The 144,179-nt window shown below is 40.4% G+C and overlaps 2 protein-coding genes across 5 annotated transcripts; one reads left to right on the top strand and one right to left on the bottom strand.

The window, feature by feature from the left end:
- The first annotated feature begins 37,455 nt into the window (after window positions 1-37,455).
- Window positions 37,456-109,401, top strand: ZDHHC17 (zinc finger DHHC-type palmitoyltransferase 17). Of its 3 annotated transcripts, XR_008822052.1 has the most exons (18): window positions 37,456-37,588; window positions 56,382-56,485; window positions 65,405-65,527; window positions 71,590-71,667; window positions 73,060-73,204; window positions 76,994-77,058; window positions 78,393-78,555; window positions 83,110-83,235; window positions 84,498-84,640; window positions 87,017-87,119; window positions 94,752-94,874; window positions 96,289-96,351; window positions 97,626-97,719; window positions 101,540-101,623; window positions 102,016-102,173; window positions 104,244-104,338; window positions 106,262-107,630; window positions 109,138-109,401. XR_008822052.1 is itself a non-coding variant. In XM_056340070.1 (17 exons), the coding sequence occupies exons 1-17, from the start codon at window positions 37,526-37,528 to the stop codon at window positions 109,187-109,189; spliced, it is 1,782 nt and encodes a 593-aa protein (XP_056196045.1). In that variant the 5' UTR covers window positions 37,456-37,525; the 3' UTR covers window positions 109,190-109,401. The 3 variants fall into 3 exon arrangements, 2 of the variants coding, with proteins under 2 accessions (XP_056196045.1, XP_056196044.1); XM_056340070.1 differs by lacking the exon at window positions 106,262-107,630; XM_056340069.1 differs by having other exon boundaries at window positions 106,262-109,401.
- A 4,510-nt stretch (window positions 109,402-113,911) lies between these two features.
- Window positions 113,912-122,507, bottom strand: CSRP2 (cysteine and glycine rich protein 2). Of its 2 annotated transcripts, none has more exons than XM_056341386.1 (6): window positions 122,392-122,507; window positions 118,317-118,435; window positions 116,215-116,383; window positions 115,637-115,769; window positions 114,865-114,958; window positions 113,912-114,243 (listed from the first exon to the last, which is right to left on the bottom strand). In XM_056341386.1, exons 2-6 carry the CDS (start codon window positions 118,426-118,428, stop codon window positions 114,167-114,169), a joined length of 585 nt encoding a protein of 194 aa, XP_056197361.1. In that variant the 5' UTR covers window positions 118,429-118,435; window positions 122,392-122,507; the 3' UTR covers window positions 113,912-114,166. The 2 variants fall into 2 exon arrangements, with proteins under 2 accessions (XP_056197361.1, XP_056197362.1); XM_056341387.1 differs by having other exon boundaries at window positions 118,317-118,440; window positions 122,394-122,412.
- Window positions 122,508-144,179: the final 21,672 nt, after the last annotated feature.

Below are 144,179 nucleotides of genomic sequence, written 5' to 3'. Positions count from 1 at the left end.
CACCATGTGCTAGGGATGACAAGTATGCTGGCCTTCTGTTTTCTTTAATAAAGGCGTGGAATTTAATGCATTAACAAAGACAGGGGAGTAACCATAATGTGATTTTTCTTCAGATAACCTGAACTCTGTTGAAACAGATACCAGGCTGGCAGGACAGACGGAGAAGCTTGTTACCATGCTTTAAATATGTAATGGGCACATGCTCTGTACCGAGTTGGGGTCTTGAAGAAAGCTGACTGTAAAAAGGGCCCCAAAGAGCTGGATTCTGGGTGAGATATCTTGTTTCCTAAAAGCAGTCAGACCACGTTAGTCTTCCACAGTATCCCTTTCACTGCAAGGGAAAGTAGTGCATGGGGTAGCGCTGTGTTTGCTGTGTGCTTGAAGAAGAAATGGTGGGCAAACCTTGAAGCAGGGGCATCCCTTTGTTTTCATGCTTAGATGGCCTCAAAGTGTGAAAAAGTATCTACTGTGACGAGTGCTTTGTGCAAGCAGCTTAGTCCACCCGCAATACTGACCAGGACTTGAAGAGCTGACGCAAGCTGTTTCTGTTCCCAGACAAAGGCACAGGTAGGATTGTCGGTCTTGCTTCCTGGGAGTAACCTACTGGGAAATTGCAAAGTAATAAGGAAAGAGCTGGACTGGACTGGAGTGCTACCATTAGAATAATTTGTTTATATTTTGGTCTCATCAGCGAGAAAAGCCTGCTTTTCAGAAACATACTAGATCAAGTCACCTCATACCTCAAGAAGTAATAAAAATATGCTGAAGTAAGCTTTTTTCCTTCCACGTGAAGCTTCTAATTGCCATGAATGAAGTAAAAGGCTGTGTTTGCCTCACTGCAAGACAGCAGTGGGAGTTAAAGGATAGAGTGAACGTCCGAGCTATCAGCATGTGTACACACACAAAATGACTTACTCATATAATTGTGCACACATTAAATCAGCTTCAATTTAAAACAAAACAAAACAAAAGTACTGAAATAAAAATGAGATAAGAGCACAGGAGGTGCAGGAAGATGGATAATTACAGCTGCAGGAACCAGAGCAGATCTTCTTCTCTCCAGCAGATGGTAGGATTTTCTCAGCTACAAACAGGCAACAGCAAGAAGAATCACTGGAAACCTAGTCTCTAAGGCAGCCTCCAGCCTTTTTTGACTTGCAGATTCCTAAAAAATTTGGTGGACTTAAAGAGTTCAGTAGACAGCCAAAGCTGCTGGAAGAGATTTGGAAGTTACCTGGCAGAACTGCTAGCAGCAGTCCATGTAGCTTGGGTTTAAACTACAGGTGAATTATCATAGCTTGTCCATAATATTTATGTTATATACATAATATATTATGTATATTACCACAGGGTGTTTTTCCATATAGCTGTGACATACAGTTTAGGGAGATCAGATAAGAAAATGTGCCAAGTAGAAGGATATTTCAGCTTTTGAGTATGAACTTTTCCAATGATCTGAGCCCTTCTGGGTGACTTCCCAATGTCTGTTTTCAGCCACTGTTGGAGGTAGGATACTGGGCTGGATAGACCTTTGATCTGACCCCATATGGCTACTCTTATGATACTTTGCTATGTTACTTACTCTAGTAAATTATTTAAACAATGTGAAGAAATAAAATTTTGTTATAGGTCTTATTTAAGTCCTTATTTACCACTATGTTGTGAAGGAGCTTGTAGGTAAGGCAGCAACATTTAAACTCCAGGCAGCAATACGGATATTCCCTGTAAATATTTTGACAAGTCACTCATCAGCCAGTTTTTCAGCTTTCTACCTGCAAATTGGGTACAATGCCCTCAAGAGATAAGGATATATTCTTTGGAGAACTTTGTCTTTGTTAGGTGCTCAGGTACAATACAGAAGAGTTAGAATGATTGCTAGGAAGATGGACTGTAAGCATGACCTCTTTATCTAAATATACCCTTTTAGCTAAACTTTGAAATAACTCCTGAGATCTCATCTTCTACCAAATGCTGCATTTCAGGTTTGCTAAGAATAAACATTCATTCTTGTTAAAATGGTAGATTAGGTAGGCTTGATTTTTTTTCATTTTTCTTTATTCATTTTAATGTGTTCAACCACTATAACTGTACTGGTACAAATCTAAAGCTGCAAAATAGATGTAGGCCTACTACCTTCCTCGTAAACAACTATGTGCAGGAGTAATCTGTAGAAGTAGGATAGATATTTTTTTTCTAACATATGCTAACTATATTAAGTGGATTTCCATGTTACTTTATTCTGATTTAACTAGTAAAACCACTGCACTCATTTTCTCAGTGGAGTTCTTTCACCTCTGCTCACAAAAGCAGAGTGATAGGATCACAGAACACATCTGGATTTGGAGAAGTGAACCTTTGCAAAGCAAGAACAGCTTTCCTTTGTGATACAAGACTTTTGTCTGTAATTTCCATTTTGTTGTTGAAATTTTTGTTTGAGAGTTTAGAAACTTAGAATATAGAATCATAGAATGGCCCAGGTTAGAAGGGTTTCCTGAGCCACTGGGAAGCAACTAGTTATCAGGTACTCATTAACTTCTGCCGAAGTTGTCTTTTTTTGTGTTGCTTGATTTGTATGATAAATAAAGGAAATGTTTTTCAACTACAGAAATATGTGGTCAAATACCTTTTTTTCAGGGTCCAGTTCTTGCACCTTTCTTGTATAGTGTTCTGTTCTGCAAGACAAGACAGCCTGCTGGAGCTGATGAGATAACTCAGCAAGCAGAGTGCTGTCCCCTGCTCTCTTACCAGCTTCTGTGCCTTCCTCAAATTGTGGCCCAGCTGTGAAACCCTGCAACAAAAGGTAATGCTTCTGTCTCTGTTCTCTTAATAGAACCACAGTTTGAAATAGGGTGATGACTGGAGAACTTTCCCCCCTCTCTTCATGAAGGTAGTAGGAGAGGACTGAATCCAGTGTGGTTCTGCATGGATTCATGCATTCATTTAAAAATCAAGGACGGTGGAAAAGAGAAAGTAACTTAAAAGATCAGCTGTCATTTTTTTATTGTTCTTCTAATAAGCCAGATTAGATAAGGGTAAGGCAGTACTAATTTGTCTCTACAGATGTGTAGGTTTTATTTATGCTTTTTGGTTTCTGAGGGAACCTTACTGTGTATCTTTTGTGCAGGTTTAGAATTTGTGGATTAGCAGAATTCAGTTTGCCATAATATTTCCCTGTAATAGCAACTTCAACTTCAGAACAGATAGATAGATATTCAACCATCTGTCATGGGCACTGTTTACAAGGCGGCCAAGTTGCTCCTTTGGCTCTAGTAAGGTAAGAGGCCCTGAATGATGTTACTGCTGCTTTTACTGTGATCATTCCCAGCCATCTGCAGTCCCTGGAGCATCATGGATGTCCCCAGAGCTTCTAAGCCTATTTTCCATCTGTTGCCTTCTCACCTACAGCAGCACTAATATGCCCCAGAAGATTTTGCTGCTTTCACTGACAGCAAGAGCAACATTTGGAGCCTTCTGCTGTGTGCTGGTGCTGCTGGGAGCTGGCAGGCAGGCACCAGGAATTAACGGTTTCAGAGCCCTGCAGATTAGGGTTAGACTCAGAGTTAGACCGTGGCTGGAGCCATATGCCATACTTAACCTGGGAAATGGGAAGCTCACGTACAGCCTGAAAAGTGCCACTGGGACCTGACACCTGGGTGTCCACAGCTGTTAATATGATTCCCCTCACCATTTGTAGCTGGCAGAGGGCAGAGCCTTGGATTCCACTTCGATCTGCTTGCTGGTCAGAGCAGCTGACCCTGCCAATAAAAAGCAATTTACTGCTGTGCAACGTAGGAATAAGGAGAAGGAGGAAGGGCGAAAGTGAGTTTGCCACGTCCTCTGGGCATAACTATCTGCAAGATGTCTGGCTATCCTCTCTGTTGCTCAGGACTGAAGCTGTGAGCACAGTCGACCTCTCTGCAAGATGCAGGGGAAATGGAGAATCGAGGGGGGGATGTTTCTTGTGCTGGGGATGATGTAATAAGTTTGGAGACAGGAAGAAGCTTTCAGAGCTAGCAGAGGGAGTGACTTGGGAATAATACCCAAAAAAAGAAATAGTTTCTATTGATTTAGTGATCTTTCCTCAGGGCTGGGACACAGTCTTAGAATTTATTAATCTTTCAGCCATGGATGCACTTTGGTAGTTTATGGTTTCCATACAGGCACTCTTTTCCTCAGTGCTTCACCTTAGTTCTATACCAGCCATATGGTGGGACACTGGAGGATGTTGCCATACTTCCTTTTCACATCTGCTTCTCTGTCACAACTAGAGTCACATATCCAGGTTTCATAGAGAAATTGTTGATGACACACAGAAAGCAGCATTGGAGTGCTTATTTTCCCCCAAGTACTAAGTTGCATCAATGAACAGCCAAGCAGTTATTTCCTAATGTTACTTTTCTCTGTAAATGACTGCAGGAGTTAGGATATTGTGTGATTGTGTTGAAGTGATGGGATGGCATCGGGAACCGTATCTCTGTGAAGGAGAGAGCTGCTTTATGAGCGAGTCTGAGAGGCTGGTATAGTCTAATGATAGGAAGGACAGAGGGATAAAGGGAGAGGGAGACACCCATCCCCACTTGCAGAAGCCAAAAAGGTGAAAAAGCAAGAGCAGAGGAGAGCAAAACTCTTAAGAGAGCAGAGCTGAAAGTGGTGTGGTAGGGTTGTATTATGAATCTTGTGCTGCATTGACACAGCACTGAATGTTGCAGTGAATTTGAGTCAGTATCTCTCTGGGTAATAATCTGGCCCTTCACAGTGATCTCAAGTCTCCTTCGGCTGATGCAAACATCCAGGTGAGCATGTCCTTCACTGAAAGGACCCTTCCATCCAGCTGGACTTAGGAAGGATGGCTACCAGTGCTAGGAGGGCATGGAGACTATTTTGCTGCCACCTTGCTGGTCACGCAGGAATTCCCCATCCTGACAGCCTTACTTGACTCCATGGCAAAAAAGATTGTTCCCTCTGTCTGCATGACAGCTGGAGAGAGTATAGAGTTGCCGTATATACCAGCTTGCATTAGGTAGGCTGGCACCAGCCTTGAGAAACTAGTGTACGCCAGCCAGGGACCAGCAATGCAGGCAGAGCATTTGATGTGACCAGCTTGGGGCACAGGAACCAGTTTGATGCTGCCTGGAGAAGCACTCTATTCCTTTGTGGTCAAAGCACTAAAATTTAAACAATTTCAACAGTACTTCAAAACTCAGCAGGATAAATTTCTGACAAGAGTAATGGGAAATATGGGTTTGGTCCATATTAAAAAAAGTTCTCTACTGCCTTCCTGCTTTAGAGGTGGAAGCTGATATTTATCAAGGGAATGCCCTCATGTCAGAAATTTGCTATTTCCTTGTCTCCTGACAATAGAACATTTTTGAAAATGCTGTAGTAGCTCAGTTAATGTGCACTCCCTAAAGGCTTATCAGAGTTTGGTACCCATTTTCCCAGGAAATCTGATCCGCAGTAAGCGCATATGTTGCCCAAGCTGAGATGCAGAGACTAAAAGCCCGGCATCAGCTGCTTCTGGCTGATGCAGACTTTGTGGTACTTGACAATACAGCTGACAGCAATAAGCCTGTCTCTCAGGGATTTTCAGTGCTCATTCTGGCAGCAATGGGACAAGACCTGGAGTACAGCACAGAGTGATGGGAAGGTGATAGAGAGTGGTGAAAAGGCACCTAGAAATAAGATTGGAGCAGGGAGTTGTTGGAATAGTGCAAACAAAATACTGGGACCTGTATAATGCTGGATAAGGGTAAGGGATTTAACTGTTTCAGGTACTTTGAAAAAAAGAGTCTGGAATGCAAGAAAAAGGAAGTTCTCCTAAGGAAAAGAAACCACATTGTGACACTGAAAGGCCAACAATTGCTTTCCAAATAGAATGGAAGCAAAACTCACAATAATTAGCTAGTAATGGAAATTAGAAAGTAGGGGAGACAAGAAACAGAAGATAGAGTAGCAAGAAACTAGACCTGCAAAAACATTGCTTGAAACATCTGGATATTGAGGGAGCAGAAGGAAGAGAACAGCAAAGTAACTTAAAATATGAGACTGACAGTGGATAAACAAAATGAACGTGAAGACAGACAAGAGCTGTCATGAAGTTCTACAGGCCAGCTTTAAAACCAGAAACAGCAACTTCCTACATGCCTACAAGACTGTACCACATACGTATCTTCTCCTTCTACAAGAATTTGTCCTCCAGCTTCCTACACTAATTGTTGCTGTAGGACAGTTATACCTATGATTTCTTGCATGGTATTGGCAATGCAGAGGAAGTGGTAATGTTCAGCCATTAATAAAATAATCAAAATTCTCCCTTCACTTCAGAGTACTCCAGGCGCAACAAATAAAGGAAGGGAGTTCAATTAACAGGATACAGGTAGCTTCGTTACTCTTCTTCTGTAGAGCTCTTGCAGAAAGACTGAAAAAAATTAACTGCAGAAATGGAAGAGAAGAATGAAAAGGAAAGAACAAAGAAGTGAAAATGGACTCTTTAGCAAATAACTATCTGATTAGGCACTCTCCTGTACTGTGAGTTAGACCAAAAGAAAATTTATCCTTGCTGCCCATCCGTTGACTACTCTGGAGACAGAGCTGTACTGCATAAAGCCTTGGCATTCTCAAATATGTTTTCCTCAGTGACCATCTCAGTTAATTGTGCCAGTGTGGAAGAAAAGTGGAAGAGAAATGAGATTGTTTCTGGTTTCACCACCGACTTGCCAAAACGATACAGTTTATGCTGCCTAGAAGCTGGCACAGACTTTGTTCCTTGTGCCAGGTCCAACTCTTTGGCCAGAGATGTGTGCTTCAGGATGTGAGGAGCACAGCATTGCCTGGCACTGAGGAGAACAGAGACAGACAGAGCTCTCCATACAGCCCAAGGTCAAAAATGAGGTTTCAAAAGTAGTCGTGTTCCTGTTGTGAAAAGATACAGGAGCACAGCACCTTTTTCTGCAGCCACTGTGTTTTGTTTGCTGCTAATAAAAGGCCTCTGTGAGAAACCACAAATGGACACACAGCTCCACCACACCTTTCAACACAAGCAGAAACTCGGAGGAGGCTTTTTGCTGCTGCTTCTGTGCTTCATCTTTACAAAGCTTCTTTCAGAGGAATACCGAATGGTCTCATTTATTAATGACTTTGAAGCTCTTTTCTCTTTGGAGGAAAGGCTTTACAATAACAACTATAATGCTGCAATCCTATATTAATCTCTGGATGTCCAGTACAGATGGGGCTAGAATTTGCGTGCGTTATCCACTTTAATAAAGAGCAACGTAGCTCTCAGCAGATCCCTGAATGACCTTTCTAGGCTTTAACAAATGATATATCCAGGTTTGTTATGCTTAAGCAGCAGCATCTTCTACTAATATTTTCTCCTTGACTGAAAACTGAAGACCAAGTTACTCGAGCAGCAGAAGTTGTATCTATTTAATATTCCTAGTCTTGCTCTGTCTAGCCCCACACCCTGTAATCAAAATCTCATTTCAGACTGTAGAACTATATGAAAATGTTTTCCTTTCTTTGGTGGTTTGTTTGTGTTTGTTGTTTTTTTTTAAAAAAAGAAAACTACTTATTTGTTTGGGCTTTATTATGACTGTGTATTTTCACTGGGCACTGAATGTTTTGCATAGATTATAGCATCTACGGTGGACCTAACACCACTGAAACTGGTTTAAATCACCAGAATCTACTGGATGCTGTTATATCATTCTGTAAATAGAGAGGGAGCAATGTGTGTGTCTCAGTAACTTTTAACTCTTTCTGAATTTTTGGTATTTCCATAGACAGACCAAGTATTTAAAGATGGAAAGTGAAATTAGAAGACACTTCAAATCGTAGGCTGACAAAAGGACCTGTGCTTTTCATTCTTTTCATTGCCTTACATTTGTGATTCTTATTGGGGGGTAGGTTTATCAACTCCCATTCTCTCACTGTGGTGCAGTTAATTTTTTGAGCCCTGCAAAACGCACGTCTGAACTGTGTAGGAACCTGCACTTCCCTAAAGCAAAGCAAGAGAAGCAAGTCCTTCGGCTCTCATTCTCTCTCTGTGTGACGGGGAAAGAGACCTCCTATGTCACACTGAAGGAAGCCAGAGAATGATCAGGGTGATTTAATGAAGATGTTTGAATACTCCTAAAGAGGAGGGCACATTTGGGTCAGAACCACTGGAAAGGGAAATATTCATGGAAACTGTAAGAAACCCTCAGGCAGTGGGACACTGACTCTGGCAAGGAAAGCAAATTAAAAGAATGTCTGTAATTGGCACCAGTAAAGCAGTGCTTGAAAGTACGGATAGCCAGACCACCTACTGAAGCAAGTTCATACTAATAATTTGATCCTTTCAGCTCATTAAGAAGCAAAACACAAAGCAGAGAACAGCCCAAATGTTGAATAAGACTGTTCGTTACTCCAGTCAGTTAAAGTGGGGTAAGGAGCTGGAATGTATTCCAGAAGAGTGTCAAAGAAAAAGGAATGAGCTTGTGAGCAGATGTGCTAGGCTCTTGCCTCCCTTATAAGTGCAATATATATGTGTATACACACAAAGCAAAAGAAATGTGGGAAATAGAACAGACTGGGATGGTCTGAGATGATCCTTTGTTCTCAGGTGGGTGAGCACTGCTGTCAGTAATTGCTAAATGTTAAGAGGGTCTTGATGCAGTGTTACATATGGCAGGTGGCCAAAGGGCATGCAAATTGCTCCTGACACCCCAGTAACTAATCAGTATGTCATCTTTGATGTAATTCTTCTTACTGATTTGGATCCACAAAACTTTATTGCTGGAGGCAGATCCTCGAATCCATACCCAGAAGTTAGGAACCTCTTCTCTCTGTGTGGTGAATCAGAAATGGAATGAAAGCAAGCTTGTGTGCTGGTAAGATGGGCTGAGGGAAACATAACCACAAAGAAAGCATACTGCCGGGGGTGTCCCTGAATCCCAGCTCTCTCCTAATGCTGAGGTGGACTCCCTTTTCTCTCAGGCACCTAACCCGACTTTTTGGGTACCCTCCTTCCCTATTCCAACTTCTAGAGGGGCACAGCAAAGAAGGAAATCCAACATTTTGGGGACAAGGAAGAGCTTGCACATAGCCTAGTGAGGAGAGAAAGGCAAGGTGGATTTCCCACCCTTTCCTATCCTTGTTCCCAATCAAGTCAAGTCTTCTTTTCACTGGGCTGCAGGTTCATGTTGCCTCTTGTTCCCTGGTTTCCCTGCCCTGGAAGCCCTCATCTTTGCTGCATGCTGGTCCAGCTTTAACAGGCAGACTGAAGTATCCAGTTCTTTTCTTATCTTTTTTTTTCTGTCGGTGTCCTGGTAGACAAGTATGTGAACACTGCTAGAAGAAGGGCTATTTACTCTGGTCAACTTGTCCAAAATGGTCTTAAGTCAAGTTGCTTACATTCTGCTTTGCTACCCCAGCAGCTGAATTGCAGAAACCACTTCTCTAGAAATGTCCTAAACATTTGAAAAGCTGACCTCACTCTAGCAAAAATTCTGCTGACATTAGTGCAGCACCTTGGACAAAGACACAACTCATATTTAAATCCATGTTCTTTGAAGAGTACATCTTTGGAATTCTAATACAAAAGATTATTTTAATTTTTGTTTTTAACTTGGTAGCTAGGACAGTTGAAATACCACTACAAAATAATAAAAATACCAACAATAATAAGTAAGTTTTACTAAAATCATTGAAATGCCACCATCATTAAAATGTCACCTAATGGGTGAATCTGCCTGTATTAATGCACATCGTTGTTTTAATAACTAGCTCACGACAAATGCCCCACTCTCTGCTTAGAAGGAAACACTCCTTTTCTGAACAATTTTTTTTTTCTTTTGCAGGAGCCTTATTAATAAAATCATCTGGGCAATGTGTCATGAAGAACTAACTGCTTCTATAATCAGAGTTCCTGTCCTGGTTGTAGAAAGTGAATCTGTGAAATAATGGCTTAGAAAAGTGACAGGGGAAAAATGAAAGGCACCCAGTATGCAGAGAGGACAAAAAGAAGGGGTTAATATATTTTTTACTTTGAGTCAAGTCTGTCAAGTTATAAGGTTTCCATTACCAAATTTTCCTTTGTCCTGACTGCCCATGATATTTCTCAGCATGGCAAACGGCGGCAGACTTGGGCTTCTAATAACATGCACATTAAACCACAAGAGACCTTGGGAAAACTTTCTGAAATCCCAGCCACCCTGGGCTAGAGCAGCAGAAGCTTTTGTTAGAATTACACAACCCTTTGGGACATGTAAGAATAGCATCATTATGTGTAAAGAATAACCACTGTATTTATCATGGATGGTAAATGAATCCCTTTCCCACAGTTGCCATTTATAATAATGTCACTTTAGAAGGATTACATTAGGTTCCAGTCACTTTTAACCAGCATCGTTTATGTTCGTTAGCTGCAGAGGCTGTATGATATGCACGGGCATGCAGAGCCTAAAGAAAAGGAGTTCTTGAAGGTCCTTGGGTTTCATCTCTTTCAGATTCCCTCGGTAGGCCTGACTGATAGTTTTCTTTCAATTTCTCTGTGCAAGAAAGTGCAGGGGCTTGGCTTTGTAATCCGCAGTTCACACACAAGCAGTGCCCTGCTAATGTGCTGGGACGCCATCATCCAGTGAGGAAGGCGTTTCTCTGTGCCTTGTCTGGGCGTGCCTTGGAGGCCTCTGGACCAAAAGACCAGAACAGCAAGGTGTAAGTAGCAGAGGAACTTCAGAGCAATTCAGAGAGCTCAGCCTTGCACACAAAAGAGTGAAGTTAACTCGCTGCTGAGAAAAATCTGCCTGTTCTGTGCGTGGCAGCCACTTCTTGCAAGCAGGTACACTTCTGGGTTCTTCTGCTACTCCTGCCTGATAGGAACATCCTGCCACGTCAGGGTGTTCATTAATATCATATCAGTTAGTAATAAATAATCAGTTAACAAAACTGATTATCAGCATCGCTTCTTGCAGAGCAAGGATATTCTTGATGTCATCAAAGTGGAAAGGTTTGTTTTCTGCGACAGTAGCGTAGTCTGTCTGTTACACACTACACTACGGGCTGTTCTCTGTTACATCTGTACCAGCGCTGCTTTTCTGCATCCCTTTCTGCCACCTGAAGGCATAAAATACCAATGGAAGGTTATACCAAGATTTCACAATATTGCAGGCCATTGTGCTTAATTATGTGTGATTTAAAAACATTGGCCAATCATCCAGACTATTTTGAATGGAAAGTAGTCCTTCCTTACTGATCAAAGAAATAACCAGTTTAGTTTTGGTTTTCCTCTATAGTTTCCTGCTTTCCTAGTAGATGAAAAGCAACTCTGTTCCTGCAGAAGTAGTTTATTAGCATTCATATGTCCAGAAATACCTGGTGAAAGCAACACATGGGAGAGAGATTTTCAGGAAGACTCTGTTTAACTCAGAAAAAAAACAGAAGAGAGATTATTCTATGTGACTGGCAGGCAAAGTTTTGCATCACCAAGCCACCACCATAACATAAATGAATTGACAGCTTTTCTACACAGGGGTGGTAAAATTGATGCAATAATACCTAGTAACATTAATTCAAAATAAACTGTTTAAAAAAAAAAAAAACATTCAAAAAATGAAGGACAAAACTTTGAGGGTGGCTTTACTGTTGCTCTTTCTTTTATACATATCTATAATGGCAAATTGCCATAAAAGATTTCTAGTGGAAGCTGTATTTATTCTTTTTTAGGCCAGTCATTAAGCATCTGCTGCCCTAATTGCACTAAGGTATAATTCCCCATCATAAAATGAGACTTTTCCCGTGCACAGCTTGTATTTTTTACTGCCTTTTATAACTCCAGCACTTACTGCATGTTTATCTTTTTGATAATTCTAATCAGAAATTAACAAACTCATAGTTAATAAATAAATGCACTTTTTTTTTTTTTTTTTTGAAATAGAACCCTTTCTAGACACTTTGGTCTATTAGACCGTTTACATGAGATTTGTTTCACTGGGTGTCTGTTGCTAAAAGAAGAGACAGCCTTGAAATGACAGGTAAAGACACACAAATGAAACCAACATGCAGAATATTCAGGAATATCTAGACATGTTTGACACTGGCAGCCAATAATGAGACTGTCAAGTGCCTGTCAAATTTCAGATGTTTTTGTTGTGAGGTTTGGTAATACCTATGAGCACTGCCAACAGATTGTTAAAAATAACCCCAGGAATGCACCCTTTCTAGGTCAAAACTAACTGTGAAGCCAAGTGCACTGTAATTATAGTGCACTAAATGAGTTACAGCTTGAGCTAATCACACCCCACTGAACTAAAAAGCTGTAATTACACAGGGAGATAATGTGAGCTTGGCAGGATCTCCTATGGCAGTCTATGGCTTGGAGGAAAGCTTCAAGTCCAGTTTGCTGGTCACTGCAAGCTGGGGTAGAGCTGGGCCAATTTACCGTTCAACAGGTAAAATCAAGCCTGTGCTCAATAAGGAGCAAAACTTAACGGTATTTACTTAGCAAAGATGATAGAAAGAACAGTTCAATTGCAGATTTACTCAAAATGAATGTTTGCTGGAAAGGATATTTATCAAACTAACCAACATGAAACTGGTTTTATGACAGCATGATGCTGCTGTTTGAAGGGAGCAGGCATAATCTGTTGATGTAACTGTGCAAAGAACTGGGGCCTCTATTTGTCTAGTGTTCCATAAGTTCCTCTTACGCTGAAGCAGGAGTCTGGATGAGTTATCAGATTTAGGACTTTACATTTAATTCTTGTTTTCCCAATTTTCTGAGTCTGAGTTTTGCTTTATCTTTCTGGAAGGGTACAAAATACTACTTAGGCAACTTTAGCTTTGTGCTGTCAAATATTTCATTATTGATTAATTCTCAATAAATGGATGATTTTGGCTTATCTGTGATGCATCTTGGCCTGTGCTACAGTGTTTGGCAGACAGGACGTCCTTAGCACCATAGAAATCCTGTGGAGAGCAGTTCACAGAAGTAATTTATTAATCTTAACAAATACAATGCTCTGGCATTTTGTTTAAGAACTCATGGTGAACCCTTCTTCCTAAAGGAGCAAAAGTGTGATGAAGGTAAGTAAGAGTGGATAAATTGAATTAATATTAAACAAATGAAGCAAAGACAAAAAGGCTGGAGAAGGAAAAGTTATTAATTAAATACTGGGTAGCTAATCTGGCAGAGAAGTCACACTGCATGAGGTGATGCCGGAGCCATTCATCTGGAATATTTCAAAAGACAGCCTGGGAGACAGCAGTCTTGCAGTGATGGCTTTTAGTCTTGATCATCTCTCTTAACTGGTGGAGAACTGAACTTATACTTTGTACTCATTCACACAGTGTCATATGCAACTTGTTTTACTACAGCAGTATCTGCTCAAAACCCTCCCTTCTCCCACAACTATCACTGTTGCGGTTCAACACAATCTGATAACTCAGTCAATTAAAACACAGCTTTAAATGTAGTGCCTGTAGGGACTTCTTTTTCACCAGGGGATGTTTCCGTCTCATGCTGTAGGAACTGCAGGGCAGGTGGGATGAACTGTCAAGCTTAGTTTTGCCAATAACCGGCAGAATGTTATTGCTCCTTCCAGAGTTGATAAAATATCAACGGGAGAACTTTCTTGGGTGGGTAAAAGCCAAGAAATGCTCCCTGTGGCTGAGAATGTCAGCAAGCTGGGAGAGACCTCTCCAGCTAGCTGCTGAGCTCCGTGTACGACCACAGGTAAGATAATAAAGGAAGGAAAGATACGGCTGATGGAGAATTAGGAAAGAGATGCTCAAGAGACTGATGCCAGCAGGAGTTTGACAGTGCTGTACGCGTCAGGAGAGCTGTTCTGCAAGGCCAGTCCAGCTGCTTGGAACAGACGTGCCAGCAAAAGTATCTCTGCAAGTGAAATAGGTGGGAAAGCTGGGAGAAGTAAAATAGCCCTCTCCAATTCACAAACACTGTTTTCCTTTCTTAAAATATTAATTGGATATTTTTTAAGCCACTGGGTATTTTGTCCTCCCTCTGTTCCCCAGCCTCATTAGCTTCTTTGCTGTGTTCCTTCCTGCCATCTGTCCTGACTCAGCAGGCGAGGAAGCAGTTCTTGTGCAGTGACTGGCATGAGGCTGTTAGCGGTGCCCGCAGCAGAGAAGCAGCCCTTTGGAAAAGTCTAGTGAGGCAGTGGATGCAATAATAAAACAGTGCAGGGTAGCAGAGGGAAGGAAAGAATCAAAGCTACTAGGCTTTTGGCTAGATTGGTTGTGATACCCACACCAGCGAGCTAGCCCTCATTCCTGAGCCAGGTGGTGTGGACTGGCTTGGGCCCATGCACTGCGGAGCTGGGGTTTGTGATCCAGATGAGACAGGCTGCTCATTCCTGCTAAGCGCAGTTTCCCACAGCTACCATCGTGCAATAGTTTGCCGTAGCCCTTTGCTCTTTCTTGCCCTTGGCCTCTTCAGCAGAAGCTGCACTCATGTCTTCCCTGACCCGTGTGCATCATGCGATCAGACCAGCACATGCTGCATAGGGAAGAAGCTGAATGCCCAGGTCAGTGACTGCTCAGCTGCCACTACAGTTCCCGCTGTTGCTCAGTACTGGTGATACCGAGGCCTGCCACAGCCCATTTTCATCCCCTGAGGTGGAGCCAGATAGATCTGTGCTGATACAAACCGTGCTGAGCACTGGATGGAGCTGCTTAATATACAGAGAAAGCATGAGAAGTTGGCACCACTCCTCCAGATTTAAGCTGTTACCCAGGCTCACTTCTTAAGAGGACAGTTTGGGACTGGGAGGCTAGTATCAGCCAGTGAGACCAGATCATTCAGCCACATGGGATAACCAGTAGAGAGAACCATGTTCAATTCCTTGTGCCAGGAGCTGAGTTAATCTCCAGAATTAGCGACTTTTCTTGTCAGCACCCAGGCGCAAGAGGAAAAGCGCTGGTGTGTGAAGCCATGCAAAGATCAAGTCTTATCAGCTGTTGGAAAGCAGTTTGGGAGTCAGCAGGTTTGCTGTAGGCACAGAGAAGTGAAGTCCCTGGAAGCCCTTCTACAGGTCCTCTGCCCCTGCATGATCAGTGTCCACCGTGTTCCTGGGGAAATGTATACCAGAACAGAAAGCATTCTTCAGCTGTAAAGGGCCACTATAACTGTTGAGATTTTTGTGATGCTACATGGAAATGAGCGCCCATGAACTCACATCCTCAGCAGAAATGATCAGTTAGGAGTTTGGATCATTTTATTAAGGTTTTCCTTGTCTATATGTACTAAGGCAAAAGAGCCAAAGTCTTGAGAATGAAAAGCAGGATATAAATATTGGACACTGTACTTATATATTTATATTTTGTACATTGTATTTGTATATTTGTATTTATGTATTTATAAACCCCGTGTTTGTATTTTAATATTAAGGCACTGGATAAATGTAATTATTAAGCTACTTCCAAAGCTTATACAAATACTTCTTTGTGCTACAAAGAAGGTTGCAAAGTCATGTGTTTCTTAAAGCTTTCTTTTTTCAAAATCTCCATTAACAATATCTGGCTTCGTTTTTCTACCTTAATTTTGTTAGCAAAAATGTCAGCGTGAGAACAATGGTGGTTCTGCCTTGTATGCACCTGCCTTCCTCAGGAGCAGTCCCTGCCACTACCCTGAAGTACAGCAGCTACCTAGAGTCTCAAAGTGCTGCATCAGCAGCTGGTGCACTGCTGAGACAGGTGATACAGGACCAAGCCAGCTCCACTCACTGCGTCACAGGGGATTTCTCTGGTTTTGTAGAGACTGCTGGGTGTAAGATGACATTCACAGTTCTTCACACTAGCACAGTAACACAGAAAGGCTACAGTCACCCAGAGGCTTTGAAAATCTTGACTCTGAGGCTGCGGGTGAGGGCAGCCGGGCATGGGGAAAGGTTATGGACTCTCCATCCTTGGAGGTGTTCAAAACCTGATGGGACTCTGAACAATCTGCTCTAGCCATACCTTCTTTGAACAGGCAACTGGACTAGGTGACCTCCAGAGGTCCCTTCTAGCTTGACTTAGTCTATGATTTTATAATCTTGGCAGAAAATCCCTCTCTACTGGGTCATATATAGAAACCGAGCTTATTTGTAGATAGCTAATAAAAGATGCTTTTATTGCCACATTTGTTAGAAATACAGTCGGTTTCTTCTAACTGTAACTGTCAACAACCTGCGTACTTGTCTGGCCCCACTGAGGAGTTTTTAGAGGTGTCTGAGAAACATCATCTATATATTTTTTAATTTAAACCCTGTGTTGCAGATCCTCTGCAGGATGGTGCTAGCTTTTCCAATTTTCTCCTTTACCAGGGCATGCAAATGTTTATGCCCTAGTCTATCTAATACAACAAGCAAAATAGCAAATGAGTTTCTGAAGAAATCCTTGGCATTTTAACAACAGTATTCAGACTGGAAATGCTTTAGAGCGTACAGCGAAAATTATTTGGAGTCCAAGACCATTACAAGAATCAATGACACAGCTTTGAAAGCACATCAGTTTTTTTGGACTTGCATATTCTTTAGATCAGTTTCAGTAAACTGTTTCCAATTCCCTTAATACATGAAAGAGTGCGATTATCTGTGGTACATTACTTCAGTGGGGTTACATCTAGGATAACGTCCATTTTTCACTGTCAGCTGGGGAATATCTCAAACCAAGACCCCAGGTAAGTATACAGTATTCATGAGCTACGTCTGTGTTGTTTACAGGATTGCACTTCATTAATAAATACAATTCCATATGGCATAGTTAATGACTATCAACACAATTACCATAACCTGGGTAGACAATTGCTTTTGAACTATAATGAAATGGTCTACACAAAAAATAATAATAATAAAAAAAAAATTACTCTAAGACTTGAGATAATAGCTTTAATGGAACATTACTACCACACCATACACCACTGCTTCCCCCCGCCCCCCCCCCCCCCCCAAGTACTTTTAAGGCAATTCACCTCAAATGTGCAATTTAAAAGATCATAATTAGCAAAGTGGAGGACTGGAAGGCTAGATTTGATTCAGATGTTACCTTTAATGCACTTGGGTATCTCTGGCTCATCCTCACTATGGTAGCCAAAGCATTTATCAAAATACAGAGGAGCCTGTGTGTGTGTCTCTGTGTGTGTCTGTGTATGCCAACATACATGTGTGTATGTATGTACACAATCACACCAGGCTTATGCGTGCAACAGCATGACCAAGTCCCTGTGTTCTATCTCCTTTAAAAAAGAAAAAAGTAAATTATTTGGTAAAATTATTACTAAAGGTCCTTCGGTATCAGCCTAAGGGACATCTGATAGCAGCAACCTGGTTTTTGACAGCAAAAATAAAGGGAAGTCACTCATTATTGCATGCAGATACATGGTCATGCTAAGATTTAGGTAGCATAAGATGGTGTAACTCATCAATACAAGGGTGCTTCCTTTCCTTGATCATGTTTTTTCACTGCCAAAGGCAGGCAGCAGCAATATAATCTCCACACCGAGCAGCCCCCCGTGTATGGGGACCTCACCACCAGGCAGCTTGACCCTGTGTTCACACAGGTTCTCTCTCTGCTTCTGTGTCTCACAGATCCATCTCAACCAGTTTTGCCAGAACTGTTAGTAGTGGGATTTAACTTCAATGGCGAGGTTATTTCCCAAACTGCATGCTGACAGACACATTTAATTTAAATACTGAGATCCAAAGTTTGCTCAATCTTTTCATTGCTTGTTTCACTTTACAAAACAAATAATCTTTCCTGAAACCCATTTCCCTTTCTTTCCCCCAAAAATTAATCTTCATGCTCCCCTAATAATTCCTTGTTGCAAGGAAGCAAACTTTAATCTCTGAGACCCGTAGAACTAGTATTAAGCACTAAACCAGCGCCAAAGATAAAAGTTCTAGGCACTTTTTAAATTATTATTTTAAGGAAATAGAGGCTAGATTTCCCTTTTTGCTTTAGTTAGCAGAGGGCTTACTTGAGAATGATTCACTGTGTGTTTTCAGACTATATCATGAATGACAAACTAAAATCTTTCGTCTCTCATTTGTTCACAGTTAGTGCAGCTTGTCAATAAGCAATTTGGATTTTGCCCAATTCTTGCAATGAAATGCTGAAACTTCTTGTTTAAGTGAAAAATATTTACCCTGTATGAATAATGATATATTAATTACATATGGATTCTGAGCATTTGCATTTTCATTACATTCATTTTCTTCCACAGTTTAAGGATTTTTTTTCTTATCTAGATATCACGTATCAATTATAATTTCTTTTTTATTGAGTCACCACTGAACAAAAATATTTTTTGAGTTTATTGTTCAGTAATACTTTGTAAGCATTTCCATTTCCTCTTTGCTTGAACATAAGCAGTAGAAAAGCATTAATGATCTGTCTTCATTTTCTTGTCAGATAACTCAGGATGTTCATCATGAGGACATGCAAAAGAAGAAAAGTGTATTTTACTTTGAGTAAGTTTGTACTGTGGACAATCCATGAAGAGATATGGAGAAAAAAATCACAACCCGAAACCAGAGAAAAGCAGGATTTCATTTTGGAGAAAGAGATGTCCAGTGTAGAGGGACAGGTTTGGGAATAATTAGTATAGTGGCAATACTCAAAACATGTTCTCATACACAATTGCTCAAACTGGGTGTGTGAGCAGAAAAAGGGTAGGAGCCTAGGGAATAAAAATGCACAATGCACAATTTAGGTGTTGGAAACAAGGTAGCGGCATCACTGTGCCATTTTCCTGGCATTTAATGTCTCTGGTTTCTCAGCAGAGCTAATTAGCTGAGCGAGTACATCAGGAAGGGATCCGTGCTCCCTTCAGCTGACTCCAAGCCAGTACCGGTACGTCACGCTCCATGGTGCTTTATAGACACAAGGGAGACGTCTGAAGAAATGTCTGAGGGATTCCCTAGGGATTTTCTGACTGAAAGCAAATGATAAAAAAGATGATGCTTTACCAAAGGAGAAAATGAAGGAACAATCTGGAAGGCAGGCACAGCACCTACATGGGGCAAAATCATTGAATCCTTCCACAGGATAAAAACAAGGTTATGTTTAGCAACTCTGATGGGTGGTATGTGTTAATTAGTGCCAGATACAAATAGCTAACATCTGTGTATTCCAGTTCAGTGGAGAACAGGAAAAGAAACAGGCCAAAAAGTGTTCACTCTGAGGGTAAAACATGGAGCTGCCTCATTTGCTTAGCAGCTAGCCCATGCTCAAGAAGCATTTGAGTGGCCAAGATGAACATCCATGGAGAAGCGATGGTCTGTCAGACAAGCACTGCTAGGCTGGGTGGCCAGGAGGTCGGTGACATGGAGGTTTGTGACCTGAAAATTCTTTGTTAGAATCAAATGACACTAAACCTTAAGGGGGGGTGGGGGGTAAGAGAGAGAGAGAGAGATTGATAGAGTCATATTGGAAGTCTCAACCACCTGTATTGGAAGGAACAAGGCAAAAGCCACCAAAATCAGGAGTATGGGAGTCAAACCGGACGGTTCTCCCAGTTGATGAGGAAGAAGTATTTCAACCAAGAGATAGTTTTTCCAGTCTGATTAAGCTCCCTTTGAGGGGAAAACTAAAGGAACAATGACACCAGTCCTGCACATAAAGAAGAGTTAAAGACTTGGATCCTGCCTTCCTAACTGCTGCTTTGCACCAGGAGGTACTGGTTTGTTACAATCCCAGTAAGAAAGGCATTTAGACTCTGACAAGTTACTGTTTAAAATGTTTATTATCATCAACATTATATAAAGAGGGTAGTATAGATAATCTCATCCTTTCAGATGCTGGTGATGCTGAATTTTCATCTTCAGACAGGCGTCCAGATCCCATCCATGGAGGAGTTACACAACTTTTTTTTCTTTTTCTTTTTCTTTTTTTTTTTTGTAATTTGAGCTTTTTCAGGATTTTCTTAAAAGAAAACAACTCTATTCATCATTTCTACTGCCAGATAGAAAGATAGAAAGGATGTTCACAGAAGAACTTGTTGCTGCAGTTTCTGATTAAGGTGAGGACATGCAGGTGGTGTGATTGTGGGTGCCGAGCTGGAGCTGCCTGCAGGCTCCTCCAGTACAATCAACCACTAAGTTTACCCTGCAGCCAAATCTGTGCAGCACAGCTTGGGTCAGACGACCAGAGCGTAGTGCCGCACGCCTCGCCGAGTTAACTGGGGGATGTACAGTGGGCTTCTGGTCATGAACATGGCGTCTGCTTGCCGCATCCGGTTGCTGTAACTCAATGGCTAGGTTTCGCATTTCTGTTACCATGTCTTTATATAATTAGGCAACTTTTATGAGCAAATCAGATAAAAGGTAGCCACAAATAAAAAGTAACGCAATTGCATGTTTAATAGAGCAAGTATTTACCTAAGTCAAGGTTACAGTTCACTCGGCAAAATGATGTATGTGGCATGTGTGGAGGAAGAACTTTAACTGAACCGTAAAGGTTAGAGAGGTTAAACCTCTGAAACATGGTTGCTGGCAGGTTTGGATGTTTCTCTCTGGAGACCCTTTAATAAAAAGCCTCCTATTTTGGTCTGCTCGTGCAGCGACAGCCATAAATATGCCAAGTGAAATGAAACCTAATTAGAAAGCACTTATTCTAGTCCTCCAGAGTGTATTAAGACAGAGAGTTTCACTTTCAGGCTACAACTTACTCCTTTCACATTCAGCCCCATTCTTTGCCTGTTAAAACCTTGCTTAGATTTTCTTCTTCATTCAGTGACAAGGCAGTACATCTAGCAGGCTTTTCAATGCACATTTCTTTCTGTGGTCCTTCTGGGGGGAAATCATTGTCTGGGGGGAGCAAGTCACAAAAGTCCTTGAGGAAGTATGGCATCACCTTCTTTGTCCATGCCATCAATTTTCCCTTGCTCTCTTTCCCCTAAGCAAACATACATGTCTCTTTAAAACGCAGCACTGGTGGAACTGGGCTACCTCCAACTGGGGCTGTGGGATTTACTAGATTCACAACTGGTGTTAAATACGTGCTGGTGCTATATACTGTTCCCCAGTGGGATAACGCGGTACTGACTGCCCTGTGGCTATGTTAAGACAACTCAGTAAATTTACGTGGTGAATTTGATGAAGCAAACAGTCTAAAGAGGCCACGTACATTTATTTGATGACAAGCAAGTTACTTGGAGATAGGATGGTGAAACAGTTCAAAACTGAACAGAGGAAGTTAAATGAAATTATAGCTTTATATTCTTTGACATTTTTGAGATAAAAAGATGAACTTTTCAAGTCTTTATAATAAAACCAGCCTCTCCTACAGCATTGTCCTTGCCTGTGGTTCAGTTACTGGGGGGATACTTCACCTTGAGTAGTGACTGCAACTTAGGTCTAAGATAGACTTACTTGAGCTGTTCCTTACAAGTGAAAAAACTAGCTCCATTAAAAAGGGCTAGCATTTTACTGCACGTGCAGTTGGAAAAATGGATTTTTTATGGACTGATCCTACTTCTCTTTATCTGTAATTATGACCAATGACCTTCTCTTTCTTGGCCTTTTTGGAACACCAACAGTTAGGGAAGCAGAAAGCAGCCTAGAATCAGGCTGGACTGTTTGAGTCTCAAGTTTCATATTTTCAAATTTAGGGAACTGGAAAGGCAGTCTGGCCTTTTTAGCTACTGTCAAAGGTTATCTGGCTAGAATTTAGCTGCAGTTGGAGCTAGAGCTGTTGGAGAAGGGCTGTTGCCAGTTAGAGAGGAGACTAGCTTTTGAGCTGCATGGTCTTTGGACTGGGTTCTGGGTGAACACCAGGATCAGCTACTTGGAGAGATTTGAGTTCCAGACTGGCAGGGTGTGATGGCCTAAGGTGAAGACAGAGTTTAAGTTTATGATTTCAGTTTTACACATTGAATCCCAAAGACTGTGGCTGTTCATAGAAGGAGAGGGTAAATTAGGTCTAGGCTTGCTTTATTTCACTGGTTTTATGTATAGCCCTGCCTCGGTTGACCAGGGTTCATATGCAAGGTAGGTTTTGATACCCAGCATTAGGAAACTCCTAGGTAGGGTTGGCGTGCTTTACTGTTAAAATATAGGTTGCAGAGGGCTCTAGTAGGAAGTTCCTCTGCCCCAGAATGGTCACTTAGGTGATGGGGGAAGGGATACAGGCCCTGGGTCGGGCGCAGGGACGGTACGGTAGTCACTGCATCGGTCATGTGACAAGGCCAGGATTTTGGGACTGATGCACAAATCTCCCACTCTCTTGCCAGGCTTCTGGGAGTGCTGCAGCTTTTGGGTCTGGCCTTGAGCAGAAAAGCAGGGCACAAATGAGGGAAAGCAATATCTTGTATACAACACAACAATTGAGCTCCTTATTCCTGATATCCTCTATTCTAGGGGACATTTGGCAATTGCAGTGCCAGGGATGGGCAGAGAGAGAGGCCTGTGGATCCACTTTCTCTGACGTGTGATAGATTGGCCACAATCAGAGACAGGTCAGGATCACTATCTGACAAGCTTCTCAGGTTGCTGGCTGCCATATCTTGCTCACATTTCCAGGGCAAAACTAATTGCCAGATTTGGGGTTTATTTGAGGATTAAGTTTTTCCTTTATGTCAGATTGGCAGAAGCTGAGCTGCTTTTGCTTTCCTGCGGGGCACAGTGCAGGGTCCATCTGCTAGAAATTCTTCAGGGATGTTTCAGCTAATGGCAGTGCTGTGCATCTCTTCTGTTCTCTCTAAAGTGATGCCATGGTGTAATTTTTGAGGCTTTTTGCTTTTTGTGCTAATGGTTTTGGAATTGTTACATGTTCTCAGAGACTGCTTTATGATATGAGATTTAGGTGGGGGAGCAGATACTCCGAGGATCCATCTGAGCCTAATGTCGATGCTGTCAGAGTGTGATTGCAGGGAGTTGGATTCAATGACCCAGAGGCTCCTTCCCAGACCCACCTTCTGCCTTACCCCCTGCAAGCTCAGAGAGATCATGTATCCCCCTTTCTGCCTCATTTTCCTGTTTGTCTGCTGCTCTTCAGTCTTCTCTTCTTTAGATATATGCTTCTCTATCTGCTTATGAGACTACTTAACAGCCTAAACAGAATATTTCCAAAATAATTGAATATGGTTAACGATACAATCCTTTGAAACTTTACTGTTCTGATAGTTCTCACCCATATCTTTCAACTCCACAATATTTCCACAAGGTGCTAGAGTTGGAGATGAGTGCTTCAAATAGCTTGGAAGCTGTGTTTATGTGTTTTTAGATGAAACATGGCATTGTGTCAAACATAAATTGCTTGAAGGCAGCAGTCATTTAAAATGGGTCAGAACCAGTGAAGCCATGCAAGCAGAGAGGATGTTAGTGAAAGTAATGTGATTTTTACCTTCAAAATCTCATGAACCACTGAGCCTAGAAAACAAACTGCTGTACATCTTTGCAAGGTGGGACATGATGATTAGCCTTCTAGTGGCATGCAGCATTGATTTCTGTTCCTGGTGACCCTGAGTCATCAATAATCAATGGCTTTTCAAATCAGGCAAGCGCACAGGCCTTTTTCTGGATGGGACAGGATGTTTTCTGCATCTCAAGTGTCTTAAACCACTTACCGGGTATCATCCAGCACTGGTGAAATAAGGACTAGCCAGCAGGAGTAAACAGTACTTTAAATAAATAGGTTTTGCTCTCCTAGTGTGGGAGAGTAAGAAATGCAGACATAGATACATAAGAGGAATTGTCTTGCATGAGGCTTTATTTTCAAAGGCTTACATGGGGAGGTAAGGCTGCTCTTAAACATGCACTTCTCAGGTAATGGCAGTAATGGCACACTGTGCACAGTCTTCAGTTCTAACAGTAGCTGCTTGGGTAAAAAGGAGGTTCTGTTGTCTGATCTTCTAATTCTGTATGCATTGTTTTTGGAAATATCCTTTCTGTGCAAAGCCCTGGGGAAGAAAATAAATTCTTTTCCATTTCTGAGTGCCTGGAATTTGTGAACACTAGAAACAAGCCAAAGCCTTGATGCTATTCTTGACATTTCAAAGTCAGCTAAGCTAAAAGTCATATACTGCTTAATCATGGAGAAAGAAAAGATTATGGTTAGTATTCCACTCCAGATGCATGAGAACTCATGGCTTCCTTGTTCCCTTACCCCAGCATACAGGCTGTGTACATTCCATGGGAGAGGATTTAGTACAGCTCAAAAATTAAAGAGCAGTGCCTTTAGACTAACCAACACTTGATGAAAAAGAAAAAATTGTTTCAAGAGATCACGAGTAAGAAATGCCCTATTCTTTCCCCAGCCACCCTTCTTTTGCTTCTTTAACACCTTTCTTTCTCTGTCTTTTACTGCCTGTTTTAATGGTGTCTTTGTCTGTCATTTTCTTTCTTTTCTCCAAAGTTTTACTGACTCACATTCTTTTCTTTCCACTTAAGGGTCTTTTTCTGCTTTCTCACGTGCCCCCCCCAACCCCCTATAGTCCACCCTTTAATTTTGCACCTTGTCTTAGTCTGTTCCTCATTTTATTCCTCAACATATGTGTTGAGACTGCTGGCAACTTAAGACAAGGCTACTGGCACAGGGCAGCTCCTGGCTTTGCTCCATAGATGAGCTCTTCAAGGAAGGAACAATTTCGAAAGACATTAGGTTTCAGTAATCTGCACCATGCCCTTGGAGACAGTGTTGAGGTTCATTAGTGTCTAACGCAATAAGCACAAACATAGAGTTATAATGTGTCACTGGAGCAAATGGGAAGAGCAGACTCTGATCTCAGAGCATTGACTGATGGAAGTCTTAAGTAAATCCATTGATATTCATGGAATCATGCTGTCTACGTCAGTGCTTGCACAGATACCCACTGCCCCTTTCTTTTAAGAGATGACCCTTCCAAATACTGGACTTGATTCACAGCTATTTTTGCTGAAGTTTTGCACCAGCAGAACTTCACTGATCTCAGTGGAGATAGGCCAAGTTTAGGGATATAAATGAGACCAGGAGTAGTGAACCTAGCCCATATATTTTCGCTGAGTGCTTTCCAAAGCCTTCAGTTGTATTTTGAGAGTCTGCATTTCCGTTCAAATTCAATTATTCATGTTTGACAGAACCTGCTCTGGCACTACTGTACTTTAAAAACTGGAAACTCCTCCAAGGTATAGTACAGAAAAAATAAAACCCACTATTGTCCTTGAAGGGAACACTGCAAGGCTGCTGGTTCTGTTTTTTCAAGCAGACTGATATTTTTTTTGTCCTATTGTGTCAGTTCATGGCTGCTGAATGTATTCTAAAACATCTCCATTACTTTCCATCTTACAGGCATTTTTATTAGATCTATAATCTCATGCCTCATATCCTCGGAGTGTCCTCAATGCTCTGCCATTGCTAAACAATTATCAGGAGGATGTATTTTCTCCCTGATGGATTCTAAGCTTTTCTTCCACAGGCTAGATTTTATTGCAGATTTTATGTCAGGATGGCAGAGGCTCATTGTTTCTTCTTAATTGTTCCCACTAGAAGTCAAAAACATAAATACAGAAAGAAGAGCTGAAGTGATAATCTAGGCAAGTGAGAGAGCAGTTTTTGATGTCCAACATTCTCATAAAAATTCACTTCATGTTCCTGCTGACCTCCTTCTTCTTGATTCGTGGCAGATAAACAGAACACCTATCTCTTTTTCCTCTGTTAAGAGGCATCAGAGTGTCCAGGCTCATCTCTTACACACCCTCTTTACTGCAGAATAACAAGCTACTGGATGGCAGATAGTTTTGCAAACTTTCATATTTTGGCTGTTCTTTCTGCCCATGCCTATTAACTCGTCCTCTTCATATACTGAAAAATTTCACCCACCATAGGTGGCCTTAACCCCCCCGCCACCCCTGGAAGATCACAAATGAAGAAGCATGTTAATGCTGCCCCCAGAATATGATACTGCAGATCTGTCCATTGTGCACCACATTTTCCAAAGCAAAGCAACACAGGAACATATTCCTAGCTTTCATACACAGATGTCAAATTCATTAATTAGCTATCTAATTAATATGAAGTCTAACTTTCCATTCCAGCCTTCACTTTCCATTCTTCTTAAGATTGTATTTGAAAATGGGAATCCTGAAAATATAGCAGGAAAAAATTGTCTTTCCTCCAGTCATTGCAGTAGCAGTGTCATAGACATATGAGACTTCTTAGAAGCATTGCACATCATAGATTTCATTCATATAGTGAGCATTTTCAAACTATTTTAAGGAATACATGTATTCATGAAATAAATGGACAGCATGTGAAGGTATCAGGCTAGACTTCTCAGTTTCAGTATTTGGGAGATGTCCTACCAGCTGGCTGTTATGAAGTAGCCAACTTGCCAAGGCTACAGACTGCTGACATACTGTGGGATCAAAGGAGAAGACAGAGAACCTGGAAGACATCAACAGTTTGAGAAATTAAATGGTAAGACTATCACGATAGACTTTCTTAACATAGCTCTGTCTGTTGGGTCCTTACTCAAGCATGTAAGACAGCAGCATTAGGATTTTCACTAAAAGGCTAATCCCTACAGTGATTTTTCTGATTTTGGTAAAAAAGTGTTGTATTTATATTTGCAAAAGTCCCATAGTTTGAGGCTATTGCTACCAAGTTTATTTCATTTATTGATTCTGTAATTCTCAACACCTTCTTCCCCATGCCTTTGACAAGCACTTGAAATACCGCTACAGAACAAATGCACACGAATTCAAGCCAACATCCTTTTGCACAAATGTATTATCTTCAGAAGCACCTACATTATTTCGGAGCCAAGGCCATTTTTAAAAATGGCACTCAGCGGAGTGAGAGGGTGGAGTGATATCCCTCCCCAGGGGAGCCACAGGCAGTAGTCTCCATTGGGGTCACTCACGTACTCCCCCATCCTAACGCAGTGCCCGTTGAGCTGATGTCTGCATAGTGCTATACCTTTCACAGGCAGTAGGTAGGGTCTTTCCCACCAGCCAGAGAAACTGGCTTTTATCTATTTAACGTGCGTGGCAGAAGTTGGGCCAGCACCTCCACTAACCCCCTCTCTCCCCAGAAAACACCGAGAAGCTTCATTCTTGCCAGGTAACGAATTTGAGAAGGAGAAAAATATTCATGGTCAATAGTAAAATATTTAATTTTTCAAATTCACTGGTTTCCCTCTCCCCTCCACCACCACCTCACCACCCCCAGTTTCTTGCAAGGGTTGGTAACTGTCTACTTTCCAATTCTGGCAACTACCTGTGTGTAGGAAAACCCATGTCTTGGTAAGAAAGATGCTCACAGGTATAGGTTTGAAGTGCTCAAGTCTGATGAGAACTAGCCTTCAGTGTTAGATGACTATAGGTATGTTGTGGGCCTTCCTGTATTGCTGCTTTTTTTTTTTTTTTTTTTTTTTTTTTTTTTTTTTTAAGAATAACACAGTTGCAGTCAGTTCCATTCACTGCATTTTCAATTTCTGCGCTGCCTTCTGTCTGGATCTACACAGGTTTTAGGATAGGAAATGAACATTTGCAAAGGGCAAACTGAGCACTAGTGCAGTTTCCAACCAAACAGCACAATGCTTATACAACGTAGCCTGCTGGGAGTTGTGCACCTGTGTGGTGCCTCTGCATGTGTCTGAAGTCTCTTCATATTCTCCTTTATATTGAAGATCTGTTTTGATTTGCTGTCTCTCTTGTAAAAGCAATGTTGTAAAAATCCTTGGAGCTTGCTTCTGACGTGCACCTCTGACGATGTGCACAGCTGGCTCTGCATGGTCCTAACCCTGAGCTGGGTTCACATGAGCCAGCTCTGCTAATCCCAGAGCTGGGAGCCTTAGGGTATTATCCAGCTTGCATCTGCAGAAGTGCTGCTCAGTTACTTCTGCCACGCAATCAACACAGCAGCTCTGTGCTGCACCAGAGGGATGCTCCGGCTCAGGTCAGCCTGTGCTGGGGCTCTCTGTGCTCTGCTCCATCCCACAGAACACCGCCTGTGTCTTCTCACCACAGTAATGGATGGAGAGGCTTTTAGGAGTTTTGTTAGGTTCATTTCTCTCTCTTTTTTTTTCCTTTTTTTCTTTTAATATTGTGTGAGAGGCAGAACCAACGCTGTGATGGCTGATAATTGCCTGCACGTGCGGGTTATAATTTAGGATTGCGTATATCTATTTTTCAGCCTGCTTCAGTAGACTACCTTGGGCAGGAACGGTAGGACAATATTCAACACACAGTTGTGAGGGAAAAGGAAACATGAAGTGAGAAGAGAGGATTTAATAGATCTATTCAATAAATAGTCCCCAGGGTGGTGCCTGATGCCAGGACTAGGGTGCCCTGGTACCCCTTGGATGCCCCCCTCCACTGGCCCACTGGGTGCCCAGGCAGCAGCAGCTCCGCTCCTTTGCCTGGAGCTGTGGAAGCCCTGGGGCATGGTGCTAGGAAGAGTTACGGGGTTAAGAACTGAGAACACCAGACACGGGCAGTCAGGAAAAATGAAGACTGTCATAAGAAACTAAGCATATGGCTACTAGGTCTATATTAAGTTTCATTTTACGTGCATGGAATTACCCCTTCTCCCTCTGAGACTGGCAGGGACTGGGTCACTGTTACACAGGGGAGCTCACATCGACGCAATAGCCAGAATATTCTCCGTCGCAATATGCTGACCTGCAACTTCGCAGATGAAATTGATTATTTTTGCTGTCAGCCTCCTCCTGCTCTATTAAAATTCAATTTTATGGTGCAACTTTCCCTATGGATATGTTTTGTCATTTGTTTCCAAGACAGGCTGGAAGCATGTATGTGCTTCTAGCAAATGCTGATACCTCGTAAGTTAGCAGCAGCAGGCTGTGATATAATAAACTGCTTACTTTTTTGTTATCATATAATATGTGACCATTTGTAACAGTCTTAAATCCAAGCTATACACCCATCTATTAAATACCACTCTGTGTGCCAAACCTTTTAGTTCCACTGTATTAAAGTGCGAGTGAGCCTTTTTTCTTTTTTTTAGGACCACTGAAAGTGTCGGCAGTAAATGAAGCCCAAGGTGACCAAGATCCTGCAGGTTCCCAGGTCTTGCCACTTCCTATTACCACCAAGATGTGCAGTTAGAATGCTGTTAAATCTCTCAAGTGGTGGCACTTTTGAGAATAGGGACTGAGAGTCTTAAACTTCGCAGCAATTCAAGGGATGTCTGTCTCATCAAGCTGTAGGAATCATCTATGCTATTTTGACTGAAGGGAGATAACACAGTCATTGCCTTGAAAATGTCTTAGCATCTAGAGCCCTTTTTTTTTTTTTTTTTTTTTTGAGAAAGGAATCGTGAAAGAGGTTAGAATCATCCACCTATTTCTGGAATTATCTACATTGCCCACGTTTTGCGATGTTTCTGATCAGGAATGGTTTTTGATTTTCATCTGCAAGCTCAGAAAGGCAGACTTGGAATAGTGCCTCTGTAGATTTCCATCCTCTCCTAACCCAGATCTTTGCACAGCAGATTAGAGCTGCACAACAGGGCCATCAGCTTTAAAGTGACAGCTCAGCTGTCCTGCATTTATTGTAGAAACGATGCCATTGGTTCATTTCTTACAGCTCCTAGAATTGATTATACTGCCTATACACCTCCTGTACACTTCACTGTCTTTAGTGATTTCCAAGCACACCACCTAAACATGCAACTTTCTGAAGCTCAGTTTTCTTTTTTAAAATAATTAAAATTTCATCATGCAGCGTAATGTTTAACATCGTCTACTGAATATTAGTAATACACGTTTGAGTTTGCAGTCCAGATTGGCCATTTTCATCCAAGTCCCCTGAATGTTTGCTATATTTTACTTAATTGTTTTAAAGCCTAATTGTGGGGACTATTTTTTCATTTAGTAGCCTCAATATTCTGGCAGTCATTATATGAATCTAATGAAGAAAAAAAAAAAAGTAAAACCATATCCATTTTTTTCCCAAACTGTATCAATGAGTCAGTAAAAGAGATTGATGCTTCCTATGTACCCTTCCTTAGTCAAGGGCAGATGTCTTTTGGAGCTACCACTCTTTCCTGTTGAAGCACAGCCTAGTTAATGTCAGCTCCTATGCACAGAGTACTTGCCTGTGTGCAATGGTTATTAATTCATCAGAAATTCAGCAAAAACCTGAATAAGATGGTAATTCATGCAACATTACCAGTCACAATTTTAAAAGCTTGTCATGAGTGCTGTTGGCTTATTTTGTCTGTCCTTAATTCCAATAATATAATAAATCTAAAATACCTACATAACATGCTTTAAGTACTTCAAACAGCCAATTAATTGTCTTCTACAAAAAAAAACCCACCATAAAGAAATAAAACATCTCCCATGAAAAGCAAATGGATAGCCCTGAAGTGGTCAGGTAATTGGACTAGACAGTCATTGTAAGTCCCTTCCATCTGGACTCACCTTGCCTTGCCTTGCTTTCTTACTATCAGAAGCTTTCTGGTTTTAATCTTTCGTTTTCTTTCTTACTACTTTTGATAAAAGTTTCCTTGTTTTATCTATTGTTCCTGTGCTATTACTTTTTTCTCCTCTTACATGAATGCAAACAACTTTTCATTCTCAATGCATGAGCAGGTCCACCTCTAGCAATACGCTGCCCCTGGTAATGGTCTCTAGATGTCCACTATGGTGACCATAATGACTACAGTTCCTGAAGAGGATTATAACACAGAAGTATTCTATGATCATGCTATTTGTATGAGTGTCTTATTACTATATGTGTGGACACCACCTTAATTACTGAAAATTACTTGAATTCAGCTAGCAAATTTTCGTTTATAAAGGGGAACGGTACTACTCTACCATGCTTCTCCGAGCTTGATTTAGAACTAAACAGGGAAAATATTTACTTCATTTGATATGAAGTACCAAAAAGAGTTCATGTATTGGCTTTCATCCAAAGATGGTAACTCCTAACTGATTTTTTTCCTTATTTTATCATTCAGCCTGCTTCAACCTCAATTCCTGATGAGACGATATTTCCATAAAAGGACACCATAGTTGAATAGGTATTCCTTCATTCTCATTAATATCTTTTTTAAGTAGTGGAATGACTATTAATTTGATTTTATTGGTTTGTTATGAGGTTTCAGTTTGGCAGTGAGCTCCCACCTCAGCAGCTGCCTGTGTTTCAAAAATCCACTCTTCGGACATGTTCTGCACCTTCTCCAAAGGCAGCTAGAATTATCAGCCCAGTGGATGCAAAGAGAGGTGTGGGAGAACCAATGGACAATGAAAACAAAAATAGAAAGGAAAAGGTTCATAAAGTGTATTCCAGTCTTCAGATTCAGTCTATTCATCTTCCCTTATAAACAAATAAGGAGCATAATCCAGCATCAGCTGAATCACAGTAGTCCCAGGTTTCCCCAAAGAATGAGCACAGACAGATAAAGCAGAACAAACTGGTACATGTGACATGTTCCTGGATGTGCTAATGAAAGTGGTCTAGAGAGATACTCGAAGGAGACAGACTCAGGTGAGTTAAAAAATATTTGAGTAGACCTATTAGATCTGTCCAGTCTAAGTAGCGAGCAAGAACACTAAGTAACAGCAACTTTGAACAAAGAACACAACTTTGAACAAAGAAAGAAGAGATGGTGCTTTGACGTTAGATATAACAGCAAAGTCATCCATGAGTATGATATGGTATCAAGATCAGATATTGAAAACACAATGAGTGGGAATAAAGTGCATCATCTTAAAGGGAAACAAGTGGGCATGAAAAGTCATGTTAGATAAACCCACTCATTTTCTGTACTTTTAACTCTATGAACCAGTGCAGATTTTTTCAGCATGTGGAATTGCATCAGCAAAGATAATCACCTAGGGAAATAAAATGATTGTTTTATGTCATTCAAGGACTATACATATTTGCAAACAGTAAGAATATTCTGGCAGAAAAGAAATACAAAACAAAATGACAAAGCCACCAAAAACCTAAAAGCAAGGGTGCTATGCTTAATGGCAGCCTACATTTAGTGCTCACCTCTCTGACTGTGTTCAAATACTAAATAATATGCACCGGAAAATTATATGAAAGGAATAGAAAGTGACTAAAAGAAGCTAGCTAAAAGCTAAAGAGACGTTGCATGGACAGGCTGAACTCCTTACTGTTTGAAATCACAACGCTAATTAAGACATTTAGGATTCCATAGATATAATTTTTTTTTAATACATGCTTAGCATCTTGCAATTTGTCACTGCTTTCTATTTGTGTTTATTTCATCAGCATTATATTTTAATAACTTTATGGGGAAAGCTCCCTGCATTTAATTTAATATAGAGATTTGGGGTCCAATCACACTGTGGGAAACTGCACATAGAAAAGGCTCCCTTTAAATGAAAAGGGTGACATCTTTCACCACTGCAAGGGCATTTCCAGCTTCCAATAGCCAAACGGAGAGTTTGTTCACCCTAGGAAAATGAAGAGTGAAATAGCACAAACATATTATTTTTCCAATCTCAATTTCATCATTGGGCCTCTTTTAAAACTAGCCACCTACTGGAGTATTTTCAAGGGAGCAAGAGGTTTTATAGCAAAATAGAAGATTTCCTTGGGCAGATTCATCCTGTTCCATACTAATAATGCTGCAAAACACCTATAATTTTCAGACCAGCAGACAATATTGTGGCTTGCTATCCCATCAAAATAAGCTTTCCCCCACAAAGATTTATTCAGGAGGAGTAAGGAAGAAGGTGGCTTTCCCTTTTAGTTATTAGCCCATGCTGTGTACACTCCAGGTTACAACAGCTGAGCAAGCACCCAGACATTACAGTTCAGCTGGGATTTTTGCAACATTTTTTCACCTGTCCTTTAGGAGTATTGCTGATACTGTACGGTATTTAAATTGCTTGGCATGATATACAATGGTATTTGATAAATAGTAAGGGATGGTATAAATAGACACTGTGTCTGTCTTTCCTCTTCTTCAGAAAAATGTACATCAAGATGACCACCACTGAAATTCAGAAACACGTCGCTATAAAACTGGTGTAAGAATATTGTCTGGCTCTCTGACCTGGATTGTCCTTATAAAAACTGGTTCTAGCTTGACTTTAGGTATCACCCCTTGCCCAGTACAGGGGAAGAGCTGCTTGTCATTAGTTTAAATATTTTTCTCTAAATTGTTGAACTGTACATTTTGGTGCATCACAGCCTACCTTAATTATAAGGTATGAAAGGAAACCCAATAATGGTGTCATGATCATGTATCAGCTACAGTCATACAGTAGAGACACCTCTCTTCAAAAAGAAAAAGGGTCTATCAGCATGGTTTTTTTCTCCAGTTTTGTTCACATTGGATGGAGGAAGGTCATTTGTGAACCTCTCCCTGTTGCTGAAAGTGGCTAGCTAGTTTCACCTGAATTTTCCCTCTGGTTGTTTCCTGTTATGCTGAGAGAAGACCTAGTGAGTAAGTACAGCATGGGATTAAGATGAAATTAGTGAAGCAAGTTTCACTGTTGCTGATAGGTTTGCCTTCCAATAGCCAAACCAGAAACGGGAGACATCGATGGAGGTGCAGTGTATGAGGTGTGCTGTCACAGTTTAGGGGGTGAGCTTCAACCAGACAGATGTTAGGACAATAAAATAATACTGCCTCCCCACCACCAGAGAAGAAAAGCCTACACAACCTTTAAAGAAGAGTATGTTTCTGAGCCCATTGCATACTTAAACACTCAGAAATATGGTAATGCTGCAGTAGTTTGCCCTGCAGAAGCATCTTATGGAAATGCTTCCAAGAACCAGCAGCTGGAACAGACCGGAGGGGAGGCCACCTGGGGGGTTTCAGTCACCCAAACTCACAAGCTTTCAGGCACCCAAACTGGTCCAAACTATGTGAGAATCGGGTGTTCTCCATCTAGGAGTGAATGCAGGCTGAAAGCATAGACATGGATAAACCCAAACAGAATGACACATTTTCTATTTTGGTAGACGCATTTAGATGGATGGGTGTCATTTCCAATACAGAAAACACATGGCTCAAACAGTAACAAGATTAGGAAATGCAGTGTAGATAGTGAACAATAATTCATCATAGCTCCTTTGCAAGCATACTCAGAGAACAGGAACATGATATAGCTTCCCCAGATATTTTAGCCCCTGACAGTGAAGTCATTTTTTGGGGTGACTATGCAAGGGAAAATTTCAGAGGCCTCAGTATGGTGGCAAATCAATCTCATGATGTATTAATTAGAATGGGGTTAATGAAAACTATGTATGAAAAGTGAAGGACAAGGCAAAACACAGCTTTTCTAAAGATATTCATTCTTGTAGAGTTAAGTAGGGTATTTTTGACTTAGCACCTATTTTTGGACTAAGACACTCCAATATTCTCACTTTAAGTTTTGGCCTGCCGTGAGAGCAAATACTTATCTCTAATCGCAATATTTAGTTGCAAAGGTGAACATTATTTACTTACACTTTTAGTTAAGTGGTAACACCATAATACAAAACTACTACTAAAACATGTATGTTAAATGTTTTTTATTTCACTGTCACATTTCACAGTTCAGTGGAAGGTAAGAGCTAAAATAGCTGCACAGTCATACCTAGTCCTGAACAGAGTGTATGGATATGTATTCTATAAATATGTCTTGTTTCTGCCAAAGGTGGGGTTTTTATCCAAATAGTTTGTTAGAAAAGGTAAAATTCGTGCTGCAGAACTGAGAATCGTAAGAGTTTGTGCTGCTTCCCAGTTAAGCTGTGCTTTGGCTTACCTGAAAATTAAAAGGCATCTAGACCTTGTGCCCTTTTTCATGGTGATTATCGTAAAGCAAGACAAAGGGAAGGAAATCTGTGTGTCTGTGGTATGGGTGAATTGTGTTTTGCTTTTGCCAGACTAGAATCTAAACCCATTTTCTAGTGCATGCACTGTTTAGCCGATATTATAGACCTGTCCCTATGGCTTGCCTAGTAAGTAGCACTGGATAAAACTTATTTGGTCGATACAGAAAATACTTCACACATCAGCTATTGACAATTCAATGCAACCACGCAGAAGAGCATTTTCTGCCATTGATCAGCAACAGTTCCTGGCATTTACAAGGCATCTTTAATGTGAAAGCCTTAAATTGCTCTGCAATGATAATAAATTCTCAGAGTACCCCTTTGAATTAGGTGCCGTGGTATTTGATTTACAAATGAGCAAAATAAAACATAGAGGAGTAAGGTAATTGTTCAAGGTCAGACAATGAATTTTTGGCAGAGTCCAGAAAAACATCTAACCTTACAGCCCTTATATCTGTGGAAAATAGGTGCAAGCTTTGTTATCGAAGCAGATTGTTAGGTTGGTAACTGTGTTCACTTACTCTGCATAGATGTTAACCTGTCTGTAATGACAACCTAAGACAGCAAAGAACAATGTTTCCAAGCAATCATGTTACAGATTAGGAGTGGACAGGGAACGCTTGAGACATGGAAAGCTTTCTAACTTCTGAACCGCCACCAGTTTTTGAATAAAGAGCTCTAATGCACACACCTTAGCACATTCCCATATTCTAGTTATGCTGTTACTCGGTGGTAAAAGGGACACTCGGTTCTGAAGAAGGGTATAATATGAACTATATACGCAGATGAGACCTCAAGTGTAATGGCAAAAAAATCTCTGTACAGATGTCTCTGAGAACAGAACTGGTTTCAAAATGCGTAGACCTGTGAAGAACAGGGTATAAATACCTAGACAGATGTCAGGGTATGTGTTTACAATCCAGTTCAGAGCCACGGGATGAGCATAGCTTTTTTAGACTTGCAAGGAATAATAATCTGCATAGATTTTTGGTTATTTCATCACTTTTATTATAAATATGAGCGTAGAACTGTCACGATTAATAGGATTTCTATTTCTGGGGTTTGCAGGAAGTTGAAACCCTTCTTCTTTAGGCAAATCAGATTGCATATTACATCTAAGCCCTGCTGCATTTAATATTATACACAGTTAAAAAAAGATCCTCTCCTGTATACTCTGTCTTGTTCTGCTCTTTTAGCACTTCAGTACCTTATGGTTTCAAGTCTGTGCTTTGAGACCTGTTTCACACCCCCAGTTTCTAAATCCTATGTCATTTTTCTTCTTGACAAATTTAAGCTTAAATATATTTATACAGAAAAAAATGTTTATGGTTTAACATTTTAATAATGCTGTAGTCAGATTTTATTAGTGCTTCTCTGTTACATTTTGCATGAGATAGGAAAAAGTAATGAAGAGAGTATCATTGTGAGGTTTTAGGCTTATGAGCTTAATGTATTATGGTACAACAAAATGTATTATCAAAAGGTCCTTTTCTCACAAAGGCAAATGAGAGCACTAGAGATACAACAACATAAAGCAGCAGTCAAACCAGTGATAACATTCTGTAATTGCAAAACCATTTTTTATAAAAATGCAATTTATAAAAAAAAAGGCTTGAAATAAAGAGCTTTAGGGCTCCTAATCTTGGCTGCTTGTGCATTACACAGCTTATAAGAACAGAAATGACAACCTAAACAGAACCAAGCCTCTTTTCCTGCACGATGTACTTTGACCCCTGAATCTGCAGCAGATAGCTTGGCCATCTGGGTAGTGCGTGTGACAGGATGTAAGAAATCACCGGTTCAGTTGGGTACAAACGGTTGGAATGAATCCCTTCCAAGCGTCCTCTGAACTGTTAGGGGGTTTCAAACGTTCCTGCAGCCGAGAGTGAAAACCTTATAAAAACTCTCCTGGCTTTTTCCCACGCTCTCTTTGCTACCTAGTAGGCATGAATAAAACTTCCAAAGCAAGCTGACAGACTTTGCTTAGCCTGTAGCCAAATCCACATTAAATGTACAGGGGACCTCGCCTTTTGCTCTCATTCCAGATTATAATGAATTTAATCTAAGCTAAACTATCTCTCAAAACCTAAATTATACTAAATATTCATTCAGGAGCATTGATACCGGTATCTCCAAAGAGTAACATGCTTCTCTAAACAAAGTTGCTAGCAAAAAATTTGATTTCTCTTCGGTCGGCGGCTGCCTGCCTCACGGCAGCCGTTCCGGGGCCCCGAGCGGCCTGCAGCCCCCAGCCTGCGGGGGCCGGGGCCGCCCAGGGCCGCGCTGCGCGGAGCGGCGGGTCCTGCCCGGCGGTGGGAAGGCAGGCGGGCAGAGGATCAGGGAGCGCTCCCCAGCTCTCCGCGCCTCCCGGGGAGCAGGGGGCGGACGCCGGGCCGTGCCAGTTATCCGCCAGCTGCGGCCCTCGGGCTGGAAACCCGCCCGCAGGCTCGTCCCCAGGCCGCCGCCGGGGCCCCGAGGCCCGTTAGCGCCGTCGCGCCGCCGCCCGTAGCTCCCAGCGGAGGCGGCTCCCCGGCACCGCCCTTGCCGAAGCCGCCGGGGAGCGGCCGAGCTCCGGCGGCCGGGCGGCGCGGGCGCTGCAGGGCGGCCGGGGGGGGGCAGTGCCGGGCCTCCCCCCCCGCGCCCCCTCACCGGCCCCGCTCCGCCCCGCGGCTGCGCGCCCTTCCCCCGCCGGGGGCGCCAGGGGGCGGTGCGCGCGCGCGCGCCTGCCGTGAGGGGGGGAAGCGCGGCGGGCGCGCGCGCATTACCCGGCATGCAGCGGGCGCCGGGCTCCCACCAAGATGGCGGCGCCTCTGGAGGAGTACGAGAAAGAAGCGGGCTGCGTCCCCATCCTGCACCCGGAGGTGAGGGCACCCCGCCGGGCGGCGGTGGCGGCGGCGGCGGCGGCGGCGGCGGCGTGCACGGGTTCAGGGCGCGGCCGGGGTCAGGCGAGCGGGCGGGGTGCGCGGAGGGCGGGAGGTGCGCCGCCGCCCCCCGCCGCCGGCCTGGGTGTGCACGGCGGCGGCGGGCCGGGGTGGGCTGGGCTGGGCTGGGCCGGGCCGGGTCGCGGCAGAGAGCGGCTAGGCGGGGAGAAGGTTGCGGGTGCCGGTGGCGGGGAGCGGGGCAAGGCCCGCCGCGGGCCCTGTTACGGCGGCCTCCCTGGCGGCGGCGGACCCGGCCGACCCTGGGCCGGGGGGGGGGAGTAGGGCGGTGGGGGCCCGCCCGACCCCGGCCCGCCGCCACCCAGCCGCTGCTCCGCGGGCAGAGCCGCCCCGGGGTGGTGCCGCGGCACCGCGTCCCAGAGCCGCAGCACTCGGTGCCCAGCCGGGCTCGGCGCCCGTCTCCGCCGCCCCGGCGGGGGCTGCTGCTCAGCAGCCCGGGGGAAGCGGTTCGGAGGAGGAGGAATAATGTTATCTCTTGTGTTTTGCTGGCACTGGCCTAGTCCCATCCGGCCCAGCGCTCCCTGAGTGGCCGGGGTGGGGGGGGGGGGGCGGTATTTTGGAAGCAAACGGTCCGTTTTTTCCAATCTGTTGGCCAGGCGGCGGTAGGAATGTTTACAGGTAACATGTAGAGGTCGTTTTGTTTCATGTTTTTACCCTTGTTTTGTGCCACCCGCCTTTGTCAACAGTGTGTGTGCATTCTTGAGGACTAGTATGAATGCTTTGAAGCATACTTCAGACAGTTTAGAGAAGTCTTCTACGTGCAGACTTTTCTCCTGATACGTTAAGGATTGTAAGGATTGTTTTTTCAGCCTGCAGAAAGATTAGTGCATATGTCAGGCTCCAGTTTTGCTAAACAGATGGTACTCTTTTTTTGCTTAAACAACGTCTTAATGACACTTCGGGTTTTCATGATGACTGAAGGGGCTCTGTAGGTCTTTACACACGATTGTGTATCCTACCCACTCTTCTCTACCTCTCCAGAATTTACTCACTTATGATTTTAAAATAGACCTGTCTGTTCTGAAGGTTAAGTAGCAAGGCAGCGCACCCCAAATAAGTTTCTTGATTTTGTAGTTGTTGGTGGGTTTTGTGGTTTTTTTGGATATTTTAAGTGGTGTGCGAAGACTGTTGCTACGTTTCACCAGACTAACCAGAGAAGTATCCTCACTTGCAGTGTCTGATGTTTTCCAGAAGTGACAGAAGTCTTCAGTAATGATCCAGACTGTTGGATGTTGATGTTCTTTGAAAGAAAATGTTCTTAACTTGTAGAAACTCTAGATGGGCAGTCTAAAACTATAAACTGGAGTGAAAAGCATCTACAGGCTGTTAGGAAACCATTGTGTTTTAAAAGATTGTGTTTCTTAAATCAGCTTTGAGTAATTACTATGTAGTGAACAAAAATATTGCAATTTAATTTGGTGATTTTCAGTAGTTAAGCAATCTGACAGAATTTTATGCTGTTCCTTTGGTGTATAAAGTCGAGTGTGTACAAAAAATGAGGAAGTTAATACATGTTGTGTGCTGTAATACCAACCTGAATCTTTTAATATGCAATAAATATCGCTCGTCTAACTAGTCTTGAGGGTTTTTAATTTGATTTTTCTAGAAATGCTGAGTATCTAACTATATCTTATTCTCAGGGTAGTATTTACACAGATTTCAGTGGGTGTTCCTGTAGTTCTTAAAATCTCTTTGTGCCGATAAGCTTTAAAAGAGAAGGATGTTTCTAATGTTGGTGGTGAAACTGGCTGTTAAGTGAGTATTTCTGGAGTGTCTGTTAAAAGCTTGAGGATTTTGTACCGCAGCAGAGCTGTATCATTATAGACTTGTCCACTAAACAACATAGTACCTCTATGTTCAGTCATTTTTGAAGGTCAGGGGTCTTAATACTTGGTGATTTCCCCTTTTTAAGAAAGTAGCACCATGTCCTTATGTAAGTAGTGACGTTGGAGCATGTAATCCATTCTTACATTTGTATACATATAAAACTGATGCTTTTTATAGGACTGTCAAAATCTTTCCCAGTTTCTTATGTTTTATGCTACTGTTATTTGTGTCATGCATCTTTCAGATATTTTTTCTGTGCTTTTTTTTTTAATGAGATGTTTGCTTCTTACTGTCTCTTTATTTTGACTAATCTGAATTACTTTCAAAGTTTTTTGATGGGCTTTTTTTGAAGGAAAGTATTTTTTATGCGGGCATTATGGCTTTGCATTTTACCATGAGATATTATGAACACAGTATTAATGTTGCAGGAAAGATGTTCTTGGAAATAGTGAAAAATTAGTGAAGTACTGGCGTGCTGGAAGACATGTTTATTTGTGAAAGGCACAGCTTAAAGTGTTTCAAGGAATTTTGGTAAGAAGAGGTAGAAACACTGCTGAAAACATGCATGCTTTATGAAACTGGTGGTGGGGGGCTGCTTTTGGTGTGGTGTCTTGCTGACTGAGTTTGTGGGCCTCTCCCTCTCTCCCACCTGAAAGCAAGCCAAACATATAGTAGACTCTTGTTTCAAAGGACACTTATTCTTTCTTCTTATCACAAGTTCAGTTTACTATGACAGTGTAGATCCCACTGTTTGCTAATAGCATCATTATAAGTTTACTAGTGGAACAGCAAAGCATACAAATACCATTTTAGTGCTGAAGTACAACAAATAATGTCAATTGCTTGTATAATACTAATAGAATCATCTTACAGTATATGATAAATGGATGGAGAGCTGCTGGGTAACTGATATATTTTGGAAATAGTTGCTGGAGAGAACTATTCCTGAACGTCATTGTTCCTGAAAGTCTTAGAAAAGTTAATCTTTTAGACTGAATATTTTTTATTCCCACCCCCCGTTCTCCGTGAATGATTTGGAAGTGATAACAAAATTGCCATTAATAAAACTTGCAGGTGAAGAGATGGGTAGGTACTATGCCGGAAGGACAGCACAATTGTAAAAAAACATCTAGAATTCATGTGAAATTACGCTAGTAGGACAAAGTGCACCTTATAGCAGCCATATTCAAAGTAGTGCATTGAAGATAAGGAACATAGACATAGGATTGTATCCTGAAATTTATTGACTGGTAGGGTATAAATATGAACAGGCAGTTCAGCAGAAGCTCCCAGTATAATGCTTTGATTAAAAAAAATTGTAATGTATTCCTTGAATATTTTTTTAAAGGTGGTTTACTGATTAGGAACAAGGAGATTATTTTTGGCTAAGTATGTGGTAACATTAAGGATGAAGTTTTGTCTTTAAAAGTCATTGTTAAACAATGAAGAGTATTGAAAAGAGTTAAGAATTATTTTAGCGATGCCTTAACATGAACAGGGTTTTTCAAGCCTTTCACTGTATCATAGTGAGGAGCACCTTTTTTCCTCATGCAAATACTTTCTTACTGAGATGCAGTGCTTTATTCAGTTTATACTTAACAACATCCAAGGCTGGAAAGTGAAGCTGAATGGGATCAAATTGAAAGGTGCAAGCAGTGAATGGTGAGGGTGAGTAATCATTGTAACGAAGAAGGATATTCAAGCTCTTGATGTTTTCAGCTTGAGTTTGGATGTCTTTCTAGAGACCAAATGCAAGCTTTTGAATTCTGCATGTGGATAATTGGGTGGTGTTTCAAATCCATGAATATGAAGGAGTGTAGACTGTGTTGAAGTGACTGATTTTGTGAGTGATCTACCGCCTCTTTTATATACATGAATTCTAGGATTGCAGAGTACATAGATGACCGAGGAGAGGGGGTCCTTTTGGGTATAGATCTTGGGGTGGGCAGGGCATTGACTGCCCTACAGTGTGATATGGTTGCTCCATTGTAAGAGATGCAGAGTACCCTAGGATGGAACAGTAACACTGGACTAAGTAGTTTTGGTGGTTTCCATCTCCCAGTGTTCAGGTTTCTGGTGACAGTTACAATGGCAAGTACTGCTTCCATTTATACAGTGTAGCCCTAGTATGGGAATGCAACTCATACTTGTCCTTTGACTAAATTATTTTAATAGGCCTTCTGACTATAAATTCCTTGGATCTTCTAAACAAGAACAACTTCTTGAACTGGGTAGGTGACTGTAGGCTTGGATGTTTTATTTTGAAATGTAGCGTGTGTGTGATCTTCGGGAAGTGGATTGTGTTTGTACTGCTCCTGTTTGTTTGGAAAATATTCTTGGTGTGTGACCTAATACAGCCTGAACTTCTAAGGTATTTCATCTGTTCAGGGCTGCATCTCTTCCTAAATGGTAAGAACTGTTACTAGGGTGGAAGATCTCTTTTGTTACTGCTGTGTAGTGCATTCACTAATGTTGTTAGGTTGTGTGCGATATGTTTGAGAGAGATGGAAGTTACTGATTGTTACAGATCTCTTTTGGCATTAGAAAAGTCTTGACTGTGGAAGTAGGGGTTTGGGGGATTTTTTGGGGGGGTTTGTGGGTTTTTTTCTTTTTTTTCTTTGACTTACTCTGAAGTCAGAGAAAAATCTTCCTGCAAAGTTGGATGAAAATTTTAAGGGTGATGGATTCTGTCAGGAATTATCCCAGCTCAAAGCCTTCATTTTTATCTTTGTTTCTCTCCCTGTGGTTCAATTTGTAACTACCTAGGAAGTTAGAAGCAAAATACCTCCTTGTATTCCTTGGTGGTGGTGTGAAGAAAATAGGTAAACTTACTGTAGATAACTTTAGGTCTAGTTTCTTCTGTTTGAAGTATCAGTGAAAAGCTTGATTTTACAGTCTGACTGTTCCCTGTGGATTTCTATTGATACTGGTAGGCTGTGTTGGGGTGCAGATTGTTCTTAATAGTCCTGTAAAGGTATGAGATTTAATCTGTAGTTTAGTCAAGATCACTTCGGGGACTAAGTTTACATTTGTGAGCTCATTCAAAGATCAGTTATTTTTTTTTATTGTATTATTTAAAAAGAAGGTCGGAACCATGAAGTCTCAGGCAAATTAGCGTGTTTGATATTGAAGTTTCTGTCTTGCTTTGTCTGTCATGGTTATTAGTTTCATAGTTTGAGGCCAGAGGGGACTGCAGATGTAATCCAACCTTCTAATAACAGGCATTGAGGTTTTTTTAATGAACTAATTCTTTTATAGCTGGGATACTACTTCTAAAGTAAAAGAGAAAATAAAATCCTATAGCAACAGATAGTATGGTGTGGCTGGAAAAGTTGCCCCCAAATTAATTTGTCTAAGACTCAAACTTATTTCTAGTCTCAATTTAATTTGTTTCCATTCATTACATCTTGAGAGAGATCTATCCAAATATAGGTCTGTCTGTATTTATTTAATATGCTGATGGTTGTCGGATCCCTACACTGATGTTATGGTCTGCAGTCCTGCTGATCCTTTTGAGTCTGTCGTTAAAGTTGTGTTCTTTCATTCTTCCAGTGTTTTCATGGCATTGCTCTGAGTTCAATAGCTGCTGTATTGGCGAACTTGAGAACAGAGCACTGTTCTAGTAGCTACACTAGGGCCAATTGCAGTAGTAAAGCAACTTCCACATTCTTACTTGGCATTCTCCGTATGTGTAGACCATTCTACTGGTCTTGCTGGGAACTGCACACTGGAAGCTAGTGCCCTGATAATACTCACCTCCAATTCTTGTCAATGCTTTCTGGATAGTTACCAGGATGGATCTGCATTTAGATAAGACTTTGCTTTTGTTGGTATTTAAAAAACCTTATCCTGGCCTGTCCCAACCTTCCCCAAGTAATATAAGCTACATAGTATCAGGTATTATTTGTCCCCCTTCCTTCCCCCACAATGTAAGTTACCTCTACTCTTGAGTTGCAGCCAAGCATGAAGTAGGGTGGGGTAAAAATCCAAGCTCTGTAGGATGCATAGTGTCCTCTCAATAATATTTTTGTATTGACACTCCCCTGAGGTTTTAAAAACATGAGCTACTGAAAAGCGCAAGAGAGAGTTTTTTAGCCAACGTGGTCCTTAACTAGGACAGTATGTGTAATAGTCACAAAAAGAATCGTAAGAATAAAGCTTGTTGACTTCTAGTTTTTAATACATACAGGATAGACTACGTTAACTTTATATTCTAATTTCTTAATCAAAGTATCAACAATACTAAATCAACCACTTCATACATTAAATGTGTTTGACCATTACTACTTCTGTATAAACGGCAAGTGCTGGGTTTATTATTCTGTGAAGTCATGGTAGCCTTACTAGTCTTTGCTTTTTTGTTAATTCTGTGTCAAACTTGGAAAAGCCAGAAACAACTTAAAATGGTGAATGTTTATAACCCATATTTTTTATCCAGATCACTGGAGTTTCTTCATGCTTAATGAAGAACAGTATTTGAATCTTTTGGACTACATAGTTGACCTAAACAACCTGTACTTTAAAGAAGCTTAATAATATTTGTTGTTACATAAGAAAGCATTTTGTCATGGCAACAGTATATGATTTAAATGTTCTGGCTTTTTCCTGGTGTTTTTGTTCTGTACTTATTGAACATTTTCAGATTTTGAGGCTTTCTGTTGTTATTGACAGTTCTATCATTCTTATGTTGTAATCTTGACAATTTTTGTCCATTTCTTTTGTTGTTAGGATGCTGCTTGCCCTTCTGGGGATAGGAATGTCTTGTGTCCTTTTGCCTTTCAGTTGGCCATATTTTTCTAATTTGTGACACTCATTGTCAATGCTTCTCTTGCTGGTGGTTTGTTGTTGTGGTGTTTTTTTTTTTTTTTTTTTTTTTTCCAGTTGTTTTCACTTCCCTTGTATGCAGATTTTCGTCACTCTGGGCTTTTTCTCAGTGGTAGCATTATGGCTTCTCAGGCATCTTGAAAACACTTGAAAAACTGTAAACAGTTCTATTTTTTTAATGTATTTTCTTCTGATTTGGACAGTAGTGGATTTTTCGCTTTCTGAAACAGGCCCTCTTAAAGCATCAGTGATAAATGTCTTGTTTGACCTGAATTTGTGTTGGCTTAGTTTGCTTTTACTTGTTAAACACAGACTTTTATTTCTCCCAGTTTTCACACATTTTCAGTTTTTCAACAAGTGTTTATTTCACTGTGGTTACCTGCTTGCTTAGGAACGTAGTGAGACATTATAAATGTGGAAGAGGGTTACATTTTAACTTTGCAGAATCCAGTTTACAGAATTAAAGAGGAAAATGTTTGTTTGCTGTTGGCTTGAAAACTGGGTAGTATTGCCAGTGATACTGACATGTTTCAATGGGAGTGGCATCAGTAATTGGTATTTCAGCAGGCATGCTGTCCTCTGCTGCTTTTCAAAGACAGTACAAGATAAAGATTTGACTTTCACAGTGTCCTTGTAGTTGGGAGAGACACTGGGGTCTGTTACAAATGAGACTGTAGAACAAAGTTGAGGCTTTTTCTGAAGTCAGAGGGAGTCTGGCTGAATTGAAAACCTTCAGGTCTGTCATGCCCAGTAGTACGTGGTGTAACGTTAGACTACAATTTGTCCTGTGCAATTTTGAAATCTAGTAGTTTCTTCCTACACTTGTAGGATGACCTGAGGTCTTCAGAAGTGTTTCCTTAATTGTCCCTGTAAGGGGGGAGGTACCAAAATTGGAGGGTAGTGGGAATGCTGTGGTCAGAGCTTGGAATGCTGTTCAAGATCAAGGGATGACTTAGGAAGGGGGGAGCGCAGTACCAAGAGAGGGAGGACATCAGAGTGTGCTTTGAAAACACTTGAACTGCCGGTTTTGAAGGTTGTGATGTTTTTTTAAACTCAATCACATGTTAAAAAACATGGTCTAAAACCACAGTGGAGCCCAGACACGGTCCCTTACCCTTCCTGGGACTAGCTCTTGCAGTTGTGTGGCCAGTAGGTGAACTGGAATACTTCTTGCTTTGTGAGTGTATGACCTGATCTAACTGAAACCATTACTGTGCTGTTGTGAGAACTTGTAAGAGGTAACCAAGAATGTGCAGCCAGGACTGTGAGTGTGACCGCTCCTTCTGATGGCACATCAGTTTTAACTTGACCTAAGGTGGTTGTGAAACCTACCTTTAAACACTTCCAGCTGCATGTGTCTGCCAGTGATGCTGGTCTGGTCCCAGGATAAACCAGTTCAGGGAACTAGATCTGTAGAAAATGCATCCAATAAAAAAAAACCAAACTTGTGAATCACTTTCTGCCAGTTCACTATGCCTAATCCATTGTAGGATCAAGTGCACTACAGTACTGATAGAAAGTAGAGGGTGAGCTGGTGTGACCAGTTTGGAAGGTTAGGAGTTGTCTGACAGTTTAGAACAGTCCTATTTATACCACAGATTTACTAAGCTGTTTGATATGCTGCAGAAAATCAACTATCAGCATGACTAGAAGCACCTTTTATGCACTTCCTAGTTGTGGTAGATGAACCAGCCTGTGTTTATCCAAAGTGGGAATGAGAATTTGCTTAGTTGGCTGTTGATTTGAAGGTCCATTTGCTGGTTCAGGTTGTGGTAGGAATGGGAAACTGAAGTTTTCTGTGAAGACCGAGTGCAGCTTATACTAGCTTTCTTTTTTTCTGTATCGGCCAAGGAGAAAAGAGGGTCCATAGCTAGGCTGACGGTTCATTCTGTCATGTGCACTTGCCAGTCCTCTAATACTTGATGTAATTTTTTTGCTGTTCCTCGGAGATGAATTAGCTGTAAACTCACTAAGGAGCATAATTTACATTTGAGAGTGGCTTTGGCAAATACTTGATGAATAAAGCAGAACTTTCATTATACTTTTTGTTGAGTACGTGATGTTACCAGGTTTGAAAATTGAATCAAGAACCTTGATCTTTGGAAAAGAATTTTCAGAATATCCTTTTCTGGGAATTTTGAGGAGTGGTTGTTTTTTGTTTTTTTTTTCTCCAAGTAGCTGAGGATCAGGATTGAGCTAGATGCACCTAAGTATGTATTTTTGATGTTTAGCACTTTAAAACAGTGAAATGCATAACTGGTTATAAGTTTTATCTCATGATGACTTCCTACTAGTGCTAGATGTCTCGGGGATTTTTTTTTTTAATGTTGAGACTTGTGTAAGCTCATATACTCTTGAGACCTAGACCTGTTTAAACCACTTGGGGAAAAAAGCCCCATTTTTATTTCTGTTGAAATCCTGAGATTTTGGCTGAGAACACAAGGTAAGACTCCTTGAAAAGAGAGCCAAAAGGATGTATGTACATGTTAATGTAAGTTGCTGACTAAAACAAAACTTTCAAGTAAATTTTAAACCATAGCATTTTAAGCTTTCCATTTTTTTTAACCATTACAAATGCTAGTCAAATGCAGCTGTTTTAAATAACACTTGTTGCTGACACTGTGTGCAAATACAAGGCCTTCTGAAAAGCCTACTTGTGAAGCTGTTGCTTCCTAAAGCATAACACTGTTCAATTTAGCATCGTCTGTAAGTAAATGACTAGAAAGCTGTCCATTGGTTGTGGATGCTTGCTTTGAAGAAATAAAACTTGCTCATTACCAGCTATGCTTTAATTCACATGTTCTCTGACCTTTGTATAAAGTGGCTGGGTAAAGGGCTCTAGTTGAGCATCTCTAACTCATGTAAAAAAATCAGATCTACATTGGCAAGTATGCAGGATTATTCTCTCTGTTGCTTGTGGGTGGAACTCAGTATCAGCAAAAGGACTACTTTACCATGTTTGAGGCTTTTCTCAATCTATTTTGCTGCTTTTTAAAGAAAGGATTGTAGACTTAAACTGTGACTTGCTTTCACAAAAAAATCAGAGTATTAGGTATGGGGTTTTTTCCATTCTATGATTGGCTTCTCCAGGGATTTTCATAAATGCATCTTTTCATTTGGCACGTCAAGAAACCATGCAAATAGGCCAAAAAATTAAAGAGGGGAAACCAAACAGACTTCATGGGATGCTGTCAATTGTGAAAAGTAATGGAAAATGGCGACAGAATTGGCATTGAATGGAAGGGGGGTTTGTCATGTCATACTCAATTTATGTAATTTAATGCTATAATAGGGGGCAGGGACAATTCCAGCATAAATTGTAAAGGTCAAAGTAAGGCAACTCAGACAGTATATAATTGCAACCCAAACAGTTCAGTGTTTTTTAATGTATAATATGGCCAGTTAAGATAATTGGTATTGTGCACTTTTTTCATGGAGAATGTAATTGGTATAGATGGAAGTTTTCTGGCATGTATTAGCTAAATTGAAGGTGTATATGCATCATCTGAGTTCAGACAATCTTAACAGCTCATAGCTGCTGAAAGCTCTGGCTCCTCAAACTTGTGGACCTGTACAGCCCTGCAGATTTTTTTATTTCATTTTTTTTTTTCTGGCTAGGACTTCACTTGAGTGTGAGAAGGTTCAGGCAGCTGCCACTTGAAGACAGTCAACAGTTAGTCAGCTTAGCTGTTTCACTGATTTTATCCTAAATTTACTGCTGTTTCTAGAGAAGAAAAAGCTGCTATTTTCAAGTCTGTAAAGAATTTAATGTGATCATCTCTAAAATTAATACATGATCACTTTAGCCTCTGTTTCTGTGACTTTGTGTTGCAGAATTAGGTGAAGGGGTAGGGGCAGGAAAGTTACCATAAGCTTTAGAAGAGGAACTTCTAAGTTAAAAATGCCAAAATAAATACCAGCAGTATCTTTTTTAGGAATGCATTAAATGTATTTGCTTGTCCTTATTTTGGGAGCATTATTCTATTAATGCTAGTGCATGAGTGGCTAGTGTTTAAGTGTGTATAAACTAATGTGGGTGTTTATAATATGCATATTACTATAAATAAATCTGTATAGATTCTTGCACTTTAAAAAAAGTAGGAGGAAAACTGGGAAAGTTTACTAAAAAGCACTATATTCTGTCAAATGAAGAACAGAGAAATCAAATGGAGGGTAATTCTTTAATATTAACCTTCAGTAATCCCTGTCAAATATAACACACGTAAGGATTATTTTATTGTTAAGCTGCTTTGAAATAGTTGCAGTCACTTCTGATTTTATCATGATTCTTTCAGCTATAGCCAGGTATGGAAATAGTATAGTCATCAAAAAAAAAAATATTCTTCTCTTTTCATTAAGAAACAAAGGCAATGGTATGCAATAATTTATAGAAGGTGATGCTTTTATTACTACATTTTTATTTTTAGAAATTCTTAGTATTTTCTCTTCAAGTGTCAATTATCTTGGTCATCATTCAGAATTTGAATGTCTGACTTTGATCGTGGTATTGCTTCCTTGCAGCAATATTGCATAACATTAAAGGAAAAGCAGTCCTAGCCATCTGTTAATGCCTACCAGAGCCATGTGTAGCAGCTGTAAGCAGCAGTATTTTCTTCCCTTCCTTATGTCCAAGCAGGCATATTGACCTATTCATATCCTCCTGCTATATATAATTGCGAATTATGAAACGGCGATCTCAGAATAATTCAGTTTTGGTCATATTCTTTCATATATGATTTCATAATTTTTTTCTATGAATACTTTTCTCAGAATTCTCCTTAAGCATTTTTCATTTTGGCTTTTTTATTGGAAAAGATTAAAAGATTTGAGCATTGAGGGGAAATGAGCATAACTTTACTTGGACATTTGGTTTTGAGAAGTGATTGGGAATACTGGTATTGTTAGTGCTCGTTCTTGGAAGCTGTACTTGCTTTTTGTTCCCCTCTCTTCTGCACTTCCCTTTTTCCTTTGGCAGTTTTTCATATTTTGCTTTATCTTCTGTTTCCCTATCTTATTGGTCCTGTTTTCCAGAGGATGTTCGCTTTTCTCCTTTACTGTGTTGTTTCTTTTTTCCAAAACAACTTTTATCGGTTTTTTTAGCCTTACTCTCACTCTTCCAAGTTTTCCTACCCTGCATTACTTACATATCTGTGCAAGCAATCTGCACATTCTGTGACTAATGAGTAATGATGAACTAGTCACAGATGCAGATGAGTGATTAGGGCACTGTCAAAGGATAGTCACTGAAGTGGGAAGCTCATCGAGAAAGAGTGACCCCTGGCACTAAATGGAGAACCAAATTTGATTTTTATAAATAAGTAAAATCTGTCTGTTGCAACCTTCTAAAGCCAACCAACTCTACCAGTTTCTAGAAATAGCATAATTTTCTTCATCCTGTAAGCTTGACTTCCTTGAATATTTAAAAGCTGGAGTGTGTTGTTCCATGATTTAGTCAAATTAACAATTGGCAGCTGCCAAAATGTTCATGCTAATTCTCTTTACTTGCTTAATGTTCATGCTAATTCTCTTTACTTGCTTTACTTCTACCAATGGCCCTGGAGCCAGTCTTTTTGGAGGAAAAACAGATTCAACCTGCTGTCCTTGTAAAAGAATCGGGTTTTTCTGTTTCTTGTTTAATTCCTCCTCTCTGCACCCCCCATGCCCCTGCCCCACAATTAATTGAGTGGGCTCACTGTACCACAGCTAGCTTGAGTTAGACAACAGGAGCACGGAGCCAAGAGCCATGGGGGAGAGTGGGCAGAGAAATGACCTTTCTCTTTTAGCAATGGTAAACTGCTAATTTGGCTCAAATCAAGCTTGGAATTGGCTTCTTGAAACAGGATGAAGTAAGCAGAGATTTAGTGTTTGCAACCTGCTTATTGTAAATTAGGGAGATTAGGGCCTCTGCTCTCTATTTGGGTTACCTGACTTGCAGCTGGGGAGGAACTGTTGTCAGTGGAGATCAAAATATCAAAAAATAAATGCATTTGGATTTCAGTTGACTTTTCATCTTTGAATTTGCTGTTAGTGGTTTTTAACAGTGGATCATAGTTGTGAAATTAAATTTCCCTGGAATAAATGTTTTCATCATAAAAGGAAAAATAACACTTCAATATTGTTGAAGCCATTTGTGAATGTGGTGTATGTTCTAGGCTCAATGTTACGTTGTGACTTTATTAGCAATCTGTCATATGTTTGGAAAAAATCATAGTAGTTCTAAGGATTTAAACTATTCTCCTAGAATTTCTGTGAGGGGGTGTGCATTTAGAGGAGATTAATTCTTTCCTATTTTTGGTGAGAACTTAAAAGCCAAATGGTGACAGTGAAACTGACAGTGCACAAAGTTCTGTGAAAGGCATGATGTAAACATGATAAAAATAATTATTTTTCGCTTTTTAAAATGCTTATTCGTGTTCCTTTAATAATGCTGGGCAAGCAATCTTGGTCAGTATAGGACTTCTAAGCAGAGCTTTCTCTCTAGCAGGTTGGAGGAGTAATCTGTATTTTGTGTTTTAATCTTCTGTTAAAGTCCAAAAATAGATGCTGTCTGAATGTTGTACCTATGCTTTCTATCTAGCTTAGCTGCTGATGCAGAATGACTAGCACTGGGCAAACTCCCCTGACATCACGCCCCTGCAGTCGGTCCTAGCGGGGCTGAGCAGGACATGGGATGCCTGGGTACAGGCAGCTGTGTTCAGGTAGCCTGCTGCTGACTTATGGCAAGGCCCACACTTGTCGTGGCAGCACTGCATGGTTGTGTGGCTGTGTTGAAAGCATTGTATTTGTTATCAGTGCGTATACAGAGAGATTGTGATTTATATTCACAGCTTTTTAAATGGCAGGTTTATAAGTTGCTATGCTAAACATTTAAAAATATAAAACTTGCCAGAGGAAGTGGTGGAAAAGGTAAATGTTTGCTAGTTTTAAAGATTTGGCATGGTTTTATTCTGAGCCATCTTGTTTACTTAACTTGTAATGAGTGAATATGCGCAAGCATGTACGGGCTTAGGAGGAGTTTTGATGTCTAAACAAGTTTTATTGACTAGATTGAAATCCTTGCATACTTAGGCTTGCTCTTTCACTTTTAAATGGTGTGTTGTGGTACTGAGTCCTTGTTGCAAACTTAATAGTTTAATATACTGTTGCAGTCCTTGTGATGGAGGAATTACCACAATGGTATTTGAAGAGCTTCTCTACTTTAGGGTTATGTTTGCAACGGTGTAGCACATAGTCAAATGAAACAATTGCCATACTGTTTGTTTGGTTTTTTTTCTGATTCTTACTTTCCAAATAACTGCAGAGGTACTTGGCAGAACTTGACCCCTGGCTGGATAGATACAAATAATTTGTTTACTCTTTTCTCATTTGAGCAACAGATGCTTCAGAAAACATTTATTTGCTGTATTATTGTATTAGAAACTGATTTTCAATTGCAGATTTTTTTCTTTAAAAAGGACATAATTTGAATTTGTGAGTTTTAAGAATGTGCTTTTGTGTTTCAGTGTTGTGAATAGAATGGCTAGGAGAGCTTTGCACTTTCAATTTTCAAATATGATTTCTGTTTTTTTCCATTGGTGTATATATAGTCTTTATAAAAGCAGAGGGAGCTAGCAGTTGAGTTCTGTTGACTAGATATTGGTATATCACAAGCCATGACATCTGGGGGAAGGTTAATCATGTTGAATACAACAATTTTCGTTTCCTGCTATGTTGATGTTTAACCAAACCAGTAGGCTTTGCAAGCACAGACGTAAGTAATCAAATTGATCTCTGAAATGCCTAAGGCTGTGATAGGGACTGCAAAATCAAAAGTTGAAGGTTCAAGGGAAGTGTTTTTTAGCTGTCTTCAGTAGACTCTGAGATAACACCTTGAGCTCATATCTGTTTTGGATTCATGTATTGTAGGTCTTATGATGGTCTCCTACTTCAGGCTATCTTATATTTTGTCTTGTCAGTCAAGTGCAGTGTGTAAGAACATTGTTTGCAGTGACTTGGTCCAAATCATGTATCACCAGGTGAGTCAGGTATTACTGTGATTCACAAAATACAGGTTCTCTTCTGTCTTCATTCCTGGCAGCTTATTGACTTAGGAACCCAAAAATTACTCTGTGGATCAGTCATAAACTAGGCACTTACAATGCCAGGTAAGAGTTATATCCTGTAGAATGGCACCAATAGTAGCCAGCATGCTACTATAAGCCAACATGCAACTGTCAAGTTGCATAAATAATATTAAGTAATAAATTTTGACTCTAAGCTTGGGAGTCTGTGTCCGGACTGCAGAAAGCTGACTGGTTTGTGTGAAGATTCAGATTTGATATGCTTTCCTGGAATTTGTCTTAAATTATTTACTTCCAAAATGAGCAGTATTTGCATCTTCTTTTCAAGCAAATCTAAAGTCATCCATTTTTCCACAGTTCACACTGTGTTTAGGAGAGTCTGTTGTATGGTGTTGGAGGTTGTGATGTCCGTGTATGTTTCAGGATTTTAGGGATTGTTTCAACTGTTCTTAAATGTAAAATACAAACTTAACTTCTTAGTAAATCAGGAAACATAGAGTTCACTTTCAGTTTATACTTGTGAGTCTTTAAACAGATGGATTGTAGCTGCTAATGTATGTACTGGGGGAAAAAGGGAGAGAACTGTTTGCTTACTCATTTGCTTTCATCTCAAATCTGACTTTTTCATAATTTCAGCTGCTTTGCATTAATGTAACAAAATTTGAACATTTCAGTGTAAAAAGAGTAGTCCAGAGATGCTATCAATATGAAAGGAGATTGAAATACATATTTTTTAAATGAAATTAAGGGTACTGTCATTGCCTTCAAGTCCTTAGTAAAAGTAGTAGAAAAACTGTAGGAGGGGCTAAGGAATATAATCTCTCACTTTTTTGAATTTACATGGTTAATAGTTAATACCTAAGAGATTGCTGTGTTCCCGTCAACTTTTTTGTGAAAGCATTAGTATCACAAGGCTGTGGTTTCATGGTCACTTCAGGCGGACATAAATTTACACTGCTAGTAAATGGGCATCTCTCTTGACTGGCTCGTATGGACTCAAGGGAACAACAGAAGGCTGGTTTGTCTGCTTGAAGTGGTCAGGGAAACACAGCTTAAGAGAAATAGTGTTCCCTGGTAAATTAACATCTGCCTGAAAAATAACCCAAGTTTCTCAGTTTGCTTTTAATAACTGTTAGATAACAAGAAGAGAGACTATTTTCCACTTCTGGCAGCCACGGAAGGCAAAGAAATACATTGGTCTACTATCTTCACATCAAGGTGAATTCTCAGGACAGTGAATTTCTTTTGTTCTGGCCTCTGCCTACTTGACTTGTCCTTTATAGTTTTTCAAGGTCTGAGCATTACAATTTGGTAAGTAAAATCCTGCTGCGATTGTGTGGTATAATGGTGAACAGAGATTGTATAAGTTCTGCTTTTCTCCTGATTTGATGGAAAAGAGAAAATCACGTTGGACAAAATAATGAAGTTAGCGTTCTCTCTTCTTTTTTTTTTTTTTTTTTTTTTGTAATGTCCTCTAGTATCTTCTTCAGCATCTTTACTCCAGCTAACACTCTGGCTTATCTAGTAGGTGGGGAAAAAAAAAAATGTTTGGTTAATAAGTTGCCTTCTTCAAAGACAAAGCGAAACAGTTTCTGTTATAGGAAAAGAATTGGTTGTAACATGGGATGTGGATGACGGCAGATGCCCTGTGATACTTTTAGGTTGTTTCTCCTGTAGAGATGGCAACAGAGCAACTTTCCTGCTGGGCTGGCAAGGCTTAATTGCTTCTAGTCAGTCTTTTCAGGCTTAGAAAGAAAAATCGAATGCCACAAAAGGGCATTGTGGTCAAGGAAACATGTACTATGTGAAATTGAAAGAATTATTTTTCTGGAGAGAAGTCTATGCATAAGAATAAATTGTTTTGAAAATGAAGACTTTTGCTGCACTGGTTCTCAGTGTTACTATGTTCTGCTTTTAAAGATCTAAACACTTGAATTTATTGAAAAAATTTAGTGTATAAAATGTTGTAAATGTTCTAGCTATATAAATGACTTAATTTTAGTACAGTTTAGTACTATGAAATGTACTTAATGCATTAGAATTTATCTTAATTTGATTTATTTTCCTTTTTTGAAATAGCTACATTGTATGTAACAAATACAAACATGCTCAACTGAAGTTACTTGGTTTTGAAGTTAATACTGAGAGTTTTGAGGTTTGCAACTAGACTGCCTTCTTGATAGTTTACTCCAAGGTCATGAATGGTGTAAGTTTTTAGACTTCTGTTTAAGTGGCACTTCAGTATGCTGAAACCTGGAAATAGATATTTTAAATGTGCTTTTCAGACTTAAATAGTCTTCTTCACCTCTCTAAAAGAGAGAGGTAATGCACACAATAATTTTAGAATAGAAGTACCTTTGAAATAACTTCAGTGAGAAGAATTTGTAATGACTGATTTGACTGCCAACAGCCAGTTATTGGGAAGGCGTTGTATTTATACAGCCAAGATGAGTAAGTCCCAGGTTAAGAGAGTCAGAACGCAGTTTACTTGTCTGCATGGCAGCTTGGTGTTTAAACAGCCATTGCAGTCAACAGAGAGCTGGTTAATATTATCACGTAGCTAGAAAGCACTTTGGCTGACTAGCCACAACTGGAAACAGTAAGAAGTTACTTCTCATTGTGACCAACAGCTGCTTTTGCAGAAATTATTGCACAGCTCGGAGAACATGAGAAGTGGGGAGACCTGCTCATCTTGGCAATAGGAAGTCTCCCTAGCCCTAATATGTCTCTTGGTCACTTTAAGCTAGTGGGGCAACGTATGCCTCTTGGGAGAGAGGGTGGTAGAGATTTGTGACTGAATCCTCGTTAAGGTGAGGTGTATTATATCATGGTTGTCTTGACTCAAGATATCTCTATTTAAAAAAAAAACAACTATAATAATGAAAATGTTGATCACTTATTTTAATAACTAAGTGGAAATTGGCATCTTAAACACTTTTCATAAGGTGTTTAAGAGTGTTTCCATGTATAGATTAAAGAAACAAAATTTCTTCTGTGAAATTATATGTAGGGGAAGACCAAGTAAATAATACATTTTAATAACATCAGTTGAAATGCATTTTTAGGACTTTGAGAGAGCTTGCTTCTTTTTCTGCTTCACTGTTGCAGTTCTCATTTTTTTTATGTAGCTGTGCTGAATTAGAGAGGCAATCAGCTGTAGTACTTGTAACATGGAATACAGTTAAGAAGCTGTGTAGAATTCATTGCTCAATTTCAGCTTGCTGTGTTGACTTTCACATGCATGCAGTTTGTAAAGAAAAATGGTATGTTGCTGCCTTGGTGATCTGTGAATACAGTGTTTTAATATAAATGCTATCCAGAGAAGCAGTGACAGTTGAAGTGTTGCCCTTCAAAAGAATTAACTTTGTAGGGAGCTGTATCTGGTGAAGAGCATGTCATGGTTGTGCCATTTATGTTTGAGACCCATAGGCTAAACATACAAAGGTCACCTCTGAAGCTGGGACTGGAGTTGAAGAATCAATAAAGTATCAGTAGGTTCTAGTCATTGTTATTAGTCATTCACAATTATTTATTTTCTGGAAGGTATTTAACTATGCTATTTGAAGTATAGTATTTATTTGTAGTAGCAGACTGAGATTTTGTTATTTTGTGGCCAGTAGCTTATTTTTTTTTAGCTATGCTATGTTGTGTTTCTAAAAACAAATGAAAAAACCCACAAACCGAACCAAAAAAAGAAATTGCTGTTATTTTTTGTTAACATTCTATAAAAATACCCCAGCGTAGGATTTGGCAGAACTCTGGTATTACAAGTGGTGGTTTCTGGAAGTGTTTGCAATCTGCGTTGGGGAATATGGTGGCCTGCTTTGCAAAATGTAAAAATGTGGCCAGTCAGCTTACCATGCTCAGATTTAGGTAGATTTATAGTACACTGAACTGGATACTGGTTTTGTTTTTCTTATAGATTATTTTTTAAAATATTTTTTCTTTTTTTCTAAGAAAGTTCACTAAATGCTGGTGTTCTAATAACAAGTTTTTTTTTTTAGGAAATCAAGCCACAAAGCCATTACAACCATGGATATAGTGAATCTCTTGGACGGAAAAGCCACATTGATGATTACAGCACTTGGGACATTGTCAAAGCCACACAGTAAGTTTATTTTTGAGTATTGGACTTGTATGTGTCTGTATTAGTTAAAAAACAATAAAATGGTTTTTTTTTATTTGCATAAAGTGGAAAGTGAACTCTATTTGTAGATACAGTGGTGGAAGACTTCAAAAGTGAACTCTACAAAATTAGCGTTAAGACGTATTTATGAGATTTGTATGGAAATATGCGGGGGAATTATGTTAAGTTGTAAATATAGGTCATTTGCTGCAAGAGAACATATGGTTTTCTTCCTATTGGTATGATGTTCATTTTCTGTAGGTGATGATTAAGAGGTAAGTGGGCAACACTGATATGCAAACATGAGGGTTTCATTGGTTTGTTGACGTCAGTAGGTTAGAAGGAATGTGGCTCTGTGTAACTTCCTTCATTGTCTCCAGTTCTGCAGTTTCAGTGCTGCTATGAAACTTGAGTTTATTGCTGAAATTGTGGGATTAAACTGTGTTCAGATTTAAGAATAGCATTCTTAATGAAGATCAGTTATACACATTTGTCTTCTACACAGTACCGTAGTACATGCTAACTCACAAGACATTGAAGAATTGTCATGATGCTACTTTTTAGCTTGTTTTTACTATTCAGAGACCACCACCGTCGCTTTTCTTCAGTGAACTGAGATGATCGTTTTGCAAGATTTTTATTTTTCTTGTACTGTTAATTTGAATACTTAAACTACTGTGTATCTTGCTGAGCTATTTGTCTTTTTCTTCTTAAAGCAAAATTGTTCTTTCCTTTTTTTCCCTAAAAGGCATCTCCTCCAACTGAAAGCAGCTTTGCAGCTCTGCATGTGACACAGGCCCCTTTTAGGTTTAGGAAGTATGTACTTTCCTTCACTTTTTGTGAGGATTTTAACTTCCTGAAATAGATGATGACAGACTCTGCAGTTGTTGCTGTAAATACTTAATACTACAACTTGTAATCCTCATATTAGGGATTTTTAGAAATGAAAATTATGGCAAGCATCAAACTAGCTGCTTGAAAGCATGGAAATACAACAGTAGAAGTGGTTTGACAGGTTACCTGCTTCCATTCTTGTATGTTCAATGCATGTTTGAAACCCTAAAATGTATTTGTCCCCATTAGCCCTCAAATTTAGACTGATCTAGGCTTTCAGTTGAGTCGTCATAATTATTTTCTGGTCTCCTCAAACAAGAATCAACAGGGCTGTTCTGAATTACCTGTTATGTTCCTTTCCAGTCACGGTGAGAAACGATTTACAGAGAGGAGGACATCTCACCAAAGAGTACTATAGTTTTGTATCATAGCCCTAATGGTTAATGTCACAGGGAAGGGGGACTATCAGCATGAGTATGTGATCAGGTTATGGTACTTCCAGACAGCACTTCCCTGACTAGAGGGAGAACTCACCATTTTTGTAAGTATTTATGAGGATTTGAAGGCCATGTTATATAAAACAGCTGTCTTAAAGGGAAAAATCCCTGAAATTTAAGGCAGATAACAAACCCACCAAATAACATAAGGCTTGCAATAAAATAATCATGCTAATATATTAATTCAGTGTTATTTAAAAGCTATGTAGTTCCTATTAAAAGATATAGTTAACTCACTTTTGTAGAAATATAACCTCTCTTTTATATAAATGAAAAATTATCTTATCCTCTACCACTTGTCCTCAAAAATCAGTATTCACTTAGACTAAGATATCTGCTGACTTTGTTTACTTTTTAGTTGGGGGCTAATATGAATAAGATACTACAAAAAGTTTTGTAAAGAAGGGCTGATCATCTGTCTCTCAAACTCCCCTTTCCAAGCAGTTCAGTAAGTTCAAGGAAAATGTAGCAAAATAGAGTAAGAAATATTTTCATTCTCTTGGTTTGGGTGTGTTTTTTCAGTCCAGGCATGTGTGACATTCAGCATGGGATTGGTGGCACTCAGTCTTCCCCAAGAGAATATAACAGGCTTCTTAGTGTGATGCAGTCAAATAGTAGCTGGGTGCTTACAATTAGTCAAATGTAATTCTGTTGATCTCAAGAATGGTCTGGTAGCCAGCTATAATAATGTTGAGTATCTTCCACTATTAAAAGTCAAACTGATCTGTCACCCAAAATTATTTGGCATTTCATGTAAGACCACTTAAAGTGCAGGCTTTTCAACAGGCAGAAGGTGCATTTTGCTGTAGCACAGAATTGTTTGCTATTAAATCTGTGATAACCCAGGCAGGAAGCAGTTGTCCATGCCATATAAGTAGCTAGTCAGTCATTTAATTTTTTTCTTAAACATTGTTGCTGTTACCGCATTTTATGTTTTGCATTAAGTTTCTCCTGTGAAAGTAACTATTACTGTTGCAACATACATGAAAATGGGGAACATAGTTTCTTAAACTTTAAAAATGATGATGAAAAATGGCATGAAAAGGTTTTTAACTATACTTCGTATATGCTGTTTGAATGTAGAGTTCTGTTTTGAGATGTTGAGTTTATTGGCACTTGATTACAGAGAAATAAAACAATGTTATTAAAATAGTGCATTTGCTTTTATGATTTTCAGCAAGAGAAAATAAGAGCTTGCAAGCTCTGCACATTTTTCCAGAAGTATTTGTTCATGGTTTCATATTGAACTGTTTGTGTGCTTTAGCTTCTTACTATAGATCAAATACTATTAATGTGCTCATACACTTTGAGCTAGAAATCTAATGACCACTTAGAATAAAAATAAGACTTTGTATAGAAAAGAGTGGTTCAGCTAATGTTCTCTTGCAGAGTTTATCAGTATTTGTATTTTTTCCCCATTATGTTTCTGTTAAATGCTCCCACAGATGTGTGAGCCTAGATGTTTTATACCAAAAACAATCTCTGTTTGTTTTGCAGAAACTTGTGTTTGGGTTTAATATCTATTGCTATAAAGGACACTTTGCACTGGCTTTGTTATAAATGTGTCCAAGGGCATCTAGGTAGTGTTAAAAGTAGTAGCGTCTTAGCCTGTCATCTTGCAGTGATTACAATATGTGTATAATTTCTTGGCATCTTGTATTTGGCTATAGCAAAATTGTTTCATTCATATAAAGTTACATTCCTGAAAGCGGAAGCAGGCCACTCATATGTATTTGAAAATCTCTTTAAAAGCAGTGGTAAAAAAATCCATTCTTGCCTTTGCTATTGCAATGGAGTAACATTGCATACTAATACTTCATTTATAACTGCATAGAAAGTCTTTGAATTTCTTCTGCCTCTACAAAAGCAAAAGGTGGGCTGTGTACTGTTTTTGTTCCTCTGTGATACCATTCAGTGCTCTCTCTAGAGCTGCACGGAAATGGAGTCTTGTTAAAAAAAAATTAAGTCAGTCATTAGTGATATAAAAGTGAAATTTAATGGAGGTATGTTGAGTATGTTTAGTTCTATCCTTTCTGGCACCAGTAGCCCTGTGTCATCCAAGGCTGGAGTCGTAACTTTGAATATGATGTCTTGGGAAGGGTACCGTGTTAATGTAACTTAAAGTTGCTGCCTTTTGTTTTGTTTTAAATACTTCAAGCCATGAAACTAAGGAAAAGTAGCTAAGGTCCACAGGTAGAGAAGTATATGATCAGTTATGACTAGGAGAACAAAATCTGACACATAGTAATCCTTGCATTGTGATTTTTAGTTCTGTTGAGACTGAATAAGCTGCTTCTGCTTGTAGTGAACTTGAGTAAATTCCAGCTATGCTGAAATTATGTTCAATAACCATTATGAACATGGGTATTAAACATTAATGATATTAACAGTTGCTTTTGTGACTTCTGGAAGATTGATTCCTTGTGCTCAAAGTGTTACAATTTCATTATCAGAAGACTAACTTTTCTGTTAGTTTTATTCACTGAGATCATTCAGAGTGAAGTTGTGTGCATTGTGAAATAGTGCAGCATGAAATATGCTGAGTCTTGCTTAGGAAAATTTGTTGGATATGTTTGAGAACATGCTTTTTTCTTCACTATTTCTCATCATTCATTGAGTAACTGATAAGAAAAAAATAGTATACATATGGAATAATTATATTTGTTGAGGGTTGGCCAAAGTAATAATTACTTCTGGCTTTCTTCAACTATTCACAGGAGAGGATGGGCAGACTGTGACACAGGTATGCATTCTTTATGCCTGGTCACTTATGCCCATGGAGTTTGATTATGTTGCTGAAAGTGAAATGTATCTGAAGTTCACATGGAAGAGGTGGGATTTATATTTTTTTTAACTACACCAGTAATATAGCCATAACTGCCTAGACAATTTAAGGCTTTGAAACATATGCAAGAGCTCAATTTCTCTTGTCTCTCAACATCACTGTTAACAGTTCATTAACCAACTCCTGAGTTACCCTTTTGCTGTTGGAGACAAAACTGTCTTGCTGTTTAGCACAAATAACATGAGAATGTATGAAAGATTTTGTTAGTACTTAACCACCATAGTTTATGGGAATGAGACTTCCAAAGATAAAAAGGATCATTTTTATGCTAATTGCGTTTCCAGTTGAAACAGCTTTGATTGGAGTTACAGTGATGAGGGAGTGAGCTCGTGATTTACCTACTGTTTGTTGGCATGGTGATGTTCTTGCTGAAGAGAGATTCCTTCCCAGTATTGTGGCCAATTTTTTTTATTAATCACGCAGTAAAGCTGGCAGTGTCTATTTCTAAGAGTTGATGTGCTTGCAGACAAAAGATTAAAAAATGCATTACATACTTAAAATGCAAAAAGGCTTCTAGGATACTATTTCTGAATGTATTACATTAAGAATATCTTTAACCTGCAATGACAAATAAAGCATTACAGGTTAGTTACTGAAATGGCTTAGAGACTATGATTTAGAGACTATGTGCAAGAAATGAGCTTGCACAATGGTATTTTTGCCCTGGAAGAAATAGTCCCATTTCTTTCAGAACAAGGAAATGTCAATAATGTGCTTTAATTTTATTCCATATTGATGTTTGTTGCATCACCCTCTAGAATTCACCTAGATGCTGAAAATTTTTTTGGTTAATACATCAGTCTCTTTTGAGGATTTGAATCTTTTTCTCCATTCCTCTTTCTGGAAGGCCATAGAGCCCTTTATGACAACATTTTAAGTATGAGTATGCTAAGTGTCCGAAATAGATGACTTTCTCATTTTGTAATCTAACAGTGTGTCATGAAGTTTGGGAGAAGGCAAGGTGAAGTCAACTGCAGCAAATTGATGGAAGACAACTGTAGGTAGTATGTGGGAGAAGAGTGCTGCTTATCAAGAAACCAAACTGCATCAGATTCAGTGTTGTATTTAATTGCAGAGAGCCTGCTGTTTCCAGGAAGAGGAGCAAATTGTTGTAAATTCCTAACCTTTTTTGCCAGACAGATTTGTCTGTCTAAATCCTTAAGTCCTCATGTGACAATTTAATAAATTGAAGACTTAATAAATTGTACCTCGCATGTTACATCATTTGTAATCAGTTATGATTGAGTTCAAGATACCAAAATAAATTGCTGGGAACAGGCAAACTGATGGTGACTTAAAAAGTTGCTGTATACCTCATTCTCAGTTCAACTTTTGGAAAGTGTTTTGTTTTCCTGGGAAGGCTCTTCTGATGTGTTGCAGAAGTTCATGATTGTTTTGTGGCCAAGCAATAGGAAGTACCTGTGACTTGCAGTTTGCCCTCCGGTGGGGAGGGGAAGTCTATGATGCTATGCGTGGAGAAGGAATCCCTTCCTGCTACCCCTTGTTATATCTGAACCCATGCAGTAGTCTTTGCCCAGGACCTTGCAGCAGTGTATGGGTGAATTCTAGAGGTGGTATTTGTAAACATCAGTGGAGCATAATCAGAGGTTCCTATTAGGGCTTATGCAGGGGCACTGGTGACAGAATTCTGCCTTAGTGGGCTGCAGAGTCGATTCACAAGCTTGCCACACCTCTCATTTTCACATCTCTTGAGCCAAGTTCTTCAAAAAGCAGCATCACGTTTTCTGTAAGACTAGAAATTTGCTTTAAGTAAAATAGAAAAACCACTCAAACAATCCCCCACCAAACCCACAAAGAACACCTCCCTGCCACACCTCCCCATGCTGGGGCAGTGCTGCTTGGTTATACCTATCTTAGTAGCCTGGTCTAACAAAAACTTGACTGGTTGTCAGTGGCTGCTTTCAAGGAGGTTCATTTTGTGTTGTGTAGTTAACTTGATAGGATGCTCATCTAAATAACTTGTACAGTTTACCATAGCTGACCGATAGTAATGTTGTGGTTTAACCCCAGTAGGCTACTGAGCCCCACACAGCTGCTCGCGCTCTCTCTCTCTCCCAGTGGGTTGGGGAAATGAACCAGAAGGGTAAAAGTTATGCACTGATATAAAGACAGATTAATAAGGAAAACAAAAGCTGTATGTTCAAGCAAAGTAAAATAAGGAATGAATTTACTACTTCCCATGGGCAGGCAGGTGTTCAGCCATCTCCAGGACAGCAGGGCTCCATCATACCAAACAGTTACTTGGGAAGACAAATCCATAACTCCAAATGCCCCTGTTCCTTTTGCTTGCCCCAGCTTTTATTGCTGAGCACAGTGTCATGTGAAATCTCTTTAGTTATCTCTTTAGTTAGTTAGGGTCAGTTGTCGTGGCTGTGTCCACTTTCAGCTTCTTGTCCACCCCCAGCCTCCTCGCTGGCAGGACAGTGTAAGAATGCTCTGTAACGCTGTGTAAGCATTGCTCATCAATAGCTAAAATCTAGGCATGTTATCAACACTGTTTTGCTCACAAATCCAAAATTTAGCGCCATTGGAGCTACTGTGGAGGAGCTTAATTTGATCCTATCCAAAACTAATACATGTAAGGAAAATCCTAATCCATTACATGAAAGGTTTACATGATTGACTCTTACACTTCATAGATGTTAGCATTATTGTCCTTTTACATTATGTTTCTTTCAAATAACTTAAGTATTTTAGTAATATAATTCCTGCTTGCTGTGTGGTACTACTTACTTAAGCAGGATGAGATTTAGCTCAACTCAGCCTTAGGCACTACGCTTTTTTTAGCTGGTGACTACTAAGCCTAGTAGCAGAGCTGTAGGTCAATAATTTCTTACGTTATGGCTTTAGTTAGTTCTTTAAATAAAGGTAGCAGGCATGTCTGCAGTAGGAAGGGTAATCATAACAGCTGACTGGAGTAGAACATCTTGTCGAGGAAGGTGTGTTTTGTTATTTTATAAGAATCGCTTTCCAGGTTACCTCCAGATGTTGTAATATGCTAACGTGATGTTGCATTGCAGTAAGATCAGGATTTGCTGTCTTGCTTTCAGATACCCTTCTTTCCTCCATCTCTTCTACTACTCTTTCTTGGCTGACCTGCCTTTAGTAGTGTTAACTATCGCAGTGGCCCTTTCAGCCGGGAGGGGGAAGAGTCAGGAATGGTACATGTTAAGCCATTTGAACAAGCACTCATAGGGCCACGCTGCTGATACAGACTTGGATTTGGGAGATAGTGTGCCTCAAAACTGGCTGGGCTTTAGACCCTTATCAGTTTTCCTGGCAGTTATGTGTGTCTGAGTATGTGAATCTTATTTAGCTGGTTGCATACTTTTAAAGTCTTCATAAACGTCTTCCGCCCACGCCAACTGATTAAAACCAAAGCTTTGTTGTCAAAATTATTCATGACTGTTGCTTTACTACTCAGTCTGAGGGACGAAATTTTACAGGCTTGTTGCTAATCAGTATGTGCTGCATGCAAGTCTTTGTTCTGATGTTTTGTAATGTCTGGAAAGATTATAGGTGTGACAGCAATTTCTAGCATTTTTCTTAATTTCTAATGCAACTTTCCTAAGAAATTGAAAGCAATACATTTTAAGTAAGCTGTTACATTTAGTACTTCTTTTTTAATAGTTACCAGCTACTTTATGTGCTTCAAACCTGTGATAGGTTTGGAAAGCATTCCTGAGGAATCTATTCAAATACATGAAAGAAAAAGAATATTAACTACCCTGGAAAAAAGGTCTCTGCATCAGTTACACAAGCTGATCAAGTGGTGTGAAATGGCCTTAAGTAATCTGAGGCTGTCTGTTCTGCAGAAAGTAGAACATAGAAGCCATGTAAGAAAAACTTGCCTTAATTCCAACTTTGAGAGACTGTTCTGACTTCTGCTAGAGCAGAATTTTATGTCGCAGGCATTGACCTTGATTTCAAGGTGTGCCCACACGTCGGTCTCCTCCTTGAAACTTGAGAAATCCCTAGGGTTGTACAGGTTTTGAAATGTAATCTTTACTTGCCCTTTGTTATTTAGTGGTGGAGTTAGTCCTACGTGAGATGCCTAGGTGATATTTATGCTTCCTGATTTGTTTCAACTTTCAAAATATATGCAGAATTTCTTTTCAAATGAAGGTAGCTCACATTTAACAGTCATCTTTAATGAAAGAATTAATTTCTATTAAAGTGCAAAACAGAAAATGGTACTGACTTTTATCAGGAAGATGGCCATTTGTTATCTGAGAAGAAAAATGGGGAGTGTTTGACTTCTGTTAGTATCTGTAATTGACCCAATGATCTTGTCATCGGCTGAATTTTAGGAAGATACTGTAAGATCAGTTGGCTAAGCTATGTTGGTCTTCAAGAGATGGAAAGGAAGGAGAACACTGATGGGAGAAACAAATGTAGTGGAGTCCCTGGGAAGAGAAGAGTTTTACTTACACTTTGTTTACTATTGATCAATATTTTGCCTTGCTCTGCTGTGTAGTTTTCTGTGGAGGCAAGTTTTCTGTGAAATCTTGAATTTATTAATAAAACTTCTGCCAGTGGAAGCTGCTTGTTGCAAGAGATCTGTAATCATATATAAGTAAAAAGTAAAGTTTCTTCTTTGTTTCCTTTTGGTTGAAGCTTTTGGATTGTGACTAAGTATGGTGTTTGCTGAATGTATTTGTGTCTAAGGTAGCGGCTTTGAAAAATCTTATTTTCTTCTTCAAGGTATGGAATATACGAACGATGTAGAGAATTGGTGGAAGCAGGTTATGATGTACGACAACCAGACAAAGAAAACGTAACGCTTCTCCACTGGGCTGCAATCAACAACAGGATAGATCTGGTGAAGTATGTATTACATAAACTAATCATGTCCTTAAAAATGTTGATTTTTTTTTTAAGGCATTAAATAATACTAAATCTCTTAAAAATCTCGAGTTTTGGTTTTGAAATTTGGAGGAGGAGGGAGAAGTTAAAATACCTAATGTGCATTTTGGCAGCAATGTTTTGATGACCCAATTAACAGAAATAAAACCTGTTATATGTCCAGAAGTCAAGCTCAGACTCTTCTCTGATGAGATAAACCTGTGGAACAGCCATTCAGCTGCATATGCAATTTCTTTATACCATGATATACTTGTTGAAATACCAAATTTATTTTTTGAAGAGGAAAAGTTTGATGTGATATGATAGTGGAAGGTTTGATTAAGAAAGATTAATATGATGCCAGGAGCAATTCCTACTTCATTCAGCATTTTGAGAAGTTCTAACTTAAATAACTTTGCATTTTAAAAACACAGCTGTTACAAAAGGTTACATTGCAGCACCTCTCCTGCAAGTAATAACAAAATCTTTAATAGTGGGAGCTGTGGGATTTGGAGGGTTTTTTGCTTTTCAGTTTATAAAATCTGGAACATAATATTTGAGACTGTGTTTTAAACCCTATTTTTATCCTTCAGAACATGGATAGCTTAAGGGGTAATTCTTAGTACTTGCTGTTTTACAAATCATTAGCGTGTATAGAACATGTTTGGGTTTTGTTCTCCACTTGTAACAAAACAATGAATTAAGTACATGCAAGTAAGTCCAAATACACAAAAAATATCATTGAATCAGCAGGTTTCTAGAATATTTGACATAAACTGCACATCTTCAATCAGTTCACTTTTCAATTGGTATAAATGTCATGTCTTCAATCGGTCCACTTTTCAAAACAGTCCTTATTAGTAAATGTGTACACTTACACATAAAAACAAATGCAAAACCTTCATTTAAGCACATTCTCCCTATGTATGTCCATCACCAGCACCTTTATCAGAGCAGATCTTAAGTTTCTAGAAGATTTCAGGGTAACGTTTCTCATCTTGTTTTTAAAGGACTTTATGTGTCCTGATGCAGTTCTCTTAAAGGAAGGTTAAATAAAGATAAGTAAATAGATAAAAATTTAGATCTGATGAGAAGGAACTTTGGGCCCTAGGGGATAGGAAGCTAACGGTGAACCAGCAATGCAGCCTTGCGGTCAATGGTATACCGGGCAGCATTAAGAAAAACATTGCCAGCATGTTGAGGGTGTGGTGATCCTCCTGTCCAGCTGCTGAAGCTGGATGCCTGTGTGAAGTTGTGGGTTCCCTTTTGCAGGAAAGATAGGGACTTACTGGGGTGAGTCCAGTGCAGGGTCTCAAAGATGGTTAAGGGACTAGAACATCTTACATGTTCTAGTCCCCTCTAGAGAGGGGGTTGAAAGAGCTTGGACGACAGTCAAGAGAAGAGAAGACTTATCTTGTCAATGTAAGATCCTCAAGGAGGATCGTAGCAATGTATGCAAGTCCCTGAGATACCTGGTAACATAATATCTGGTAATATATAATGCCTGGGATCTTACCAATGTATGTAAACACCTGATGAGAGGGTGTAAAGGAGGCAAGAGCCAGACTTTTTTCAGTAGTGCCCAGGGCAGACAAGAGGCAGAGGAGACACAAATTGAAACACACATGAAATTCCATCTAAACATTAGGAAATACTTATTTTACTGTGTGGGTGACTGAGCACTGGCACAGGTTGCCTGTAGAGGCTGAGAACTCTCCATCCTTGGAGATACCAAAACCCAACTGGACATGGTCCTAGCCAACGTCATCTAGCTGCTTTGATCAGGGATGGTTGGGCTAGATGATCTCCAAAGGCCCCTTCCAAACTAAGCAATTCTGTGAAATAATTTAGTGATTCTGAAAGATTTTATTTTTTTATTAGACACAACAGATAGCACAACAGGTTTCATGTCTCTGTTGTGGGTAGAAGCGTTTCATGGAAACCATAATTCTGCATTTGGTATCTTCCTTTCATTATAAGATAGGTAACCCGTGTGCTTTCTGGCACGCTAAAAGAGAGCCTCTTGCAGAAGTGATGCAGGACCCTGGCTTACCTTTATAACCTTTTTTGTGAGAGTACATTTTAGACCTTACTGTTTTCTTCCTTTTCATTCAGTTTTCCTTCAGGGTTGTCCTGGGTCTTTGTGGCTAGCATTTTACAATTTACAACTGAAATAACTGAAATGCATAATTTTTTTCAGATAGCAGTTTTTCTTTAAGAAAAGTACAGCATCTAAAAGCAGTTATGATATTTCAAGCTCACTTTTTCATCCATCTCAAATTCTTAACGAATTATGTGCAATGAATTGTTCATCTTATTTGAGCTGTTGGAAGGCATATTTGCATTACAGATATTCCATCTTTTGGATATGTCTTTACATGGTCCGAAAAGTAAAAGGCTTTGAGACAGCTATCATCATTTGAAAATATCAGAATGTCACAAGGCATTTGGAAAAATAAACCTGTATTGTGGATGACGTTTCTGTATGTGTATTTTCTGTATTAGCTTCACAGTGCAGTGAATCTATCTGTGTGATTTTTGTTTATGACTTAATGCTTTAGTTCACTAGCATTTTATGTATTCTGCTACTTTTTCTTTAAAAGAAAAAAAAAAAAGAAACCAAAACAAACCAAATACAACTGCCCAGAAAAATTTGCTTGAGGATCTTCTGTCATTCACAGAGTAAAATCAGACCAGATTTTAAGTTCCCGGTTAGTCCTCTTTTGAAGCTAAATTTGTGAAAGAAGTACTTTAACATGTGAGTATTTTGTGGTATATTTTACCTTTTTTGTCCCCTCCAAGTGTGTTGCTAACAATTTCCTGCTGTAGCAATTATATTGGACATAGGATTGGTTGAAAATCAAAATGTCACATTCAGGTAGATGGAAGTCTGTGCTTAGATCTCTATCTGAATTTCCACTTAGGTCTTTATTATATGTTAGGAAGATCTCTCCACTTGCGTTTGAGTGCTGGAAACTTGTTCTCAGAATTTTAATGCAACATAACTTTAATTGCACCAGCTATATCTTTTTCAGGTTATATTAGTGAGCCCTGATAATTTAATGTTCTTTAATGTGTCTAATTCTTCATTTTCCTCAACAATATATCAAAGGTGGTGTTCCTTCTTGATGCATCTTTACCACTGTGACATACTGTGTTGCATTTTCTTCCTGCTGTTTACTAGAGTGCATGGGACTACTGATGTGTTTAAATGTATCTGAGATTCATTCCTCCTGATGCAGTTCTTATGCTCTAAGTTCACCTATCTTCAGGGGGTCTTGATTTATTTTAGTTTATATCACCCATCATGCTGAGTGCTCTCTCACTATTTTGTGAGACACTGGTTTATTCTGTTTCCTTAGATTGAAATTATTCTGGGGTTTTCTTTTGCTTTGATCCTATCACATCTTTCCACAAGTCTCCACTCTATTTCCGCATTCAGCATAGATCACAGTGAAAGCCATTGATACATTATAAGGAAAACTGAAACACCTGTTCTTATTTCTATAGGATTGGGGATGAGTGTCAGACATACAAAACATAATTCTTTTTTCATCATGACACTGATCTATTGATCTCTCTTCAGCTCAGTTTTGTAAAAATTAAAACATTGGCCTCATCTCTCTGCAGTTCCCTACTGCCTGGATTTCCCCATTCCTTGTGTCAAACTTTCTCCATACAAGAACTTCTGTTCTACTTTTCCTCCTTCTAGCAACAGTGACTGCATGCATTTTGATTCCACAAGCATGGAATGCAAGCTGGGGCAGTTTTAAAATATCTGGCAAAGACTTAGTGATCCTAACGTAAAGATCAGTGGAAGTATTTTCTTCTTAAGGAGACCTCTTATCAGATCTGCTTACTTTGAATGTCAGTAGATTGCTCAAATAGGACTTGCACACCTGGCATCTTCTAGTGTGGAAGCTTCAATGACTCACTGAGAGTAGAATCACAGAGTTCCTCCTTTCTCCAGGGACATTCTCACAAAGCAGAAAATTCCTTCTGCAAGATCTGCCTAGACAAAGAGATTGTGTGGTCTGGTTTTGCAGAAAAATCTCACTGTTTATGTGTACTGAGACTGAAATACAGTGATAAATCTCAACTTAGGCTAAGAACACCCTTAAGGGAACATAAAATGTTATTTCAGTATACCATCTGGCAGGAGGTTGCCACCTTGTCTTTTCCCAGTTGTCAAATTGCAAGTTCTCCTTTCTAAATAAAACACACTAACCAGTAAGCAGTGCTGCTGCTCAGTAGAATTTCAACATATTCTGTGTTCCTGTGGGGATCAGTGTTTGGATGAAGACAATCTGTATACCTCCCCATGAGTGGCTGTCACATCAGCAAGATGGATCCAAGCTTTGACTGTGAATTTCTGTGTTATCTTTTATTTAGACATGATTTCCTTGGGAACTCCTTCACAAGGCAATCTAAATAGCTTCTCAGTGTCTTTTTCAAATTTGTTCTTTGGTAGCTGTACTTCACAATAACAAAATTACATTGTCCCTTTACCTTATGTACGTCTCGTCTTTTCACCTACATGGGACCAAGACTTTCTTTGGTTGTTCTCATTGAGAAATCCAAAAGCTTAACTTCAGCACAGAGATTTTGCAATTTTGTTCCTTTGGTATTGAAGACCAGCGGAGTGGACTGTCCAACATTCATCAGAGCAGATCTTGTTTGTCATATAAACCAGAGTTTGTATGACTTCAGCATGTCTGCTAAAGTACTTCATTGTGTCTGGTGGCTCTAAAGCAAATGTATGAAAGGACATTTCCTTTAGATGTTTTCCGTGTGGACAGGTATAGCTGATGCATTTTTCAGTTTCTGTTCCTAAAGGTAACTTTTGGGCTGATTTTGAAGTTTGCGCTGTCTGAATCAATAAGCACAAAAGAACAAGAAGGTAGTTACTTAGAGTAATGTTTTTCAAAGTGTTCTGTTTGTTGCCCTTCTTCTTGCTGTGTCTTGAAACACTTAGAGGAAATTGAGGTGCCAGAAACTCAGTGCTGAAGATTTGAAGGACAGTTTGTGTGGGTGGGAGAGCAGCACTCATATATAGTGATGCGTATTTTGAAAGCAAAAAGTCTGCAGGTGCAGATACTTGAAATGTGCAAGCACTTGGGAATCTATAGCTACATAGTACTTTTCAAAGGTCTGTTAGCTTGTATAGTAGTGGATGAAAAACTAGAAACCTTCTGGGAAGGTGTGTTTTTAAAAAACATTGATTTCTTTGTGAGCTGTGCATTTTCTTTACAAAGGACAGTATAGTGTCCTATATAAAAAAGCAAGGAAAACAGTTCACAGAAACAGTACAAATTACTATGAATATGAGTTGCTGCAGTTGAACATGGGTGACTTGTTTTGTTTCTACAAGTAGCTTGTCTTTTTATGGATGTTCTTCAGGGAAAAATAATTTCTAGCCCATCATTTAGAAGTATTTTTTAAATACTCAAGACGTTTTTGTCTTTTGATTAGTAACAATTGAGAAGTCCATAAAAGTCTTAGTACTAGGCTAAACACATAACTTAAGTGTGAGCTCTTGGAATGATGACTTCAGCAGGGCTATTCCATACATGCTGCAAGTTGAATTGTATATAATTTTGCTATTCGGCCAAATGTGCTAGTCTTTAGCTAACATTTAGCTAAATATGCTAGTCTTCTGCCAGCATATTCTTTTACCAATAATTCAGAGTTCTTAATGCAGCAACCCCTCAATATTTTAAAAGGATCCATTTAATTTAATACTCCTGTGGCAGCACAGTTTATACCAATATATGTAGCAATTACTCTGTTTTACCTTAGAACCAAACTAGGAAATCTCAGCATGTTTAAAACACAGTAGGAAGCATCCCTACTGTCCCAACCCACATCAAAAAGGCAAAAAATTGCATGTGTGACCCCTAAAAAGGAAGGTTATACGAAGGCAAGGAAAGGTTCTGGTCTTCGGGTCTGTAACTGTCTGTGTTGCGTAACATCAAACATGCTTACTGTGTGTCATTTATGTTATCCAAGACAAGCAATAATGTTTACTATTTCTGTTATTCCAGATACTATATATCAAAAGGTGCTATTGTCGATCAGCTTGGAGGAGATTTAAATTCTACCCCACTTCACTGGGCAACAAGGTGGGGAAAAGTCTTCTGGAATTTTCTTTTCCTGTGTTTTTGCTCAGCTTGGAATTTGCTACTGATTGGTTTATGAAATTGCTATATTTTATGAGGGTACTTTGTACAAGAATTAATTCAGTCATTGATAACTGGGCACACTGTGAATGGGGAATGTTTGAGCTACAGGAGCTTTCAGCATATGGTTCAGTTTTTGCCTTGACTCTTTCTAATGTAGAGGAAGATGATTGCTATGATAAGACAAGGAGTAAAGTAAAATCAGAGTCTGTAGTCACCTTGGTTTACTCTTATTTTGGAGATCTTTCTTTTGTCAGTCTCCTGAAGTTCAGCGACATTTGTGCAGATGGGGCTTGGGATGATTTTGTGTGACATTGTCCTTGCAGTGTTCTATTACATGTGTCGATTCTTTTTAAAGATGCACGTAAAATCAGATTTACGTGGTAGAAGGTGGTCTGAGAATGATGAATGGCTGGGAAAATGGAAGACAACCTTTGAGTAGTAGCTGCTCCTTCAGACAACCACCTAGAAATAGGCGAGAAAGGAACACTGTCCATATTAATATTTTTAACTGTAGACTGTAAAAGGTGACATAGAAAATTAGCTTTTAGAACATTTAATGTATGAAAATGATTATTTTTTTTTTAACTAAAAATTAAGACTTGCTCATTAGCCTCTGTTAAATGCTTTAGCTTATGCAATTCTTTTTGTTACAGATCATACTCAAGTTCTGTGTTAACAGTACAAAAGCTTGATTAAATTTCTTGGTGTTTGTACCTGTAATCTGTTCTATGAAGCATTGTCTGAAGCTGCTTCTGACGGATGGAAAAGGTCTTTCTGCTCATGTCAAAAACTCTGTACTGACAGTTAGGCACTGTGTCTACAAGAAGGATATACCTAGGCTCATTATGCCAAAAAGATGCTTAAGCTTTTAATGTAATGTGGAGGAAGTGCAGGCCTTCAGTTTTCCTTTTTTTTCTTCCTATTTTTATTTCACTACTATTTTTGATAGTAGAAGGATAAACCATCTGCCCCACAGAAAGTGAGAGTATGTAGCCAGTTTGGCATCTCTTAAAACAGTAGGTTTCATATGTGCATTGGAAGACACTACAGTAGACTAGATTTCTGTACTAAGAACTTAGGGGGTTTTGTTGACTAGGCAGTACACAACACCCTTAAGTGAATTGCATGTGATGAATCCATTGGCTGCGTAGAATTTGTTCATATGCTTACTAAGATCACGACAGTTGTTTTCAAAATATGAGTCGAAGTGTGGAAGCTTCACTAGTATAATTAACTGCTAAACATATTTGTTGTATTAAAATATTCATATTTAAATAGTTTTTCTGTATGTAGTTATTCAGTTGTTTGTTTTTTGTGTTTTGTTACATTTAGACAGGGTCACTTATCCATGGTTGTACAGCTGATGAAATATGGGGCAGATCCGTCGCTAATTGATGGAGAAGGATGTAGCTGTATTCATTTGGCTGCCCAGTTTGGACATACTTCAATTGTTGCTTATCTGATAGCAAAGGGACAGGTAAATTTTAAGTAATATAATATTTAAATTGATTCTACTCAAAATTGGAGTAGGAAAATGATTGAAGCCTATACCTATCATTCAGAAAATGCAAAATACTTGCCTTACTAAGTATAAAAATAATTCAATGTCTTTTATTGTAGACTACAGTATTGATGTGCCACCTGCCAGACTTAATTTCCTCTGATAGTGGTCTGAGTACTTTGGCTTTAATTCACACCTGTCTAGTGTAGTATATGGAAATTCTAGCAGTTATTCTTTTACATTCTTTAGTTCTAATTAATTTAATCTTTAAATGTTAACAGTGATGATGATAGCAAATATTTTAGAATTCTTCACAGAATCATCAGGTTATACATGGGTAAAGAATCTAATGAAAGAGTTGACATAGGTCATGACTTTTTTTACACCTCAGTCTGCAACTTTTATTTATTGCTGTTACTAATTTTGTGTTTAAATAACAAAAACCAAAACAACCTAAAACCTTCTTGCTAGGCTCTTATGTTACTGCTAGATCTGTAAAGTGTGTATAGCATATGTACTCATTACTTGTTGTCTCCCATCCTTCATTCTGTATGCCAATGTTCATGTTCACCTTTATGCTACTCACTCTATTATAATTTGTAGATTTATTCACCCACAGAAATGTGCCTGAAGCACAAATTTTATTTACTTTGTAAACCGTATAGAAAAGTCAAAGCCCTCCGCTTGTTTTACGGTCTTGCTAATGCTGTTCACACTTTGGTATTCTGCTTATTCTTTGAACCAGCAAGTGAGATATGATCCAATGAGTCAGATAGAATATGACTATGGAATCAGTGGCTGTGGTCTGTGTAAAACAAATACTAAATTTGTTGCAGAAAATTATTTGTGCCTTTACATGCAGAGAAAAACCAAACTATTGCTCCATGCAGTATTCAGTCTGTATCTGAGAACTGTTTGGTGAAAAAGTATTTAGTGTATGCTAGAGAGTAAGCTAGGCATAAGAAGTGACTGATCATATATAATTGCTGTTTTGTAAGAGATAATGATTAGAGAGAAATGCTTTTTCATCAGGAACAAGTTTTGTATTTTGTTCACAAATTACGTATAATTGTATGTGGGTTTTATGTTACCAGACAGATCTTGCAGATGTTATACAAGTGTGTACTTGTTTAAAACATAGCATTAATGAAGTATAAACGTCCTTTAAAATATTCTACTGTGATTATGAAATCTCCCTGTAAATGTTTGTTTGTCCTCATGTTTATATACATATTTATCCTATTCAGCTGAGCATGTAATACCTCAATCTGAAAGAAGCTGTGTCTTTACATGTGTACATACATAAACACATGAAACTTGCTTTAAATTTTAAAACCTATTATCTTGCAAACAGCTGTCCTTATCAGTAACTTTTAAAAGAATGATTCTTATTGAATCCTCCAAATGTTATCAAGTATGATTTTTGTATCCTTTTCGTGCCATAAGTTTGAATTAATTTTAACAGTAATTTTTGGCAGTACTTCAGAAAGTCCAACTTTAAAATTATGTATTGATTTTTATGTTTAAAATACAGTAATATCAATAGCATTGTAATAACAATCCCTAAACTCATAGCTCTCTAGCTATACTACATAGAACTGCAGAAACTAAGGGAAATAAATGTTTCTACTTCTTATTTTCCTTTAATAAGTACATACGAGGTCATTAATCCCCCCACATCCTTTGTGATGCCATGAATTGGGTTTGGAAAGTTGAACTGCTTTTGCTTGTGTGGGCTTACCATATATACTACTTGCAAATTTTTTTTGCCTTTTTGTCTTTATAGAGACCAGGTTCTCTTATATCCAAAGAATAGACTTGCCCTTGTTCTGAACCTAATTGTAGTACCTGTGTCGTAAATGACAACTAAATAAATGTCAAAATAAAGGTCAGTGTAGGCTGTTGTGCTTTGTTAGTTCTTCTTAAAGTTCCTTTGAAAGGGGATCTGCCTCAGCCCATGTTGTACCTTAATATGAGTAATAACTGCAGCCTGCCTAGGTAATTTATGTGCAGGGAATAGTCTGGAGCTCATGGCTTGTTTGTTGTTTTGGTTTTTTTTTTCCTTTTAGCTAAGTGTCACCTAGTGTGCAAAGTGTACTTTTGATTTGTCAGGTGGAATCACTGAAGGAATCGTTTTATTTACATCCAGGCAATCAGGTCCCTGCTGTTATGAAGAATTGCTTTTCTATATGAAATGTAAAGATGAAAGAGTGATTGTTCATGTTACAGTAATTAGTACAAACTTCAAAATATGTTGTTCACACAGTGGGACCTGTGAATCAAAGTCATGCCTCTCAAGGATGAATGAGCTTCAGGTTAGGCTGTAGTTCTAATTTCCTTCACGATCTCAGCAACAGGAGGTTAAAATGAGTGCCAGCATTTGCATGGTCCTACTAGGCTCAAAAGGATCTAATCTATACAGGTACTGTGGGCAAGCAGACTTGGATCCTGGTCTCAACGCATGTAACTCTCCCCTGAACAAACAATATGATAAAGTAATGGTTTTCTTTCCATCGACTGCTTTTTATATTTTAGATTTTTTTCTTAAATCAAGCAACGGAGTAAAAGCTCTGAAATGTAAAGTTATCTGCAGGCTAGGGATGTTTTCAAAGCAATTATTTGGAAGAGCTAAATTGGACTTTCTGGAAAACAACTTCCTGGGTCAGGGTAGCAGCACCATGAGCAGGGATCCTGGGGTACTGGGCATTTGGCAGACTACTGGAGTGGAGGAGAAGGTTATGGGGGTGATGGAAAGCAACATCATCCATTTTCTGGGTTTCTGTCCGTAGCTTCTGTAGTAAAAAAAGACTTTACTGAAACACTTTCAGCAACGTTTCCCACTTAAGGACTGCGGGGAGTAGCATAGTAAATACTGACGTAGCGCTCTCGCCTCTGAGGAAAACTGTTCAGGTCTTGCATTATAAGTTAACTTAGAGTAATTTTGTTGGTGATGGTCTGTGGAACTTGGACAGATGTGCTCGAGTCTCATCTGTTCAATGTATTCAGGAATTACTAACTTCTATGTTAGTGAGGCAGGGATCTCAGGATACCTAAATACTTTAGGTAAAGAGCCTTTCTGATGGATCTGAAAGAATTGTCTGGATGGTGCTGTCATTCTGTGGCTATGTGCTGTTAAGTGTAATAATGGTGATTTTTTTTATATTTTTAGCCATCAGTTTAGTCAACACTTGATTGTAGATCAGTTTTATTTCTGGGTAGGTTGTTTTTATTAATGGCTTTTTTAAAAATTAAAAATTTTCTAGCATCCATTAACTTGATATCCAGGTATGTAACTACCTTTGGAATGGAGTGAACTAAGGAAAATTGCCTTGCAGGTGGAAAAATAGATGGAGCTAGCATTCAGTAGGATGTAGGATTCAGGCCATAGTATTTATGCTAATTTGTCAAGTATCTTATTAAATATTGGTGCATTATTTTGGTTTTTTCCTGCTTTTGAGTGCAATAGTACACCACCTGTATGTATCTTTTATGTTGAAGAATAATAGTAACATAGAAATGACTAGTCTTACACAGCATGACTGTTGCTTAGTTTACAAAATAGATTGGATTGAGTACCTTTTTGCAATAGTGGTGTTTATGTCTGTTTTCATTTTTTAAATACTATTTTATTACGTACTAAATCTTGCTAATTTTTCTCTAGTTGGTTAGTCTTAAAATACTGCTTCTCACTGCAAACCTTGTCTCTACTGGATCTTGAGCATGTTTACTTATCTCACCAATTTTTTTTTGCTTTTGCTTTTTTAGGATGTAGATATGATGGATCAAAATGGAATGACACCTTTAATGTGGGCAGCTTACAGAACACATAGGTAATATCTCGCTGCAGTTTTGACTTTCCCCTGATGTTAGCTAGGTGGCGTATAGTAGTGACTTGTTTTGATTTTTTTAATATTTTTTTTCTTAAACTAGTCAGTGTTCTTTCCGCAACTGCCACTTTATCTTTCTTCATTTATGATTGTTGTGAATTAACCCCATTGTGATAAATCAGCCCCGCTCAGCCAGTGGAATGGGGAGGAGAATCAGAAGTGTGAAAGTGAGAAAACTCACTGGTTGAGATAAAGACAGTTTAATAGATAAAGCAAAAGCTGCATGCCCAAGCAATGCAAAACAAGGAATGAATTCAGTACTTCCCATGGGCAGGCAGATGTTTAGCCATCTCCAGGACAGCAGGGCTCCATCACACCAAACAGTTACTTGGGAAGCCAAAGAGCATAACTCCAAATGTCCCCCTTTCTCCTACTTCCCCCACCTTTTATGGCTGAGCACAACATTACAAGGTGTGGGACATCCCTTTGGTCAGCTGGGGTCAGCTGTCCCAGCTGTGTCGCCTCCCAGCTTCTTGCCCACCCCCACCCGGCTCGCTGGCGGGGCAGTCTGGGAAATAGAAAAGACATTGATGCTGTGTAAGCAGTGCTCAGTGACAGCTAAAACACGGGTGAGTTATCAACACAGTTTTGGTCACAAGTCCAAAACACAGCACCATAGGCACAACTATGAAGAAATATTAACTTGATCCTAGCCTGCTCAAGAGAGAGGATATTATGCAGAGGTACTCACTTAATACGAAGTGTTCGTTTACAAAGTAAATCTTCCTGTGGAGATGATTGGCAAAAGTTGGTTTAGAATAACAATTCTCCAAAGAGCAAATTTGTCTGAATTAGATTCCTGCCTAGAAGGGACGATCTCCCTCAATTGTTGAGAGGAAAAATGGTTAGCTTTTACAAGTACCTACTATTACCAACATTATTATCCTATTTTATTTTCATCTTTTGGAATGGGAAGTGGGAATATAGCATGTTTTGAAATTTGTTTGTTAGCTGCCAAGTATATAATCGTGTGCATGCTTTTACAAATCTGTTAATATTGTTAGGTTTTGGTAAATGAGAAAACAGAATTGTATTAACAAACGTGTTTTGTGACATTCCATGACAAGGTGTCTTATTGAGCTCCTTGAAAAGTCAAGAGAATTGTGGTTGTGCTTTGGTGGGAGGGGAGTTTGAGCCACTCATAATCATCAGCAAAAAATGTCACTTTGCAATTACATAGTGTACCTGATTAATGTTCTTTATAGAACTCATTAACAGTAAGTCGGTATGTATTTGAGTTTATCTTCTGTAGATCTAACAAGAATTTTCTTTTCTAGTGTGGATCCAACCCGGTTACTACTTACATTTAATGTTTCTGTTAATCTTGGAGACAAATATCATAAAAACACAGCATTGCACTGGGCTGTGCTAGCAGGAAATACTACAGTTATTAGTCTTCTGTTAGAAGCTGGAGCTAATGTTGATGCTCAAAATATAAAGGTAAAAACTTGGTCTGTTTTTTATTGTAAGTGGTTTCAGGCAGAAATAACAGAGCTTATGATAAATCTTAGTAATAGATTGTTATTTGTGGGTGTGGTAGGATCATGAAGACGGAGAAAAAGCCATGCCACTGATGTTTAATTTGGGAATAACTTTTTCCTAACAGTGATGCATAAGCACTAAATCTTCACCTTCAGGATATAAACAATTTACCAATGGATATGTGCAAATACATGGGAATGGGGTTTAGACTGCATGCGTGAAGACCCATGCGTTTGGATGCAAGATTGGAAATTTGACTGAATGTCTAATAGTGAAGTTCTGGGGTGACTCCCTGTTTGTTGGATGTGAGACATCTCTGTCCTCTTCCAGAGAGGTGACAAATGCTCTAGTATATCTCCCAGTGGCAGTAAGGAAGTTGGGAGGCCTAAAAATACCAATAGGAGTAAAATAAGGAAATGGGCTCTCTTTTGCATCAGAACTTTTAAGTTGCCTGATCACTCCACCAGAACCTCTTAATGATGAATCTAGATTCAGCACTGACAGAGTCCATCCCTAGCCAAGCAGTTGTTGGAATTTATGCCATAGACTTGGAGTCTTACTGTAAGAGCTTCTTCAGCAGTGAGAGGTGTGCCTGTTGAACATGTTTTTGTCCATTGCCTCTAGACTATTCTGTGTATCAAATTAGATGCACTCCACCACCCAAGCTGTTTCTTCTGTGGTGTCAGAGAATTCACTTTTAGAAAAAGAATTCTCTACTCAATTTCTCTTCAAATATTTGTATTTTCCACTTGATGAGTTTTACTGACGAGCTAACAGTGGTTACACTGGAGATACAGCTGTAAATCTACATTTATAAAATATTAAATGCTTAATTACATTTATTTGACTTTTCACCATTTTTCCCCTACTGATTAAGATGGCCAGGGCCTGTTTTGCTTGGCCGCAAGTGATAGAAATATGGTGAAAAAGTATATATATACACACATCTGTTTTCTTGAACAGCATGGAACAGTCTTTTTAAGAATGCAGTCAAATTTTGCTAGTAGCTTTCTAGGTCCTACATCCACTTCAGAATATCAGAAATACTGATGATCATGAATGAAAACTCACTAGAAAAACCGCATGGCTTTTCCCATGTTTAAAATGAATCAACTAACCTCTTGCATATATTGATGTCACTATGTAATAATTATTCCTGGTTGGTAAGGTCAGTCGTGTGGATGAATTGTGCTTCTAGTCTTACTTGTAAGCGGTTGAAAAAGTTTTTTTTTCTATGCCACCTAATGGTAAGATTAAGGTATTTTTTGGGGGGGGGGGAAAAATCAGTGTGTCATACCTTGCCTCCCTTGGCAGACTGATTAGTGTGATTAGAGTTTTAAAGTCACCACCTTACATACGTTTCTGGACTCTTATGAAACCTGTAATAAAAATTCATATGTTTGACCAAATGAAAAAGTATCTGCTAGCCTGAACCAGTTCATGGTCTTTCCTTCTTTATTGACAGACAGCAGCAGTCAGTAGAAAAATAGGGTTTTGAACTTGCTGGATCATGATATCTTTCCAGTCATGCCAGAAGACATGTGCCTGGTTTTATTAACAACTGCCTGCTTTCTGCAGTGAAGTCTAGGTTTCTTGCATGCCTTCTCAGGTTTGTAGGATCTTCAGAGGATCAAAATCATTCTAGGAATGGCAGTTTTACCGGCCTGCCAGTGGCTTTATAAATAACATGCTGATTTGGGTCATAATAAACATATAGGAAATAAAAGAATTTGTTGATTTTTTTTTAGGTATATAGAAACTCAGTTTTGTGCTTCTCCTTTGGCTGTTCAGCAAAAAAGTTTTCTTTGAGCCAAAACCTGGTTAAGTGTCTGGCTCATGTTTCCCCAGAAATAAAAGGAATTTTGAAAGGCTCCTTTCTGATGCAGTCACTTCCAGATTTCTGCAGCTCTGTCTATTGCAGTCCTTTTCTCAGATAGCCCATGAAATTGACCAAGAATGGTGGAAAGACAGCAAAGGCTTAAAGAAATACACGAGCTAAAAGCTGTTTGTCTTTTTCAAGTTATGAAGTGGCTGAATGTTAGGTGTGAGCTTTGACCTTGTTGTTACCAGCTCTAGGCAGTCTGTGTTAGAAAGGCACATGCTGCTGGTCACTTAGGTTTGGAACTAATTGAAACCAGTCATCTCAGTAAGGTGGTCATTTTACGTTGCATAACAGTTTGAGAAGTAGATGAAGAGTAGCATTCTTACTCTATAATAAAGCTTGCTGCAAGTCCTGTTTGTGTTATTTATTCTCTTCATATTATGTTGTACAAGAAAATACTACTTTTATTTTGGTAGTAAGATACTTTCCTTTTTGACATCTGGATTACAGTTGGGAGTTGGAAGCTGCTTTTCAGTACTCAGAGTGGGGTGTTTGGGGGTTTTTTTGTTTGATTTTTTTTCAAGGAAATCATCTTGCCACGCAAGATTGGACAGGTGAGGACAGAATTTCACAGGGAGTCAGCTTACCACTGGGGGTTGTGGGGATACCTGTACATTTTATTTAAATATAAGCAGAAACTCCTTTTTTACTAGAGAGTGATAGAGACCTAAAAGAGCCCTTATGGTTTAAGGAAGATTTATTTTTAACCTGTTAACGAATCATTGAATGGACTTTAGATGTAGTTTTGTTATTTGCAGTGTATCTGTAGACTTGTCTGTGGAAGTCTGCATGTAAAGTTCCCTGTGGTAATGACTCTTCAGATTATTCTTTCTATCTAAACACGTCAAGTATGTACTATTGAAGCCTTATTGCTTGCTGGCAAACTAAGCGTGTTACTAGATAAAGTTCCCAAATTTTAAGTTGTTTTTTTTTTGCTTTCTAAGCAAGTCAGCCATCCACCATCCCTGTGAGTACAAGGAAAATATTAAAATGGCCAGATGATGAGAAACATAGTCAAAGACTTCTTTAAAGCTCCCTCAATCTTTTTATCTAGGCAGTTCCTAGGTGTCTCAAGGCCCTCTAGTGGAAGGGATGCTCAGCCGGACCCCAAGACAACTTCAGGATTTACTTGGGAGATCAACTCCCAGAGGGAATTGCTTGTCCACAGGTAATATTTACAGTCTGGATATATAAGGTGATATTAAAACAACAGCATCTCTGGAGTATTCCAGATATTAGCAATTCAAGGTGCTATTAAATTTATCATGAAGCAGGCACCAGAGCTCGATTTCAGGCATTTCTGTTGAGGATGGAGTTACTTTAATTTGTTTCTTAAACATCTGGCTAAATAACTTTGAAGCCAAGTTAAAAGTTTATTTTTTTAAAACTGATTTTGCTAGTTAAACTTCTCGCACAGAAGGGAGTGTGAGATCCTGTTAAGTAGCAAAAATCTTCACCTCATAATCTGTAGTCTGTGCTATTTACTCTCCTTTTAGAGATTTGGAACAAGATTTCAAGGGCAAAAATGACAGTTAAGTACTCAGTTCCCATTGTTTTCCTATGGGATATAGGTAGCTAACTGCACTTTTTAATCTTTGAAATCTCTTCTGTCTGTAGTAATTATTGCCCTTTCTGGGTAATTTCAGTTTCTGGTACCTGTCTCACTTTTTTTTTAGGAGGGGTCCGAGCGATGGAGGATTCAGCCATTTTTCAAGCCTCCATGAATGGTTTGTTTAGGAGGGGAGTTAACTCCAGTAGAAGAGAGGAGAGGAGTCAAATGCAAAACTGAAGCTGGAGGTACCTGCAATTGGTTGTCTCTTGCCTCCTCTATAATTTTAGACCCAGTCAATAACTTTTGTTTAGCTGTCTTCCTAGATGTTTAAAAAGCAATAAAATCAAATTGGTTTGGTAGGCACCTTTGGCCCCTATATCTCTCTCTGTTTCTCTCTTTTGCTTTGTCAGTCCTCTCTGAAAGTAGGGAAAGAGGAAGCACGGACCATTTCTGGCTTAGCACCCAAAGTACGTGAAGCACAAGCTAAGCATAAAAGCTCAGTTTTGGAATAAGTTGGACATGAGCATTCAGTTTATTTTTTCCCATTTTCTTCCTAGGACTTCAGTGACTGAGATGAATATAAGAACATTAAGCTATTGGAAGAAATTCCTTATAGAAACATTCCATGGTATTAGTAGCTTCACTCTGCCAAAAAGACAGAGAATTAACTGAGAAGTCAGGCTTTAGACTGGGAGAGTTTCCATGATCCAGTGGGTCGCAAGTTCTTGCTCTTTGCTTGATTTCTGCTGCCTGTCAATAGCTGAGGGGGAAGCACAGTCTTTCATTTACAGACTAGTAGACTGTGTGTAGAACAGTGAAACAAATTTGTTATGCCAAAGGCAACAATTATTGCTATGTCATTACATACTGTCAGGATCACACATTTAATGTTCTACTTGTCCACGTGTGTAGTTGTGAGAGAGTGAAAAAGACCAAAAGGAAGGAGTGATGTTTGGCATCAACTAGCTTAAACTGATTCAAAATTTATTATTTTCATCTTCCAGTCTTCTGTTTCAAAAGTGCTCTGAATACCTTTTATTTTTAAATTGTTTTTTCCCCACTTTTATACTTCTGGCAGGGAGAATCACCACTTGATCTTGCAAAACAGAGGAAAAACGTTTGGATGATCAATCACCTACAGGAAGCAAGACAGGCAAAGGGATATGATAGTCCATCCTTTCTGAGAAAACTAAAAGCTGATAAGGTAAGAAGTAGTTTAATGCTTACTTAAATCAATATTACTGCTGCTGTTAGTTTGGGTGGGTGGGTGTTTGTTTAAGGTAAGCCGTTCAGTACTGTGGTTTCCCTGCATTTTGGTTTTAGGAAACATCTGGTTATGACAAAAGTACTTGCAAAATTAAAACAAAACAAAACCCAAGAGCTTTATTCAAAGCAGGAGGCAAGAAGCCTCCACACAATTACCTTTAGTTTTTGTGCTAACTAAACATTAGGAAGGTATCAAGTGGTCTGGTACTGTTGGGGATACCCAAGATTTTCACAAAGCTGACTCTGAAGTATCTAAAGAAAGAAGCATTTTAGATACTGTGACTGATCTCATCTCTAGTTATGTAGTGTTTGTTGAATGAAAGCAGCAGTCAGTCTCTGTAGTATAATGTAATATGTGAATCTCTTATGTTGAGGCTTTCTCTTCTCACATTGTTATTTAATATAAATAAAATAAAAAGTGCAGATAGGAGGCAAGAAATGAGGGTATGAAGGGTAACATATTACTCTTAGCATGAGGAACTATCTACCTGCCTATAGTTTGATAAGTTACCTAAGGTTAATATTTTCTTACCAGGCAGTGTGTTGTGCTGGGTATTAAGTATTGCTATCACTGATTTGTTACAACGTCTAGATTTAAAGATACATTGCATCTTGGCAATTAAAGCTCTGGCTACAGCCTGTGCTTTAACGCTGTGGTAATATAACAACGTAGTGATTATTGACTTTAAGTGAATTGTGCATTGCACTGTGTGTATGTGTGCGTTCTGACTGTGCTTGAATATCTGGAAAGAGTTCAGTGCCTTCATCAATAATTGTATGCACATAATATAAGACAAAAAAGACCCTATCTTTCTTCATAGACACTTCAGTATGACTGTATCAATTACATAACTGCAGTCTTGAAAGTTCACTGAGATTACCATGTGCTCTGTAGCAGTTCATACTTTGACAGATTCTTAAAAAAGAGCTAGTTACCTTTATTCTGGATTAACAGCACTCTCTAGAAGACAGTTGTTCTAAAATAAATTACTGATGTATTAAAAACTTTAGGAAGATTTTTTTCCTTACACATTCATTGGAGATATGTAAATACAGGAAATGAGAAACATTCCTCCCCCTTTGTCAAGCTTCCTGAAAAATTTAAGTTTTTTGTGACTGTCCTATTTATTATAGAATATTATTTATTATACAATCTGTTCCTGAAAATAGAGTTACTTACTGATATTTGTTTCTATATAGGAATTCCGTCAGAAGGTGATGCTGGGAACTCCTTTCCTAGTTATTTGGCTGGTTGGGTTTATAGCAGACCTAGACATTGATTCTTGGCTCATTAAAGGGCTGATGTATGGTGGCGTTTGGGCTATGGTGCAGTTTCTTTCAAAGTAAGTGTTTTATTAGGACACTGTTTAATGTGCACACAAGAATTATTTTGCTGGCATCTTTATTGGATAAATAACCTTAAATTTCTATTTTTTGTGTGTGTTTTTGACATGCAACATTTAATTTTTTTGTTATTTTTTTTAATTACCTTTTCTGGGAAAGTTCTTGTGCGGCTTTAGCTCTTGTAATGCTCTGTTGTCTTCCAAATATCAATGGAGTTACCTTGGGTGAATACCACTGAGCTAATAGAGGCTCACAGCAGAACAGAAATTCAGTCGTTATCCAGAGGAGGGTGCTGAATGCCTGTCTACAAAGACTTATCAGCGTGAATTTTGCAGAAAGCAGTCAAGGGGAAAGCTACTAGAAAGGAGTAGAGAAAGAATGTGCAAGTCTGCTATTAAAACCTGGGTTTTTAGCATTGAAATACCCAAAGGCATCTAAAGAGATTTGTAGAGAGAAATGAAGCTGGAGTCAGATTTCATAGCTGCTACTGTTGTGGAAAGGTGTGACTAAAGAAAAAAGGCTGCTTTCTAATAACTTTTTTGTTTTTTACCTGATCATAAAGAATTTTTGTTGTGTTTGTGGTTACCTGTAAATGCACCTACATGTACACATGCACACACATACACATGCAGGCATGTTCCAACAGATTTTCAAGATCCTTAGACTACTTCATCTATCCTTTGCTTTTCATTATGGTGTGTGGCATATATAGAAGAATTTAACTATCTTCATACGTAGGAGCTTTCTGCTTCTCTGGCATTGAATGTCATGTTTTTTAGAACCACTTGCTTTTCTTTCCTTTCTATTTAAAGAGGAGAAGAAAGTATATCTGTTCCCTAAACCAAGCTCATAGAGTTTTAGTGAACTTAGTATGTGAGGAGGGAGATGGGAGGTCATCAGACTTTTGCCTCTGCAGGATCTTGGAGATTATCTGTTCAGTCTTTTTGTCATCTCAGAGGCTGTACAACTTGCTGACCTCCTCCCACAAATAATTTATTTGGCAATGCAAATCCTCAGCCATGCCTCCTTCAGGAAGCAAGGACAAGATTTCTTAGTTTCTTAAGATCTGTGTTTTCTCAGATTTTATTTTTTTTTACCTACCTGGCATGTATTCAGGATTAACATTCTTACTTATCCTTATCCTTTGCTTAACGTTCAGTATAAATACTTTTTGAAGTGTTTTTCACAAAGCCCAGGTTTAAATGAAACCTTTGCTGTTGTTCTAGTAGTATTTCCTTTCCCTGTTGAATATTAGCAAATCTGCTTAGCTGTGTTTTCCTCCCTACTCCTTTCACACACACAAAAATGCACAGAAATTGCTGAAATTTAGGTCACTTCTGAGTAGTTACTGTGTGTCCAAATGTATACTCAATTATTACTCGCCATCTTAGCTTATCTTCCTTCCAGGATTTTCTCAAAAGACCTAAGAAACTTCTATTAGAGAAGAGACAGTTACTGCAGATAGTAAAGGAGTGAGACGAAAACTACTTGGCACACACTTTTGTCTGTGGCAGCCCTGAGAGCACCACCAGGACGAAAAGCAAAATGCATTAGTGTAAGGATTTTTAAGCAGATGGTGGAAGAACTTTTATTTCAAGGAATTTAAAAGTTTAGAGTGTGACTTTAGATATGATTAGCAAGTTTTTCTTGGTTATGGAGTAACCTAATCATCTGCTTTGACTCAACTATATTCAACTTTATTCAGAATAGTCTTTAAAATGTGAGAGTATAAGAAGGGGGAAATAATTCTGATGGCTTAATTTTTTTTTCTTTATTAAAGTAGGAGCATTCTATCGTAGAAGTTGGGAAATCCTAGTGATATGGGAAATAAATTAATCTGGGTTTTTTTTCTGATGTTCTATTAGCAACTGTAACAGAAGCAAAAGATTCAAGAAGCTGAAATATTTCAAATATGTAGGCTGATAACACCGAAGTCTCTAAAGCTTTTTTTTCTTGCTGAAGTAATTTTAATGGATAATTTTCATTTTATGCGTTTCCAAAATACCTTTAGCCCTGAAATCTCATAAGTAAATGTGGTTTGCAACCACTGTCCACGTAGGCTAGGAATCTCACAGTGTAGTTTTAGCATGAGTACTTACTCATTCTACATTTCTTGTCCGATTCTTGCAATACACTTCAAAAGCAAATGTATAAATTTTACTTAAATAACTTTCAGTCATGACCCTTCTTCTGGATGGGTTGAAAACAGGAATTTCTCATGAACTTGAAAGGTAACAGTGAGGAAATGTTTTTATGGCATATTTTGCAAATCCCATATAGTATGTTTTGTAATGGCAAGTGTTTTTCAGAAGCAGTAGTTCAGGATTTACATTTTTGTGAGTTGAAATGTATGTGACGTTGTTCCTGCTTTACAGGTCATTCTTTGATCACTCCATGCACAGTGCACTGCCTCTAGGAATATACTTGGCAACGAAATTCTGGATGTATGTGACATGGTTCTTCTGGTTTTGGAATGATATCCTTTCTTTGTGTGTATAGTAATAAAAAATATTTTTTCATGTTAGCAGTGTGTTGTAATACCTAGATATATCCTACATATATGAGTAAGAAAACAAACTAAAATTTTAAAATGGCAATCTCCATTAAACATTGCTTTCTATGTTGATGGTGATTATTTTATTGCTTTTAAAATGTGCATGCTATTGCTTCCCTTCAGTAACTGAATGATTTTCCTCAAAGTCGGCTTACAGTAGTCTGAAGAATTCCTGTGCATTACTATTTTCTTAAGTGGGGGAAATGTAAGCAACTCCATAAAATATATTCTGGCTCTAAGGTGACAAGGTGTAATTCACTGCATCCTTAAACATTGCTTTTCTGAAAAGCAGCAGGTAATTTCATGGTACATATCAATTCCAGTGGAATTAGCATTATAGTTTGTATTTTTGTAAATCTTTGTAAAGATTTTGGAAAATCCATTCCATACAAACTTCAGATACATTTGTTAGCTGTATTTTCAGTCTTTGAACATGTATACATTAATAACAGTAGATTCTAGAGATTCAGTGTATACCCATCTATTTATGGTCTTGACTGTCTAGATATCATCTTTTTGTACTCACAGGGGTAGAAATTGATTCAGATTTCACTGAAGAATGTCAGTTACCCACCTTAAGGAAATAGTTTCAAATTTTTAAACAACTTCCTTTGGCATTGCAATTACAATAACCGTGAAAACAAAGTAGAGATTTAGTGTTTTATTAAATGTTTAAAACAGTTCTTATAGTTGTAAATAGTTGAAGTTAACTTAATATTTATGATGGATCTTGGCTTGACTTTTCTGGAAACTGGTTTTCTTTTCATCCTCAAAGGAATTACCATGAGATAGGATAATAGCAGTGCAACCCTTTTATCATCTTGTTAATATGTGCTCCAGCCTTAGCTAAATGAACTTCATGTTTTTGGGTTGAGAGCAGAAAGGAGACCCTGCTTCCATGCTGCCTTTGGCTTCCATTCTGACAGCATTTACAGAAGTGCTGCTGTGAGTAATAGCAGTTCCGTGTGACTGGAGATGACTGCTATTTGACATTTGAAAAAAAAGTAAAAATGAAAATCTAGTCACTGTTAAAAAAACAATAAAAACATTTTGATCAATATTAGCATGTGTGTGTCTTGAAATAGTTATGTAGACACGGTGATCCTACTCCCAGTCTCTGCCTGGACTTATTTTCTGTGGTTTTACTCAATTACATTTACTAGTAACTGCAGAATGAGGAAAGCGATTATGAAGTGAATATGGAAAAGTAATATGAAAAACATTTTGAAAAGCAGTAGTTAAAAGTGTGTGTATATATATTCTCCAGTTTTTATGGAATAGAGTAGAACTGTCAAATATGTTATGCCTCTAGACTGAAGTTGCTTTTCTGTTCTTTTTGTTAAGAAAACCTGACTTTTGGCAAATAGTAAAACAAAAGTTTCTGAGGCAGTTACAGTGACTACGCCATCTCACTTATATTAGCTCTCCGTACCTTGTAGGTTTCCTTTAGAAACTCATATTTGCTAAAACTACTGCATGTCGTGGGTTGCAAATGTTGAGCTACTGTAAAATGCTGACATTAACATCAGCTTGAACCAAATCTAGAGAACATATGCAACTTGAAATCAAAGTCCTTCACCATATTAAAAATGGCTGCACAGCCAACACTGCTTGATGGTGGCCTCTATCTTGATGTGGAAAGCTGTCCCTTAAGGCTGGTAAATAGCTTTTTATCCTGAAGATTGTATTTTCTTCATATTTGTACCAACTTGCTTAGGTTTTTATTTCTGTTAGCTGTTCTGATTAACATAAGTTGAAGTTTGGGGGTGTGTGGTGTTTGGTCACAGAATAATGTTCATTGTCCACTAGAAGTAGTAACCATAGGCAATTCACTATCCTAATAAATCTGACTTCAGGATGTCAATAAAATACTGTACTGCTGCTGTAGTTTAAGGTAGGTGCCTCAAAACCTTCACAACAGTCTTTCTGCACACAGAAGTAGTAGTCTAAAAACTTCAGTTACTAATTGCTTTCGTTAGAGCTGACACAGTTCTTTGACGAGAAGTTTTAGAGACTTAGCGCTTGAGGCTATCTTCCTTTAATTGATGATTTTTAATTGGAAGTCTTTGTAATAAGATTCCGAATTCATTTTACTACTTCTGGAAAATTGCCCTGTAGCTTTATTGGAAAAAAGAAATTACATACCTGCTCTATTTTTATAGCATGAAGCACAGCATTGTGGTTGGAGAAAGGATTGTTGTATTTTTACAGCTTTATATGATTACTTACAGCAGACCAGAGTATTGTAACGGTCAAGTGATAAAATCTCTCCTGGTAGTTTTCACAAATTCTGACCATCTTTTGCTCAGGAAAAAAGTTTCTAACCTTAATCACAAATTGCCTTACTGGATCTTCATATTAAAAATAATACAAAGGTCTTAACTGCTGCAAGTGTAACTTGTAATATTCAGGTGTTAGGTAAGAATTTTCTTCTTTTGCAGCTATGTTGAAGTTGTCTGGAAGATCATTTGGTCTTCTGGGTTTAATCTTTAATGAGACAGAAAAGGGCACTCGAAACAATGTATCATGAAGAGTAAACAAACATGAAGATCAGCAGTGCATTTTCTTGAATTTCAGGGTGGTCACGTGAAAAATATCTATAAATTACAAGGCTTAACGATGTGTCTTCTATAAGGCCAATCTTGAAAGGAAATTCAAAACAGTTTAAATGAATCTAGCATACTACATTTTTTTCATTCATAAATATTTTCATTCTGTTAGGTTTTTCTCAGCAGCTTCTGAGTCTGGTATATTTGTTAAAATAGAAATCCCATTGTTGCTGGGAGTGAGGAGGTTATGATCTCTGTATATATGAGTCTATAGTCCTATGCTCCCTGCCACTGTTTTGCTGCTTCTCTTTAACTGTATTTTGCCCATAACTGAGGACAGTTATGTCCTGTTTGGTTGGTGTATTCTAATCTTCTGCTGTTTGCAGAGCAGAAGGGAAATACCTCAAAAATACTACACACAATGTCACTGTATTTTAATTTAGGTTTATTTTTAAGGGGGGGGGGGGGGAGAGATTTAAAAGCACACTTTCAATTACTTGAAATTAGATTTTCACATTTCATTCTTTTTCATTAGCATTTAGAGGTAGAACATTCTCGTGTCCTGTAAAAGTTCAGGGCACGTGTGCCAAGTTCATACCTTAGTTGCTCATGCAGTCTTTTCAGTTCCAGCTGAACAAACAGTGCCTGTTGTGTCGGAAGGTTCTTATACTGCTCTGGTTTTCTAAGATGTCAGGGTCTGCTGTAACCCAAAATACTTACAGTATGGTTTTTTGGTTCTACCACTTCCATTTAGTGCAAATGGGGGTGTGCAGTTTTCATTAATTAGGCTTTTTGGTATGGGATACTACTTGCAAAGCTGAGATAATGAGATGATAAAAGCCGGTTTATAATTTTAAAAATAATGTATCATTGACTAATACTGTGTTGATTATCTTTTTTCAAATATACTTCATGTATTGATGGGTTTTAGATGAAAGAAAAACACTGCACACTTGCAGTTAGGGATCATTTTAAAAACTGGATGTAAGAATTCTTGATTTTCATGCTTTCACAAAGTGCTTACAAAAGTGGTTTAAAACTGCAACAAGCCAACTGGTACAGTTAAGCAGTTAAGAACAAAAAATCCCATTTATATTACCAAAGTTACCTTCAAGGAAAACAGCAAAAAGCCTTGTATGCAAAAAAGAGAATCCAACAGCCATGTTTGTAGAGGAGCCAAAGACCCAAAAAATCCAAACCCCAGACCCAGCTATCTGGAGCTTCTGCTGTTCCCATGTCTAAATACTTCTACTAAATTAAAAAAAAAAAAATAGAAATATTCCAGGGTGGCGGAGATGTCAGTGAATTTTTTTTTTTTTTTTGCAAACTAAGGGATTTTTTTTTGTGTTTGATAGAAGATGGAGGTGGAGAGCTTTTGCAGAGCTTCAGTTGATTAAAAAAGGATTTTTGTCTAATAAGTGCCTAGTCAAATGAGGCTTGTCATGTAGCTATCTGCTGTTACTGACCTGGACTCTTGGATCCAAATGTGCAGCAGTTATGAATTGATAGCTTCATTAGCATGTATTGATCTCCGACAGCTTACACTGGCTGCAGGTTTTTCACTTTAGGAGAAAAGGATTTATTGCTGGATTTCTAGTTAGTGGAAGGGAGCATCTTGGTATATAATGTGCATTTTGGCTTGGTTTCAGACTCCTATATGACATGTGGCTGTGACAGCAGGAAGGTGCATGTGTTTGTGCCCTTCTAAATAGGCTGCAGTTCGGGATGAAAATCACGTTTACCTCATTCGTGGGTTGTGAGGTGCTTGTCTGGTTTAAATTTTCTTTTAAATGAGATGGTCTTTTTGGTTGCAAGTGGTTTTGTGGAATAATTTTCAGCCTGTTGTACTTGTTCTAATAATAAAAGGATATTGATTAGTACTAAAGTGGGAAGTGTTGCATGGGTGTTTCTGCTTTGTCTCTCACAAACTGGGGAAACCTCATAAAAGGCAGCAAATTAGTTACAGGGCAGAATGTGAATGTCTGCTATATCATGCGTTTTGCAGCCCTTAATATTGTCATGTATTTATCTTTGTAGTTGGAAATGTGGATGTTAGGACAAAATAAGGCACTCTCTCTGGAGTAGGAATTCCCTACTTGGTAGCTAATGCAAACCTACAAGGGTTTCTTGCGTATGGGGGATTTTTCAGAGATGTCTGTGATACAAGTTGCTATGATTTTTTTGGAAGTAAACTTCAGAGGGGAATTCAAGATAATTTTAGATATGTCTAGTGTGGACATCCACATTGAAGTTAGTTGTTTAAGCTCTTTTAATAGCCAGTAGAGAAAAATAGCCACTTGTAGAGCACTGCTTCTCTGACTTAATTTAAAGATCTTGTTATTGAAGATAGATTGGATGTGGCTTTTTTCTTTGTTGTGTACGAAGGCATACTGAGTAGATACAAGGTAGGTGAGATGAATCCCACAGTTCGAGTTGTTTTATTTACATCAGATGCCAGAAATATCCTGGGAAGACAATTCTAACTTTCCTTTCTCCTTCAAAGTGTGGTTGGTTTTCATCCCTTCTCCCCAGTTTTGCCAAAAACTTCTGATAAATGTGTTTTGAAGATACTAATGAAAAATACTGCTGACTTTGTCTTTATTCATTTACATAGTTACTGCTCATCTCTGCTTTCTCATGTAATCTCCCAACATCTCCCATCTTCAGCACAGAAGTACCTTATACACCACCATTTACACTGTCATTTACACTATCTGACACAACCATGGTAGAGGCAAAACTTAGACTCTGTGGGGAGTCTCATGCTCTCTGTATGTTGTGGAGTAAAATGGGGGAAGGGCAAGCTCAGAAAATGAACAGCTTCTTTATCGCATGGATTGTCCAAATTTTAGTCAGTAAAAAAACAATTCCAATACTTTTAAGGTTATAAAAACCCTTTTACTGGATAAGAAATAAATTGTCTTTCCCCCTATGTTCTTAACAGTCCAGACATGATGTCTAGTAATTAGTAATGGATCATATAATTTTTTTTCATTTGTACCTTTGTTTGTAACAGATGTCTGATTAAGGTATGTTTAATGAAAAAAAATTTCACTGTTGCAGCCAAACACCCAGTGATGCTTGTAGTATTAATAAAGAAAATAGAATCTCTCTAGCTATAAAAATAAGTTGAACCAGATTATTCTTGGCAGCAGGTAATTTTAGAAGAAAAGTAGGAAGAAATTAGATTGTATAAATACTTAAGTCAGAGCTTGAATGTTTAGGTTATAGTACAGCTGGTGGGGTTTTCCCCCTGTTATAAGCTTGCTGGAAACAGCTTCTTAGAGGAAAGATTAATTAGCCTTTAGTCAGTTAATACTAGCACTCTACTGTAGAAGGTATATGATTAAAATTGTAATGTAACTTGCCGGTATTTTTTACTTCAAAATTCACAGCCAATTCCTCCCCTCAACAGAAGGAAAAGGAAAAGTTATTTGGGATACACTTCACATAAACAGTGAGACTTTGTTAGCATTTCAGAAGTCAAAAAGAGGCCTTACTTATGATTATTCATATTTTGGGGTTCTGTCACATCACAAGAGCAGTGCAGAAGGATTTGAGATCCTTACTGTTACTCTATAGAAATGCTGGGGGTTTTGTTTAATGTTTGTTCTAACTGTACCATATAGATTGGTTTATCAATGTAAATGTATGTAAATTTTTTTCTTAATACTACATAATGATTTCAATAAACATTTTCCCAAGAATAGTCAAACACAATAGAATATACTGGTAGATATATAGTAGAATGAATTTGAGCATCTATTCTAATTTCAAAATCCGATTTTTTTCAAATCATGCAAAAAGTGGTTTTTTTGCTGTGTTTAACGTGTTATATGCCGGTTCAGTACAGATGCTTGGTTTCAAGTCTTACATGCAGGGTTTTGCAATGTATATGCACAACATAAAACTTTAATTGTAGTAAAACTTCTAATGACTACTGAAGTAGAGAGAAATATTCATCTAAGTTACTCAGAATATAGTGTAATGTGGGTGTGCAGTGATTTGTGCCTGAGCCATAAGTGTCCTTTTTGCCCAGATAATGCTATAGAGGCTTCTGCTGCCACAGTTTTGTCGAATGTGGCATCTCCCTGCAGCTATGACTGACAGCTGACAGGTATCTTTAGTCAAATTGGTCATGGCTTTTGTAGGTTTGCCAGAATAAATAGTTTTCCACCTTTTGTGGAAGAGGCATGTCCAAATTACTTGTTTTTTCAACATCACTGCTAAGAAATGTTTTAATTCTGTGAAGAAATGTCAGGTGTTGTAAGACTAGGCATATTCCATGGCAAGTCATTCAACACAGGAAATGTATTTTGAAACTAATGGTTATTTTCTGACTTTATATAGTAATTGATTTTTATAAACGCTTCCAGAGAATACTAATGCCTGTGGTTTTGTAAGTATTAGATGTATTAGTATGTTAAAAATAACTCATTGATGTAAAATATGGGTATTGCCTTATAATAGGACCAGGTTTCAGACTACCTTTCTTGGAGATTAGTAGTCTCGAGACGTGATTGCAGTGCAACAGTAGTCGTTGCAGCGCAATTCCTTCTATGGCTAGAAACAGTCTTTTCTGTGGTCTTAACGGGAATGTCAAGCCACTGAAGACAGAGGCAAATGTCTGTCTATAAATAGGGCACTGAAATGTTTATTGTGAAAACAGGAAATACTTTCAGAAGATAAATTTCATGGAATTTAATTTATTTCAGAGGGAAAATAATTACAAAAACTGAACTATCATTATTCAATCTTTAGAAGGGTAAGTGCTTTACAAGTGCCTCATGGAGAACAGCATTTTGAAAAGGAAGTTTTCAAGTTTGAGCAGTAGAAAATATTGAGTACTGAGTGCGTTCTTACAGCAGCACTGAATTTTGTTAATTCACAAGACAGTGAATTAAAGGCATTTGTAAAAATTAATTTAAATTTTTTTCAGAATTATCAATGGATATTTTCAAGAGGAAACTTGGTTTTAAACTTTAGATTCCTTGACCTTAAACACATTTGAATTTTTTCTTTATACATCTTCCATTCCTCGCTAATAGCATTGCACTTTTCTACAATTTTGGAAAATCCTGGAAATCTGACCCAGGAATCATCAAAGCCACGGAAGAACAAAAGAAAAAGGTAAAGCCATGAGATATGTGAAACTTGTTCTTCATCAGCTTTCCACTGGTTGGTCAGAGTAGTTTGCTATTCAGTAAAATTTCAGTAAGTTTTTGTATAGCAAAAGGTCTAAAATGTTGAAGAGTCTTATCTTCCAGGTTTCTTTTTTTTTTTTTTTTTTACATTTGGAATATCTGTTTAAGTCTTACTGGTCCAAAGTTGCATTTTAGTCATTTTAAATAAGAAAATAAAATTGCAACTTAAATTCTCAAGATAAAAAGTTTAAAAAGCAGTTGGGTGAAAATGAAAATGTGACATTTCAGAGGTTTGCCTGAAACAAATAACCCATTACGGGAAAAGTGATAGTTAATTTTATAAAAACTTTCCAGGCTTTTAATTTAAACAAATTTAAACAAACAGTAGAATCATTTTGGCTGGTTGGTTTGGGTTATGTTTCCTAGAAGCTCACATCCCACCAAAAGTAAATTTTCAGCTTCTATTTCATGGTCATTTGTGAAAACACTTGTGTGGATCGACATGAGACTACTTCAAATTAAAGCCTTATGTAGGAATGAAAATACATGAGCCTTTTAAAAGGGTGGTTGCAATAGCCTAAATTATTTTTGTATTTTCCAGTAGGTTACAATTGAGTTGTTAGTGTGCAGATTTACTCTGCAAATTCCCTTTCTGTTATTGCAAATTTGCCAAAGTAAATTCCAGACTAAATTCTCCTCCTTCAACTGGACTAAATTAAATAGAATAGTTAGCAACTGCACTTTGATTTGGATTCAGCAAATTGCACAAATACGCACTTCATTTGATCTGCTTGCTTAAGTAGTTAAATGTGGTTACAATAGCCTTGCAGAACTGGATGGGAATTGTAAAATGCAGCTTCTTCAGGCAGATGCATATGTCTGTGGATGTTTTGGATTTCTTACATTGCAGCTATCTAAATTGTGAAATGATCTGTTTTCAGGGGTATAAACACATAAAAGGTGTCTTACCTTAATGTAGTGCTTTCTCATATTTTCATAATTTTTCTCAAAATGTTTAATGTAGAGTTAGCCTTTAGCTTTGGAATAAGCAACTAAAAAAAATTCTTTTAATTCCAGATGACTAAGTCAAGTATGTATCAAAATTAATATAAGCTTGCTTTTCTCTAATTAAACCTAGCTAGATTAGGAATAAGTATAAGCTAAAATTAATTTAGAAGTAAATGTAAATACTGGTTTAATAAAGTAGGTTTAAAATCATTCAGCTGAATTTAAGTTGTTTCTGTGTGTAGAAAGTACCTGAAATGAATAGAGTTCGCAACCCTGGCTCTGAAAAGCAGCCATTACAATGGTTGTCACCATTTGTTTATGTGCAAAATTCTAAATTCCTTCTTTTTTTCTTTTTTTTTCTTTTTTTTTTTTTTTTTTTTTTTCCCCTGCAGACAATAGTAGAGCTTGCAGAGACAGGAAGTCTGGACCTCAGTATATTCTGCAGTACCTGCTTGGTAGTGTATTTTATAATCAATTGCAGCACTGACTTAATGCTAGGCCAAAATTAGACGTTCCTGTACTGAACACATTTTTTGCCTTAGCGCAATTTCAAGGGCAGGATTTATTTGTAATCTTTACTTTAAGCACTGTCTTCAATAAATAATATATCTGTACACAAAAAACCTGCAATAAGAGGGGAAAAAAAATTACTGTGGAAAATAACTTGCTAGTGTCAAAATCCAAGTATCCAGTATATCTACCAAGATGGTTGATCATATATCTAACAAGTTAAGAAAATCACAGATGACATTCCACTACCTCTGTAACTCACAGTAAATTTATGTGGTGCTTCTAGTAAAATATTTTTTTCGAAAAGCAAGTGTATTTCTCAATTTGGCAGTAATGGGGGGGGGGGGTGGGCGGGGGAAATGGAATCTTAATTTTTATAAAGCTTGCCAAATTGCCAGCAAATATTTTTCTTGGACTAGTTAATACTTAGTTTCACCACAAAATATTTGAAAGAAAACAACTGCTTAAGGAAAAAAAAAGTAACCATAGTAAATGTAATGCTGTTTCTTTTTTATTTCTTTTTTAGAAAGTTAACTAGTAAATATAAAATTATAAAATTATCAAGGTTGTCAGTGTTACACTACAATGCTTTGACCTATGTAGAACATTAATGATGCTAATATTCCCAAAATTGAATCTGGAAAACTATGTACAGATGTGGCACCTTAAAATCTATGTGTGTTTGTATACATTTATGTCTCGAAATACTTAGTTATTGGTTCTTTTTTTATTACCGTTTTATATTTCTTTCAAAACATAACCTTTTAAAACAAAATTGTTGGGAGTAATTTAGCATTTTACATTCCACTGAGTCCCACTTGTCACATTCCTGTCTTTAGAAAATAAGCTGTAAGAGTTTATGTTAGAGCTCAGTTATGAATGATACTGACAGAAATGTAGAACTCACACTCATTCCACATTTGCATTGTTAAAAGACTGAAATGAAATTGGTTGCTATACAGAGCTCAATAGCTGGAGGTGACAGGAGAACTTTGTATGGGGAAAAAAATCCTGCATATAACAAACATACCATGAAAGTCATTTCAATGCAGTTGTATAGATGTTTGTGCCAAGATTGCTTTATAAATTAGCATCATGTTTGAAGTTCTCTAAAGGGTTAACAATAGCAAAATCAATTTAAATGGGGGGAGGGGGAGGTGTCCTATTTAAAATGTCAGTGGTTTTTGCTTTTCTAAACAAATGTTAATAACGGTTACAGATACGGAAGCCAGTGAGGTCCAAACACTGTGGTGTATGCAATCGATGTATAGCAAAGTTCGATCACCACTGCCCGTGGGTGGGTAACTGTGTAGGTGAGTAATTTGCTAAAATATGATGTCTTAACAGATAAAGAAGGGAAGAACTTCTGAAACTGGTATTGTGCAGGTTTCTGTCTGTTCTCATTTTACAGTAAGAGTAACTTAGCTTCTGCCGAAGTCTGAGGAAGAACTGTTGAGGACTTTTGGTAGGAGGGAAAACATTTTCAGTCTTGAGCTTGATCTTTTTTCTATGTGCAGTTCTCTGCATTATTCTCATTAGTATTGTCTGTTATATGCCCATCCTCAAAATTGTTCTGTGTCTAATTGTTTCCTATGTATACATTTTTATTAACATAAACTCTAGTAATTAAAAGATGCAAAGCTAAACTGCTTTTTAATGTCTGCAGAAAAGGCATGTACTGATCCCACAACTGATTTTTATCCAGTACATAGGATAAAAATGTTCTTCTTTACCAATAATTTTCAGTAATTTAATGGGAAAGTATATGTATTCAGAAATGTCATGATTATAGCAGTTAGATACAGAATGACTTCCTATTGAGGTATTCGCCTCTTTTTGACCCCCCAGGTAGTCATTTATTCTCCCCAGTGATGATGAAAGGAATGGGTATAGAACAGGAATAAGGTCTCTAAATGCTACTATTCCGTGTCACACTTTTTGAGAAACTTACTCAAAAGCCTTTATTATGCAGGGAGCACTGAAGACTTCACAGCTAAGAAACTGAGTGCATCTTGCTTCACTGGGTTATTTTTTTTAGGACACAAGCAGAGGTAACTTTAAAGTTGAGGAGGAATTAGGACCTGGATTCATTGACAGCTGACAGCCAATAAATGCTTTGTTGCCATCCTTCCAAATATATATAATAATGGATAGTCATAGTAGGTTGGTATTATGATCAAGAATAAAATAGTCAGTGCTGGCATTTGAATTGTAATAGAAGATCACTGAAGCCTGAGATGGACTTCTATCACTCCTTTCTATTTTGTATTTCCTACTGATGTTACTACCTGAGCTACTTTTGATTAGTATTTTAGACATTCTACAATGAAGAACTAAGACTTTTAGTTAACACAAGCAGGGGGCCATAGACTCTGAGGTTTTGGAGAGTGTTTAGTGACAGTTTGTTTTGCAAGAGTGCCGAGGAGTACTTGTCAATGGGACAAAAAGATCCAGCATTTTAATCAGTGACTGGAAAAGCATAAAGAGCAGAAGGGGGAGGAAAGACCTTAGTTTGCATGGAATAGGAGAGTCTACAAGTAATGGGATTAAGTTATATGGAGGAAATGTTTTTTTAAAAAACAGTGGTGATGGAAAAGCAAAATCTGTCCACTAGCGGTCTTGTACAGATTGGGATAACTGGACATAAAAGTAAACATTCGGACGCTTGAAAGTATGCTGGGAAAAAAGCATTAGAAATCACATTATGAGAGCAGCCCTGAACTGGAGGGAGTGATGGTCTAAATGACCTTATACGGCTTCTCTGTTTCTCTCAGACTGGTACGTGGTGACTCTTGATTATAGGATCACAAAATAGAATCCATTCTTAAAACAGCATTCATGGCATGTTTGCCAAAAAGGGAAACATGAATTGAGCCTTTCTGAAAAGGTGGAATTTGGAAATGTTTTATGTAGTCTTCCTCTGAATGTGTTTGAAGGATAGAAATTTTACTAAAGATAGGACTGAGAAATATTGTAAAAGCGTGTACAGACACTCTAAAATAAATCCTTTGGAGATAAATCTTGGCACATAAAGACATTGAGAGAGAATATTTTCACCATTCTGAAGAGGTTGATAAGAAGTGCAGCTATTTGGAAAATAAATTGACAATTGGGCAAATTATTTTCATCCTACCCACAAGATTTTATTTAAAATTACAGTGAGCAAGTCTCCAAAAGTGATTCTACTTCCCCTTTTAATGGAGTATCAAAATAGCATTATGCTTCTTAAAGTTGGTTGTTTGAAAATGAAACCCAACAGATTTTGTTAAACTTGTAGTTACGTTTCAAACACAAACTGCAGGCTTGCAACAGAAGTAACAGTATGGAAGGAGTTAAAGCCAAATCTTAAACCATTGTGTCATGTGGGTTATGCTGACATTGTACTGAATTATTGTTCTGATAGCAGTGATGCAGAAGGTAGGTCTTGTGTATGTGAGAAATTTGTTTACAGTTTAGAATAATGATCCTGTTTCCCCCCCAGTAAAGATTCTTCTCCAAGGAGCTGAAAGTAGGAAAATTAAGAAATAAACAGACCATCAAAATCATGCAATATAACTCCATCAGTAAAAAATCAGTGATCTTTATTATGTTATTACCTATGTATAATATAAGCACAACCATATAAAATAAATCAGCAACAATTCTTACAGCATTGTTTAAACTGTGGAGAATAACTGTGTTCCTGCCAGTCCAGGGTGAAACTGTAGAGAATGGTGCTGAGTTTTGCCAGATCTTATTTAATACACAGAAGAAAGGCAGTTTCTCCACTTTCCTTTCCCAAAGTCTTTTTTCTAACCTATGACTAAGATTGTACCCCTCTCATTTATGGATTTATGGTTTTGAATGCTATATGTATGTTTTTACCAAATACAGATGGATTTCCTGTAGAGTTTTGTTCAGTATCATTGAAGATGCGGCTGAAAGTAGCATCTCATCATGTGCCTCTCAGATGGACCCCTAGGACACCGTTTAACTTCAGTTTTTTACAAAAATACCTTTTCTCAAACGTAACAGTTTTGAAGTATAGACTGGAAATGAAAGTGATACCTTAGGGACATTCCCAGCACTGTTTCTCATATGCTGTTAGGTGATTGAAGGCAATGTTACAACATATTTTATGTCTGCAGGAACTTGTTTGATTTTCAGGGAAATGTCTTGTGTTTAGTCTAGCTTGTGTTGTATGTGTATTTTTCCTCATCTCTTATTTATATAGTCTTTCAGTTCACTTGCTGAAAGCACTTTATTTTCTGCCTCCAGAGGATGCTCTTGTTTTAGCAGGCAAAACATTTGACATAATGAAGGAGTAAATGCTGTGCTGGTAGATGATGACAGCCAAATCTTTTGTAGCCCATTATCATCTCTGTGGGTTTAGTTTACAGCCTAGAGCTCTTGGAAGGTTGCAACAGTGGACATATTTTACAAACAGAAGGAAGCTGAGTAGTTCAGAATTTTGACGTACTCACATAAGAGGCATCTTTTTAGCTCTGTTAATGTTAAAAATAAATCAGTCTTTTAGTAACTGAATTTTCTTGCATTTAAATTCTGGTTTAAGTAGAATGTTTTTTATCCCATTCATTATTTTAGCCAGGTTGTTAGGCCTCATCTGTTCAGTTACATGTGTTTGGTTTACAAGTTCTGTTAGATATTTTATTTTCAGCTAGCTTCTTGAGTTTGCTTATTATCAAGGGAGATTGTATATTTATTCGTATTTCTATTTCTTTTAAGAAAGTGAACTCTGTAGTCTGATTTTTTAAATGCAATTTTAAAAATATTTTTTGATGTGTGATTCTTGGCAGTTCAGGGCGCTGCTGCAGCTGTCACCAACATTGTCCTAAATACTGTCTATCCATTTTATTAGCTCATGAAAGAGGTTACAGATGAAATGCATTTGTGTGAATTGCAGCTGTAATGTGACAGAAATTGAAGAAAATAAGACATTGTTGTCTAAGAAAAAATCATAAGTAAACTAGCTAATTTCACTGTCTTGAAATAACATTGGCTTAGTATTGGAGAGTGATGTTTCTGTACACAATACTAAGCAGTACTTCTAAGCGAGCAATTAAACTTTCTGATGTAGTGTTGTCTTTCTTATGAAAGTGTAGTAATTTGATCCCTGATGTTGTGCAAATTTAGGAGCAGGGAACCATCGCTATTTTATGGGATACCTGTTCTTCCTGCTTTTTATGATCTGCTGGATGATTTATGGATGTATCTCTTGTGAGTAAATGTGGTTTTTTGGCTTTTTTAAAATTGTTTATAAGTACTTTATCTCCTTGTATGGATTTTTACCGATTTCTGGCGTATCAGAATTTTGGATATTTTTATGCTGGAATTGAACTGTGTATGAATAATTTACTGTATTGGATATTTTAAGTTAGAAGATGATGGGGTTTTGTCCTAAATTTTTTTCTTTATCACAGCCAAGTGTGTGCATATGTTATATATTTATGGCACTGGGAAAGGAAAAGAGAGCATGTAAAACTATTTTTTGGCACATTGTCATTTTCTTATTTAATTTAGTACATTCTAATGTGGGCATCATGTTGATGTACGGTAAACATATCTTAAATCTTTTATATTGTTTTTGACACTTTGGTTTTTTTCTGTAGACTGGGGTTTCCATTGTGAGACAAGTTACGCAAAGGATGGATTTTGGACCTATATTACACAGATTGCTACTTGTTCTCCATGGATGTTTTGGATGTTTCTAAACAGTGTTTTTCACTTCATGTGGGTGGCTGTGTTACTCATGTGTCAGATGTATCAGGTATGGAAGAGCACTTCATTTGTAATGCTGAGTCTTGGGAGCGACATAAGAATATCACATAGTTCTGTCATTTAAATTTTAATGTTCATTATGCAAGACCAAGTGTGTCTCAGCCACGCTGGAGGAGGCAGGCATCTGTTGTCTGTGGATATAGGCATTGTTCGCTTCTCATTCACTTGCACTTTTTTTTTCCCCCAAGAGGCTGAAATGCCTACTTCCTGCTTTCCGTTCTCAGGGAAGGGCAATGAAGACTAATAAAGGATAAGATGTGTGGGTCAAACTTAGAATAATGCAGTATGTCATTAGCAGAAGGAGGGTGGTGACTTCAAAGGGGATGCAGTAATTTCTTACACTGATTCAGTGTGATCTGAGGTCACATCACTGTAGTGTAATTTGACAAAACCCAAGTTTTTCATTATCCTCTTTAAGGAAAGACAAGTCATACTGAAAGCTTTCAAGTATGACTTGAAAGTCTTTTAGTATGACTTGTCATTAATGAACCATGAGACTTACTGATTTAATCTTTCCAGAGATCCTGGAAATAAAAATAATCCTCTAAGGTTTAGGTAAAACTTTTCAGGAAATTTAAGGTTTTCCTCCTTTCTCTACAATATTCATCATTTACAACATACATCAACTTCAAAATCTTCTATGCATCAGTGAGAGCTGTTCATTCTTTTAGAGGTGTTTCCTGCCCAAGACAAATGAGCAGAGGTAACTACATGTATTTCAGGTGGCTTTCAAAGCAGTCTAACCCACCAGACTTCAGCAGAATAAGCATGTAACTTTCCAGAGAGTCTTCCATCATACTTGTATCATTGTCCATTAAATTCCCCATTGAGGATTCCTGTTAATCTTTGAACTATGCCACTTGGAAAAATAAGTCTCATAGTATTTTGTATTGTTAGTGTAATTAAGCAAAATAATCCTAGCATTTGAGTTCTTTATAATCATCCTTGAAAAATGAAAACCAAACACACAGTCATATTACTAAATTTCTCAAGAGTTTTATGCACAGAAAACTGAGGATTGTTCTGGGCAAGTATCTTTGGAGCTTGCTATAATAATGAAATTGATAGAGATTATTTTGCAACTGCGTAGCCCCTGCTCTTACTACTTTTACTTTTCCTCTCCATCATAAAATTTGGACTTGTTATTGAACTGGTCAGAGTTATTGTCAAAACACTAACTACTATCTAAGAAAAATAATTAAAAACCTGTATTTCCTACTTCAGAAGTTGGCCACTGAGAGTCCGTTTATATACATAGACATGAAACTTCACTAGGATATTAAGTACATCTAAATGAGGCAAGCCAGCCCAAACTTAACTTTTAAAATGTTGCTTTTGTAGCATGCGGCAGAGTTGACTTTTTATATTTCACTAGGAATTACAAGATTTTGTCTTCCTGTAGTACAAGGTCGCTAAGGGACTTCTCACATTTTTGTTTCCAATTACATCACGTTACAGTAAACTCCAGTTTTGCTTAAGATACTCTTTTAGGCTAACATAGCTGGAAAGCTGTTACAGAAAATAATCTTTGGGCCAAATGGTTCTCTAAAAAGGGAAAAAACAACAACAACAAAAACCCCATGTTTTTTTCCTGTCATCTTTTTGTCTTGCAGACAGAAAAGTTACGTTACTGCAACAAATTTATAAATGGGAAAAAATGTATTGCTGGAGCTGTAACCAGAGTGTCAGGAGGAAACCAAAGTCATTCAAATGCTGTATAAAGTAACTCTGGAATCTTTTTTTACAGTACACTTCAGCTGACAATGTAGTAAAGGCATCTCTTTCTTACGAACCAAGAAGTCACAGTTTATTCAGTGATCGTGATTTATTTCTGATCACTTTCAAAATTAAACTGTTTGGACAGTCTGGTACACCTGTTGCATGGTGTTTTATGTCAGGACCTGGTAATTTCCCCAGACAAAAATTCTTTCTTCAAAAGAAGGAGTATTAAACAATACATTTGATCCTCATGCTAGGGCTTGTTTTGGTCTGGCTCATGCAGGACTTGTTTGCATGTCTTTTACATGTGCTAAATGGCTTACTCTTTTTCTGTCTTCAGATATCTTGCTTGGGTATCACGACAAATGAAAGAATGAATGCAAGAAGATACAAGCACTTTAAAGTTACAACCACATCTATTGAAAGCCCATTCAAGTAAGTTTTAAAGTGTAAACATATTTCTTATTTTTGTAGCCTTGCATACATCTGAATGGTGCAGCTTGTTGAAACAGAACATAGCTAAATACTTTCAGAGTATTTTCAGTACTTGGAATGCTGGATCTGTCAGCTATTTTTACAGTAACACATTCTGTCCAGTTAAAGGAAGTGATAAATGTTTTGTAGTGACTGTAGACAGGGATGCATAAACATAGAAAAGAATGGTTTCCAGCAGTGGTCATATTTTGCTGTGGTGTTTATGGGGAAATAAATATCCTCTTTATAAATCAGATGCCCAAAGCAGAGGTGGTTGCTTATTGCATGATGTCGATGTGGACCTGGATCTTCACTTTCACGCCAGGCACTTTCTCCTGATTAATATTTAATGTGCTGTTGAATTTGCATTGTCCAGTTGCTCTCTTTACCGCGAGAAAAGAGGCAGCACTTCCTTCCTGCTCGGGAGGAAGGGCATGGGCAAACCTGTTTGTGGGGAAGGGAGCAGGCAGCCCCAGGAACTGAAGTGGGTGTTGCATGGGTGAGGCATGGGCTTTTGGTTATCAGTATGTGAAGGGTAGCTTGGCATTCTGGTTTCTGTAGTAATGAGGGTGCAAGCTGAAAGAGGGGTGCTTGGGGGTGAAACAGCACGGGGATGAGAATACGGCAGCACGGAGCAGCTTGTGGAGCCAAAGCAGGAAATAAATGAAGGCATGAGGCTGGTATGTCGGTGGGTTATGGGCACGTTACAAAAGGAGCAGTGAAAGGACAGAGGCATGGCTCAATCCTGCTGTGTATGCGGCGTCTCCTCTGGGGGCTGCTGTTCTTTCAGGTGGCACACAGAAGATTGGTGTTATTGTTGCAGTTTGATTTTTGTGCTAGAAGTTTGTGTGATTTTTATTTTATTTTTTTTTAGTATCTCTCCTTACAAAACTTCTGGTAAGATGCAGATAAGCATCTCTGTATGGTTGCAGTCTTCCTACAGATTAGAGTTGTAAGAAAACCAGATAATCATTTTGCCTGAAGAACACAGGGTGGTGCGTGGGATAGGAGAACCCCACTGGTTTGATCTCCAAACTAAAGTCACATTCACAAACTATTTTCACTGAAGAAGCTGCTGTTATAAAAATGACTCCTGAAAATAACACCAGATAAATGACTCCTGAAAATAACACCAGATAATATATATAATAAATATTTAATATAATAAATAACTGCTTGGCATCACCTGTCAGATGAAGAATTGACATCAAGTGGTTGCTTAGACTTGCTCTTGCAGGTCATAACAGGAATTTCTCTTCCAGAAAACCATGATCTATCCAGCCCATGTGTAATTAAGTTTAAAAAACCCAACATGTTGGAATTTTGATGTAGGTATCTTAAATATTTGACAATTAATTGATTCAGCAGTGGAAAGCACTTGAGTAGTTCGTTTAATTCAGATAATGCTTTCTTAATTTGTGTTGCCTAGGGACTTAATTGATCTTAGACTTGCAGCTGGTGGATTGGTACGTGTGGCAGAAATAGATATTAATAAAAATGGAAATTATTCTAGGAAGACATCCAGGCCATGCTGTTTTGCCTTGCATCCATCCATACAATGCAGCTTACCCCTTAGAAAGGGATCTGAATTGCCACGCTACGCTACATGATGGTGCATCGCCAATAACATGTTACATTTCTCCATACGGTTTTGTAGGTAGTAGAGAAAAAGTTAGCGTCTTGTTTGTGTCCAGGTCTGGTGACTACTTTTATTTCAGAACTCGCTCATCAACAAGCACTAAGATAATTCCTAACTGAATTGGTTTTCTACAGTTAGGAACTTAAAGGGTGAAGGATCGGATTTGTGGGTAGACGAAAAATGTTGTACTTTGTTAGATCAGCTGTGATACTGCTTACTAACATGTGGTTTTGGTTTGTTTTTAGCCATGGATGTATAAGGAACGTTATAGACTTCTTTGAATTCAGATGCTGTGGTCTTTTTCGGCCTGTTATCGTGGACTGGACAAGGCAGTATACAATAGAATATGATCAAACTTCAGGATCAGGCTACCAGCTAGTGTAGCACCACCTTCATCCTGTGAGCATATCATATCTGAGTGGTGCCTGAAAAATTTTCTCTCTCTCTCGAATCCGCATCCCTTGAAGAGTAGCATGCTATGTGTAGGGCTGATGATGAATCATAAGGTACCTTCTCTTCATCAGAATTTTATTAACAAAAGTAAAAATGGACAGAATAAACTGCCAAACCTGATAAGGAAGAGGAGGAAGATCAAAAAGGGATTTTAACAGTTCTTAACATGAGAATTATTTGCGACAGCATATTCACAGTATTTGTTGCTGGGGTTTTTATTTAAGGTCTTTCACAATGGAGCATGAGGTTACTGAAGTATTGACATAAGTAGTTATGTTGTGCTAAGCAGAAAAACTTATTTCCCAATATAATTCCACTGAAACAAGAATATAGAGTATAAAACTAAATTTCATGATGCAGAGTTCACTGATTGCTATGTTGTAGTCCCTGTAATGTGATTTTTTTAATACAGATTTTCTGTAGTATTTCGTACATTGAAAAATGTGCTTTTCAGTACTGTTACATCACGTGGTGGGAATCCCCTGGAACATGTTAAGTTTTAGCAGTAGGGCATGTCAGATAATGTTGAGAAAAAATACTTTGCCCACATTTTATGGTGATTGTTTTTGCCACCAGCTAGTGGTACAACTAAATACTTGTAGTAACCCTGTTCTGAGACCATATAGTCTGAAATAAACAATTACAAAAATAAGGAAAGCTCTTCTGTCAAAATTAAAGCCCTGTTTAAATGCATGATACACCTGTAAAACTTAATCACAGCATATAATGTTCAGGAAGAAAGGGGAAAAAATTCATTTACTATGAAGTAATTAATATAAGCAACTTACAAACTAGCATTGTTTTAATATTAGGTTTGGTCCTCATACAGTACAGCGTAGTGTAATTGGAGAACTGTTGGAAGAGAAATTGCATGGGGGAAACCACAGATGTGAAAGCAAATATCTCAGTTATAAAAAGACAAGACAGTTTTAAATTGAATGCAACTGCAGAAGTAAAACCCAATGTTGTCTGAAATATTTACTTTGCTTGGATGTAAAATAATGGAAACCAATCTGTAAAACAAATAATTTAAAATCGCCCTGATAGCACGCACACACAGAAAATGTAACGCAACTTCTGAAGATGATGGTGTACTGGCACGTGGAAATCACCCTTAATTTCTGGTTTTTTAAGTTCTCATGCTACAGATATGTTTGGAAGGTAAGGAATGACCTGAAATTGCATTCCAAAGGGGCTTTTCTTGAATGTGATGCACTGATTTTTTGTTATGGTGTTTTCATAAACTCATAGTGAATTGTTCACTGCTTCCTTAACTATTGTTTACAGAGAGACTGAGAATCAGGTTAGTTCTCTTCTAAGTGCTGTAGCAACCCAGTGGTTCGAGAAACCTGTGAGGGGAGTTTGGGGAGGGACCTGAAAGCAGATGTCTGAGACTAGTGTAAAGAATGTGTATCTGTATATAAATAATTTATCAAATAGTTTTCTCTCTGTGGGTGTGTTTAGTGTATTCAAAGCTGCTCATTTTCATTTTATTCAACCAAAAAAAGTGTAGGAAGATATCTAATGAGCTTTTAGTGATGTTCAATATTGCTGTTAATAGGCATTATGCCCTGCAAATTCACTGCATGTTTGATGCTTGGCAAAATTAGCGTTTTCTGTAATATGCAGATTACTGGTAATAAAGCAATCTAGTGGTATTCCCGGCCCTTGCCTTAGTAAGAGGAGCAGTGAAACTGTAAATAGTTGATGTTCAGTATTTGCAAGTAAACATTTTTTCTGTAGTTGTTCATTGATCTCAAGACACACACTTAGTTTGCAAGTACCAGATATCAGGATTTACAGAAGTGCAGCTTTAGAGTACTTGAATGTTTAATACTGGAAAAGTCAACATCGTCTTGGACACAGTTTTAATGGGAGAAGTTTGGGTGTAGGGGTGGCAAGAAGCTTTTACTATTTTTGTCAGACAAAATTTGTAATCCTAATGAAGACACATTCTCTTTCAGTGAAAACAGTTAATATCAGTTATTCCTATTTTTTCTAATCAGAAAAAAGCATGAAGAATTTACAATGTTTATTTTAATCACCAGTAATGTCCTGCATATTTGTTCTTTTTTTTTTTTTCCCACATTTTTGCTGGGGGTCAGTTGACTTGAAGTTTGATACACTTTATTAAGCATCGCCTAGCACCAGGAGAGCAGTTCAGTATGTGATACAAGTTTTGGGTTTACTTGCCCAGTAGCATTAACTGCCATGAATTGTCACGCAGTCCATGTCAAAAATGTTTGCAAAAGAAGAGGTGATCTTTGGTAGTATGTAGTGAGTTCTGCACTATTTACTTGTTAATAGCTCTCTGGTGACAGTTCTCTCAAGGCCTGCAGAATTTGGGTAATAGTAGGTAGTTGTGAAAATTAATTTGCGTATATGGATTTGGGATGTATGAAGTTTCCAGTGCAAAATGTAACTTGTCTTGAGTAACACTGAATTGTTTGATGTAAAATCATAAAATCACGCAGGGGGGAGCCAACTATGCAGCATTTTTCTGTCAAGTTATCAAACTTACAAATTACTTGTTGAACCAAAACTGCATTGCTTCTGAAACTTAACAAAGCTGATCCAGACCAACAGCAGATCAGACTAACTTAATCTGGCATAGGTAGAATAAATGGGAATTTTGTCTTGGCCCTAAACATGTGCTGTTTCTTTGCAGGTTTCTGTATTCTTTGATGTCCACCAGATTATTTTTTTTAATTAATGTGTAAAACAGCATCGCTACATTTTAAGCTATGGATTTTTTTGTATATTCTTTATTTATAACTGTGCCAAGTATTATTTTAATACTGTCGAGATCTTGATGTATTACATTGTGAACAAAAAAAAAAAATCTGTAAAATGTTTAATAAATTAGCTCTCCTTACATAAATTAAATCTGTTAAATTTTGTAAGTTATTAATCAAATAAATATTGACTCTTAGATGCAGTGTTTGTCTTGACTTGGGATGTGATTTCACACATGGTGTTTCTGTCCAGTTTCAGAAGCCACACCAGGAAAAACTAGCTGCTATCTTGCATTTTACTTTAGTAAAGTCTTTCCGGAAAGATTTACAGGTGTCTGAAAGGTAGTTTGTACCCAGGTCTGTGCCTGTGTGAAATCCTGTGAACCACTGAACAGGGTTTCGGTGAAGCCCTTTGTACTACCAATTATAGAGTTACCATTCACTAATTAGATAGTCCTTTCTTTTGTGCAAAACATGCTTGCAAGGTAATGTTTCTTAAGGGGAAATTCCTTCTAGGGAATGTTTCAGGTGGCCAAATGTGCATATTTAAATGACATTTGAGGTATTCTAAGGGTAAACAGAACATCCAGGTAAGGCTGGGAGATATGACCAAGATGTGTGCTTCTATGTTGCGCTTGCAGGAGACAGAATACCTTGACTCTTCTGGTCTGTGCTGAAGGTCAGATTTTGAGTAGAACCAAGGTAACCATCCAAGCTGGGCTTTAATCAGGATGTTTATAACCAGCAGTATGTGTTAAAAGTATGAGGCTGGGACGTAAGAGCATACCTAACGGGGAGGAAAAAAAAAAGTCTCTCCGGTTTCTGATGGTTGTGGGTTCAATACTGACACTGAGAATTGTTGGTGCTCTTCTCCCCTTCCCCATCCCCAAGCAATGGTTCTGGTGAGGCTGGGCCCAAGCTTGCCTCTGCTGACCACCCTTTGACTTGTCTGGTAAAGATCAGGGAAGGTACTTCCTGTTTTTAAAAAAGACATTCTGTGCTGAAGGTCTCTGTCAGAGATTTGCAGTGCTCCACCAGAGCAGCTGCTGCTCCTGGGAGGTATGGCTGGGCTCCTGATGACTTGAAAGCTGGTTACTGGGTTTGTTTACTCGGGAGGAACCTGCCCTCTGCACCCTCATTATGGCTTGATTACAGTTCACTCCTTTGTACCTCCCATGAGCTGCCTTTAAGTAAAATCAGATTTTTCTTGCTACGAAAGCAATGCCTACTTGTGAATGCTTGTGTTTGGATTTTACCCACCTTAGGCTGCTGAATGGATATCAGTAAAAATTGCACCTGCTAATTCCAGGTTGAATTTTTTTGCAGCATCTTACAAACTTAGTGCTATATCCATATGGCCTCCAATCCTAGATACTGCTTAAGATCTCCCGATCACGAAGTCAAAGTACTGTTGAGAACCAGTCTCTCCTGGAATCAGGGCTCCAAACCGAGACTAACTCAAAGCGTTACTCCAGCCTGGGCTGAGTTTTTTATTCACCAGTGCTTTGCTGCAGCTGAGGAGTTGACAGTACCCAAGTGAAAGCACTTCAGTGCAGGGTAATCATTTCTCTTGACTGGTATATTGTCTTCATGGTTACAAGTTTCCTTTTTTCCTTCATTTCTTTATTGTTCTGTTGTTAAGTTAGCTAGTGAGGTGTAGAGCAGTATGGAGCTGCGAGGTATCGCTGTGACTCCCTCCAGGAAATGAAAGCCCTTGGTTGTTAGCAGTTTTCATCACTTCCACTCACTTCTACAGTTCATTTTTCTAGGAACTTAAAGCTCTCTTTTTATAGGTAAATGAGTAATGTGTTAGATGCCCATTTTTGTCAGCATAAATTGCACCTGCCAACTCTGCTAATGTCGTGGGATTCGATCCACTACAGTAGCTACATCAACTAATGGGGAGGTGTTTCATCAGCTCAGTAGTGTGTTAGGAGCATTATCTTAGTTTCTGTCTATCAAACAGTGCCGCTCAGCATTTTACAATGCTTTTCCTCAGAAGAGGAAGCACTTCCATCAGGTAGCAAGGCAAGGCTATGGAAAGGGAATATGGTCATTGTCTTCATGTTGTTGGCTGCTGGGGCCTGGATACCGCTTGTAAGATAGAGCTGTCCCTGCGCAGGTTGGAAGAGTTGGAGGGGATCAACCCTTCCTGCACAACTGCCAAGTTGGCAAAGGAGAAAAGTACTTTTTTCGGGGTTGGGGTTTTTTGTTGTTGTTTGGGGCGTATTGGGAATCACCAGTATGAGTAGCAGGACCAAAGGTTTCTGCCCAGGTTTCCTGGGCTGCGCTGTTGCTGTCTCACTCCCACCTGAAATGTGTGCTGCTTCTGCCTTACTGTTGTCTTTTTCAGTTGTAATCTTTCCCTCTCTGTGAACTGTGCAAGCTCTTGGCTCACATTTTGAACTGGCTGTCCTTCCTCAGAACGACATTGTTCCTTTGTAACCTGTACAAAATGCTCTTTGTGTATTATTTTGACTAGTAAGTATTTTTCTAATTAGGCTTTTGGCTTGCACTGCTTCACCGCCTCAGACTGCAGTCACAGATGTTGCTTGAAACTCTGCCTTAGACTGCACCGACCCACTTGCTTAGCATTTTATTCCAGTATTCTCTGCCTTGAATACATCTCCATAAATGCACTCTGTGAAGGTTTTTTTCTCCAAAAAAAGTATCGGCCTGCCTGCTTCCCAAACCAGACAGAGTTTCAAACCTCATTTTTTCTTTAACTAACTTCTGTTGGGCACAATGAGAGTTGAAACTGAACCTCCCCCTCCACCCTGGAGCACCATGTGGGTTGTAGCTACTGGGACAGAGCTTGTGCCTCCCCATGGATGTAGTCGACGTCTAGTGAAGCCCTTGTTGTGCAAGGGCATGCCCTTTGCTGGGAGGGGTGGAAGGGCGCTCCTACAACCAACCTGCTGGAGCTCAGGGATGCTCCTCTGAGGCACGGTTTGTGCTGTGAAGAGGCATCTGCCCAGACACCGTGTGCCTCCCCTCCTTATTCTAGGCAACAAAGCCTTTAGCTTTTGAAAAGGAGCTTTGCAGAAGAGCCTGAGCACGCTGGTGAAGGTCTGCTTCAGGTGCTCGAGAAACTCAGAATTAGATTTTTTTAAAAAAAAAAAATTAAAATAGCGAAGCTGCTTATACTAGATGCTGGTTACTAGCAGAAAAATAAGGCAAGTTGTCTTAAAGGGGTGATTTTTGCATAACTGTTTTAGGCTTAAGTACCTTGTTCTCACACAAGGCCTTTGTGGTGGGCTGGTCCTGGGTCTCCTGGTGAGGGGGTGGCTCCCATTTGTTTCACAAGAAATGCAGTTGCAGGTGCTCTCAGCTCAGGCCTTGCAGGCTTGTGTTGGGACCTGCTCCAGCCCCTGGAAGAAGCCAAGCTCTTCTGTGAGTTTTCTGCTCAAGATCTGGCTAAGGCAAAAGTAATTGTCTCCTAATCATAGACCTTTATCAGCAGCAGTTCCTGAAGAGCTGCATTAGCAGAGTCAAGGTCCCTGACTAGTATGGCTTTCACCCAACTGGTGACTGGCCTACACTGCATTTGAGGTGTTTAATTGTTATTACTCCTTGCTCATCAACTTGAGTTCAAGTCACATTTTCTACTAGAGTATTTAAAGACAGAATTTTATTCTGCTCTGTTGTTGGGCTGCAGCTAGCTTGTCAGGTGCCATCCTCAAGAGGCTCCTCCACCATCTTCAGGGAACTATATCCTAGCACAATCAAGAGAAGATCAAAAGCTGCTCGTAAACCTGAGTTTGATGTGGTGGTCCTGAGCTTGGTCAATGGCTGAGTAGGGATGGTATTAATCTGCAGCTGTCTTGGAGTACTCATTGTGCATAGTAAATTCTGTGCATAACAACACCTCAATACCAAAGCAGGTGCAATCCCACAAAATACTATGGTGAAAAAAGTTTGTTTTCCATTCACTAGAGACTGTGTGGCAGCCAGCCAGCCACTTAGGCACACCGCTATGTACAAGCTATCGCTTTCAGAGCTGTGTCACTGTACCCAGCAGTAGATTTCAAGATTTACTTCTGTGGAGTGAGCTGCTAGTTGCTTTTTACGTGCATATAATGTTGTGATACTGGAGAACAGTCATTCACCTCTGAAGGCCATGACTTATGTATGTCCAGCTTTCAGTCACATTGGGCTTACAGTGAAGGTCTGCACCAAGTCTATATCATCATACAGCTTTGGGCGATGAAGCTGGTGAAGGGTCTGGAGCACAAGTCCTATGAGGAGCAGCTGAGGGAGCTGGGGTTGTTTAGTCTGGAGAAAAGGAGGCTCAGGGGGGACCCTATTGCTCTCTACAGCTGCCTGACAGGAGGCTGTAGCCAGTCCCTTCTAAGTAACAAGCGATAGGTCAAGAGGAAATGGCTTCAAGTTGTACCAAGGGAGGTTTAGATTGAGTATTAGGGAAAATTTCTTCCCTGAAAGGGTGGTCAAGCACTGGAACAGGCTGCCCAGGGATGTGGTGTAATCACCATCCCTGGAGGTATTTAAAAGATGCATCAGTGCAGTGCTTAGGGACATGGGTTTAGTGGTGGACTCGGCTGTGCTAGGTTTACAGTTGGATTCAGTGGTCTTAAAGCTCTTTTCCAACCTAAGTGATTCAATACCTCCCCCCCTGCATTTCTGAAGTACCCCAAAAATGCTCCCCTTACATGCTTTGACAGCAATAAAAGATAAGTAACGCTTGGCTTTAGGATATATCAACAAGCAAAGCTTTATTGAACTGATACTCAGTAATAATGTTACAGTGTGATACACAAAGCAAGGAAACAAGCAGTGCCCTTTTTTTTTTTCATTTTAAAAAAAAAATCATCTGCTGCACATATGCCCAAGCACTACAGTAACTAGTGTCTGTTTCACAGTAGTTAGTAACAATTAGGAAATTCTCTTGTTTCTTGTAGCAGGATCTCAGCAGAGCCATGAGGGGTTTTGAGCTGTGCCCCCTCACTGGGCATGAACGAGGGCACCTGCTCCCTGGCCATAACCAAATCCCTTGGGGCCAAAGTTCTTTGCGTAACAACCTGCAAGAAAGATGATCATGTAGTAGTACCTGAGGCTCCTGGCTCGTTAATTAAGAACAGCACTGTCTAGGCCGAGCCCTCAGTCGCTTCCCTGTTGTGTCACCAGAACATCCCATCAGAAGCAATGCTTAAAAGTGTTTTAAGCTGTGTGACTGCCATGACCGAACGCAACAGCCACAGCTGTTCGATCTTTGTAGTTCCCAGCCTACCTTGTGAAAGCAATTTGTACATTGGTTCCATGGCTAGGTATCTGTTAAGGCATATGTTGCCATCAAACCACTGGGTGGATCAAGTACACATCCATGAGTGATACCACGCAAGAAGGCACGGCAGGGTGCTTCCTAGCTTGTTGCCTTACTCTGATCTGCTCTCTGGCCCAGGCAGAGGGCACAGGCTGCTGCTGCTGCATTTCTCAGTACGTACTGTTTTGCTTGAAGCAAATGTGAGCTACATCAGCAGCTTGATTAATACTTAATTTCTCAGCTGTGTTCCTATGACTTACAGAGCACTTGCATCTTGACGGGAGCCTGAAAGTTTCTTATACCAGGAATAAATTCAGCATCCATCCTTGCAACACATCACCTTGAACCATAAACAAATGATCTTTGTTTCTTTCCTCACCTTTACAATAGATTTCTCCCTCTTTTTCAGTTAGGGTTGTAGATTCTAGGCTTTTTCCACACTTGGCACATCGGAAGCAGTTTTTGTGCCACGGCTAGGTGAAAAAAAAAACAAACACACACAGTTTCAAATACACAGCATGCCTGAGTTGGTAAAAAATGCATTAACTGGAGATGCCTGCGTTAGTATTGTTTATAGATGACTGCTGCAATAAAAACCAGTTCAAGTGTACCAGTAACAGATTAGTGTATTTTCATTTCCATGAGTGGCCCAAAGCCCTGAATTCCATAGAGCACCCTCAGGGCAGCATTCTAAAAGGGTTGGGCTTGCTCTAATCAATTCAGAGCAGATCTTGGCTCTCTGCAGCAACTCGGACTGCTGGCAGACTCACACAGTTTTACATGTTTTTTTCAGAGAACATCCCCTTTCTGCTGAAACATTCAGCCTCCATCATAAGCTGCACACCACAAGACAGTTCCCTGTTCTTGGGGGAGAGTGCTCTGGTACTCAGTTTCAGTTTCTGGTACTCATTTGGCTTGACAGACAAGATTTTATTGAAGCCTCACCTCTGAAATCCAAGGTGAGCACTCATCACCCTGCATTTCAAGTGCTTTTTGTTCAATTAAGTTGATTGACGACTATTTCCAATGCTAAGAAATGCAATTTTAGGGTAACTGCCCCATAGCTGGTTCCCTACTGGAACCCGCATAATGTACCTTGCTCACTTTAAAGTCCATGTAGCAGGTACAAAACAGCACACGCAGTTCCTTACCTTTCCAGCTCCTATTACTTTCTCTGCTGCATAAACAGAATCACCACACCTAGAGCATTTCTCTGCCCCTCCAAACTTCTGAGCAAACTTTGAAGTGTTTGGATTTGTTGTGGGTCGGTGGGGAGAGGGTGTGCTGAAAGAAACAGGACATTTGTTGTCTTTACTCTTTTACTAAATGACCTCTTGCTGTTCTTAACAACACTGACAGAGCAGCATCCAACACGCAGTACAGAATACAGTACTTTTGCAAAACTGGAGAAGTTACCAGCAACGCTATCCAATAATTACAATCCAATTACACTTGGGGGGGGGGGGGGGGGGGGAACCAACAAACAACCAAAAACAAAGATGAGAAATGCCATGCTTCAAAGGATAAAAAGAAGCTACTGTAAAAGCTAGCTTCCTGAGGAGCCAGCCCCTTTTTACTTCCAGGGAAGTGCTCAATTCTGTTTCAGGACATGGATTTATCAGATAGTAAGCTACAAATAATTCTGTTAACTAAACGAAATCTAGCCTGAAAGACTCCTCTGAAAAAAAGTACTGAAGGGCAAGGGTCACACACAGCTCAGTCCACTCACCTCTCAGGCTTGATGCCTAGTCTCTCTCCCCTGTCCATGTTCAGCGTGCCTGCTCCTTGGCCGTATCCATAACCTTTCGGGCCATACTTTTTTCCATAACAAGATTTGCAGTAAACCTCAGCATCGTGAATCGCTACTGTTGTGCTGTCCAAGTTTTTTCGGCAGACCACTGGAGGGAAAAAACAAAGTTACACTGCCTTAAGGGACCATTTCCATCGGCACACATAGTAAGCCAAAAAACGAGAAGTGATGCTACGTGTTTCCTTGTCCACAATTCTTCCTGTTAGGCTGTGGGACTGCCAGAGATTAGAGGGAGCAGGTCGTTGTTTGAATCAGTAAATTATGTTTAGCCCTATAAAGGGCTTTATTCCCTCCCACCTCTTCATGACCATGACATTTAAAGCCTGGAAACTTGCTGTGGTTTGATGAATGAGGCTGCTCAGAAACCCAGATAGCGCAGTCAGCAGTTTCCCTTGACAGATGCCATACAGTATGAAGCAAAAGTCTTACCAGGGCAGAAGAGCCCTCATCCTGCCCTTCTGGCCAGGGTGGGGCTGCGGAAAAAACCCCACGACCTTGAAGGTTTTCCCTCGCCTCAGTGCTGGTTTGGGGCAGAGTTGGGACAGTTTCACAGCTGTCACTGGAGAGGCCATGCTTTTCTGGCATTCCTACATTGTCCTTCAGCACAATGTAAGCACTCTGCTCAAGGTTACAGTGGAGGGCAGAACTATTTCCTACTCCTTTTATATCCCAACTGGCACGCTCTTTCCGTCTGCAAAGCATTATGCCCATGATAAAGAATTTGGGGAGGAAAAAAAGAAAAAGCCTTATGCATTTTTTGTTTGAAAAGAAGGTCTTCAAAATACAGAGTGACCTTTGCTTATGGCATTCATTAGCTCCAAAGTTCTTTTTATAAGACACAAATATCCAATAAGTAAATCAAGTAATGCATGTTTGTTAAGCCTACAGACTTAAACTCCAACAGAACTATGCACTAAGGAAAAGCAAATACTCAGACACACTAGAGCCATTGTTTCGCTGTAAGTCCCAGGTTTCTTTTAATAGAAACTCCCATAAAAGGCTGAAAATGAGGCAGCTGAGACATCTAATCTTTTTTTGTGACTGCTGTAGAGCTAAGGGAAAGGAGCGTAGGTGCACTGAGGCTCACATGCCAGCACAGTGCACTGACGTTATGCTGCAGACTAACAGCAAACTAGTTTGAGAGGGCCAGTTTAACTGGGGCTTATATGAAGAGTTAAACCCCTAGCTCTGCCTACAGGTATTAAACACCAGCAAGTGGGACAAAACAGTACCTCGTGTTTGTAATAAGGTAAAACTCTCCGATTCAGACAGACAGGCTGTTTGTTTGCAAAGTAGGAGCCTCCGATTCACAGCAACCCTTTGTTCCCTTCATCTAAGCAGAGGCCTTTTCAGCAGAGAAAGTGATTTTCAATGCCTCACTGGGCTTGTTGGTTGGGCTGGAAAATAATCCTTTGGACTCCTGTCATCTGAAATAAACCACAGGCCCCTGTGCCAAGAAAGTCTAGACTTTTGGCTGTGCTGAAGCACTGACAACACGGCTGTGCTCAGGCTCGCTGGTGTCCCAGTCTGCGTGGGACTTCAGGTTTGATAACTGTTCCTTCAGCTGCTGCTGGCCCTGGGACCACCGGGAGAAGTCCAGCTGAGCTCCAATCAGTGCAAACAGGGCTCGGCACTGGGCTTTGTCCTCCGCACGAGCAACATTTAAGCCAGGTTCCCATCCTAAAGTTCCCTTAGACTCCAGAGGAGAAGGCTGGGAGGGGGACAAATGGAGGAGAAAAGCATGATGTGCTCTGCTTTGGGAGGCGCATCCCACCCCTCCCGTGCGGGACAGGCAGGATAGTACCTCCCCTCTGCACTGCTGGGCCCAGGAAGCACGTGGGGAGGAAGCAGGAATGAAGCCCAGCACACAATGGACAAAGACATCTCTGGCCTCTGCCATCCCTGGTGTGTCACAGGTGCCAGCTGAGCCTGGACCGTCTCCTGTGGACCAGCACCTTGCTGGTGTTACCCCCAGCTATGCCAGGAGAGGTTTTGCAGGGGAGCGGGAGGGGAATACTTACTGCAGAGGAAGCAGCACCGGTGGAAGCTCCTCCCGTCACACTGCACCTCCTCGGCATGGTAGACAGTGCGGCCGCAGGCACCGCATTTGTTGCCGCCTCCCCAGTTTGGCATGGTGGTTCTGCGTGCCCAGCCAGATGGGAGGGGAGAAGGGGAAAGGTTTGTTAACCACAGTGCCCTCCATCACCCCAGCTCAAGGACAGCTGGGGTTACAGGCTCCTTTAAACCAGGTCTGCGAAGTTTGCATACCAGAGCACAAGCCTGCGATTTCACCAACTGTTTAAAAACTTGACCTTCCACTGCATGAGAATTTTTTGTGTTCAGATCAAGTTCTCAGCCCTTCAGAGCCCAGACCAGACTTAAAGGCTTAGGCAGGCTCTCTACAGCTATTTGTAAAAGCAGATGGACTGGCAAGAGGAACAGAGGCCACTGCTGCTGAACAGCAAGAAAAAAAGGCACAGCCTTCACAAGATGTGTCCTCCTGTTCCTCCCCGGGGTTTTGGAAGTTACATAAACTGGATATGCACAAATTACAGTTTCACGCACCAGGGCTTTACTGCACCATGAGTAAACCACCACCACCCCCCCCGATGGGTACAATTTCAGTTTCTATTCTTCACTAACACTGGGACTCTCATCTGATGGAAGCAAACCAATTGTGCCAACGACGGCATTTTGTTTTACTGCAGGCCCTATCATTCAGGATGCAGTACGAGACAAAGTTCACCTCACTGGAGAACCACTTACTAGGGTTGCAGGGACATTCTGAACTCCTTTGAGATCACGCCTGCACTTCAAAGAAGTTTAAGGGGGATTATTTCCCAGGGACTCCCACCACTATTACATGGACTGCACCTTTACCAGGCAGGTGTATGAACCAAACCCAACTGCTCAAAGAATCACAGCGGCTTTAAAAGAAAAGTCAAAGTCCCTGTCACATACTACTTACAACGGATGCTCAGAAGGCTAATGGGGAGGGACAGACACCATCACCCCTTGTGTCAAACTACAGCCTTGGGAACAGTCTCCCATTTCAAGCTGAGCTTCCCTCTCCAGAGCTCCCCGGCACTCCTGCCACCACCACTTCCCACACAGCTCGACTGTGAGCTCCTCCTGCTTCTCCCATTAACCATCCTGGGTTAAAGCCCCAAGCAGAGCGCTACCTGCCACCTTCGTCTTCTCTGGGGCTTTCCTCCTCCCACCACCACCATGAGCTAACTTAGCAGGTTTGTGGAAGGCTCATCTCCCAGTCATCACTGAACTGCCCTTGACTTGAAACCATTGGTTAACGCCGGTTCGCTCCCCTGTGGCTCACGACCAGAGGACCACCTCTCCCAAGCACAGAGGGCAACGGCACGGAGAGAGAGGGCTATCAATTCCCTGAGTCTAACCCAGCGGAGCTGCTCAGGCCCCATCACCTCTCCTGCTCCTTACTGACCCTTGTTTCAGACAGGGTTTCTGGGCAAGGATCACAGGTTCTCCCACCGGAACCTGTCACCCCATCCCACCCCACCAGCAGCACCATTCCCTCCCCGCAGGCTCCCCACAGCAGCACTGCGGTACGGGTCAGCTATCAGGGCAGGCAGGCAGGAATTTGTCAGAGGCTTCTGACGTCTGTCAGCACAACTCACCTTTGATTACCCTTAGAAGCTCTCCTATGCTGCCCAGACAGGGAGAAGAGACACACGACAGCATCCCTACACAACACCCACAACTTGCTGCCTGCGGTTGGCTTCGCTGCTCATCCCTCTGAGCCAGAAGCAGGGGACTACCCATCTCCAGTTGTCCCCCTGGCTAACAGAAACAAAGTGCTGCCACAACACAGGGAGCCACAGAGAAGCACTTTGTTTCAAGATCCCCCTTTCTCTAAGGGCTCTCACCAACGTGTGGGAGAGGCCTCGCTGCACAGCGAGGGGTCCCGTGGGCGCCAGGCTGCTGCCTCGCACTCCCCAGGCGAGGTAGCGCAGACCCACAGATCACATCTCGGAGCAGCGGCTTTGGCTAAGCCTGAATTCAGTGACCCATCTTGCTAGTGCCGCTAAAACAAGCTTTCTGCCCAAGCAGCCTGACCAGTAGCTCAGCAGTTTTAGGGATGCAGGGGAGGTCGCATGGTTCCCAAGGAAGACGTGCTGCCAAGTAGCTGCTACAAGAGCTTCGTCCGAGACAAGCAGACAGCCATTCATGGCATGTGGGAAAACAAGATTAGTTTATTAACCTAAATTGGGGCATCTTAGGTACATTCCTAAGCAAAGGCTTAGGAAACTTCCTCTGAGCGGCTGAGCAGTGCCATTTGCACACGGACACTAATTACTGAGATATCCCTTTGTTTAATACTTCCAAGGGATTAGCACCATTACTTCTCCATGGTTTAGCGCTAATACCCTGACCAAGCCCATAAAATTAGGTTTATGACATTTCCCACTTTGCCTTTGTCATTCTTGGCACAACTGTAGAGTCTAAAAATTAAGATTCCATTTCTTTTATTCAAGTGCTTGGCTGTGCTACCGCACAGCAGCTGACATCAATCATGGCAAAGAGCGTCCTTAGTTAAAGAGAATATAGGCTGCACAAAGCTTTGGAAAAGGAATGCATGGTCTGGGGAGGGGGAAAAAAAAAAGAAAGAAAGAAAAAAAGGAGGGGAAAAAAGGAAGGAAAAAAAGATGAGATTCCTTTCTACTTTGTATGCTTTCTAAAACGTAAATGGTATTAACTGCAAGAACTACTTCTGTCTTTCCCTCTCACCACCCCACGCTCATGTTCTTTTGTGCATTTATGAGTCTAAGTTATTGTAACCATTTGTTAGCAAACAATTATTTAGTTTCCCATGCATATTAGAGCTGAGGACCTGGATCAGGTTTCCAGCTTTGCCCCAGATTTCCCATGTAATACCGGGCAGCGCGGGGTGCAGCTCCACACCCCTTCTTCCCAAGGGAGACAAAAGTATTAGAGATCGGCAACCATCAGCCGTTCACATCTTCTGATAAGGGCTCTGCGAATTCATGAGGTGAAAAGCAAAAAGGAATTGAAGCCAGTACTTGAAGGTGACCTTACTATCTTCCACAGAAGATACTTCCACTTACCCTCCCCGTAACACTCCCACTATGGCTTGTGTGGGAAGAACAGCAGTATTTCTCCGGCCACCTGCAGCGGCGGTGCTGGGGGACACCCGAGGGGAAGGGGACAAAGCTCGGCAGGCAGGACAGCACCCCAGCCTGCGCCTGCCCAGGGCCCGCTCCTGTCAGCGCCCTGGGGCTTCGTGCCGCCCAGGTCGCCTTCCAGCGCTCCACAGGTGGCAGATCCAGTCTCCCCATCCTGCGTTAAGCCTTCCCTCCCTGCTCCCTCAAGACTTCTCGGCTAGTTCAGGCAGGCCTTCAAGGAGCTCGTGAGCAGTAATTAAACATCCAGATGATCTCACTCAACAGTACCAACAATTCTGACTTTCGGTTGCAGGTTTGTTGGCAGCCGCTGCCCTTCTAATGAGAAAAACCTGGTTTGTGCTGAGCCGGTACCCAGCCGAGAGGGCGGCTCGCCGGGCGCCCCCCGCAGCACCGGGGCCGAGCCGCGGCGGCTGCCAAGTCCCTTCCAGCCCGTTAGCGAACGGCCAGTTTAAGGCCAGGAAACCTGAACGGGCCCCGGGGCAGACACGGGGCGCTGCGGGCCGCCCGGAGCGCTTCCCCAGCCCCCCGGCGGGCAGCCGAGCGCCGTCGAGCCCAGCAAGCCGAGCCGCGCCGGGGACACCGCAGCTGGGCGCCCCCCGCCCCCGCAGGCAGCCCCGGCCGTGCCGCTGCCGCTGCCGCTCCCGCACCGCCCGGTGCGGACACCGCGCCCCGCACAAGCGGCCGCGGCGGGAGGGGGCGCCCCCAGCCCGCCACCCGCCCCGCCGCGGCGCCCCCCGGCAGCCCCTGCAGCCCCGCGGCGCGCACGGGGGGGCGGGCCGGGCCCCGGGGGCGCTGCCTCGGGCGGCGGCAGCAGCGACCAGCGCGACCCATCCCGCACCGCGGGGCCGGGGCCGGGGCCGGCTGTGCCGTGCCGTGCCGTGCCGTGCCGTGCCCGCCCGCTGCCCGCCCCGCCACTCACCGCAGGGCCCGTCTCGCTTCGGCGCGTCTCAGCCCGGCGTGGCCTCGCAGCGGCTTAAAGAGCCGGGGCGGAGCCGTGGCGGGCCCGTCCCAGCCCCGCTCCCAGCCCCGCTCCCAGCCCGGCTCTCGGCCCCACCCGCGGGGCCTGAGCCCGTCCCAGCTGGAGCCGGACCCCGACAGCGCGGGGGGCCGGGGAGCCGCGTGCGCCCAGGGACCCCCCGTCCCTGCAGCGCTGTGGGAGGGAGCGTGGGGCGCGACCCTGCTGCAGCCACCCCGAGAGGCGGGGAGGCAGAGGAGGTGCCCCAGCTGCGGTCTCGGATGGGACCCCAGCCCCTGGTTTTACTCGGTTTTAGGATTTTCGTATCGTTTCCAAACTTCTTCGCCATCCGCGTAAGGTCGACGCGGCATGGTGACGGCGCTGCACCGGGGACACAGGGCAGGGCACGCCGGGCTCAGGCACACGCTTCCCTGGAGGTGAGAAGGCGGCCGGGGCGGCAGCTGGTGCCCGGGCGTGCGGGAGCCTGCAGGCACCCCCGGGACGAGTCGGCACCGCAGCTCCCCGCTGAGCCATTGCTCCAGCACGGACTAGTTAGGAAGGACTTAAATAGTTTTCACAAAAGGCCAGCAATTAGACCTGTCGGCACCAGCCAGTTCATGCTGTAGCAAACAGCTCCGTGCTTGAGCCGCTTTTTAAAAGCGGCCCCGTTTCCCCAGTCCGCAGGGCCGTTGCGCGCTGGCTGGCTGGGGTTGGGTTTATGCATAGGGTTCCCTGCGTTTAGGTGGGAGATGCAGGCTTATCTCCTCCCCTTTATTACTCAAATACCAAATCAGCTACTCATTACCCGTACAAGTGCCAAGCTGCTCTGCTTCAGCACAGGAACGACTTTGCGCGCAGCAGCGGCGAAGCCCGCCGAACCGGGTGCAGGCAGCCCCTTACAGACCCTCCAGCACAAGCACCGTACAGCGAAAGGGCTGTCTGGCTGCAGGTCAGGCGTGAAACGGGTCCCACAGGACTGCTAGCATGGGTGGCATGCAACCATGTTGTCCAGTGGCCAGTATGTGGGGGCAAATCGCCTGTACCGCAAGATTAAAAGCGACCTCCCCGTCAGGCATCAGGCGTGCGATGAGAAAGATAAGCTGTCTTCTCCCGTAAAATGTACTTTCAGTGTGCTGCAGCCCGCATGCTGGCAGCCACAACTCGCTGAGATTTTTTTCCTTCCCGTTTATGATTTTCTTTTTTCATTTGCAATGAATTGTGACTGACCAGGTTGTGCACAATTTACGCACGGCTCGGAGCCCTGCTCCACAGGCAAAGCCAGGATCAATCCCTGTGGAACGAGGTGGTGTTCACTATGAGCAAGACCAAGAGCCTGACCTCACGTACTGTAGCAAAAATTTTGGTCTAGGTTTTGAGGGGAGGGAGCACAGCGAGAAGCAGAAGTATTGGCGACTGTTGTTTCACAGCTTGGAGGTTAACAGGAAGGGAGAGGATCTCTCCAAGTCAGACAGGTAAGAGGCATGTGAGTCAGAGCAGGCTGACTCCGCTTGCTATGTGAAATGCCTGTGCTCTCTTGCCCAACCTGTCCTGCTCCCAGCCCTGCTGGGAACTGCGTGTGATGATGCTAAGTTATTTACCATGTCTCCTCAGGTAGTCTCCAAAGCTATTAGATTTTCCCTTTTGATAACATTTCCTACAGACTATAAAAAATAAACAGCAACATTCCCAAAGGGAAGAGAGTAGCATTGCAGTTCTAGCGAGATCTGACCACACTCAAAGAAAGGAAATTCTCGCTGTGAGTAAGGGGCCATGGCTGGCATGAAATAAAACACTCTTCAGCGGTGAGGCACTGCTAAGTGAGCTAAAAGACAGTCTGACATCCAAGAATTAATTTTCTCATGTCTAATAATTAACCAGTCTGTCAGAAGCAGGGTAACTAGGAGAGATAGACATAAGTATGTTGGTAAGTCCATTACTTTTGGAACGATATTAAGGAACACATTACTGTGACACTCGGGAATAATGCCTTGTAACAAAGGACAACAAAAGCAAGAATGAAAACTTTCACCATCTACTTTATTTCTATTGATAAGTACTATTTCTATCAATACATTTTAGTTTTGTATATTTATTATCTATAAACACATACTTATTTTATATATAAACATACATATTGTCTCTTCTCAGAAGATCTCTTTTCTGTCTCTCTCTCCTGAGGGCATAGTTCAGAAATTTTTAAAGATAAAGCCTGCATCCTACCCTGCCGCATTCCTCCTTGCTGTCCTGCACTCCTTCACTCTTACCCTGAGCATCCCTCCCGTTGCCCAAGCAGCCCCACTGCCCCCTTAACCCTCCTCACCATTCTCTTGACACGACCCCATCCCTCCCCGTGTTCCTGCCTAACACCTGCCGTAAATTCCTCTTTTCGACTCACTTGCCCAAAGTCTCAGATGTTGCCTCTTCTCACCGGCCTAGGGAGGAGCTCCCAACTAACCACCACGCCAGGTCCCTGAGAGGAGCTGGGCTCCTGCAGCCTGCCAGTTTTTTGTCTGGTTTCTACCATTTTGAGCTCAGCAGCTTATAATTAGGACAGTTTGTTTCTGAGAAACAGCATTCAACTGTATTAACAGCTCCCATTCATTTCCTCTCTTGATTTCTACAGCTCTGTGAGTGGAGGAGTGTGCCTCTGTTTTCTTCTGCTTCCTTGGCCATGGGAAAGCAGGCTCTACACAAAACCAGTTCTCCCTTCACTTGTGAAATTGACCCCAAGCACATTTATCACCTCAGAACAAAATTCTCAAGGGTTTATCTATGCCATAATTTTATGTAACAGTTGTTTTCCGTGCTTTGAGGAGCTGAGTAAATCAGCAGCTTGTCTGACCTAGTTACTTCTCAAAAGACTTGTCGTACATCAGTGTCCTCAGGCCTTTTACATCCACTAAATACCTTCCACTCACTTGGGATTATCATATCCTCATTTGATCTTGTAAGCATGGTCCCACACGTCTGCTTACAGCAGAGTCAATCTGCTTGCTCTGCTGGTAATCCTTGCTATTATTTTATGAAAGTTTATTCTAGATAGTCCAGATTTTACTTTGCAGGGGATTTAGGCATATTCTGATATAATTTTTGTCAGACCTAGTTTTATCCAAATACTGCTGCTACTGATAGAGCTCCCTTAATTGTGTTCTTGAAAGAGCACAATTTAGCTAATTTTCCTATTACAAAAGATGGTTTACAGCTAGCATCAGAGCTTATCATTTAACAAACTTCAAAGTCGGCTACCATGCAGTGGTTCATGTAGCACCTTGGTTAATTTCTCACTGGCCAACCCCCAAACTTGCCTCTAGTAAAAGGGATTTTCAAGAGAGCTCTATGCAATATCAGCTAGTGAAAAATTAATTCATGGTCAGTTATACCCGGATTTGCCTTATCCTAGAAGGGAATGTGTTTAGCTAATATCTTTATCTAAACATTCATGCATCTCAAGAGTGCTATACATTTATTCTACCATAAATAGAACAATGATAGATCAATGAAATTTAATTAATTCATTCAAATCAATGAAAATAGAGTGACAATTCTAGAGATTACCAGAGCTGTGATTTTTTTTGAATCCACTGTTTAAATCCAAAGTACAGATCTCAGAGACCTTCAGTATGAGAAGACTGTGCTTTCCAAGCTCATTGATTTCTTCGTCATTGATCATATTTATAAACTATTTTATTTCTAGGAAATTTTAATTCTAGGGTAAAATTATTTACAAAATTTTCATTTGCCTAGTGATTATAAGAAGTAGCTGTTTGGGTGTCTAATGAACAACATGATCTAAGCTAGCATAATTGAAACCTGTAAGTATTTTCATCTTTGTTGACCTATGTCTTTATATCAGTGATGCTTCTCAACATAGAAAGCAATAGTCAGATTTGTGACCTTATTCAAAATCTATCCAGATCTTCCTTTTTATAGAATGTTCATTTTTTAATACTATACCTCATGATATTTGATTCCTAAGGTATAGGGACTGATACTGAAGAGTTCTCTGCAATCGAAATTTTAAAACTAAGAAACAAAGAAAATTTAAACTTTAAATTTAAAGACTTTGCTTTGTTCTAAATCATGGCCAAGGGAGTGTGTGCTTCAACACAGGTCCGCGAAAATATTAAGCTTTTGCAGCATCCCAGGTGTTTCCCACACTGAGGAACTCTTGATCCCACCTTAAGCACTTAAAAGATCTACTGTTATTCACAAAAAGGGTTGCACAGGGAGATTGAGCATCACCAGGTTGCATCACTGCTTAGGCTACATCTACCACGTATCCCAGTGTGATATGAGGTCAGTAAATCACCCAGATTACTTCTGAGCGGGGAAGCACAGTTGTGCAGACATGCCAGGAGAGTGCCATGCCTTGCCACGCTCCATCCTTCATCCCTAGGGATGGCCATAACACAATGCTCAGGGTCTGGTCTGATGGGGAGGTGAGCACCCCTTGCTGTTTGGGATGCTGAGCAACCACTTCTCACTGCTGACAGAGTTCCCTTTCTCCAGAAGTTAGGGCTGGAAAGGTCCTGTCTGGGAACAGCAGCAGAGCCATTTTCCCACCCTTGCTGGTTTGGTCAGCTGGCGGAGGGGTGCAGAGGAGGCAGGGTGCTGGGCACTGACCACATGCCTGCTGTAGAGCATTTGGTCCCCTCCCCTTGCATCCAGGTTATTTCTCCCAGTACAACAGTACCGTGGGGAGAGGCTGAGGGGGAGCCACCCACCACATCCAATGGCCTCCTGACAGCCAGGGCTGTCTCCCGCCACATAGGAGGCTGCGGCTCAAACCCCTGCTGCAGCCCAAGGATTTAAACCTGGTTTTCATGTGGCCAAGGTCAATGCTGCAAATAACAAATTATTTGGGAGATGGGGATGTGCAAGCCCTCCCGTGCCTGGCGTGCCCCAAACGTGCCTCAGTTGGGCCGAGGTGCAGAGCAGTATCTGTCTTCCAGGGTCCCACTTCCCTGTGGGCTTTGCTTTAGGGGCTCTGAGCAAAAATGGAGGCAGCTGTGGAGCTGCCCACTGTTGAAAGTATGGGTGCTAGTGGGATTTTAAGGAGACTGAGCAGTGGGTTGTGACTCAGAGGCTCTCAGACCCCTCTCCAGCTCAGCAAAGATTTGTGGACCCAGCGTGTTCCTGGTCCACTGGGGAGATGGATCTGGACTCCTGCAGAGAGCTCCCATTCATTCCTAGGGTCTTGCATGCAACGCTTCAGTCTGATGTGAGTTTTCTCTAAACCCCGTAAAAATGAAAGAAACACACAGTAATCTTAAACACATTTAGAAAGATAAAGCACAGTGCAGGCTGCTGGTGTTGGTGTTGTTAGGGAGCGGCACTGTAAAAACCCAGGAAAACACTGAAGTTACTATATTCGTGTTCTGAGGTTTTGAATGGAAGTTTCTGAAAAGCCTAGCAAAGCATGAGCTCTATTTCAGGTGCCAGCTCAGCAGAATACTAATACCTGGACTAGTGATAATGTTACCTCCCTGGCAGGAGGCATAATTTAGGCCAAAAGTATTGATTTCTTTAATAAAACTCGATTTATTCACCATACATTCACAACGCCAGATTATCCCTCACATCGTGCCACGGAAGAACCTGCAGGCAAGAGCTTCAGTAATCTCAGCTACGTACAAGCTTTGTGGCTGACTGATGGGATTTCATTAGCGTGGGACAAAATTCAAGGACCCACACAGCTTGTTCCAATAATACCATTGCTGATTTTTGAGAAGGGCAGGGAAATGTATTTAATATTAGATAGCAGACACAGGGGATAGCAAGTTGAAATGGTCTGACTTTGCTGTTTTCGGAACGCTTCCCAGCTTCATCAGGCTGCTGTGGGAATTGGTGGGAAGATATTACCCACATAGCAGATGGCAGCGTCACTAAATCCGTAATGGCAAAAAGCAGTGGTTGGGCTAAAAAAAGAGTCCACGTGATTTTTTCCCCTTCCCCCCCACCCCTTCAGCCCCTTTCCCAGTAACGGTTGGGACCCTAAACCCTTCTCCACCACCCCCGTACTGCTGTGTGTAGCTTCTTGTCCTCATAAGAAGGGGAAGCTCAGAGGTGAGTTGTGCCAGGGCAGGATGGTGATTGTGCTGTTGCCTGCCTGCCTGCCTGCCTACCAAGGAGCACTGCTTCAGGCTGTTCCATCACCAGTGAGCACCCTTCATCAGAGCCACCGGCAGTCTGGATCCAGGGCTCCCTGCTAGCTGTTGTGAGAAAGAAGAGGGTGGATGCTTTCCAAGTTGCATCGTGCTGCCATTGCATTAAGTTTCCTGCATCCTTACATCAAAGGAAAAGCATTTCAGACTCCACAGAAACAGCTAGAGGGGGATCAGCAGTAAATACAGCAACGTGCCAATGCCTGCTGGAAACCATTGCTACAAAATGTGACTTTGGCATGTCCCCCCTGGCAGCACAACCTGCTGAATTGCAATGATGCTTCACCTTTCCCAGGCTAGGAACATCAGCTCTGGGGAGAGGGAGTGGACGTTTTGGCAGGAAACCTACCCAGCCTCAAGGGGAATGAGCTATTGAGTGTGGTTGGGCTGTAGCTTCTAGCATGCCTCCTTGCAGCCAGTGGTGTTTTAATTACCCTCTCTGCAGAGGGGCTCAGTGGGATTGCATATTGTTCCTGTTCTCATCTGAACACAGAATGAGCATCGGACTCCTACTCTGCCACCGACTGTATTGCCAATGACAAACACATTGTCACTGGGGAGTGTGTGAGCATGCTATGAAGTCTCTGTTTCCAGATGTAGACAAGGAGAAGGAAGGGTGGGTATACCTCATCCAGTGTGGAGTCTCTTGGTGGGAGTTAGACAGCACTCTCCATAAACATGATTATGCTTCAGCAGCAGCCCATTGAAGGGGAATAGGTGGCACTGGGCACCACCTTAGTGGTGCTCCTAAGACTGGATATGGCAGCAGCAACAAGAGCCAGCCACCTTTTTTTCCTCTGCATGGAAACCAAGCATCTGCAGCAGGCTCTGCCCAAAAGCAAGGGTGTCCTGGCTGCAGGCAGCTTGCCAAGGGAGATCCATGGCTGTGAGCTATTCCCAGCTTGCAGAGCTTCTGGTGTGGTTCGTAGCAGTTGTCAGTCTGCCCCCCCGCCGTGAACTGGCAGCAGCATTGGATTAGTGTGGTGGCTTTCTCCAGTGGATACCGGCTACAGGTGAGGCAGCATTTGCTTCTGCCACCAAAGTGGGTTTCCTTTAGCTCTGGATGGACCAGTTCCAGCCTCTGACATATCCCTGGTGTGCAGAATTCATGTCAGCAGCTGTGTGATACAACAGTAACACCTCGCATCTGCATTTTCCAACGTGTTTTGGGGAGCTGAACTGCTCACCTCAGTGCCATCTGAGGATTAAAGAACACCTTATGAGTTAAATCAGCTGATGCTGATTATTAATTAATGCAGTTATCGTCACTGGTTGGAGTATTTTAATTACCTCTATCAGTAAAGAATTATTTGAACCAGTAAAACCAGGTAATAGTACCATGGAAATGCTGGTTATATGCCAAGATTTCAGCAAGGAGAGGATGTCAAGGCTGTGTGCTTGGAGATGTCTCTGATTGTGTTAACATAAAGGCCATCGTAATGCACAGTGAGCAGCTGATGTGAGTTGCCCAGCAGAAACTTCTCATCTTGGATGCTGCCTTCCACAATCGGTAGAGATACCCATCAGCCAGCACCAGCATGGGTGCTCCCCTGGTCCCTTGGCCACACTGCTTTTTTCTACTCACATCTCCGTCCGTGCTCTGTCCCTCTCTTTGGCCACAGCATTAATCAGGGTGCGCAACAGCTCCCAGTTAAAACTATCTGGAAAAATAATTTCTATTAGCAATGCTGGCTTTGGCTGATCAAATAACTACACCATCAGCAACAAATCATTGTAAGGCACTCTGCTTTTCTGTGGTTACTTTGGATAGTAATTTATGACCCCCTTCCACACACAGTGAGTGAAAACAAGCCGAGCCTAAGAAGATCACATTGGCTAGCTATTGCACACCACAGAGTCTTGGCAGTAATCCCTTTTTCTTGACATAAATACAGAAGCACTAGGAGGCTACAGGGTATCAGAACCTCTTCTGTATGGTGCTGATGGTCAGCTTTCAGTGCTTGGCTTATTCATTATCTTTAGTGCTGCATTCAAATTATGATGGCCATCATCACCTAATGCACACTCTGTAACAGCATACACACTGTCCTGCTAAGGTAGAGCAGTGCCTGTAAAATACAGATCTCTTTTGCTGAGAAATGCAGATGTAAAAAAGCAATGCAACAGTGGAAAAGAGTCCTACACATATTTTATCACTCAGAAAGGAAGATCCAGCTTTAACAAAAGTGAAATTCCATGGTCAGGAAAAAGCCCAAACAAGTTACAGTACTTTCCTTAATTGGGTTACAAATGTCACCTTTGGAATACATTCAAAATCAATTATTCTTTTCTTTTTGTTGGGCTGTCAGTTTGGTTTTTACGCTTCATTAGCAAGGCTACAAAACGAGGCTGTTGCACTTCTTATTGATTCTGCTTTGTGTTCAAAGTCAGTTTATCTGTATAGATGTTGGGCAACAGTAAACTTTTCTAGCACAGATGAGATAAATATCTGCACAACTTTTAAAAATCAGCAAATTGCCATCATCTACCACAGGGTTGTTTCTGGTCTTCCTTGGGATGTAGATTCTTCCATAAAATTAATTAAAAGATACATTGCACCATAAAGAGACAGCATGTATGGGGGTCAGAAGGGCAGCCTGCTTAACCCAAAAATTAAAATGGGAGAAGACATGCAAACAGAGGTTGAAGGGGAGGTGGACGAGATTGTCTAAAAGGTAGGAATTAAACAAGGATTTATTTAAAAAAAAACTGTTCTGGAGGTTGTCTTGTAGGGGTAAATGGGGAGACCATGACAGGCAGAAGAGAAGGTGTGAAGCTCAGAGTGAGAAAAGGAAGCAAAGAGAGCAAAAAAGGTAAATGTGTCAATGGGGGAAGAAAGATGATTGGTAATGGGGAAAACTGGAACAGAGGTAAGTAGGAAGATAATATGCAAGGTCCCAGTGGAAAAGGTCTCTGCATGAGGACAAAGAGCCAGCATTTAATGCTGTTTGAGACATGAAGACTGAACAAGGTAGGCAGGCAGGCATCAGCATGAAAGAGGATTTATTACTAGGTTGAAAAAAATTATTTTAAAACTCAGAAGTTTATTAACTCCAAACTGGCTGCTAGATGCAGAAATATGTGTATCTTCTGTGTTCCTTGCAAGTCATGATACTGCTTGTACAGTAAGATTTATTTTTGGTTATTTTTTTTGTCCTAAGATTTTTTTCCTGTAGCAGTCCAGATGTTCAAAAGATTTAATAAGCAATACATTAATTGAAATTTCCTTGCCACCAAAAAGGCTTATTCCTCTAACTCAAAATAATTTTTACTTTTTTTTTTCTCAGAGACTGGTTTTCAAGTCAGAAATATATATAGCTATACATATCTGTATGTATATATGGATATGTAGGTATACACATGGCCGTAGTGGTCTGTCATTTTTGAACCTCAGTTACACACATCATTTACTCTCTAGTATTTCATCTGCACATTTGAGCTCAGTGCAAGTATACGCCACCAGTTCAGTGCAAATCACCTAAAACTTTCCACTCTCGATAGAAAAAACATGAATTAGCATCTTGTACCCTGCAGTTTAACACGTTGCTTTGTGGGCTCATAATGGCCTTGGTTTTGGGCTCCATGATGTGGCTTGGAGTGGAAGGGAGAGCAGAAAGGTCTTTTGGCATTTCTCTCTCCCAGGGGCTGGTGTACCTTGTGCTAAAGCAGCTGTGGCCACCAGCCGTTGTGCTGGTGGGGCTGTGATGGTGTTGCTGGGCTGCAAAATCCTCCTAAGAGTAGGTGAGACCCTTGTCTTAGCCAGGGCTGAGGCTCAAGAACCCACTAATGACAGCTAAAGAAGCCTATGATTTCAGTAAGGTCTGGACAGGCTTTTGCTCCCTTTCCTTGGCCGTCTTCCCCCTACCTGTAAAGTGAGGGTAACAGCAGCCAACGTTGGGATAGCTGAGTGGTGGCAATAAGTTTTAGCTCCCGAGAGCCAAATTGCCCTCATAGCTGGTTGCAACTATGATCCTGTCACTAATTAAGGGTCAACGTACTAGTCTGAAAATGAAATGCTAGGTGTTGCTGTTATGGTGCTGGTCATTTAGCGAGCAGCCTTCTGTCCGTCTGTCCTTCACCATATGCAGTTTCAGTCTTGTTCCTGCAGTGATCCACAGCATCAGTATTTCCAACAGCAAATTCTCAGCACAACTCGGGCCAAACCCCACCGAACAGCCATGGAGCAAAAGCATAACAGGCACTGAAAAATTTCAGCAGGTGTTCCAGCATTAAAAAGCTTTCCTATAAATTTTACATTCCAAATTCTAACCTTTGTGTTTGCTTTACAACAGAAACAAAAGAGTTTTGATTCCAGCCTGTGGTTATTTGGTGTGAATTAGGCCTTTAAAAGGCCCCTTGACGTTGTATGCATTCTTCCATAACCAGCTTTTAATGTTCTAAGAATAATTACATGGGCCTGAAATGCACAACTAATATTTGTTTTTATTTATTTACATGTAATTGTTGTCATGCAACGAGATACTGTTTCCATTTTCATTTTATGTTCCTAGCAAAAAGGTTAACAGAAATCAGAAGTAATTAGCTCTTCTAAAACCCAGTCATTTTATGCAGAATAGAAGGGGATTTTGTTTGTTTGATTGTTTGTTTTTTTATTGCAAAAGATGTAAGGTAAAATAAATCTGCTTTGCAAGTTAGCACCATTTTTACTGTTTGGTGATACTTGCAACGGTCTTCTCTAAAAACTAGAGAAGGGAATGGGACGATTCCACTGCCTGCAGTGCATTTGGAGTCTGGTGCCAAAACCAATAGGGAAATCAGCTGAGAGATGAAGATTTAACCATTGAGTGAGATACTTGCTGATAATGAATGCTGGTACTTTCCATCAGCCTGTGGCTGTTTTGCATTTAGGGAGGACTTGCCAAGTTCAGGGCACAGAGCAGAAGACTTCTCATGCACATTGCCTCCTTTCTCAGCACACATGGGTTGCTCTTACCCATTTGGTATTTCAGGAAAATGTCCTCCAAGTGCTGGTGTACTTCAGTACAGCTCATTTGGTGCTATGACAGGCAGGCCAGTTAGTTAGGCACCAAATCAGTTTTCGGTAACGCAGATTCAACACCAAATCCCATTAACTGTTAACTTTAGGATGCCTGGAGGCTTGGATGTGCCGGACATTCTACCAGTTTCTTTCCTTGCTTGCAGCCCACCAGCTCACAGCCAGGCAATCAGTGCAAGGCTGGCAAGGCACTCAGCCAGACAATTTCTAGTCTGTTTGCCCGTGTCTTTTGTTCACTGTGCTGGTAGCTCAGGAGTGGGATTGTATGTGCTCAAGCAAACTCTGTGCCAGCCCAATGAGGCTTTCAGCATTGAGGATGGAGACCCTGCACTTGCGTGTGGATGTTTGCGGGGGGTCAGCACATCATTAGGGCTTTGTTGTTTGAAATGAATTTTTATAACTGGGGAAACAGTGGGCTGCCCAGTCCTGCAAATGGGAAGCGTTGACAGCTTGGCTGCCATCAGGGCACTGCTCTTGTTGCTCTGGCTTGCGCAGCCAAACAAAGTCCTTCTTGAATGAGGAAAATCAGTGGTCCTTGGAGCTGTTTATTTTAGCTATTGTAACTTCATATGATATTCAAATCTGTGTAAATGTAATTATTCCCTAGTGTTTTCTACTCTAAACACCTCTGAAATGTATATGGAAGTAGTTTCTAGGGCTTATTCACTTGCTTATACAAACACTTCCTGGTACTCATTTTGCTTTCATTGCCTCTCCACTCCTCCTGCTCTCACCATATGGAAAATGCAGGATGTACCATGTTGCCTAATCCTTTTTTAATCCCTTTGCCCGGCAGTCTTCTTGCTGCCACCACCCCAAGGCCTTCATCTGGCTTATTTTAGCCCTCCTTGCCTGAGAGCATCTTACAAGTCAGTACAGCATGCAGACACATGCATGCATGTATACATACGTATATACAAACACATTATTTTCATGTGGACTGGGAGGAAAAATGGCTTACCTCACCTCTCATCTGTTGCCCTGACCTTTTCAAAAAAACTCATGTCAAGTTTCAGTGTTATTTTAGTTTGTCTTAACAGCACATTTGCAGTTGAATTTATACAGTGCTTTAGTTTGATTCTTTTCTCCCTAGTTCAACTATACTTCAGAGAAGAAATGTTGGAAAAATAAATAGATACAAAAGAAAATTATTATGCAATATACCACTCTAATGCTAGAATTTCACTGTGTTATAAATCATTTCATGTATAGATGAGGAACAGACTTCTGATTTACTACTGTCTGTCTGAATTAGTCATATATGGTAAATTTCCTTAAAGGGGTCATATTTGACCGAAGGTGTCTGTTATTGTTGGCATTGATACTCTTTCCAGAACTGCTAGACTACTCATGGCACTGGACCAATTTGTTATTTTGGGAGTAGATAAAGTCTTTGTTTAGCCTTCTGGCACTCAGCATAGCTCTTAAAAAGGGTTTTCTTTGTTTTGCTTTAGGTTTTCTGTTGCTCTTAAATCTGCTCCATTCTATGGGGTTTTGTCACAGGAGACAAGGGGCCTGAGTATTAGGTGTACTCTTTCTTGGATGCCTTCCCAGAAGGCTTAATTTCAGGTGGGTGGGAGGGGGACACGTGCAGATGATATACAATATTGTATTTGTACATTGCAGTGTCAGCACTCCTGCATTCGTCTAAGACCAGCAGCTGTCACTGTTGCTGATGTTGACTAGATGTCAGATATGATTTTTGTATTAAACCATAGCACCTGGAGAAGTTGAATCATAGGGGTTTTTTCCACATGTGTTACCTCATTGTGTACAACCTGGAGTCAGATACAGTAGAGGACTTGGACAGTTAAAGGGGAAGCATGTTTATACCTGACTGCAAAGCTTCCTTGGTTCCTGATTTTAAGGTTGCTGGACCTGCGTGTTTACGTAGACCGAGATCTGCCCCAGCTCTGGCACGGATGTCACTTTGGGGTGTGGAGGATGCCGGAGGCCAGCTGGGATCATAAGCAAAATGTTCCTGCCCACAGCCATTGCTGTGCTCAGTACACAGGCAGGATTGTTCTCGCAGGAATACCATTGCCAGCTTCCCTGAAGGCAACTTGTGGTGCTATTGTGTGCAATAACCTTGCAATTAGAGCAGTCGACAAGAGCCTGAGAAACTCAGATTTAGTTCTCTTTCCCAGCAGAGAGGATGCCAGTGGTCCTGGAGGACTGCCCCCCTCACCAGGCTCCAAGCTGCCCTGTGAGAGCAGGGCTTCCAGGTGTGGGTGAAGAAGAGGGGGCGAGCCCGTGCTGTTGGGATGAGGGGTTATCCACCCTGCTCTTCGTAATGCCTGGGGCTGCTTTGGTTCATCACTCAGGGACTGCTCCCTGTAAGAGCACCCTAGGAGTTACCCAGGCAAACAGGGAGCCCAGGGCTTCCCCATCAGAGGTGTCCAGCTCTGGGGCAGTACAAATACACAGCTCCTCCCTGCTCCTCCATCCACTTCCCTCCCTGAACTTGCTCTGTAGGGCCAGGAGTGTCCCAGCTTGGGCTGGCCCACTTCCTTGGATACTGGCCAGAAAAGTGGGACTTAGTGCCCTAGGAGTCCTGAGCAAGGGTTCTGAGCAGTTAATATCTCAGCTGTTACCCATCCATCTATTCCCAGTTGTGATTTGAAAGAAAAGCAGGCGCTCTGCTCCATTTTCAAAAAGCACATGTTAGGTGGAAAGGAACTGAGGTCCCTGAGGCCAGCCCACACCCAGGGTCCCAAGGGGCTAGGCTGAAGGCTGCCTTTTGCATCATGGTTTCTACATCTGTGTAGTAACCCGCCAAGTGTGTGAGCTGAGCAGGGCTCTGCCTCCTCTGTGTTTAATGAGGCACCGTTGTGGTGCAGCCAGCTTGAGAGGCAGGCCCATGTGAACCTCATGAAGTTCCACAAGGCCAAGTCCAACCAAGTCCTGCAAATGGGTCAGGGCAGTTGCAACTACAAATACAAGCTGGGTGGAGAATGGATTGAGAGCAGCCCCAAGGAGAAGGATTTGGGGTTGCTGGTGGACGAGGAGCTCAACATGGCCTGGCAACATGCGCTTGCAGCTCAGAAAACCAACCATATCCTGGGCTGCATCAAAAGAAGCGTGGCCAGCAGGCTGAGGGAGGTGATTCTCCCCTTCTGCTCCACTCTCGTGGGACCCCAGCTGGAGTACTGCACTCAGCTCTGGGACCCCAACATAAGAAGGACTCGGAGCTGTCATGTCCAGAGGAGGGTCACAAAGATGATCAGAGGGCTGGAGCACTCCTTCTATGAAGACAGGCTGAGAGAGTTGGGGTTTCTCAGCCTGGAGAGGAGATAGCTCTGGGGAGGCCTTATAGCCACCTTTCAACACTTACCGGGGGCCTACAAGAAAGATGGGTGACAGACTTTTTAGTAGGGCCTGTAGCGATAGGACAAAGAGTAATGGCTTTAAACTGAAAGAGCGTAGGTTTAGATTAGACATTAGGAAGAAATTCTTTCCTGTGAGGGTGGTGAGGCACCGGAACAGGTTGCCCAGAGGAGCTGTGGATGCCCCATCCCTGGAAGTGTTCCAGGCCAGGTTGGATGGGGCTTTGAGCAGCCTGGTCTAGTGGAAGGTGTCCCTGCCCACGGCAGGGGGTTGGAACTGGATGATCTCTGAGGTCCCTTCCAACCCAAACCATTCTATGATTCTATGAACATATATACATGCAGCCTAACTGCCGAGCCATAGGGGTCCTAACATCTGCGCTGGTCTGTGAACTTGACCCCAGCGGAGGTTTCATTCTGTTACACAGCTGGGACAGACCTGTGCAGCTCAGGAGGTCAGTGGGCTCCACTGATTTGCAGTCTGCAGCAGTTTTCTGGGTTTGGGCTCTATATCTACAGTATTTTTATTGAAGAGGTTTCCAAGAAGGTAGGGTTTTTTTTGATCAGGGCTGAAGTAATCTCCCCAGTAAAATGCATACTTAAGGACATACCTTAAGTCCCATCATCTTGAATGAATCTTAAGTAGGTTACCCTCAGTACCTTTGCAGAACAGGGCTGTGACCTCAGGACCTGATTTCACTGTCCCTGCACAGGCATCAAAGTCAGTGGGATGAACAGGCTGGTGTTGCCACACCATGGCTCAGGTCTTGCAGCTCTCCATGGAAGATGTGGCCACCTATTTGGATGTATAGCACAGAAATTACACTGTACTGCCTTTCTGTACTTTCCTGCCATGGCATGTTTTCTAGAGAGTTCAGTGGAGATGGTATACTTAGGACATTTATGCATTTTAGGCTCATAAAATATCTTGCACTCCTCAGCCTTTGGAGCTGAAGCACTTCCATATTTTTTCAAAGCACTTTTTAAAACAATATGAAAATGTCTGCAGAAATAATTTTTTTCCAGGAGGTGGCTCCTCATCCATCTTGCGTACCAAGTTACACTGCAAAAGGCCCAACTCAGCAAACACAAATCCACAAATTTACCTTAAGTCCCAATGCAGCCTTGCTGAGTACAATTTTGGCTTGCGTTAGCATGTGTTTGAAGAGTCTGAACACAGAGACCTGCTGTTGGAAATATTTATGACAGTTGGACAGCATTTGTTTGGAAATGTTGCTCCAGCAGCACGTGCATCCCACTCCAGCCCTTGGGCGAGCACCAAGTGTGTGTTGCTTTGCCCCGTGCTGATAACAAAAGTTTAAATGATTTTTAGAGGGACAAGAAAGAGAGCGAGCTCTGAATTTCTGCTGCAGATTAAATATGTCTCAGGAAAAGGTAAATTTTTATCCAACATGTGACCAGTCTGTAGAATTTGTATGGCTAAATATCAGCTCGCTATTACCTTAAAATGTAGGGCTGTACTATGTAGTCCTTCATCAGTGGTTGCTTGAGGCTTAGGCATCCGATATCCTGAAAACTCAGCTGAAGGAGCTGATGTGTATAGTGCTGTGGCACAGGTACGTGCAGCACCCCTGCATCCCTGTTCTGCTGAGACACAGGCTCCTGACTGCCCCCCACCCTTTTGGGAGGCCTAAGAAGGAAGACATGTTCCACCATCCTGGTAGATAACTCCTTGATCCTGAAATCAAGGCTTTGAAATCTCAGAAATATCATTTGGTTTGTTTCTAATTCAAGTGAATAACAGGACAGGGAGTGTTGGGTGGGAAGAAGGGAGGTCATGCAAAAAGTGCGGCAGTTCGCTCATGGGGACAGGCTGGTGAACAACCTGTTGGTGAAGGTTTGAAAGGTACATGTGTGCTGTTCCTGGCCAGATTCTGAAGTCCTCATGATACTATTTGTTCAAACAGGCTGTTAACATCAAAGGATTTGTCTGTACAAGGTGAGGTATATACGGAATGAATGTCTCATACTGAGGGAGCGAGCCGTGAAGCTTTACAAAACGTTATGTTCTAAACAAACAATCTGAAAGACAAAAGGGAAGGGAGGAGTTGGACAGGAAGGCAGGTTTCTTGCTCTATAGCTAGAGTGGGTTTTAACACAGAAGAGCATTGCGGGTACAAGAGGGCTTAGTTTCTTTTCAATTCAGTGTTTTGGCCAACTCATCACTTTGCTTGTTTTTGGCAGAGTGGCTGTAGTGGCTTGTTTCCATGGTCATTGCTGGCTCATCAGTTTTACTCAATTCTTCATCATTTTCAAAGGACCCAATTAAGGCCATTTTCATGAACTTCATCATTAGGGACAGCGTTCAGTTTACGCTCTCCAGTTACATGCCAAATCTGGTGCAGCCATCCTATGTCTGAGGACTTGTGGGCAGCTTCCTTTTGTGGAATTGGGATTTCTCCTGTCTATAGGAGAAACATTTTCTATCTATCTGACTCTAATTTCCCCAGGCCTAGAATGAAACCCAAGAGGAAACTGGAACCTGTGTTTCTTTTATCTTAAATAGATCTTCACAAACGTCTGCCATAAAGGGGGCTTTGAATTACTGGGAGCAGGGGTAAATGGCATCCAACCGGGAGCACTCCATAGCACATGGGAATGTTCTGTAATGCACAGGATTTGGGTCTTAATTTGAGGTTTAGCCAAAAGGAAGGTGTCAAAATACTGCTCTTTCCAAATTATATGCAGCATGTGTTAGAGCTGGCTGCAGAGATTTTACTTCAGTCTGCATCAGGATTGCTGATACAAGTCACTAAGGTAAATATTACTAAAAGGTTCATTTTTCTCCTTTAGTGTGGCTGCTAGTGCTCTGGAGTTTTCAGTTTCATTTTTTCCCCCTGAATGTTACTTACAAAAAATATACATTAAATGAGTTGCCTTTTGTGTGTGTGTGTACATATGTATTTTAAAAATGGCGTGGTCAGTGGTGTTTATTGAACAAAGCTACAGCCTGAGTCAAAGTCATGCCAAATTGCAAGTGTGCATTCTTTATACCTCTTAACAGGAAAGCAGCGTTGAAGGAATATAGCTACTCTCCTACAGTAGCTGGCAATGGAAGCTTTCTCCTACTTGAAGATTTCCTAGCATCTTATTTTTGTGGGGAAATGAAACATACTACATTTTTCAGATTGGATGAGAGGTGTATGGACATTTTCATCTTTGCTCTGGCTATAAACATTACTACTCAGGAAGTTAGGATCAAAGAGCAGAAATAAAGCTTCATCTTTGCTTTGCTTCTTAATGAATTAAACAAGTTATTTTCTCTTGTCCTGGGCTCTGGCAACCTGAAATGCAGGAACGATGGATATGGTGATGGCTGTTTTTCAGTAACAGATTCCTTCTCTCTTTTTTTCCTTTCTCCAGCTCACCTATTTGTTTCAAACATATCCATCCATTCCTCTAAGTACTTGTAACTAGATTTAATTGCAAATACTGAAAAATTCTGTTTCCAGATATTAGCATAGCTAGGAATGGAAATTTACATCGTCCCAAGTTACACTATATGAGCAATAACTGTACTTCTGCTACAGATAATCAGATCATTTGCAATGTTTTAAACAAATGAGCAACTAAAATAATGTGCCACCCATTTACAATTTTTCTTAGAGAAGGCTATTAGAAAAAAGAACTGATACATTTATTTTCTCTTCAGTACTCATCTGGGTTCAGTTCTGAGTTATGGAGAAGCTGGATCTTGTGTCTCTGCTACCCTTTTCAGCAGGTCACCTCAGCCTAAAGCACTGGGAGTTCTCTCACATTAATATGTTGATATATGCCCAGGACCACATGTACCTTCCTCACGTGCTATGTATAAACACCCCACAGTGAATAAATTCAGGTCCAAGCATTTCCATCAGATGCAATCATTGACAGAACTGGTTTTGAATAAGGCAATGAACCTGGGCTTCCCTTTGTATCCATGAAACAAGGTTTTGCCTTTGGAAACTTGCATAAGAAGCTCATTTGCCAGTAGATTTCCATGTTGAATAAATGGATGCAGGAGGGAAGGGAAAATAAGTGCAACAGCAGATGTAGGTAAGGGGTTTACAGCCCAGAAGGAGCAATGAAAGTTTTAGGATGTGGATGTTTTTCCCCAATGCAGTGTTATGACCCCCATATATTGTGAAAGCGAAGATGATTACACTGTAGCTGTGTTACTATAATGTTATAAAATGGATAGGATGCTATCTTTCAAAGAGACTATCAATTGATTCAGTAGCATGGATAACTGACCATGGATTTCTCTGCATGACAAGACCAAGTCGTAATAACAGCTTGGGAATAATGATGCTATATTTTTCCATTAAAGAAAGTTTAATTTCTGGAACATTGACAGGTTTTTAAAGTAATGTAGACTTTTCTTACCACTGAAGCCCACATCTTTATTACAAAGCCAAACTGTTCTCTCCGAAACCACATTATGCATGTTGTAACAGTACTCTCCCACAGACGTTGAACACAGAACATATTTTTCCATGTGAATCATCCATTCTCTTATTAAACAAAATACAAGCATGTGAGAATTTTTTTAGGTTTGTATTCCATTTCTCCTTTTGATTAACTATTAACATTTTATTGCTGTTTCAAATAATTTTCTGATGATTGCATCATTTTTCCCCTTAAACCACCTCCCCACTCCCCAATTTTTTTTCAACATAATGTAAAGCAGTTCTCATCCTTACTTTGTTGCAAGCACACATAAGTAAAACAAATTACCAAGAACTGATCCTGCAGTGAGATGAATGCCAGTAGATCTGTAGTGCTCCTTGAAACCACTGGTCACGCAGCTGCACATGGAGTTGTCTGTCTGCATTTCTCTGCTGGATAAAGCCCTTGAAGAGAAATAAAGCCATCATTACAATCCGTGACACTGGTCACTGAAGAAAACAGTCTTTCTGCAATTTTTTATACTTTCCTTCAAAACTAGGTTATGAGGGAGCATGAAAAGCATATGTTGTAAGGCTGGCACTGGTGGTCAGCGTCCATCCCCAGGTGCTAAGCCTTGCCACTGGTGATACGGCTTTTCATGGGTATTATCTGTCCATTTCACAGCCCCAGATAAAAGGTAAAGAAGATTCAAAGTTCCAGGAGTGATTAGTTTTGATAATTGTTCTGCTGCTTGCTTTGTGCAATTTACTTCTATAAATAGACACCAGGGGAATCATCTGTCTAGTGTACTATAGCACAGTAATTTCCTGTATAATTTCATCCAATTGCTGCAGGAACTCATTTAAGCAATTGTTAATTAATCATTAACAATCATTATCTTCGGGTAGAAATGATGGCTAATCAAGATTTCCATGCTGCATTTTTAATTTCTGAAGGTTCATCATTAATCAAATTAGTAACATTTTTTGTTATTTGAGGAAAAGAAACAGTATGCATCCCATCCGTTCAAAGGAACTGTTAGCAACAGCTCTGCCTCTAAAATCATTGCATGCCTTCACTCTGGCTGTTGTGTAAGTCAGAGGTTTGTTTTGCCGCATAAATTACTTAAAAACATTTTGCACTTTAACGATGTTTTCCCATTGTTCATGCCACTGACAATTATTCTGTTAGGAACAACCATAAAAGTAGTGACACCACTCCATCTATTTCCCTTGTAGTTAATCTTCTTTGCCTTATACCTTACGGCTGTGAAAAAAACAAAAAAACCCCAACAATTTGTAGTACTTTTAAAGCCGCCTTTTTCTCAATGATGTAGCTAATAATAATCTATTTTTCTGTTAGTGTACCCTAATGGCCCATCAACACCATGTTTGTAGATGGGGTTGATGCTGCTGCATCAAGATTTTGAGCAACTCTGTAGTAGAGGAATGTTTAATTCTAATTTTCTCTCACACTGAAGTGACTTTGCAGTGTTCCCTTGGAAAAAAGAGTGGCACAGCCCACAGATGACACACAGCTGGAAAACTTCCCTTAGGAAGGAAGACCAGCCAGGTGGCTCTGCTCTCTTTCCTCCACAATTTTACCTACCATCCTTGACAACAACGGCAGTGGGAAGGAAGGAGCAAGGGTGGAGCAGAGCTGCAGTTGGGCTCCACCACATCTCCAGGGACAACCTTCACCCTGTGGAGCTTGGCCAGGCTGCATCAGCCAGTCCCCATACTTCCAGTCCCATGAGGGACTTCGAGTGATGATGTGGGAGAAATTGGATTTGGGAAGCCAAAGATTTCCCCTTTCTGAGGCGCAATGGAGAAGCAGCCCAGAAGCTGCCGTGTTTATAGCAGGATGTTTGCAAGCACTGGGAGGACGAGGCCAACAGGCTCCCCAGACCTCTGGCTCCATCTCAGCTCCAGCACCCTGGCCCCAGGCAAGCAGCTCCCACATGTGTGCCTTCACTCTGGCCAGAAAAGGAGTAATAATTAACTCACAGGGCTGTAAAGTACTTGAACAAGAAAAGACCAGTACATTTGAACGGTACCTCCGTCCAGCTAAGCCTACCTCCGCGATGCCAAAGTGAGCTTGCAGGACCCTGCTGCTTATCAGGGTGTGACCCACCAGCCTGGGGATGGGGACAGTAGCCACTTCTGTCACTACATTTACTGAGATAAAGTGATCACACACTCATCTCCCTGGGAGATGTAAAGATTAAAGGTTGGCAAGTCAAGTGCCTTGACAGTGAAAATGCTGTTGAATGGTGCTAACGTTTTATCACTGCTGCTTGCCACACAAGTACTTGCTATTACATTTATTATTAAAACACGTTTCTCATAGAGCTGCAGACTGTGAGGCCATGAATGGTACTAGGCTGAAATCAGGACGTTCATATTTCAAGGAATTCCAGAGGAATGAACAATAATTTGCCACTAATTGCAAAGAAGCTTTGATAAAAACTCTGAACAGACTCACAACAGCGCATATTTTCCAGAGACTGCCCAGTAATTTTCAGTAAAACCCAAGAACAATATGACCATTAACTCTTATGTTAAATGTCATCCAGATTTGTTCATATAATTCTTCACCACGCTGCATCTTTTCTATGCATGTTTTCGTAATTTATGCTGTGTGGCTGCATTTGGGCTCGCTCAGTTATACATCCATGGAAAAACATTAGATGAAGGTCAAATGAAGCCTAGAAGGGATGGGTGATTACCTTTCCCATTTGACTGTTCTTTAAAAAGTACAAAAGTTATCTTCTAGCTTGTGACTTTGTTTGTAAGCAGATTGCATCCACACAAACCCCTTCCCATGTAAAGGCTTAAAGACGTGCCGTAGATCCTT

This window comes from Falco biarmicus, chromosome 5, assembly GCF_023638135.1.
Source record: "Falco biarmicus isolate bFalBia1 chromosome 5, bFalBia1.pri, whole genome shotgun sequence".
Classification (NCBI taxonomy): domain Eukaryota; kingdom Metazoa; phylum Chordata; class Aves; order Falconiformes; family Falconidae; genus Falco; species Falco biarmicus.
Note: the sequence above shows the minus strand (reverse complement) of the source record. Positions and strands in the feature narration are given on the sequence as shown.

Coding starts and splice junctions, on each gene's coding strand:
- ZDHHC17 (XM_056340069.1), top strand. CDS start 37,526: ATGGCGGCGCCTCTGGAGGAGTACGAGAAAGAAGCGGGCTGCGTCCCC. Junction 56,486..65,404: donor GACATTGTCAAAGCCACACA/GTAAGTTTATTT, acceptor TTCTTCTTCAAG/GTATGGAATATACGAACGAT. Junction 83,236..84,497: donor GAAAACTAAAAGCTGATAAG/GTAAGAAGTAGT, acceptor GTTTCTATATAG/GAATTCCGTCAGAAGGTGAT.
- CSRP2 (XM_056341386.1), bottom strand. CDS start 118,428: ATGCCAAACTGGGGAGGCGGCAACAAATGCGGTGCCTGCGGCCGCACT. Junction 116,384..118,316: donor CCGGTGCTGCTTCCTCTGCA/GTAAGTATTCCC, acceptor TTTTCCCTCCAG/TGGTCTGCCGAAAAAACTTG. Junction 114,959..115,636: donor AAGTAATAGGAGCTGGAAAG/GTAAGGAACTGC, acceptor TTTTTCACCTAG/CCGTGGCACAAAAACTGCTT.